The 144,179-nt window shown below is 39.8% G+C and overlaps 1 protein-coding gene and 1 long non-coding RNA gene across 4 annotated transcripts; one reads left to right on the top strand and one right to left on the bottom strand.

The window, feature by feature from the left end:
• Window positions 1-59,864: 59,864 nt before the first annotated feature.
• On the bottom strand, window positions 59,865-115,691 carry LOC117200707 (uncharacterized). Of its 3 annotated transcripts, XR_007479662.1 has the most exons (6): window positions 114,843-115,691; window positions 103,648-103,775; window positions 99,413-99,585; window positions 98,522-98,667; window positions 93,752-93,937; window positions 59,865-62,612 (listed from the first exon to the last, which is right to left on the bottom strand). It is a non-coding gene; the product is annotated as an uncharacterized LOC117200707 (long non-coding RNA). The 3 variants fall into 3 exon arrangements; XR_007479661.1 differs by having other exon boundaries at window positions 99,413-103,775; XR_004482366.2 differs by lacking the exons at window positions 59,865-62,612; window positions 93,752-93,937 and adding an exon at window positions 95,866-97,100 and having other exon boundaries at window positions 99,413-103,775.
• Window positions 114,944-126,869, top strand: KBTBD8 (kelch repeat and BTB domain containing 8). The gene is made up of 4 exons (XM_004268000.3): window positions 114,944-115,030; window positions 115,690-115,900; window positions 119,774-120,888; window positions 123,583-126,869. The coding sequence occupies exons 1-4, from the start codon at window positions 115,015-115,017 to the stop codon at window positions 124,044-124,046; spliced, it is 1,806 nt and encodes a 601-aa protein (XP_004268048.1). The 5' UTR covers window positions 114,944-115,014; the 3' UTR covers window positions 124,047-126,869.
• The last annotated feature ends 17,310 nt before the right edge of the window (window positions 126,870-144,179 follow it).

The raw sequence follows: 144,179 nt of genomic DNA, 5'->3' as shown, positions 1-144,179 counted from the left end.
TGGGTTGACAGTGATTTTTTTCATTTCTAGAGTAATTCTACTGCCGATTCTTTTCCATGATTTGAGAATTCAAGCTGCCAATTATTAGCTGATTTTAAATACTGATAGCTACTCCAACTATCTACCAAAAAGCGAATTTATGTTGGCATTCAGACAAAAATGACACTTTCCTTTTAGGGAGGGTTTATGATGTGTTGTCCCATTCTTATTTAGAAGTGTCATTTTCACAAAGCAGCACTTAACTTAATAACATCATGTGCTTAGAATGGGGAAAACAAAGAAAACACTAACTTTCACCTACTATGTGGCAGAAAAATTACTGATAACTTGGAAAGAGGGAGGATGTTTAACTAATTGCGTTATGGGTAAGAATTTTGATATTATTTTCATATCTGTGGGAAAAATAATCACCATGGTCCCGGTGCACAAACATGTTTTTGTTGCTTCTCCGTGTATGTGTCACAAATTCTTCTTGATGATTCTCTTTGTTCCTGTTTTATTTACAACTTTTTACTATTTGACAGTTCTTTTGTTCACTAGCATTGTTTTCCATTTGCATGCTTTTAAATTATGATTTTCCTTTAAAGAATGCAATGCATATAAAATTACATCGAGTTACCATTAGCTGAAGAAGAGTGAACACATTTTTAATCAAGTAGAATGGTTTTTAAATGTAAAGGAAGAAATTCATTTGGCTTCTGTCAAGCTTTTTCTATGTTCTATATTTGAAAATTATTTTGTAGTTTTCTAAACTATAAACATTTATCAGAAATATTTTTATGACAGGGTGTGCTTTGTCAGGGCCCATAATTATCATCAGCTTTGTTTGCCAATAAAAAAGAATGCTTTCATCTGGATGAATTTATGCATGGGATGGGGGCGGGAAATTCTTTTTGAGGGAGATTTTTATCTGTAGCCTAGAGGCTGGGGGAAAAGCTGAGTGAAGTAAGTCAGAAAGAGAAAAATACCATATGCTAACACATATATATGGAATCTAAAAAAAAAAAAGGTTCTCAAGAACTCAGGGGCAAGACAGAAATAAAGACACAGACGTCTTGAGGACACGGGGAGGGGGAAGGGTAAGTTGGGACGAAGTGAGAGAGTGGCACGGACATATATACTACCATATGTAAAATAGCTAGTGGGAAGCAGCCACACAGAACAGGGAGATCAGCTTGGTGCTCTGTGACCACCTAGAGGGGTGGGATAGGGAGGTTGGGAGGGAGATGCAAGAGGGAAGAGGTATGGGGATATATGTATATGCATAGCTGATTCACTTTGTTATAAAGCAGAAACTAACACACCGTTGTAAAGCAATTATACTTCAATAAAGATGTTAAAAAAAAAAATGTGTGGGTATTGGGACTTCCCTGGTGGTCCAGTGGCTAAGACTCCATGCTCCCAATGTGGGGGGCATGGGTTTGATCCCTGGTCAGGTAACTAGATCCCACATGCCGCAACTAAGCGTTCGCATGCCGCAACTAAAGATCCTGTGTGCCGCAACTAAGACCCAGCGCAGCCAAATAAATAAATATTAAAAAAAAAAACGAAAAAGCAGACCAAAGATGTGATTCATAAAATTTCTTATTTCAATTACAACCACTCATGATGCTGGTTCTCCTATAAATGCAGTGGCTGACACTGGTCATACTTTCCATTTTATGATGGCCCTTTAAAATCTCTCTCCTTTACTGTTCAGACTCACATTGGCCAACCAAATCTCCTACTAATTTAGGAGGAGGTTCTTTAGGAGGAAAATATATAAAACCAAATGTTGTTATTAAAATCTGAGAGGAAAATGATTTCTCAACGCAAATATACCACACTTAGCAGTAAAGGTCTAGGTGAAGAATTTATTTATTTACACTTTCAATTCGTATTTGCCATGTGCCCATGCTGTGGCCCTCAGTGTGCTCTGTACCAGCGCTTATCAAATTTAACGTACAAATGAAATCCCTGGGGTATTGTTATAGTGCACATTCTGGTTCAGTACATCTCGGAGAGTCTGCAGTTCTAACAAGCTCCCACGTGAGGCTAATGTTGCCGGTCCAGGGATCACACACTGAGTACAACCGTCTTGGCATCAGAAATAGAGATGAATAAATTACAGCCCTGCAATTGGCTCTCGAATAATGGAAGAGAGATGAGTAAATGAAGACTTGCAAAAAGTGAGAGGGTTTCCTTTTCGGTAATATTTGAGCAATTCCTGTTTGACTAACACTCTTGGAGATAACAACTACAAAACTACTATCTAAAGGCATGGGAGAACCACCAGAGAAAAGCGGACACTGTAAGGGGAGTGGACACTTGACAAAAAAAGGGAATGGCACTTGGTGAGTTTCCCACTTTCATGGCTTTCGTCTTAGGGAAGTCCCTACTCTGCCAGGTGGGTCAGTGCAAACTCAAAGAGAACAACTTGCAGTGAAGTGGCTTGAAATTAAGAAGTCAGGGGCTTCCCTGGTGGCGCAGTGGTTGAGAGTCCACCTGCCCATGCAGGGGACACGGGTTCGTGCCCCGGTCTGGGAAGATCCCACATGCCGCGGAGCGGCTGGGCCCGTGAGCCATGGCCGCTGAGCCTGCGTGTCCGGAGTCTGTGCTCCGCAACGGGAGAGGCCACAACAGTGAGAGGCCCGCATACCACAAAAAAAAAAAAAAAAGAAGTCAATGTTCACGGTAAGTCCAGCAGCTGGAAAGTGAGGGGAGATATCACAGAAAGGAGAGGTACAGACAGAGAGTTCCCGATTTTGTATATAAATCTTGTCCCAGTCTGTGGCTGACCCCCACATCACACATGCATGGGAGGACAGCAAACAACCCAGCTAAGTCTAAAATGGCAGGGGAGAAAACGTTTGCAGTTTGATTTCAGCAAAGTTAACTTACTTACAAAAATCATCAATAGTTTTCAAAGGAACATAACAGAATCCAGAGCCTCTTTGATATAATCACACTCAATATCCAGGATACCATCCAAATTTTCTTATAACATGAAGAAACTGGGAAATGCAACCCATATTCAAGAGAAATGAGTATCCACCAAGACTGAACTTGAGATGAACCAGGTACTAAATAGCAGACAAGGATTTTAAAGCATGTCTTACAACTATACTCAAAGACACAAAGGAAAATATGCTTTTTCTGAGAAAAAAAGAAAATATCAGCAGCAAAATAAAAACTTTTTAAAAGAACCCAGTAGAAATTCCAGAATTGAAAAATACAGGATCTAAAATAGAAAATTCTCTGAATGGCCTTAACAACAGATTGGAGATGCAAGAAAAGTTAGCCCATGGGAGGCTAGATCAATAGAAAGTATTCAATCTGAGAATTAAAAGTTATCAGCAGACTCTCAGGGATCTGTGGGACAATAGCCAAAGAAGTAACATATGTATAATTGGGGTCCCAGAAAGACAGGAGTGAGAGAATGAAGCAGGAAAAACATCTGAAGAAATAATGGCCCAACATGTCCTAAATTTGGGGAAACACAGAAGACATAGACTCATGAAGTCAGTTAACTCAGGAAAGATAAATACAAGACAGCCAGCCACATGGAAGGACATCATAGTCAAACTGCTGACAACAGTGGGATACAGTTTTCCTAGTGCCTGAAAGTGCAGGCTCTGAGCCAGAGAGGCTTGCCTGAAGCTTGTCTCTGTAGCTTAGTGTCCATGTGACCTGGAGTAAACGACTTCAGGTACTCAGCAGATTTGGGGCTCATAGAGTCATTAAGAAGGCAAGAATCAACCATTAGAAGGATAGGGAAGAGAGAATGGGACTTTGGGATTAAAAAAAGGTAGAAATCAGGGAGATATTTGTTAACCTATACTCACTGCTGACTCTGGATCCCAAGACTGATCCAACATACCCTTATTCACCAGGGTACTGGAAGGTTCTCTCCTGCCTAAATAGGCTTCCGTTATCCTGTGGTCTCCTGAGGCCAGCTGAAGATCACCAAAGATAAGAAGCTCCATCAAAGTAAGATTATCTTGTAATGTATGTTCCCTCACAACAAGCTTGACTTGGAACAAGCCTCTCTACTTGTGATGTAGCAAAGTGAGAGTGGGATGGTAATGATGATAGTAAGGGGTGGTTCTCCCCTAGTCTTTCCTACTTTGCCTTTGTCCTAGCCTTCTTTCATCAATCAAGTTGCAGTGAGGCTATTCTAGGCTCGTGGATGCAGGGAAGGGACTTGTTCCCTGGAAGGCAGAGAAAAAGGGAATTCTTCCCAGGTTTTGAGATTTAAAAGCCTGGGTCTTGAAGGGAAGGGCAATAATTCAGGACCTAGTCCACAGATTTGGAGACTACATGATCATTTAAGAGCAAACTTAAACCTTTAATCTATAAAATAATTTTTGAGCTGAGGAGGACAATTTTGAAGGGGAAATAATGGAATCTTAGAAATGGTGAGTCTTAGCACTCTTAGCACTTTTTATCATCTCCTTGCTGTCGCCTTAAATTTGAGCTATTATAATGACGTGCTTAGACAATTGCCATAATTCCCCCACAAGTATACCTGCTTTTACTCTTGCCCCACACCCTTAATCTGATTTCAGCAGAGCAGACAAAGTGATTTCTGTTGTAACCTAGGCCAGATCAGGCCAACTCCTCTACTCAAAACCCTGCCAAGGCTTCTGATGGTACTCAAAGTCGAAACCAAAAAGATCTTAACAAGGATTACAAGACTCCACACACATGCCCTACTCTCTTTCTGATCACACTTCTTTCTGTTTACACCAGCCTCCCTCACGTTGCTTGAACAGGTCAGGCATACTGCTGTCTTCAGTACCTTGGAATACTCTTCTCCCGGATGGTTAACTACATGGCTCATTTACTGACCTCCTTCAGATTTTTATTCAAATATTTATCCTCAGTAAAGCCTGCCTGAAGACTCTCCACCTCTGACTTATTCCTCTTACTCTTCTATTGGTTCTTTCTTGGTTGCACTTTCTGTATCTACTTTAGTACTATATGCTTTTAGCAAATAGATAATGTACTTATTCATTTTTTCTATTGTTCATTGTCTGCTACCTCTTTTAGAATGGTGCAAGGATCTTTGTTTTGTTCACTGGTCTATCAAAGTGCCCAGCACAGTGCCTGCCATTTAGTGGAAGCTCAGTAAATAATGAATACATCATGAACCTCTTCCCTTTCTTGTCCAGGAGTGAGTCCTGGGGAAGAAAAACAGGACTGGCAGATAGAAGTGAGGGATGTATGAGTGGAGGGGACCCGTGCCCCCTTTCCCAGCCAGAACATTGTGTTGGCAGTATGTCCTAGAGGAGAAATGCACAGTCTAGGTAGGGAGTGTCTGATGAAGCTGCATGGGGTTTTTGTGAATAATATCTGTGGGCCTGAGAAGGACTGAGTGACAGAGGGCTTTGGACGCTATCCAAAGTGTTTCCCGTATGTGGAGCAGGAGTAGCAAAATGATTACCCTTTGTGGACAGCAATAGCAGGGAGAACTCCAAGACCCAAAGGAAACTTCTAGATGAGATAAGAGGTAAATTGTATGTTGGCTGATGTCTGTTATCTAAGCAGGAGAGTAAGTATCTCAGAGTTCGTAAGCATAAAAAGATGAATGTAGATTGTTAGCTACCCCAACTCTTTGTCTTTACCGAGAGTTGTCAGACTTTTTCTGTTAAGGGTCAGATACCAAATAGTTTAGACTTTGCATGCCATACTTTGTCTCTGTTGCATATTCTTTGTTTTTTTAAACAACTCTTTAAATGCATAAAAAAAAATTCTAAGGCTTCAGGACATACAAAAACACGCAGCCTAGAAACTGTAGTTTGCTGATCCCAGGGAAAGGGAAGGATTCTCTGATAACACATGTAAGTGGAATAAAAGCTTAAAGCCAAAGCTGTTTTGAAAAAAATAAAGAAATTTAAATTTCTTACGCATTGAATTTATTGATTGGAGTTCAAATTACAATGAGTAGCTTCAGGCTAAGCAGGATATTATCCTTTTGCTCAAGTGGCCAGGAAGAAGTGAGGGCAGCTGCTTCTCTGGTTCCAAGTTGGCCCAAGGGAGAAACTTACGTTTTGTCTGAGGGTCCTTCCAGGCCCATCAGCTCATAGTAAAATCTGGCGGCGTAAAGGGCATTCCAGTTATTAACTGCCGTGTAACAAATCATTCCAAAACATAGTGTCTCAAAACAGCAATCATTTCACGATTTTCCAGAATTTTATGGGTCCAGAATTTGGGTATAGTTTGACAGGATGGTTCTTCTGCCCTCGATGTTGACTGAGGTCACCTGGTGGTGATGACTGACAGATGGACTGGTCTGGAGGTCCATGATGGCTTCACTTTGTGAGTCTGGAGCCTTGACTGGAAGGTTGAGATTAGCTGGGACTACTGCAAGGAACACCTACACATGGCTTCTCCAGTATGGTCAAGAGGAGTCAGACTTTTTCATGGTAATTGAAGGCTCTGAGAGTGAGTGTTCCCAGAGAGAAGATGAGGAGCTATACAATCCTTCCAAGCCTGTGCTCAAACTGCCTAGTCAAACTTTCACCAAATTCTGTTTCTCAGAGCAGTCACACAGCTCACCCACATTCAAGGGAGAGGAGATTCCTCCCTCTAGATACGAGAATTATCAAACATTGTTGTTTATCTTTAATCTACTATGAAATGAAATTAGCAATATTTTACCAAGAATAAGATCATGGTGAGTATGATTTTTTTTTTTTTTTTGGCGGTACGCGGGCCTCTCACTGCTGTGGCCTCTCCTGTTGCGGAGCACAGGCTCTGGACGCACAGGCTCAGCAGCCATGGCTCACGGGCCCAGCCGCTCCGCGGCATGTGGGATCTTCCCGGACCGGGGCACGAACCCGTGTCCCCTGCATCGGCAGGTGGACTCCCAACCACTGCGCCACCAGGGAAGCCCCATAGTGAGTATGATTTTATGAAAAGACACTTTCCTTCCATGGTGCTACCAAGGCATGGGAAGAATTTCACCCTTACAGGAAACATACATTTTAATTTCTTAATAAACAAGTAAGCCAATTTTTTATTTATTTGTTATTCTACACTCTACTGTAATTCTTGACAACTGCCAGTAGGGTAAAAGCAAGTAGAACTGATTCAGACTCTGATAGAAATGGGAAGGAAAAGGTAAAGAAACAATAATTGGGAAATAGGGTTATACAGGAAAAGAGGGCAAAAGAAAACAATTTATTTTAAAGAAGAGAAAAACTGAGATATCTCCAGAAAGAGAGGTAAGGCAGCAAACTCATATTAGTGGACAAAGAGTGGGTAGAAAACAGGAGAGAAAGAAAGATAATTTCAAAGTCAGTTGAATATCAGAAAACAAGAAACCAGAGCAAATGTATGCTTGAAGCCAAAGACTAAAAATAAGATTAAACTTTTGTTCTAAACATTTCAATAGAATTTAGACTTCTTTCTAAAGAATTCAGGAAGTATAGGAGAATAAATTACTGTAAAACAAAGAACTACAATTTGAGCAATGTTCCTTTTAGTATGAATTAGTAGGAAAAAAGTTTGACTTTACAGTAGTGGTTATTACTGTTATATATCTACACTTGAGAAGGAACAACCGAGAAGCACCTCGGTTTCCAGTCAAATTTTGAGTATAAAAAACAAAAGGACTGGGACTTCCCTGGTGGCGAAGTGGTTAAGAATCCGCCTGCCAATGCAGGGGACATGGGTTTGAGCCCTGGTCCAGGAAGATCCCACATGCCGCGGAGCAATTAGGCCCATGCGCCACAACTACTGAGCCTGCGCTCTAAAACCCGTGTGCCACAACTACTGAAGCCCATGAGCCACAAGTACTGAAGCCCGTGCTTCAGAGCCCGTGCTCTGCAACAAGAGAAGCCACTGTAATGAGAAGCCCGTGCACTGCAACGAAGAGTAGCCCCTGCTCGCCGCAACTAGAGAAAGCCCGTGCGCAGCAACGAAGACCCAATGCAGCCAAAAATAAATTATTTTTTTTTAAAAAAGGACCAAATGTAAACCAACAAAAAACCCCCAAACACTCCACTGATCCTTTGTGCCATCTCCTATTTTGAAGTCTGTCCTCACAGAATTTCACCCGCTGTGAAAAAATGAGAAAAATCTATTTTCTGTCGGCCCTGTAGTAAGACAGCAGTTGCCGTGCATTTCCTGATAGATGGAAGAGCTTTATTCTCCGGTGTTCCTGAACACGTATTTGAGCTGTGAAGCCCGAGAAGGCTGCAACAAAAGGACTTCCCTTCTGGAATGGTGGTGAACAGAAACAGTGGGACCAACACAATTCATCCAGCAACAGCAGGGGCGGAGGCAGCAGCAGCTGAAACAGCCCCAGAGGGGCCAAACCTGAAACAGACAGGCGGTGAGAAAGAAAATACATCCTTGTTTTCAGAAGAACTCTGAAAAGATGACCCAAGTTGGGAGGATATATTTATTTCACGAAAAACAAAGCACCATCTGAAATAATCAGTGCGCTTATTCCTTGTGTGCCCTTTCTCACCCCAATTACTCCCTTCCCCTACTCCAGTCCCTGGCTATTTTCCCTCAGATCACTGCTCAGAGCTTAGCATTTTAAAAACCTATAACAAGCATGCTTCTCACATCAAATGTGGACAGTCTGTGTTCTTTTTTCCAAAGGAGGGTGGAAAGTACCACTGTTTACTGCAGTCCAAGCTTGGTACCGTAAAATCTGACATGTCCAAGGCCAGAGAAGGAAAAAAAAAAGAGTGAATGCATTGGGGAAGGAGTGAATGCATTGGGGAGGGAGTGAATGCATTGGGGAGGGAGTGAATGCATTGGGGAGGGAGGGGGAGACAGGATGTCACAGCAACAGCATTGTGCCCTGGACACAAAAGGAGGGTATGGAGCAACTTGAAGGCCCCCAAAGAAACCTACGCACAAGCTATTGACAAAGTGCAGCCCCAAAGGGTCATATAACTCCTAAAATTCCAGAGAATCCGTTTCTCAGCCGTATTCTACCTTGGTCTCCAGGATTCCAGTTGGAGACTGGACTGGGGTAAAGTGCAGATGGAAACTCATCTAGTTAGAGGTAGCAGAAACAGTTCAGTTTCATATGACTGATTCTTTGGGCAGACCCCTCACTGTGACAATGATGGCTTCTTTGAAAGACTCTCTTGGTTGTGAATCAGGCAGATGAATACATCAGGCAAACACGAGGCATGGCACTATAAATATGGCTTATGTACTGATAGAACCTTCTTCATAAAAAAAATGTATTTTTATAGGCATGAACCGATTCCATGACTCTTTATAAATAATATATTCTTAGGATTTGCATAGCGTATGTACTTGCATTTACATGAGTTTATCATTTATAATAATTAAGCGTGTGGGGAGGGGAGAAGTGTCCAAGAAGCAGGAGAAAGCATGATATGGACCTTCAAATAATTCCAGGATACTGGAGTTGAGAAGGAGGGATCTTAGAGATGATATAGCTCAATCTAATTTTACTTAAGACTGGAGATGGTTAATGATTTTCCTAATGTCATACACTCATTAAGTGTTGGAGCAAAAACTTGAATCTGTGTCTTCAAATCCACTGCTTTTAGACTATATTAATATTTTAGCCAAAAAGTCCATGGTATTGATTGCTTATGTTGTATTAATCAAGGTAAGTAACTGCAAGAGTCTACAAAAGACCAACTCCAAAATCTCAGTGATTGAGCAAAAGTCATTCATGCGAAGTCAAGTAGGTAAGTGGGGACTACCTCTGTTCAGTGACTCAGAGGACCAGATTTTCAACTTGAACCACTACCATGTTAACAGGTGGCTGATCACACCAATTCTTAAATGCTTTAGCCTGGAAGTTTTATACATTACTTCCACTCATATTTCATTGGCTAGAATTAGTCATATTGTCCCATCTAATCCAAAGGGGTCTGGGAAGTATAATCCCCCCTACCCCATGCACTCCAGAAGGAGATGAGAAATGGACATGGATAAGCCCTTATAATCTCTTCCATACATGCATACCTGTTTTCAACAAGCACCTAGAGACATTTCTATAAGAAGCATATGGAGGCATTCTGGGTGATTAGAAGGTAAGAATAAGACACATGCTCTTTCCACTAAACTCTTACTAAAGTATAAAGGCCTGGTAAGAAATACTGATGGCTTATGAATACTTTTTTTTTTTTTTTTTTTTTTTTGCGGTATGTGGGCCTCTCACTGCTGTGGCCTCTCCCGCTGCGGAGCACAGGCTCCAGACGCGCAGGCCCAGCAGCCATGGCCCACGGGCCCAGCTGCTCCGCGGCACGTGGGGTCCTCCCGGACCGGGGCACGAACCCGCGTCCCCTGCACCGGCAGGGGGACTCTCAACCACTGCGCCACCAGGGAAGCCCTATGAATACTTTTTGTACAGTCATTCTAAATCCCCAAGTCCAACCTCACAAACGTTATGATCCAAAATACTGGCCACCTGCTTTGTCTATAAAATTCTACAGATCACAAGCCTAAATTGGATCTCTCTTTCCAGGGCATTTTGTAGCTTTCAGTTGGCCCCATTTCAAGGGGAACTCTGCCTCCAATAAAATGAATACCAATATTTGTGAAGCTCGTGGACGGTTGCTCCAAAGCCAGGCTAGAGCCAGGCCCTGGAGACCATGTGCTTTGCTGGCACATGACATGTCCTTCTCACATGGACCAGTGAGCCCCTGGAGACTTGCCAACTGTAGTGAACTCTGCGAACTTTAGCCATGGGCTGTTAAAGCTAGTCATCTGCTTCTTGTTTTCCTATTTGCTTTTAAGACATAATATTTGTTGTCTTCTTCACCCATTTTGTTGAAGGGAACACTGTAGTTGTGGTTTACCAAATACTAAAATACCAGAATAATAGGAATTTAACTTTCTGATAGAAATGCTTTTTGAGTTGGTTATGATACTGACGATTTTCATACACTCACACACAAACACACACAAGTTTTAGAAAGAGCTTCTCAATCCCTAATATGCAAACACCCAGCGATCTTGGTTAAATGCAGATTCTGACCCAGAAGATGTGGTATGGGTCCTACAATGGTCCTATCTTTCCAACAAGCTCATAGGTGATGGCAGTTCTGCTGATCCCGCCAGTGCTGCCATAAATGATGTTGAAAGATCTGAAAATGGGACGATATGACAACCCAGGGATTAGTGGAAGCATCTACCATCCTTAGGGCTGAGGGACTAGATGAGGAGGTGCTTGTTACTAGAATCCAGGAGCCGACCTAGCTGGAGGTGGGACCACAGAGGAGATAGTCGACTGAGTATTTCTTATGTATCAAGACCTGCGCTAATTGCTCTAGAGAGCAGAATTTCTCCTTTCGAGCCCTACTGACATTTTGAGTTAGATAATCCCTTGTAATAAGGGCTGTCCTGTGCACTGTAAAATGCTGGGCAGCATCCCTGGCTTGTACCCACTGGATGCACCCCTCTCCCAGTTGTGACCATAAAATGTCTCCAGATGCTGCAAAACGTCCCCCCTTGGGAGGAAAATTGCCCCTAGGTAAGAACCATCGCTCTCGAGGCATTCGCCTGTTATTATGCCCAGGGCAGAAACGAGGAAAACAAGGCTTACAGAGGTTTAATAACTTGCCCAGCTTCACGTAGGTAGTGAGTGGTGTGATCAGGATTCGAGCCCAGATTCAACTCCCAATCTGCTGCTTAATCTCAACATGCAGCTTTCTTCTTTCGTTTTCCTCCTTTCTCCTCATTTTCTGACAAGTATTTGTAGATGATTTTTTGTAATTTGGAGAAAAATATCGGGAAAATGAGTAGTCATTTTTGGATTTGAATCTACAACAAGAGATTCATTGGATTTCTGGTAAGATGGTGTTTTTATGCTTCTCAGATCTCAGAAATTTGGAAGTGTAAAAGCCTCAGGGCTCACCTGTTTCAGGAAATGCTGTGGTAGACATGCCAGCCCTTAAGAACAACATCTGACAGCAGCTGGTTCATTTCAGGTGATGTAAGACCGTGCTGAAAACCTCCCTGTTTTTTGTGTGCTACGATTCTTATTGAATCTCTTTTCTCTGTAATGTACCACTGCAGCAAATGATCAATTTTAACTTCATGCAGCCAAGGTCAAGTGTGAGGGAATAATAACAGGCTCTCTACTCACATCATGTAGGAATGATTTATTGCTTTTCCAGAAGAGGATTCTTGACATTTTGAAAATGTAATGTAGTGCAAGAGTAATTAAGCCAAAGGTGGACTGGTGAACGATTGATTAGCACTGTCAGAGAAGGCTGATTAGCTTAGATGCTTCAAGAACTGATTCTGCCAGCGATGAATTAAAGGTTAGTAATTAAATTTATGGGCCATGGCCACTGTCTCCAGGTGGCATTTCACATAGGAGTATTTGTGTTTGGAGAGGACAGGCAAATAAAGCGAATGTCAGCTCCCTCTTTACTAACAACCTTTGGTTAAAATGTCTCTTCAGAGATAAAGAAAAAATAACATTGAGTCGAACTTGTCGGTAAGTCAAGGTATTGCTTAGTATGTCCAATAATGTTTTCAACAAGCAAGTTCTAGCTACCTTCCTAACGGACTAAATCAAAGAGAGAGAGGTAAGTTTAATAAAAGGTATTTATATCCATCATATTAACGTACTAGTGTGCTCTGGTTAAGGGAATACTCAGTTATGAGTCATCTGTTGTTTTCTCCATTCTTTCTGAAAACTGCCCCTTCTCCTTCCCTATACTTCTATCCACATACTTACAGAAGCAGACATATTCACAAAACATGACTTCTTGCCTCTCTGGCCATAGCTGATGGGTCCAAGGGTAGATACACAGCCTAAACTAAGGCATTCAGAATCCTTCCCTAGGGAATTTTTTTTTCTCTTCAAAGTTTTTGAGTATATTCACAGAGTGTACAAACATCACCATAATCCACTTAGAACATTTTTATCACCCGAAAAAGAAACCCCATGCCGACTAGCTGTCACCCCCCTTTCTTCCCCCTCCTCTCCCACTCCCAAGGCCCTCTTCTACTTTCTGTTTCTACACATCTGCTTATTTTGGACATTTCATAAAAATGCATCTGTACGATGCTGGTCTTTTGTGACTGCTTTCTTTCCTTTCGCATAACATTTCTGAGGTTCATCCGTAATGTAGCATGCATTATTTCATTCTGTTTTACAGCTGAACAATATCCAATTGTGTGGATACATCATATCTTGTTTACCCATTCATCAGCTGATAGACACTTGGGTTGTTTCCACTTTTGGGCTATTATGAATAATGCTGCTTGCTATGAACATTTGTGTTTAAGTTTTTGTGTGGTCCTATGTTTTTATTTCTCTTAGGTCTATACCTAAGGAGTAGAATTGGTGGGTCATACATTTTGAGGAACTACCAAACTGTTTTCCAAAGTGGCTGTACTCTTTCACACTAGCATTACAATGGATGAGGGTTCTAATTTCTCCACATCCTCACCAACACTTGTTATTGTCTATCTTTTTTATTTTAGCCATCCTAGTGTGACGTGGTTTCTTATTGTGGTATTGATTTGCATTTCCCTAATAACTAATAATGTTGAGCATCTTTTCATTGCTTATGGCCATTTGTTTATTTTCTTCGGTTAAATGTCTATTTAAATCCTTTGCCCATTTTTTGATTGAGTCTTTTTATTATTTAGTTGTAAGAGTTATTTATATTTTCTTGATACAAGTATTTTTAATCTGATATACATTTGCAAATATTTTTTCTCAGTCATTAGGTTGTCCTTCCACTTTCTTTCAGCAGAAAAGTTTAACTTTTGATTTAGTCCAATTTATTTTTTTGGTCACTGTGCCTCTTGTGTTTCTTGAAGAAACCACTGCCTAACTCAAGGTCATGAACACTTACTTATATATGCATGTATTTTCTTCTAAAAAGTTTGTTTTAGCTCTTACATTTAAGCCTGTGATCCATTTTGAGTTAATTTTTGTGTATAGTGTGATGTTGGGGTTCAACTTCATTCTTTTGTATGTGGTTGTCTCAGTACCACTTGTCCAAAAGACTATTCTTTCCCCATCAAATTATTTTGACACCTCTGTAGAAAGTCAACTGACTATAAATGTAAGGGTTTATTTCTGGATTCTCAATTCTATTCCATTGATCTACATGTCTACCTTATGCCAGTACCACTTGTCATGATTATTGTAGCTTTGAAATCACGACGTAGAGTCCTCTAACTTTACTCTCCTATTTCAACACTGTTTTTTTTCATACAGGGTCAGCGGCATTTCCATATGAATTTTAGGATGAGCTTGACAATTTCTGCAAAGAAGGCACCTGGGATTTTGACAGGGATTATTTTGAACACATAGACACAATTGGGGACTAGTGCCATCTTAACAAATATTGTCTTCATATCTATGAAGATTTGGAGGAAGATGGGATGTCTTTCCATTTATTTAGATCTTCTTTAATTACTTTCAGAGGAGAAGTTTGTACATCTTTTGTTAAATTTATTCCTAAGTATTTTATTCTTCTTGATTCTATTGTAAGTTGCATCTTGGAAATCTAAAATAAGGACTGAACAATCTCAGTCTTTGTGTGTCTAGTCTCTTGGATGGCAGAAATATAAATCTAGCTAACATTGGTAGCCATTTTCTTCTTTGTGGCAGAAATATAAAAAGCTATAACAGTCTTAAAACCCAAAACAGACACAGAAATGAGAGATGGAAAAGACTCCCAGGATTTCTTCTGGTATTAGAAGCTCTGGTTTTAGCTCAGTTTTTGGGCCAGTTGCATCACAATCCTTTATGACAATCCTTTGCTGTTGACTGAATTACCTCCAGTGCATTTCTGCTGTGCTTAACTAAAAGTCCCAACATTATTAAGCGGAGATCACCTTTCTCCTCAGAAATACATCAGAAATACATCTACATGTGGAACAACTCCTACAGAACACCTATTGAACGCTGGCAAAAGACCTCAGACTTACCAAAAGGCAAGAAACTCCCCGCGTACCTGGGTAGGGCAAAAGAAAAAAGAAAAAAACTGAGACAAAAGAATAGGGACGGGATCTACCCCTCTGGGAGGGAGCGTGAAGGACGAAAAGTTTCCACACACTAGGAAGCCCCTTCACTGGCAGAGACGGGGCGGGGGAGGGGGGAAGCTTCGGGGCCCCGGAGGAGAGCGCAGCAACAGGGGTGCGGAGGGAAAAGCAGAGATTCCCGCACAGAGGATCGGTGCCGACCAGCACTCACCAGCCCCAGCGGCTTGTCTGCTCACCTGCCGGGAAGGGTGGGGGCTGGGAGCTGAGACTCGGGCTTCGGAGGTCAGGTCCCAGGGAGAGGACTGGGGTTGGCTGCGTGAACACGGCCTGAAGGGGCTGGTGCGCCACAGCTAGCCGGGAGGGAGTCCGGGGAAAAGTCTGCAGCTGCCTAAGAGGCAAGAGACCATTGTTTCCAGGTGCAAGCCGAGAGGGGATTCAGAGCACCACCTAAATGAGCTCCAGAGACGCGTGCGAGCCGCGGCTAAAAGCGCGGACCCCAGAGACGGGCATGGGACGCTAAGGCTGCTGCTGCCGCCACCAAGAAGCCTGTGTGCGAGCACAGGTCACTCTCCACACCTCCCTTCCGGGGAGCCTGTGCAGCCCGCCACGGCCAGGGTCCCGTGATCCAGGACAACTTCCCCAGGAGAACGCACGGTGCGCCTCAGGCTGGTGCAATGTCATGCCGGCCTCTGCCGCCACAGGCTCGCCCTGCATCCGTACCCCTCTCTCCCCGGCCTGAGTGACCCAGAGCCCCATAATCAGCAGCTCCTTTAACCCCGTCCTGTCTGCGCGGGGACAGACGCCCTCAGGCGATCTACACGCAGAGGAGGGTCCAAATCCAAAGCTGAACCCCGGGAGCTGTTCGAACAAAGAAGAGAAAGGGAAATCTCTTCCAGCAGCCTCAGGAGCAGCGGATTAAATCTCCACAATCAAGTGGATGTACCCTGCATCTGTGGAATACCTGAATAGACAACGAATCATCCCAAAAGTGAGGCGGTGGACTTTGGGAGCAACTGTAGACTTGGCGTTTGCATCTAATTTGTTTCTTTATGTTTCTCTTAGTTTAGTATTTAGAGCTTATTAACACTGGTAGATTTGTTTATTGATTTGGTTGCTCTCTTCCTTTTTTTAAAAAATATATATACATATTTTTCCTTTTTCTCTTTTTGTGAGTGTGTATGTGTATGTTTCTTTGTGTGATTTTGTCTGTATAGCTTTGCTTTTGCCATTTGTCTAAGGTTTCTGTCTGTCCATTTTTCTTTTCTTTTTTTTTAGTATAGTTTTTAGCACTTGTTATCATTGGTGGATTTGTTTTTGGTTTGATTGCTCTCTTCTTTCTTTCTTATTACTTTAAATTTTTTTTATTTTTAATAATTTTTGTTTATTTTTTAAATAACTTTATTTTGTTAACTAATTAATTTATTTTTCTCCCTTTTCTTCTGAGCCGTGTGGCTGACAGGGTCTTGGTGCTCCAGCTGAGTGTCAGGCCTGAGCCTCTGAGGTGGGAGAGCGGAGTTCAGGACATTGGTCCCAGCCCCACGTAATATCAAATGGTGAAAGCTCTCCCAGAGACCTCCATCTCAACACTAAGACCTAGCTGCATTCAACGAGCAGCAAGTTACAGTGCTGGACACCCTATGCCAAACAACTAGCAAGACAGGAACACAGCCTCACCCATTAGCAGAGAGGCTACCTAAAATCATACTCAGTTCACAGACACCCCAAAACACACCACCAGACGTGGTCCTGCCCACCAGAAAGACAAGATCCAGCCTCATTCACCACAACACAGGCAACAGTCCCTCCACCAGTAAGCCTACACAACCCACTGAACCAACCGTAACCAATGGGGTCAGACACCAAAAACAATGGGAACTACGAACCTGCAGCCTGGGAAAAGGAGACCCCAAACACAGTAAGTTAAGCAAAATGAGAAGACGGAGAAATGCACAGCAGGTGAAGGAGCAAGGTAAAAACCCACCAGACTAAACAAATGAAGACCAAATTCTTTTTCTACCTAAAAAAGAATTCAGAGTAATGATAGTAAAGATGATCCAAAATCTTGGAAACAGAATGGAGAAAATACAAGAAACGTTTAACAAGGACCTAGGAGAACTAAAGAGCAAACACAATGATGAACAACACAATAAATGAAATTTAAAATTCTCTGGAAGGAATCAATAGCAGAACAACTGAGGCAGAAAAATGGATAAGTGACCTGGAAGATAAAATAGTGGAAATAACTACTGCAGAGCAGAATAAAGAAAAAAGAATGAAAAGAATTGAGAACAGTCTCAGAGGCCTCTGGGACAACATTAAATGCACCAACATTCGAATTATAGGGGTCCCAGAAGAAGAAGAGAAAAAGGGACTAAGAAAATATTTGAAGAGATTATAGCTGAAAAAATCCATAATATGGGAAAGGAAACAATCAAGTCCAGGAAGCACAGAGAGTCCCATACAGGATAAATCCAAGGAGAAACACGCCAAGACACATATTAATCAAGCTATCAAAAACTAAATACAAAGAAAACATATTAAAAGCAACAAGGGAAAAACAACAAATAACATACAAGGGAATCCCCATAAGGTTAACAGCTGATCTTTCAGCAGAAACCCTGCAAGCCAGAAGGGAGTGGCAGGACATATTTAAAGTGATGATGGGGAAAAAGCTACAACCAAGGTTACTCTACCCAGCAAGGATTTCATTCAGATTTGACAGAGAAATCAAAACCTTTACAGACAAGCAAAAGCTAAGAGAATTCAGCACCACCAAACCAGCTCTACAACAAATGCTAAAGGAACTTCTCTAAGTGGGAAACACAAGAGAAGAAAAGGACCTACAAAAACAAACCCATTACAATAAAGAAAATGGTAATAGGAACATACATATCAATAATTACCTTAAACATGAGTGGATTAAATGCTCCCGCCAAAAGACATAGACTGGCTGAATGGATACAAAACCAAGACCCATATATATGCTGTCTACAAGAGACCCACTTCAGACCTAGGGACACATACAGACTGAAAGTGAGCAGATGGAAAAAGATATTCCATGCAAATGGAAACCAAAAGAAAGCTGGAGTATTCTCATGTCAGACAAAATAGACTTTAAAATAAAGACTATTATAAGAGACAAAGAAGGATACTACATAATGATCAAGGGATCAATCCAAGAAGAGGATATAACAATTGTAAATATTTATGCATCCAACACAGGAGAACCTCAATACATAAGGCAACTGCTAACAGCCGTAAAAGGGGAAATCAACAGTAACACAATCGTAAGAGATTTTAACATCCCACTTCCACCAGTGGACAGATCATCCAAAATGAAAATAAATAAGGAAACACAAGCTTTAAATGATACATTAAACAAGATGGACTTAATTGATATTTATAGGACATTCCATTCAAAAACAACAGAATACACTTTCTTCTCAAGTGCTCACGGAACTTTCTCCAGGATAGATCATATCTTGGGCCACAAATCAAGCCTTGGTACATTTAAGAAAACTGAAATTGTATCAAGTATCTTTTCCAACCACAATGCTATGAGACTAGATATCAATTAAAGGAAAAAAATCTGTAAAAAATATAAACTCATGGAAGCTAAACAATACACTACTAAATAACCAATAGATCACTGAAGAAATCAAAGGGCAAATCAAAAACTACCTAGAAACAAATGACAATGAAAACACGATGACCCCAAACCTATGGGATGTAACAAAAGCAGTTCTAAGAGGGAAGTTTATACTAATACAATCCTACCTCAAGAAACAAGAAATATCTTAAATAAACAACCTAACCTTACACCTAAAGCAATTAGAGAAAGAAGAACAAAAACACCCCAAAGTTAGCAGAAGGAAAGAAATCATAAAGATCAGATCAGAAATAAATGAAAAAGAAATGAAGGAAACTATAGCAAAGATCAATAAAACTAAAAGCTGGTTCTTTGAGAAGATAAACAAAATTGATAAACCATCACCCAGACCCATCAAGGAAAAAAAGGGAGAAGACTCAAATCAATAGAATTAGAAATGAAAGAGAAGTAACAACTGACACTGCAGAAATACAAAAGATCATGAGAGATTACAACAAGCAACTATATGCCAATAAAATGGACAACCTGGAAGAAATGGACAAATTCTTAGAAAAGCAAAACCTTCTGAGGCTGAACCAGGAAGAAACAGAAATTATAACAGACCAATCACAAGCACTGAAATTGAGACGGTGATTAAAATCCTTCCAACAGGGCTTCCCTGGTGGCGCAGTGGTTGAGAGTCCGCCTGCTGATGCAGGGGACACGGGTTTGTGCCCCGGTCCAAGAAGATGCCACATGCCACGGAGCAGCTAGGCCCGTGAGCCACGGCCGCTGAGCCTGCGTGTCCAGACCCTGTGCTCCGCAACGGGAGAGGCCACAACGGTGAGAGGCCCGTGTACCGCAAAAAAAAAAAAACACCTTCCAACAAACAAAAGCCCAGAACCAGATGGCTTCACAGACGAATTCTATCAAACATTTAGAGAAGAGCTAACACCTATCCTTCTCAAACTCTTCCAAAATACAGCACAGGGAGGAACACTCCCAAACTCATTCTACGAGGCCACCATCAACCAGATAGCAAAACCAAACAAAGATGTCACAAAGAAAGAAAACTACAGGCCAATAGTACTGATGAACATAGATGCAAAAATCCTCAACAAAATACTAGCAAACAGAATCCAACAGCACATTAAAAGGATCATACACCATGATCAAGTGGGGTTTATACCAGGAATGCAAGGATTCTTCAATATATGCAAATCAATCAATGTGATATACCATATTAACAAACTGAAGGAAAAAACCACATGAGCATCTCAATAGATGCAGAGAAAGCGTTCGACAAAATTCAACACCTGTTTATGATGAAAACCCTCCAGAAAGTAGGCACAGAGGGAACTTACCTCAACATAATAAAGACCATATATGAAAAACCCACAGCCAACATCATCCTCAATGGTGAACAACTGAAACCACTTCCACTAAGATCAGGAACAGGACAAAGTTGCCCACTCTCACCACTATTATTCAACATAGTTTTGGAAGGTTTAGCCATAGCAATCAGAGAAGAAAAATAAATAAAACGAATACAAATCGGAAAAGAAGTAAAACTGGCACTGTTTGCAGATAACATGATACTATACATAAAGAATCCTAAAGATGCTACCAGAAAACTACTAGAGCTAAGCAATGAATTTGGTAAAGTAGCAGGATACAAAATTAATGCACAGAAATCTCTTGCATTCCTATACACTAATGATGAAAAATCTGAAAGAGAAATTAAGGAAACACTCCCATTTACCACTGCAACAAAAAGAATAAAATACCTAGGAATAAACCTACCTAAGGACACAAAAGACCTGTATGCATGCAGAAAATTATGACACTGATGAAAGAAATTAAAGCTGATACAAACAGATGGAGAGATATACCATGTTATTGGACTGGAAGAATCAACATTCTGAAAATGACTATAATACCCAAAGCAATCTACAGATTCAGTGCAACCCCTATCAAACTACCAATGGCATTTTTCACAGAACTAGAACAAAAAATTGCACAATTTGTATGGAAACACAAAAGACCCCAAAAGCCAAAGCAATCTTGTTTCTTTTTTAATTTATTTATTTTATTTATTTATTTCTAGCTGTGTTTGGTCTTTGTTGCTGCACGCAGCCTTTCTCTAGTTGCGGTGAGTGGGGGCTACTCTTCGTTGCAGTGCGCAGGCTTCTTATTGCGGTGGCTTCTCTTGTTGTGGAGCACGGGCTCTAGGCACATGGACTTCAGTAGTTTTGGCACGTGGGCTTCAGTAGTTCTGGCTCGTGGGCTCTAGAGCACAGGCTCAGTATTTGTGGCGCACAGGCTTAGTTGCTCTGTGGCATGTGGGATCTTCCCAGACCAGGGCTTGAACCTGTGTCCCTTGCATTGGCAGGCAGATTCTTAACCACTGTGCGACCAGGGAAGCCCCCCAAAGCAATCCTGAGAAAGAAAAACGAAGTTGGAGGAATCAGGCTCCCTGACTTCAGACTATACTACGAAGCTACAGTAATCAAGACAGTATGGTACTGGCACAAAAACAGAAGTATAGATCAATGGAATAGGATAGAAAGCCCAGACATAAACCCACGTACATATGGTCACCTTATCTTTGATAAAGGAGGCAAGAATACATAATGGAGAAAAGACAGCCTCTTTAATAAGTGGTGCTGGGAAAAGTGGACAGCTACATGTAAAAGAATGAAATTAAAAAAAAATAAAGAATGAAATTAGAACACTCCCTAACACCATACACAAAAAGAAACTCAAAATGGATTAAAGACCTAAATGTAAGGCCAGACCCTATCAAACTCTTAGAGGAAAACATAGGCAGAACACTCTATGACATAATACATAATACATCACAGCAAGAACCTTTTGGACCCACCTCCTAGAGAAATGGAAATAAAAACAAAAATAAACAAATGGGACCTAATGAAACTTAAAAGCTTTTGCAGAGCAAAGGAAACTATAAACAAGACGAAAAGACAACCCTCAGAATGGGAGAAAACATTTGCAAATGAAGCAAATGACAAAAGATTAATCTGCAAAATATACCTTGCAGCTCATGCAGCTCAATATCAAATAAACAAACAACCCAATCCAAAAATGGGTAGAAGACCTAAATAGACATTTCTCCAAAGAAGATATACAGATGGCCAAGAAGCACATGAAAGGATGCTCAACATCACTAATCATGAGAGAAATACAAATCAAAACTACAGTGAGGTATCACCTCACAGCAGTCAGAATGGCCATCATCAAAAAATCTACACACAATAAACGCTGGAGAGGGTGTGGAGAAAAGGGAACCCTCTTGCACTGTTGGTCGGAATGTAAATTGATACAGCCACTATGGAGAAAAGTATGGAGGTTTTTAAAAAACTAAAAATAGAACTACCATACGACCCAGCAATCCCACTAGTGGGCACATACCCTGAGAAAACCATAATTCAGAAAGAGTCATGTACCACAATGTTCATTGCAGCTCTATTGACAATAGCCAGGATATGGAAGCAACCTAAGTGTCCATCAACAGATGAATGGATAAAGATGTGGCACATATATACAATGGAATATTACTCAGCCATAAAAAGAAACGAAATTGAATTATTTGTAATGAGGTGGAGGGAGCTAAATAGACACTGTCATACAGAGTGAAGTAAGTCAGAAAGAGAAAAACAAATAATGTATGCTAACACATATATATGGAATCTAAAAAAGAAAGAAAAAAAGGTTTTGAAGAACCTAAGGGCAGGACAGGAATAAAGACGCAGACGTTAGAGAATGGACATGAGGACTTGGGGAGGGGGAAGGGTAAGCTGGGACGAAATGAGAGAGTGGCATGGACATATATACAGAATAAATGTAAAATAGATAGCTAGTGGGAAGCAGTCGCATAGCACAGGGAGATCAGCTCGGTGCTTTGTGACCACCTAGAGGGTTGGGATAGGGAGGGTCAGATGGAGACGCAAGAGGGAAGAGATATGGGGATATATGTATATAGAGAGCTGATTCACTTTGTTATACAGCAGAAACTAACACACCATTGTAAAGCAATTATACTCAAATGAAGATGTTAAAAACAGAAAAAAACAAAAAATAAATAAAGCTGGGATGGGTGGGAAGAAGGTACAAAATCCAGAAATGGAGATGGAGTGTTTTTAAAAAAATCCTAGAACATGCATCAGACAGGTATGGGTGATGTGAAAAAAAAAAAAAAAAAGAGTCTTATTTTAGAACTTTAAATGACATGAAAGTGTTCTCAATACAGTAAATGGGAAAAGGTAATATTCTAATTCAGTAAAATAAATTTTATATATCTATATATTTATGCACAGAAGAAAAACCTAGAAAGCTAACAAGCTATCCTGGATAATAGGAAACCTATTTTGTTCTTGAGTTTTTTTTGTATTTTCTACATGGCATTTATTACCATTCTCGTAAGAAAAAGTGAATACTATCTCATAAAATTTTAAGAGTTACAAATGATGTAGAGGACAATGATCTCTTCAGGAGACAGAACACTGTGTTTGAGTCCACCTGAATTTAAGGAGACAGCGTCCTAGACCTGGGTCAGCTAATGAGTCCTCTCTATGGATGAGAGGAAACAAACAAAAAAAAGGTCTCCTTAGGTGCCAGTTTTGTGTCCTAATACCTGTCTTACCTGCTTATCTTTTCTTTTTTTTAATTGAAGTATATAGTTGATTTACAATGTTGTGTTAGTTTCAGGTGTACAGCAAAGTGATTCAGAAATATATATAGAAATATACATTTTTCAGTTTCTTTTCAATTATAGGTTATTATAGAATACTGAATCTAGTTCCCTGTGCTATACAGTAGGTCCTGTTGTTTATATATTTTATACATAGTAGTATATATCTGTTAATCCCAAACTCCTAATTTGTCTCTTCCCCACTTTCCCCTTTGGTAACCATAAGTTTGTTTTCCATGTCTATGAGTCTATTTCTGTTTTGTAAATTAGATCATTTGCATATTTTTAAGATTCCACGTATAAGCAATATCATATGATATTTATCTTTCTCAGTCTGACTCCACTTAGTATGATAATCTCTATGTCCATCCATGTTGCTGCAAATGGCATTATTTCATTCTTTTTTATGGCTGAGCAATATTCTATTGTTTGTGTGTGTGTATTATATACACCATATCTTCTTTATACATTCATCTGTCAATGGGCTATTTATTTCTCAAGGTTGTAAGGAGGAGCTAACTTAAGAAGGTACTTTGAAAAATACAATAAAAATGTAAGATATGATTATTAATGGTTATTTATAAAAAACAGGTAATAATAAAATGTAACATTAGTGATTGTATAGTAGACATGCAGCTTATTATAACTGCATAAATTAATATCAGAAATTACTTTATAATAGAAATTAGATTTTGGTGAGTGTGTTGGCAGAATGGCCTCTATTCCCCCAAGATTTTTTTTTAAATTTATTTTATTTATTTATTTTTGGCTGTCCCCCAGGATTTTTAAGCTTACAAGAACTAAAAGGTCTTGGTCTTCCTTTGTTCTCTTTGTTTCATTTTAAAAGAGGCAATGTGAAACAGATTCATAGACTTAGAGAATGAACTTATGGTTACTGGGGGGAAGGGTGGGGAGGAGGGACAGACTGTGAGTTTGGGATGGACACGTACACACTGCTGTATTTAAAATAACCAACAAGGACCTACTGTACAGCATCGGGAGCACTGCTCAGTACTCTTTAATAATGTAAATGGAAAAGAATTCGAAAAAGAATAGATACATGTATAACTGAATCACTTTGCTGTACACCTGAAAGTAACACAACGTTGTTAATCAACCATACTCCAATAGAAAATTTAAAAAATAAAAATGAAAAAGGCAAAGTGAAATGTGTACTAACTAATACTACACTATGGCCACAGTTTAGTTATTTAATTTAGTAGTTAAATATTTTGTTAAAATATTAACCAGGATGTGAGAAGCCACACAGGGTAACCCTAGATCCTGTTTTCTGGAATAACTCCAACAGCACTCTCTAGCATCTAGAAAGGCCCAATTTATCACACTTAAACTTCCAAGGGCAGTGTCTTCTCCAGCTGCCCAGGATTACTCTGGGCTCCACAACCCAGACACAACACAGAGAACTTCTTCATCCACTACTGTGGTTCTGAACCAGTGAGAGAAGAGATATCAAAAAGCCTACAAATCCCTTCCTTTTGGTCTCCAGTGACATATTAAATTAAATCATTCCCCATGGGAGGAAACAATTTTCTTTTTGTAGTAATAATATATCATCATACCACACCATATATCAAATCATATCATATAGATCTTATCATGATATAATATCAAATCTCTTCCAATGAACCAAGTATCAAGATTCCAGTTTGCGGCAGAATCTGAACTCAGATCATTACATAATTCAGTTCTCCCTACTATACCAAATTCCTCAGTATAATCAAGTTACATAAAGACAAAATATATATACGATGAACATTTAACAGTAGTATTCTAAGTGCTAAAAACCATTCATTTTTCTTGATTTTGCACATGAGGAAACTGAGGCCCAGGACCACTTACCCAAGATCACACAACTTACAAGTTGCAGAGACAGAACTCAAAGATTAACTTCATCTTCATGTGTGTTTCATACTACTCTTTACAATGATTTTGGGAACCTGAATTCTTGACACAGAAAGATACTTATTTCTATCAGAATTAGAAGAGGCAATTATACTTTTCAGCTTGCCAACGGAGTGAGATCATGTACACTTAACACTTCATCTGCACCAAAAAGCTATCTGAATATCCACTTCTAAGTTTCATTTGGTGAGATTATCACTGGGTTGTTGGAAATGAGGCAGTTATTCCATGGGATATTCTGAAGGTTAGACAAATAATGTTAAAGGATGTGTTACAACAAGGGGAAGATGTGAGTATACCACAGAGATTCTCAAAAGAATGATAAGTGAATACATAAGAGAAGATAAATTTTAAACGGTGTGAAGAGTAAATATACCTATTCTGATTCTAGTAGCTCCTAACAGAACAGTCGTCCTGCATAAATATAAATACTAAAAGCAAGTACCTGGAGGCACTAGAGAATGACCAAAATGTCACATATTGGAGTAGAATCACCACTTGGAAGAAGGGAATGGCAGTTGTTGAATTTCCTAATCTTTTACAGCTTTCAGCCTCATGGCAAGCTTTAGACTGTGCTTTGCTGGGTTTAAATTTCACATAGAACACCTGCAGTCTTACTGGCTTGAAGAACCAGAGGACAAAGTTCAGAGCAACTAGAGGTACTAGAAAATGTTGGAGGAAATTCCCAAAGAAAAGATTCAGAGAGGGAGAGCACCAATTTCTATGTATAAATTCTTCTCAAATCTCTGACTGATCCCTGAAATATATATTTGTAGGGCAGACCCCAAAAAGCCCAAGTGAGGCTACAAAAAGAGTTCATGAGGATTTCGGCTACAACCCAAAGCAGAGGAGACAGACTTCACAGACTGAGTTCAGTCAAGTTAAACATTGTTTTGGAAAAGACAAAAATCAATATTCTTCAGAGGACTACAGCAGAATGCAGACTCTCTAGATCTAACTGACAATGCTTACAATACTACCTAAAACTACTCAACAAATGAAAAAAATGAGAAAACATGATCCACTCACGAGAAAAAACAATCTACAGGGACCAACTTTAAGATGACTCGGATATTGGGTTTAACAGATAAGGTTTATAAAGAAATGCTAATAATGAGTAAAAAAGAAAGGGGATCTAGCAGAAAAAAGGGAAATACAAAAATGAACCAGGTAAACTTTCAACAATGGATAGATCATCTAGACAGAAAATTAATAAGGAAACATTGGACTTAAACTACCTGTTAGATCTAATGCACCTAACAGGTATGTAACATTCCATCCGAGAGCAACAGCATAAACATTCTTCTCAGATGCACACAGAACATGCCCCAGGATCATATGTTAGGTCACAAAACAAAAAATGATTGAAATCCTTTTATTTTTTTAATATATATATATTTTTTAATTAATTAATTTTTGGCTGCATTGGGTCTTCATTGCTGTGCACAGGCTTTCTCTAGTTGAGGCGAGCGGGGGCTACTCTTCGTTGCGGTGCGCGGGCTTCTCATTGCGGTGGCTTCTCTTGTTGTGGAGCACGGGCTCTAGGCACGCAGGCTTCTGTAGTTGTGGTTCATGGGCTCTAGAGCGCAGGCTCAGTCGTGGCGCATGGGCCTAGTTGCTCTGCAGCATGTGGGATCTTCCCGGACCAGGGATCGAACCCATGTCCCCGCATTGGCAGGCCGATTCTTAACCACTGTGCCACCAGGGAAGTCCCTGAAATCCTTTTATATTTAAGACTTGTGTTATGGCCCAGCATATGGCTGTGGTACGTGTATGAACATGTACACTCGAAAAGCATGTATATTCTGCTGTTGTTGGGTGAAGTGTTCTATAAATGTCAACTAGGTCAAGGGGTTAATATTATGCTCATATCTTCTATATCTTTATTAGATTTTTTTTTGAATTTTATTTACTTATTTTATACAGCAGGTTCTTATTAGTTTTTCATTTTATATACATTAGTGTATACATGTCAATCCCAGTTTCCCAATTCATCCCACCCCCCACCCACACCTTCCCCCCTTGGTGTCTATATGTTTATTCCCTACATCTGTGTCTCTATTTCTGCCTTGCAAACTGGTTCATCTCTACCATTTTTCTAGATTCCATATATATGCAGTAATATACGGTATTTGTTTTTCTCTTTCTGACTTACTTCACTCCGTATGACAGTCTCTAGGTCCATTCACGTTTCTACAAATGACCCAATTTCATTCCTTTTTATGGCTGAGTAATATTCCATTGTATATATGTACATCTTCTTTATCCATTCATCTGTCGATGGGCATTTAGGTTGCTTCCATGACCTGGCTATTGTAAATAGTGCTGCAATGAACATTGGGGTGCACGTGTCTTTTTGAATTATGGTTTTCTCAGGGTATATGCCCAGTAGTGGGATTGCTGGGTCATGTGGTAGTTCTATATTTAGTGTTTTAAGGAACCTCCATACTGTTCTCCATAGTGGATGTATCAATTTACATTCCCACCAACAGTGCAAGAGGGTTCCCTTTTCTCCACACCCTCACCAGCATTTATTGTTTGTAGGTTTTCTGATGATGCCCATTCTAACTGGTGTGAGGTGATACCTCATTGTAGTTTTGATTTCCATTTCTCTAATAATTAGTGATGTTGAGCATCTTTTCATGTGCCTCTTGGTCATCTGTACATCTTCTTTGGAGAAATGTCTGTTTAGGTCTTCTGCCCATTTTTGGATGGGGTAGTTTGTTTTTTTAATATTGAGCTACATGAGCTGTTTATATATTTTGGAGATTAATCCTTTCTCCGTTGATTCGTTTGCAAATATTTTCTCCCATTCTGAGGGTTGTCTTTTCGTCTTGTTTATGGTTTCCTTTGCTGTGCAAAAGCTTTTAAGTTTCATTAGGTCCCATTTGTTTATTTTTGTTTTTATTTCCATTTCTCTAGGAGGTGGGTCAAAAACGATCTTGCTGTGATTTATGTTAGAGTGTTCTGCCTATGTTTTCCTCTAAGAGTTTTACAGTGTCGTCTTACATTTAGGTCTTTACCCCATTTTGAGTTCATTTTTGTGTACGGTGTTAGGGAATGTTCTCATTTCATTCTTTTACATGTAGCTGTCCAGTTTTCCCAGGACCACTTATTGAAGAGACTGTCTTTTCTCCATTGTATATCCTTGCCTCCTTTGTCATAGATTAGTTTTATTGGATTTTTGATGCAGTTGTTTTGTCAACTGCTGAAAGAGGAGTGTTGAAATATCCAACTACAAACTGTGGATGTGTCTCTTTAATTTTCTCTTTAATTCTATTTTTGCTTCACGTATTTTGATGCTCTCTTATTAGGCATATTTACATTCATGTTTGTTATGTCTTCTTGATGACTGGACCCTTTTATCTGTATCTGCGGTTCCACAGATTCAACCAACCGTGGATGGTACAGACCTGTACAAATTTATTGAAAAAATCCATGTATAAGGAGACCCATGCAGTTGAAACCCATGTTGTTCAAGGGTCAACTGTAATTTAAACACGTCTATCCAAATATTTACTTGAAAACAAAAGTAACACGATCTATTAATATAAAGGGTGTGGTTCAAAGTATAATAAATGTGAGGTGAAATGCTTGAAGGAGGCAAAAATGAAAGAAAACAGCTTCCTTGGGAAGAAACTCAAAGAAACTCCATGCAGGGCACGGGCACATTATAGCAGATCCTCAACGCCCACGAGGGATAGAGGCTGCAATCTCCCAAACGCCTCCATTCTGTAACGCCATCATCACCTATCATGCAGTTAAGGTGACCAACACTTAAGGTCTCCTTAGGACACTGAAGGAGAGTTGTCAGATTCACAGTGGCTGGGTCAGTGTTGAGGTAGGGCTGGGGCTAAAGAGGACAACATTCAGGGCTTCTGTCCATAAGCAGTGTCAAAGGTGTTCCATTACTTCCCAAGGCATCTGTGAAATGTTTACTCAGTCTTTTGGGCATCAGGAATGTAATATCCAGAATAAAAGCACTAGATGAATTCCAGTTTTCAGAACCATGAGGTATGAGTCAAGATTAAATATTCATATTACATTGGGTTTGTGTCCAAATGAAATATTGAGATTACATCGTCAGAGAGGAGTTATTTTTTACCTGTGATTTCTGCTCATCCTTCAGGCTTCAGAATAAATGCAACTCCCTATAATTTTCCTTCATAATCTTTATTAAAGTCTGCAATTGTAGCACAGTTCGCCCATCTTATTAATTATTTGTTTATAGTTTCACTCCTCCACACTAGAAGCCAGGAAACTTGCCAGTCTAAATTGGCATTGAATCCTCATAACAGTGTCTAAATTCTAGATGAGTGTCTGGTAAAAGGAGGAGCTTAATAAATGACTAATGAACTGAGTGAATAAATGAAGGAAGGAGGGAAGGAAGCTGAGTTTAAGTGTGGATATGGGGTAATGAGTAAGGCTCAGTCACTGGGTAGCTGACCCATGCCCAGATATTAGCGCTGTGGTCCACAGTATAATTCCACTGCGTGGCTCAGCAAAACTATAAGCCATTATATTCATGTGACTGCAGCAATCTCTTCAATTTTTCAAACTGGAAAGATCAAGAGTATAAATTCTGAGAATCTCATGTACAGCAAGTCAAACTCTAGTGCATTTAAGAACTACCTGTGAGTTTTTTGTTTTTTTTTAATTGAAGCACAGTTGATTTACAACGTTGTGTTAGTTTCGGGGAGATTTTTTAAATGTTCATTCCCAGCCTCCACTCTGCCAATGATGTACACTACTCAAGTGAACACCAGACAGAACACCAGGCAACTGGGAATCAAATCCAGACTTTGGAAAGACTACATGAACCCGGGCAAGGTATTTCTCCTTTGTGTGACTCTCCACGTGAGCAATATGAGAGGAATGGACTAAATAAAGCATGGCTTCCTTTCTGATGACCTTAGGTAATTCTGTGTTTCTGTACATATTTGAACTCTATGTTAGGCATGGCATGTAGCACAAAGAAATATAATTTGTAATTCTTCTTCAACAGGCAGAAAATAATTTAAACAATACAAAAGCTAAAGAACAATGCCAATCAACAGTTTATGGTCACCACGTTTCTTGGGTTCTAAGATGAATCTCTTTCCTTCCACATTTAACGTTTTAGAAATTGAGATGTATCTTACAATTAATGTTAAAAGAAACCTTCAAGGAAGAGGAATAAATTGTGACAGTTATCTTCCCTTGTGTATGAGTGAACCGATCCAGTTCTAGAAGTTACACCTCACTTAGGGTGATCGTTTGAATCTTAGCTGAAACTTGAACACCTCCACTTGCCTAAAATGTCTTCTAAAATGATCTGTGCTGCAATACTGAAACAAAAACGTATTGGTTAAGGAGAAGACTGTTGCCAACAGAGCAGGCAACACAAACAATGGCAGTAGAATCTGCCACATTTGACAGGATAACTCAGAGGAGAAGTTCAGAGTGAGGAGAGGTTGGCATATTTGATTTCTTCATCTAGAAAAGCTACTATGTAGTTGCTGAACAGTTATGCATCAAAAACCCCTCCCACTTTTAAGAGAAGCTAAATATGTAAATGATAAAATTTAAGAGGAGAACAAAATGATATACTTAGTCTAATAGAAAATGCAGAACCCCCAGTATGCCTCAATATGCCTCAAGATTATTCTGTGAGAAAGCAGGTCAGTGGCTGCCTGGAGAGAACCACTGATGGGGAGAGAGAGGGAGGGATGCCAAAGGGGTACAAGGACACTTTTGGCGGTGATGGATAAATTCATTATCTTGCTTGTGTTGATAGCTGCATGGGTATAAACATATTTCAAAACTCATCAAATCGGGACTTCCCTGGTGGCGCAGTGGTTAAGAATTCGCCCGCCAATGCAGCGGACACGTGTTCGAACCCTAGTCTGGGAAGATCCCACATGCGGCAGAGCAACTAAGCCCATGTGCCACAACTACTGAGCCTGCACTCTAGAGCCCGTGCTCTGCAACAAGAGAAGCCACCGCAATGAGAAGCCCACGCACCTCAACAAAGAGTAGCCTCCACTCGCCCGCCGCAACTAGAGAAAGCCCGCGCACAGCAACGAAGACCCAACGCAGCCAAAAATAAATAAGTTAATTAATTAAAAAAAAAAACTCATCAAATCATTCACTGAACATATGTGCATTTTGGTATACTTCAATTATATCTCCAAACACTGAAAAGGGGCTTATTCTGTCAATAATAAAGATACTACAAAAATTAATTAAAAAACCAAAGATACTACGGAAGCCATGGTCATGGGGATGGATTATCAAAGACAGCATGAGACACCACATTTAAATGATTAAGGAGAATCTTCAGACTCTGAATAACATCTGATCATCATCATCACCTTCATCATCAACCTGAGCATTTATTTATTCAGTGCTTGCTCTGCACGGACCAGGCTTCCTACAAAAACGTTTACTCGTATTACCTTGTTTAATCCTCATAACCACCCCAGAAAGTGTACCTTACTATTATTCCCACTTTCCAGATCGGGGGAAAAAACCATAAAAAGGTTAAAACCTGCCCTGGATCACAGAACTAAAAAGCAGCAGATGCAAGATTTGAACTAGTCACAATCTGTGTTCTTAAACCACTGCTCCCAGTGGCCTTTAGCATTGGCCTTTAAGATGACGCTTAAAGGTTGTTATTCGACAGGATTTTTCATACTGGTACTTAAAGACAGAATAAGAAACAATATTTCTTAAAAAGTTCTATACTCTGCAGGGCCTGCATGAATATCTCAAATCTGTGGCCTCTTAGAGGGTGACCACAAATTCAAAGTCTATGTTGCAAACAGTACGCGGGGACTTTGGATGGGTCTGTGGTTTGAGCAGGACGCAGTTAGGGTTTCCAAATGTGGTCAACAAGGGGCAAAGTTGCCTAAATTTTGGTTTGGGTATTTCATTACTTTTTAGAAAAAAAGGATGGTGAATCAGAGAGTCTAGAGGGACTTGGAGACATTGCACATTTCTAAACAGCTTATTCTGCGTGAGGTATATATTCTCAGTTTTTGCCCTCTTTTATTTTTAGTGTAGTAAAATACACATAACATAAAACTGACCACTTCAACCATTTTAAGTGTACAATTTAGTGGCATTGAGTACATTTGTCACCTTATTTTTAAAAGCAGCATTTTACTCTGGGAAGGCCGTATGCGTGGTGCTGAGGGCATGAATGCTCCAGTCAGGCTGGCATTTGGTTTCCACTTCTGACTCTTATTAGTGTGTGGCCACGGGCAATTTAAAAACCCATCTTTCAATTTCCTCATCTGTAAAATGGTGACGGTAAAGACCTACCAGATAGTACTGTTGCAAAGATTAAGGAATATAACGCATGTCAGTTGCATAGCAAAATTCTCCGCATGGAGTAAAACCTTTCAGTGTGTTGCAGGAAAAGCAGTTATAATTTTGTCTACCATTTCTGTGAGTCAGAGGCTCTTAACCTGGGGAATGTGAACCTTAAGGGGGTTTGGGCTGGAGAAGATCTGTGAGCCTCCTAAATGATGTGCAACTTCGCGTGTCTTCCCTATGTGAGTGTCGGGGAAACAGGTACATAGCTTTCATCAGATTCTCGAAGTGAGAAGTGCAAGGGCAAAAGCAGAAAACTCCTCAGAGAAATTCATAAGTCATATCAGCCTTGCTTCATCTGCTACTCAGAAGCCTTTGATCATTCACCCAAGTTTTCCCCTTCCCTCTGCAGAGATTAGGGGTGAGAAGGAAAGCAAAATACTTATTCTTTGCCTCAAGGGTCACAGTGAGGAGCCTGAGGGGCTACGTACAAGTCACACTCCCTGGAGTTGTGGCTGCATTCTGCCTAACTCTACCTACTTTGCACCACATCCTCAGCACAGTGTAACTGCTAGCTGAGTGCCCTGGGGACACAATGCTAATTGACAGCAGGATGGCTGTGGGGCGTGAAAGACAAGGAGCTCTGAGAGTCCAGAAGGCTCCCTCCCTGTGCCCTAGTCTTACATAGCGCACTACGCATGCCTCTGATGGTACCTTAACGTACATGTGAATCATCTTGGATTCCTATAAAAATGCTGACTCAACTCAGTAGGTCCGGGGTGGGGCTGAGATTCCAAACCTCTAACAGGTTCTCAGGGGACCACCCTCGGAATAGCGAGGCTCTAACCTCTTTAGGTAATTATTAGCTTACTTGCCTGTCTCACCAACTGTCTCTGGGCAAACTGAAGACAGGGGCAGGACCAAATTTGATTTTATTTCCCAGAGGTTTAGTACAGAGAGGACACATAAAAGTTCAAAGTAAATGTTGAATGAATGAATGGATGGATGAATGAATGAATCACACGCTAGAAGAGAGTGGGGGCTTTTCTGTGGAGGCATGACGTATCTCTCCAGTTGTCACAACTGGACCCATTTTCCAGACATCCGTCTTAGATACTTTCCAGGTACTTTTCTGCCTCTAAGATGAAAATTTCCTCCCTCTCTGGGTCTCAAGGAAGGTTCCTTTTCCTGAGCCAGAAAAAGGAGAGGAAAGAGAAGTCACCATGCTGATCACTAATAAAAAGACCTAAGTCTATCCAACAGCAGGTCTGAGAGAATAAGAACATTTACTGGGTAATGAAACTCATTGTGCAAAACCTGCCCTGGGCACAAACATCGACAGGACATAGATACTCACCGGGCCATTTCTGCACCTTGTTTCAGAGGAGGCTGTGCTTTGTTTGACATGGATTCTAAGTGTTAACTTACACAGTTATGTTCACCTGTACTCTTAATGCAGGAGAAGTAAAGACCCAAGGAAAGAAGGAGGAAGCTTCATTGAGGCAGACACAGAAAAGCCCAGTCAACTTCTAATACCAAGTGGGAACAGCTGTAACCCCAGGTGTGACCGCGTACTACCTTTCGTGCTCAGAATCACGGCTGCATTTCCTTGGGAGGGGATCATTTCACAAAGAGGCAGAGAACGTGAGTGCCATCAGTCAGAAGGCTGTGCCCGGAGAGCACACGATTTCATCAGGCAATGATGAATCACACTGGAGCTCTCACATCTACTTTCCCATGACCTCTGAGCAGCTACGGAAAACCGAAGAACAATTCTGGGCATTCGATTTCCCTAACAAAGCAACAGAAGGCCCAGATTAAACTGGCCTCTTTGAAACTTGAAAGAAACCACCATTTGTCACCTTTTAGGGGGGCACACTGATTAATGGGCAGTGGATAATCACAAGACAATTCCCTGATTAAATGTGAAGCCATTGTAAATGCAGATTCGTATGCTGAGGAAGAAATAAAGGTAGACTCTTCCTGAGTTCAGCTGAGTCTGCTGTAAGTTTCGTATTTGTAAAAATAAAATGAAAACTGCAAAGGCGGCTTTTGAGGAAGTGTTTAAGAGACACGAGGGAAAAGGCAAATTTTTAGCACAAATTCTGAATGTGGTTACCTTACTACACATGGTCTTGATTGTTTAAATCCGTCTTTTGTCACCATTCCAACAAGGGCCACAGAAGCTGGAAAAAGCAACCCGTCTTCACCAAAATGTCAATGCTGTCTGAAAGTTTCTGATAGTGGTGATGATAACAATGAAGTTGCCATCAACTGGGTGTTCTAAGCATTCTTCGTATATTAAATTGTTTATTCCTGATGACAATATAAAATTGATTATTTAACCTCAGTTTTACAAATAAGCAATCTGAGGCATACAGAGATGAAATAACCTGCCTAACGGTACATGGCTGATTAGTGGCAGAATTTACTCTAACTTGGTAATTTGGCTCTAGGACATGTGCTTCCCACCCACCTCGGGTTTATCGAGATATAATTGACATACAACATTGTGTAAATGTAAGGTGTACAATGTAGTGATTTGATACACATGCAATGTGATTACACCATAGCATTAACTGATGCTTCCCTGCATCGCATTACATAATTACCAATTCTTTTCTGTGGTGAGAACATTTAAGATCCACTCTCTTAGTGACTTTCAAACATATAATAAAGCATCACTGACTATAATCACAACACTGTGCATTAGATCTCCAGAACTTATTCATCTTCTAACTAGCAGTTTGTGCTTTTTAATCAACATCTTCCCACTTCCCCCACCCCCAGCCCCTGGTAACCTACTTTCTACTCTCTGTTTCTGTAACTTCGGCTTTTTTGGGTTCCATATATAACTGAAATCAGACAGTGTTTGTCTTTCTTTGTCTGACTTATTTCACTGAGCATAACGCCCTCAAGTTCCATCCATTTGGTTGCACACGGCAAGATTTCCTTCTTTCCCATGGCTGCACAGCTGAATAATATACACACTCCCCCCCACAACTTTTAAAAAATTAATTTATTTATTTCTATTTTTGGCTGTGTTGGGTCTCCATTGCTGCGTGCAGGCTTTCTCTAGTTGCATCAAGCAAGGGCTACTCTTCATTGCGGTGCGCGGGCTTCTCACTGCAGTGGCTTCTCTTGTTGTGGAGCATGGACTCCAGGCACGCGGGCTTCAGCAGTTGTGGCTCACGGGCTCTAGAGCGCAGGCTCAGTAGTTGTGGCGCACGGGCTTAGTTGCTCTGCAGCATGTGGGATCTTCCTGGACCAGGGCTTGAACCCATGTCCGTTGCATTGCCAGGCGGATTCTTAACCACTGCACCACCAGGGAAACGCACCATGTCTTCCTCTTTGTCCATTCATCCACTGAGAGACACTAAGGTTGTTTCCATACTTGGCTGTTGTGAATAATGCTGCAATTGAACAGGGGAGTAGCACAAGTGCTTTAAATTCCTCGTAGCATTAGTCATGATTGTTAGCATACTATTGGGTTGGCCAAAAAGGTCGTTCGGGTTTTGAAAACCCGACCTTTTTGACCTTTTTGGCCAACCCAATAACTGCTGTGCTTGCACGGCATTCCAGATTCTACAGTATTTACTTCTCTATCCATGAAGTCGCTCTCCCGGATCTCATATTCCATAAGATTATCAGCCAACTCATCGCAACAGGCAGATGAGTTTAGTTGAAGTGCTTCAGTCCAAGTCAATCAAATAATGAGTGCCTAGTAAGTCCCGCTCGTGGCTCAGGAGAGGAGAGGGGGATGGTGGGAAAGGACATAAAAGACACACGGAAGGTGGGCCCTGTCCTCGTATGTTAACTTCTAAAAGATATGTTTGAACTAAAGATGCTCGAATCTGGAGGCCTCACCAAGAGGACGGGATGACCACCGTAAAGCAAAGCCAGGGACGGTGGTGCTGATTTTGCTGCCCAGCGTCCTTTAGCCGTTCCATTGTTAACAGCACCCTGAACTTTTGAAGCGTCTGATCTTTCTTTCTCCCAAGGTTCACAGTCTTGTTTTGATGTCAAGGGAAAGACAAGTGGCCTGAGTTATGCCACTTGGAGTCATCCTCTTGGGAGTTCAAATCTTGAGGAGAGTAATGCGAGGATTAAAAAAAAAAACCCGAAATAAAAACCAAACAAAAAGCCCATTAATATCAACATAAAGTGCATACTCACTTGGAGAAGGTATTGAACTAGAACCCCCCCCTGGTTTGTGCCTTTCTGAATGTTGCTCTTCAGTATTGCTTCAACAAATTCACTGTGGGCCTAGTTTCTGCTGCTTGTAACCAAATAACCCTAACTGGAACACCAAGATTACATATTCAGTTATTCTACAGACTAGTTAACATCGAACTACACGTATCTCAAGATATTTTACCAAAGCAGCTGGTCCCAAAGGGAGTGATCAGGTAGGATTCAAATAAACCTGCTGATTAAAGTCAACGTGGCCATATTTTTTAAAGAAAGATAGCACATTAGAAATGTCCCCCAAACTCTCTGTGCAGCCATTTCATTAACTGAACTGAGCAGTGAATTAAGAATCAGAAGACCTGGGCTTCCCTGGTGGCGCAGTGATTGGGAATCCGCCTGCCGGTGCAGGGGATGCGGGTTCGTGCCCCGGTCCAGGAAGATCCCACATGCCGCGGAGCGGCTGGGCCCGTGAGCCATGGCCGCTGGGCCTGCGCGTCCAGAGCCTGTGCTCCACGGCAGGAGGGGCCACAACAGTGAGCGGACCGCGTATCGCAAAAAAAGAACAAAAAAAACAATCAGAAGACCTTACTGGTAGACCCAGCTCAGCCACGAAAACACTGTGTCCTTGGGCAAATTACTTCCCCTCTCTGAGCTTATTTCATATCTGTAATATTAAGGAGGGGAGGGTCTTTGAGTATTCTCTTTGTAAATCAGAGTTTCTAAGGTTCTAATGAAAACAATATGCTATAGAAATTACTAAGAAATTGAGTAGATGCACCTCAAGACCTGTTCTTCTTAAAAACACTTTTCTCACGTGGATTGGTAAGATGGAGTTGAGTTCCAACTTGACTCCTCGAAGTAGAAGTCTTACAGTATGCATGTTACAGAGGATCCAGTATCTTTCTTATGCCTGTAATGATCTTACCACTCAAGAGGAGAGCTCCAAAGGTCAGGATTATTAAACAGCTCTTCTGTCATTTAACTGAAATCTAGTTATGGACCAACCCCAAGGAGGTCAGCAACAAATGTCATTTAATTCTTAGCTATTAATAAATGAGTTTTAGATTAATTTGGATCTTCAAAGGAACTTTGCATTGAAGCAAAATTCATCATAAAGCTTACTGGATTATTTTGTTGGCAACTGTTCAAATTTCATGGTTTCAAGGTTCAACTACATCACTAAAGAGGAACAAAGGCCAAACACATCTCTCATTTGGAATAAACAGTTACAGTCCTAAAATGTATTTATCTTTTCATCATATTTCCTTGTCTTATACTCATCTGACCTCCAAAAGCCACCCAAACCACAAATTTCCCAAAGCTACTCCTGACCTATTTTTTTGTTGTTGTTCTAGAGCTCACCCCTTCTGCAATTTAATGACATCATTTCCCAGCCCTGTGGTCAGTGGCCTTGAGCTGAGCAAAATGGTCAGTTCATATGGTGAAAGGCTAAACAGCAAATGATTCAGATCAATTCTAACTGGAGCTAAATTCCCAGACAGCATGAGAGAACATAATTGTTGGAAAAAGTCTAAGTAAGTATCATGAAAACAGACATACAAACTTACAAACATTACTAAGACACATATTTCTATATTAATGTAGTTTTTCTTTCAAAAATAATTTCAAAAGACATTCTTTGCCCAATAATTATTTTTTAATGAGTTTATCCATTGGTATTAAGATTTAAATTAAGATTAAATGAGATAATAGGTGGAAATCCATTAGCACAACTTGGGAGCTTCACAAAAGCTGCCGATTCTGGACCTCTGACACTGAGCCAGGCACGGTTGTGAATTGTACTTAAATCACAACATTTGATTCTCATCGCCCTTTAAAAGAGCACCTATTACTATTCCATTTTCCTGATTAAAAAAACAGGCTTAGAGTAACAGAGTACATGTCCAGGGTCACACAGCTAAAGAGTGGCAGAGCTCGGGTTCTCATCTGAGTGTCTTAAAGTTCATCCTTTTAACTACTCTGCCATGTTAACAGATTCAAGTAGAATCTGAAAGAGAAATAAAGCAAACTGTGATCTCTTGAAAACTTTGAAATATTAACTGAATATTATGCCAAAGGGAAAAAATCTTTTTTCCCTCTTTTAATGGCCTTGTTAGGAATTGTTGATGCTACTGTGTATGTACGTATGACACCTCATGCCACTGGCATACCTGGTGATTGCGCATTTGACCTGACAGTCAGGGGTCTTCCTGGTGCTATGGTTTAGGGGGAGGGGTGGTGGCCATCAGTAACATTGGCTTCTTGTCATTGAGAAGTAAAAGCTAGTGGTGCGTGACCTAAACAGAGATCTTTCTGGACAGCAACGACCATTGGCTTGGACAAGAGATTGCCTCTGTAAGAGGATCCATCTGTGCTGTCTCCTCAGGACGGCTTACATATTTATCTCCAGAGAATCTGACACAAGCCATTTGTCAGCCATGGTCACACGTGCTCGCTGTGGCCACGCTTTATCCTTTTAGTCAAAGCAATAATTTCTCGTTGTGAGAGAGCAACTGTGTGGTGCCAGGTGTTGCTATTTTAGAAACAAACAGCAGTAGGGACAGCTGTGGTGGCAGATTTCAATTTTTCTAGCCAAGCTGGTGATCGCATCGGACGCCAGATGAAATGAAAGAGTTTCAGCTATGAGGTCTTTGCATCTCTACAATGATGTGTGATTTGGGAGGACCTTTCTCAGGGATTCCCCCGGGATTTACCTTCATTCTGGAGCAGGCCGCTTTAAAGAGTGGCTGTTCTCAGGCTCTGAGACCTCCTGAATGCAGTCGAAGAGAGCCCTCAGATATTCCGGGCTGGGGCCCTCCACCACTGTGTCTCTTCTCATCATTCTCACTCATCAATATGCCCACTTTCTTGTCAGTTCAAATTCAACGTGACATTCGCCTTCACTTTCCTTTGTAGGTCAATGTCCATCTGAGCTGCACAAATGCTGGCTCTGGCATCATTTTTACTGCTTTGGGGCACAATCATTTCTACGCTCTGATTTAATTAAGAAAAAATATGGCTTTAAGGAGATTTTAATGGAATCTTTGGTTTCTCAGGTAAAGGCAGTGCAGAGTTAACGAAGTTATGCCTCTGGATTCTTCAACAGGTAGTAAAATCAGGCCCTCCCGTAAAATGAAATTTCACTTCAGTACAAGACTAGTAGGACCTTACTTTGTTATTTTACTATTGATAGTTCAGTTTAGTGATGTAAGAAAATGCTATGTTCGCATTGGTACTTAACCTCTTTGAAAGCCATATCCTCAAAGTTTTATATCCTCCACCCTTAGGTTTCCATGGATTCAGGGGTGAAAGCTTTATGCTGTGTACTCCAAACCGGCGCTTCAGAAAAAATTCCTGTGATGAAAATGTTCTCTATCTGCACTGTCTAATATGGTAACCACTAGCCTAGACTGGACAGGTAGCTCTAGACTACAGGCTCACAGACATCAAATTAAGAACCTATTTCAAACAGATTCTTTTTTCAAAAGCAGCCTTATGGAGCTATAATTCACATATCATACTATTTGCTCATTCGATGTATATAGTAATTCAATGGTGTTTAGCACATGCACAGTTATGCAACCATCACCACAATCAATATTAGAATATTTTTGTCACCCCCCCAAAAAATCCTAAACCCATTAGTTGTCATTCTCCATCTCTTTCAGTCTTCCCTAGCCCTAGGTAACTATTAATCTACCTTTTTCCCCCCATAGATTTATCTATTCTGGACATCCCATATGAATGGAATCATACAGTATGTGGTCTTTTGTGATCGATTGGCTTCTTTATATCATTCTTTAAAAGGTTCTTTATAATATTTTTAAGGTTCATCCATGATGTAGTATCAGTGGTACTGATCAAGATGTATCGGTGATCATGACGTAGCAGTACTCCATTCCTTTGTATTGCTGAGTAATATTCCACTGTAGGACAGACTACATTTTGTTTACCCATTTATCAATTGATCAGTTTTTGCATTGTTTCCACTTCTTGGCTATTATGAATAATGCTGCTATGATTATTCATGTACAAGTATTTGTGTGCACGTGTATTTTAATTCTCTTGGGTACATACCCAGGAGTGGAATTGCTGGATTATATGGTTACTCCATCCATAACATTTTGAGGAACTGCCAAACTGTTTTTCTAAGTGGCTATACCACTTTATATTCCTACCAGCAAAGTAGGAAGGCTCCAATTTCCCCACATCCTCACCAACACTTACTATTATCTACCTTATTTATTTTAGCCATTGTAGTGGGGGATGAAGTAGTACATTATTGTGGTTTTTGTTTGTATTTCTCTAATAGTGATGTTGAGTATCTTTTCATGTGTTTATTGGACATTGGTATGTCTTCTTTGGAAAAATATCTGTTTAAATCCTTTGTTCATTTTTTGATTGGGGTTGTCTTTATTGCTGAGTTGTAAGTCCCTGATCATTTTTATATACATAAAATTTGTAAATATGTTCTGTCATTCTCTGGATTGCCTTTTCATTTTTTAAAATAGTGCCCTTTGATGTGTAGAAGTTTTTTATTTTAATGAAGTCCAGTTTATCTTTTTTTTTTTTTTTTGGTCAGCTGTAATATCGAGAAACTATCATCTGATCCAAGGTTATGAAGGTTTACTCCTAAGTCTTCTTATAACAGTTTTAGCTCTTATATTTTGGTCTAGGATCTACTTTGAGTTCATTTTTACATATGTGAGAAAGGGGTCCAACTTATCATTTTGTATGTGATTATGCAGTTGTCCTAGAATGCTTTCTAATAAAGACTATTTTTTTTTCTTGTTGAATTATCTTGGCACTCTCATCAAAGATCAATTGACCATAAATATAAGGTTTCTTTCTGGATTCGTAATTCTATTCTATTGTTCTATTTCTATTCTTTTTTTTTTTTTTTGCGGTACGCAGGCCTCTCACTGTTGTGGCCTCTCCTGTTGCGGAGCACAGGCTCCAGACGCGGAGGCTCAGCGGCCATGGCTCACGGGCCCAGCCACTCCGCGGCACGTGGGATCTTCCCGGACCAGGGCATGAACCCGTGTCCCCTGCATCGGCAGGCGGACTCTCAACCACTGCGCCACCAGGGAAGCCCCTCTATGTCTATTCTTAAGCCAGTACCACACTACTGTAGCTTTGTAATGTGGTTTGAAATTGGCAAGTATGACTTCTACAGTTTTACTTTTTCAAGATTGGGTATTCTGAGGCTTTTTATTTCCCTATGAATTAGAGGATGAGTTTGTGAATTTCTGTAAAAAAAAAATCCAGTTGGGATTTTTATATTACAAAAATTCCATTGAATCTGAAGATCAATTTGGGGTGTATTGCCATCTTCACAATTAAATCTTCTGCCCATGAACAAGGTTCTACATCCCTGAATATATTTGAGTTTCTTCTCCAAAAATCCTGCTCCACAGATTTTTTCTTTCATGTACTTCAAACTTTCATATCCATGTGCTAACATAGAATCATTTTCAAACTCAAATATTATAATGGTATTTATCTTAATATTTCTATAGCACCTCAACTTATTTTCCATTCATTTATTCAACATTTTAAAATTGTGTACCTACTATGTTCCCCACACTTTTCTGACCATTCCTGACTTTAGTAATTTGAGTCTTCTCTCTTTTTCTTCTGATCATTCTAGCAAAAGGCTTGTCAATTTTACTGATCTTTTCAAAGAAACAACTTTTTATTTCAATGATTTTTTAGTATTATTTTTCTATTCTTTTTTTTTTTTTTTTTTGCAGTACACGGGCCTCTCACTGCTGTGGCCTCTCCCGTTGCGGAGCACAGGCTCTGGACGTGCAGGCTCAGCAGCCACAGTTATTTTATTAATTTTCACGCTAATCTTCATTATTTCCTTCTTTTTGCTTGCTCTAGGTTTAGTTGACTCTTTTTTTTCCCCCGAAGTGTCTTAATATGGAAGGTTAGGTTATTGACTTGTGACCTTTCTTCCCTTATAATACAAGCATTTACAGCTATAAATTCCGCTCTAAGAACTCCTTTAGCTGCATCCCATAAGTTTAATACGTTATTTTAAATTTTCATTCATCTAAAGATTTTCTAATTTCCCTTGCAACTTCTTCTCTGATCCATTGCTTAGTTAGGCATATAAGTTCATTTCGAAGTGTAATTTGGTTCAAAAATTAATTATGGAGGGGGAAAATTCCAATTTTTCACCATATATTTTGATTTTTTAAAATGAACCATTTGGATTCAGCGAATACATTCTGCACTCATCATGTTAATTTTCATGACTACATCTTTGTACTGCTTCTCAAGTTTTAACATAGACACAAGTCAGCTGGGGACTTTGCTAAAACAGAGATTCTAGGTGTGGTACAGGTGTAGGCTCCAAGATTCTGCATATATAACAAATTCCAAATACCACCGATTCTGATGCTGCTGGTTCAAAGAACATGCTTTGAGTAGAAAGGCTCTATGCAACTGCTTGGGATGCCCTTTTCATTTATTTTTTGTGATTAGCTGCAAATGGCCCTTTCCCCTAAAACTCCTGCACCTTGCCCTTCTAGTCAGGGATGAATATTCTTTACTCTAACCTCTAACACCATCCTCATACCCTTTGTTTCAACTTGTTCCACTCTTGTAATTGTTTCTTTATATATTGATTTCTCCAAGTGAACTATGAGACTAAGGAGAGCAGGTCTCTGTTCTCTTCATGACTTTATTTATTGTCTGGCTTAGTATTTGATGGCTCAGCCTAGATGCTTATTAACTCTCCATTGAACCAGTAATAATAACACTTACTATGTATCTACTGTGAGCCAGCACAGGGTCAGATGCTTTGGCAGACATTATCTCATTTACTCATCAGACCAGCCCTATGAGGAAGGGCCTATTATTATCCCCATTTTACAGATGGGAACTGAAACTCTTGGTAGTCATGATCAGTTGAGTTTGATCCTGGTTCCTTAAGAAAATTAACTCAGCCCAATTGAACTACACTGACCAAACCTCTGAGCAATCTAATACATGCTACATTCTATTTGTGTGTATTACGGTAGCCAGTTTAGAAAAATGACAGCAAAACCCCTTTTCCTCTTCTGCCTGCATGGGACATTGAAACAGGTGGGCAGCAACAGTAGTACTCTACTCTAGCCTCGCCCTCACCTCTTCTTGCTTGGTCAGAGTGTGTGCCTCCCATCTGGGTCTCCTGCCTCCAGATCCCTCTCTTCTATGCTTCCTCTAAAATGTGTATTTGATCATGACACTGGCTAAAATTTTCAATGACTCATAGTTGCCCTGTAAGATAATGTCCAAATTTCTTAGGTCAGCTTACAATCTTCCTACATACAACGTGTCTAGCATTTCCTTCTATTGGAAGAGGATACTTCTGGAATGCAGAATGACTATTCATTCCTCATACAAGACACATTCTACTCCTTTGTGTCTTTACACACTCTCTTCCCACTGCTCTCGATGTCCTTGTTGATCTGTTCTCTTACCCATTCATCCTTCAGGGTCCAGTTTCTACTAATTCTATTGAGAAATGACCTTAGCTCTACCCTCGGCTCCAGGCCTCTTCCTTTGTGTTCCTTTAGAATTACACACATACCTCTAATGCTATTGTTGCCACGTTTTATGACAGTGACCTATTTATGTCTTCATCACTAGCCTGTGAACTCAAGGGCAAGAAATGTCCCACCTTCCTATTTCCAGTACCCAGCACAGGACTGGGCACTCAACAGTTGTAGCTGCATAAACCAATTAGGTCAAAATATAAGACACCAACTATTAACCTTCTCTACAGAGTTCTTGCACATTCATTCCCAAAGCTTTTCATGTGTTCGATTACTACGGTAAATTTCAGATCTGCTTTGAATGAGAACTATGTTTGTGCATGGGATTTGTGAGGGTTGGAATTGCAGCATATTCATCTCGTATCTGTCGGTTCACAAAGGACACTGTCTTGCACACTTCACAAAGGACACTGTCTTGCACACTGAAACCGTTCTTTAAAGGTTTGCAGAACTGAAATGAACCTAACTAGCTTCTTGGGTTTTAGCCAAGTTATTATAAAGCCTTCTGCTACTCTGGGGCAACAATTAACTCCAACACAGGAGTGAATGATCTATCGCAATGCTGTTTGATGTTTCGCATTCTCACGTTCCTATGACAGGAGCTTTCTTCAAAACAGGCTGGCGTACCGTCAATTCTGATTACATCGGTCAACACCCAACCCAGATAATGGCAACATAGCAGGTTTGAAAAGAGGGGCGTCATTTTAGAAGGCCAAAGTCAATTGAGGAAGTAGTAATAATTCACAGAGGGAAACAAAAAAGTTTGAAAGCGTTCATAGCTCCACTCTCTTTCTCTTTTGTTGAATTAGAAATAAATTTGTGGGTGGACATCAGAACATGGCTCTCTCAATGACTCCTTCACAGACTGGCCTCTAACAACCTCAAACACACTTTTTTTCTCACTCACTACTCCACAAGCATTCACTGAGCATTGGCTAAGCATGAAGCACTGTGCCAGGCACTGCTAGGACAGATGATGAGGGAGAGAAAACACAGAATCAGAAAGCATTATTGGGTACTTTAAAATAATACTTTCAAAATCAAGTGCAAGAAAGATCATATGCCAACAGCAAGAATAACACCAGTAACTCCATTAGGTCATATGGGTATTTGAATTCAGACTTGTTGGATATTGTACGATCGATGGCTGAGATAATAATTCTAATGGTTATAGATGATCAACATTTGCTGCTCTGAGACAGTGATAATTGAAATTAACGTAAGTGCTCCTAGGATGAAGACTAATATTAATATGGCCACTGCCTTTGTAACAGAGAAGAGCCAAACTGGACTACATGTTGGATCTGTTTGTTTTACCTTAACCTCTGCATTCTGCTGCTTTTGTTCACTAAAAGGATACTGTCTATACATAATGGCCTGCCTGGGGGAACCCTGCCCCTCTGCCTGAATGTTAAACCAAAGTAGCGAAATCCGGACCCTGTTCCACCTGTGGATGGCTACAAGAAAGAAGAAATTAACACATTCCCTCCCTGAGGCTGGCCATTCCAGGTGATATTTGCAAAACTTATGGCCTTTTTACTTTACTTCCTCATCTCCTCCCTCTCTCTGTGCTATAAAAGAAACTGGAATCCAAAGCCCGATAAGATGGTTATTTTGAGATTTCAGTCTGCCATCTTCTTGGCCTGCCGGCTTTCCGAATAAAGTCATATTCCTTGCTTCAACACCTCGTCTCCGATTTACTGGCCTTCGTGCAGTGAGCAGAGCAAGCTTGGAAACACTTTTTTCACCAACTTTATCTCCTACCACACTCCCCTCCCCCCCGCCCCGCCCATGTATTTCAGCCACAATGGCCTTTGGTCAGAGTCATAGACACTTTCTGCTCCCATGATAAGATTTGCATATACTGTTCCCTCTGCCTGGAACATCCTTATCTCCCCTCCCCCACTCACCTGAGTAACCCCTATTTACCCTTTGTGTCCCAGCTCAGTGTCACTTCCTCAGAAACTCACTTCCCTGACTTTTCTAACCAGATTATATCCTCCTGTCATATACCCTCCTAGCACCATACACCTCTCCTTCAGAAGTATTTATGGCAGTTACAATTTTTTAAAAATCTTATTCTTATTTACTTATCTGGCACCTTTACTAGACTGTAACTTCCATGAAAGTAGGGATACAATTCCATTCTGTTCACCACTGGCTTCCCACAGTAGGTACTTGGTAAAAGTGTTGAATAAATGAATAAAAAATAAGTTGAGGTGTCATGAAAAATAATATTATAGTGATTACTATTATAATAGAGTTTAAAAAGGATTCTATGTTAGCAGATGGATATGAAAGAGTTCAAAGTAAAAGAAAGAAAAAACCTATAGAACAGGATTGTTGGAGAAGAAACTCAAATGAATATATTCAAAGATGCAGATTTAACGTGGATTCTGAAAACATGAAGAATGATGGACAAGGTACATTATAAACAAGGGGACTTAATGGACGAATTATAAGAATCGTCCCCAAAAAGCTATGCTACTAAGAAAAATATGGGGCACAGACCTTTCAAAATCTGAGGAAAAGGAAATAGCGACACAGACAAAACATCTTCACATTTATGGTAGAAATGTAGACTCTTTCTGGACTGAGTGTCAAAGACACATGAGAATGTAATGACTTTAAAGATCAATTGGAATTCTAACTAAATCCACCCTGTAGATTTCACCAATCTGAACTATGAACTAAGCACATAAATTATGTATGCAAGAGTGAGGTGAGGGTGTGGACCTATGGAAATGAAAAGTTGTGATTAATACATCTGTCAGAAATTAGAATGCTATGCCAGTTGGTGATCTGCTTTAAACTTCTCCCCCTGAGAGCTCATGTTGCAAAAGATGTCAGCTGTTCAATTCAACACCACCATTTGTGTCTGGTGGACCACCTAGAACTGGGTCTGAGACTCAGCTCTGCACTGAAAGAAGTAAGAAAATGGCAGACTCAGTTCTACACTGAAAGAAGTAAGACAATGGCTTCTTTCTCAGGCCAATAACCAAACTCTACTTCATGAAAGCACCTTGTAGAAAACTCTTTGCTGAGGTGGCATGGATGTTCCCCAAAGGTAACTTACCAAGTCTAAAGGGACCTGGCACAGTAAACTGGTTCCCCCAGCGATTACAGAGTCCCTTAAAAGAACAGGCTCGTACTCTGATGATTTAAATGCTCAGACAGCAAGCAGTTCAGGGCACTGCCATGATGTGAAGTTCCCAGGCCCACAGGAACAGACTCGCTCTGAAGTGTTTTCAGACTCGCTCATTCTGTTTTCTCTGCCTCCGCTCATCTTTATCCTCCATCCTATCCCAATTCGTGATACCATGTGCCTTCCTGGTTCTGTAAGTGGCAGGTTTCTCTGCCACAAGACTCTTGTAAAGAGCCTATGATTAATATGGAAGAGACAGAGGCGTGGATAATCAATCGTGCAATGCACCTGTTCATAGCCAATTTCATGCTTGCTCCCACCCTCTTAATGGCACACGGCCAATTTCTCAAAGTCCTGGGGTGAATTTGCACATGTGGGGTCTGCAGAAAATCCTGTGGGCGTAATATTGGTGGCAGTGGAGGGTTACTCTGCTATACAATTCTTAACAGAATGACAGAGAAACTCTTTTGGAAGGAAATTTGGCAAAATTCATTAAACATGAGAAAATGGTCATAGCGTTTGACATAGCATTAACACTTTCTTTTTAAAAACTAGTCTAAGAAATAAGGCCTATACTAACAAAGACTATATACACTAAGTTATTTATTGATGCATTTATATCATAGCAAAGAAATGGATACAAATCAAATGGCAAATAAAGGAAGTATTAAGTAAAATGTGGTATATCCACTTGTGGAAGTTAAGTGGTTATCATCAATGGTAGTTATCAAGACCAGGAAGCAAAATGAAAACAAAAAACAAAACAAAAAAACCACTTACGACTAATGTAAAGTGGAAAAAACCAGGATTTAAATGTATATATGAATTATAATAAAATACACACATAAAATGCAAGCAGGAAACACATTAAATTGTTCCCATGAGAGGTTTTTTTGGTTTTTTTGGGTTTTTTTCTTGCGGTACGCGGGCCTCTCACTGTTGTGGCCTCTCCTGTTGCAGAGCACAGGCTCCGGACGCGCAGGCCCAGCGGCCATGGCCCACGGTCCCAGCCGCTCCGCAGCATGTGGCATCTTCCCAGACCAGGACACGAACCCGTGTCCTCTGCATCGGCAGGCGGACTCTCAACCACTGTGCCACCAGGGAAGCCCCCCACGAGAGTTTTTAAACTGTGTGTTGGTTGGCTGTTTTTATCTTCATCTTTATTTCCTAAATGTACAGTGTTGTGAGTGTGATTTTTTAAAGAGAGCTTTATGGAGACAAAATTCACATACCGTAAAATTCAGCCTTTTAAGCGTACAATTCAGTGGGTTTTAGCATACGCATAGAGCTGTACGATCATTACCACTATCTAATTCCAGAACATCTTCATCATCTCCAAAAGAAACGTGGAACCCTTTAGTAGTCATTCCCCACTTTGCCCTCCCCTTAGCTCATGGCAACCAGCAACCTACTTTCAGTTCATATGAATCTGCCTATCCCACAGATTCTATGTAAATAAATTCGTACCATGCAGCCTTTTCATTTGGCTTCCTTCACTTAGCATAATGTTTTCAAGGTGTGTCCATGCTGTAGCACATATCAATACTTAATTCCTTTAATAGCCAAATAATATTTCATTGTATGGATATACCACATTTTATTTATCCATTTATCAGGTGATGAACATTTGGGTTGGCTATTATGAATAATGCTGCTATGAAAACTCAGCTACAGGTGACTGTTTTCATTTATCATAGGTATTTATCTAGAAATGGAATTGCTGGGTCATATGCAAACTCCACGCTTAGCTTTTTTGACAAACTGCCAAACTCTTATCCAAAGTGATGGCACCATTGTACAGTCCTGCCAATAATGTGTGAGGGATTCCAACCTGCCACATCCTTGCCAACTCTTGTTACTGTCTTTTTTTTTTTTTTTTTACCACAGACATTCTTGTGAATGTAAGGTAGTAAATCATTCTGGTTTTGATGCATTTCCCTAAGGATTAATGATGTTGAACATTTTTTTCACATGCTTGTTGTCCATTTATACATCTTCTTTGGAGAAATGTCTATTCAAAACCTTTACCCATTGGGTTATTCATAGTTTTATTATTGAGTTGTAAGGGCTTTTTTAATATTCTTTGTTCCTTTTTTTAAAAATTGAAGTAGTTGATTTACAGTGATTCAGGTGTACAGCAAAGTGATTCAGTTATATTATATGAATATGTATATATATATTCTTTTTCAGATTACTTTCCATTATAGGTTACTACAAGATATTGAATATAGTTCCCTGTGCTACACAGTTCTTTTTATATTCTTAATACAAGCCCCTTATCAGATATATGATTTGCAAATATTTTTTCCATACCATGGGTTATATTTTCACTTCCTTGATGGTGTCCTTTGACGTCCAGGTATTTTTAATTTTGATGAAGTTCAATATATCTATTTTTCCTTTTGTTACTTGTATTTTTAGTATCATATCTAAGAAACCATTGCCTGATCCAAGGGTCATGAAGAATTACTCCTATTTTTTTCTAATGTTTTTATATTTTAGCTCTTAAATTTAGGTATATCATGCATTTTAATTTTTAAAAACATAAATTTATTTATTACTGCCTGTGTTGGGTCTTCATTGCTGTGCACGGGTTTTCTCTAGCTGTGGTGAGCGGGGGCTATTCTCCATTGTGGTGCATGGGCTTCTCGTTGCGGTGGCTGCTCTTGTGGAGCAGGGGCTCTAGGTGCGCGGGCTTCAGAAGTTGTGGCACGCAGGCTCTAGAGCACTTATAGTGGCAACACATGGGCTTAGGGGCTCCGCGGCATGTGGGATCTTCCCAGGTTTCCTGAATCCTAGTGTGTTGGGTTTTCACCCTCCTCTCCCGCCACCTCACCTTACTGTCTTCCTAATATTTGAAATTCCATTCCAAGAGCCTTAAGACTAACCTGTGTTATCTATGGCTTTGTAACTAATCTCCCCCAATACTAAGAGACTTAAAACAATCAATATGTATTACCTTACATACATAAGGTTCTTGTGTGTCAGCAGTTCAGAAGCAGCTTAGCTGAGTTCTGGCACGGGGTCTCTCATGAGGTTGCAGTCACGATATCAGCCAGAGCTGCACTGGACTGACTGAATGTCTGTCTGGGGCTGGAGGAGCTGCTTCCAAAGAGGTTCGTTCACATGGCTGACAAGCTGGAGCCGGTTGTGGGCGGGAAGTGTCAGCTCCTCACTAGGTGGGCCTCTCAACGGTTTACTTACATTGTTCGCACAACAAAGCTTCCCCCAGAATGGACCCTCCAAGAGAACGAGGTAGAAGCGGCTGTGTCTTTTATGAGCTAGCCTCTAAAGTCATATACTGTCACTTCCATTTGTCCAACGAACCAACCTAATACAAGCGGATAAATACTAGGACGCATGGATCTTTGGGGGCCATCTTGGAGGCTGGCTAATGGCCACAGCCTCTTTTATGCTTTCTTATCATAGCACTTGTCCCAATGTATTATACTTCCCTTTTTCTTGCACACCCTCCGTGGCAGAAACAGTTGTCTGCCTACCAAGAGTCACTGTCTCCATTCTCCTTGATGACAGAATCCTGATTTTTAAAAAAATTTATTTATTTTTGGCTGCACTAGGTCTTCGTTGCTGTGCGCAGGCTTTCTCTAGTTGCAGCGAGTAGGGGCTACTCTTCGTTGCGGTGCTCGGGCTTCTCACTGGGGTGGCTTCTCCTGTTGCAGAGCACGGGCTCTAGGCGCATGTGCTTCAGTAGTTGTGGCACACAGGCTCAGTAGTTGTGGCACACAGGCTCCGCGCCATGCGTGATCTTCCCGGACCAGGGCTCGAACCCGGGCTCAAACCCGTGTCCCCTGCATTGGCAGGTGAATTCTTAACTACTGTGCCAGCACGGAAGTCCCATGCATTTTCATTTAAATTTTATGTATGGTAGGAGGAAGAAGTTCCACTTGATTCTTTTGTGTGTGGCTATCCAATTGTCCCAGCACACTTTCTTGAAAAGATTATCCTTTGTCCATTGACTTTTCTTGCAGCCTTTTCAAAAATCAATTGACCGCAAAGGAAAGAGTTTATCTCTGGACTTTCAATTCTATTCCATTGATGCTTATCTCTATCCTTACAAAACAGCACACTGTCTTGAATAGTGCAGCTTTATAGTAAGTGTTGAGATTGGAAAATATGAGTTCTCTAACTTTGATCTCCTTTTTAGAGATTGTTTTGTCTACTCCTTGCATTTTAGATGAATTTTAGAATGAGCTTGTCAATTTCTGCAAAAATGGCAGCTACAATTATTATTATTATTTTTTTTCCTGTGGTACGCGGGCCTCTCACTGTTGTGGCCTCTCCCGTTGCAGAGCACAGGCTCCGGACGCGCAGGCTCAGCGGCCATGGCTCACGGGCCCAGCCGCTCCGCGGCATGTGGGATCTTCCCGGACCGGGGCACGAACCCGTGTCCCCTGCATCGGCAGGCGGACTCTCAACCACTGCACCACCAGGGAAGCCCTGGCAGCTACGATTTTGACAGGGATTCTGCTGAATCGATAGATCAGTTTGGGGGAGTATTACCATCTTAACAATATTAAGTCTTTCGATGCATGAACCTGGAATTTCTTTCCACTTCTTTAGATATTTTAATTTCTTTGAATGAGATCTTATACCTTTCCGTGTATAAGTTTTGCATTCCTTTTCGTAAATGTATTCCTAATCATTTTATTTCTTTTTATGCTGTTGAAAAAGAAACTGTTTTCTTAACTTCAGGTTTGGATTGTCCGTTGCTGGTGGACAGAAATATAATTAATCTTTGTATTTTGTTCTTGTATGTTGTAGCCTCACTCAACTTACTGAAGGTGTGATTTTAAAATAAAAATGAACCATCTAAGAGGGAGGAAGATTAGTGTCCCCCTCAATCTTACACAAAGGATGTGGATACTCGGGGAATCCTCAGTTAGAACTAAAGACACCCATCTAAATACAAATATGCTGCCCATTGGCATGAGAAGAAAAAAGTGGGAACTCAGGAACTTATAGTTCTGGCAAGATAGTATACTCAGCTAGTGTGTCTAAATAAAGTAAATAAAATATGATATAATTTGTGCTATGAACTGAATGCATCTCCTTCAAATCCATTTGTTGGAGTCATAATTCATAATGTGATGGCAGGTGCAGGTGGGACCTCTGATGGATAATTAGGTTTAGATGAAGTCATGAGGGTAGAGCCCTGGTGATGAGGTTAATGTCCTTATAAGAAAGGGAAGAGACTAAGGTTCTTTCTTTCCACCATGTAAGGACACAATGAGAAAATGGCTGTCTGCAAACCAGGAAGAGGACCCTCACTAGACACTGAATCTGGTGGCACCTTGATCCTGGACTTCCCAGCCTCTAGAACTGTGAGAAATACATGTCTGTTGTTTAGGCCACCCAATCTATCATATTTTGTTAGAGCAGCCTGAACCAAGACTGTTAGTTAGTATATGGTCGATATTGTAAGAAACAAAGGCAAATCCCCAAGGGACAGAATAAACAACAAAACAGACTTTAGAGAATCAAAGCACCAGACAAGTGAGCTGACCCTGCTCCAACTCTGAGAGCTTTCTGGATTGGTAGCAGCTCTTAGTTTGGCTCTTTATGCCATAAAAACAGAAAATAAATTTTAGGGCCCAATATGTTGGGGAGAGAAAACCAAGACCCTGCATGAAGCTGGGCTCTCAAAGAGTATAACTCCAGTGCAAATAGGACAAATAATCTCTACCTACTAGCTCAGGGAAGTGATAAGGGAGATTATTTCTCTATCTTGGCTTTGATTGGGAAAAAGTTATATTAAACTTTCCTGGGATAAATCAAAACTCTGAACTTGCCCGGGGATCGAATGTACAGCATGATAATTATAGTGATCAATACTGTACTGTGTACTTGAAAGTTGCTACAGGAGAAGAGCTATAAAAGTAGAGCTTTTATCATAACAACAACAACAACAAAATGGTAATTATGTGAGGTGAAGGATGTGTTAACACTGATTGTGGTAAACCTTTCACAATATATACCTGTATCAAACCTATACCATGTTATAATCAATTATATCTCAATAAAGCTGCAAAAGAAACCATCTCTGAACTTACACTTCTCGTAAATTTAGAGACAAACTGTACACTACTTAAGTGGAACACACACCCCTCCCCAACTGAGAAAGTAACAGAAACTGGTATGGCCCAGTGGTACCCTTGCCTGAGAAGGGACCATAAAACCCACTCTGAAAGGGCACTTCAATTACTCAGGTCACATGGAATTTACATACACAAAACAAGCCCTATTTAGAATGAATACACAACCATACATTAAAAAAAAAAAGAGAAACGATCTACCGTAAGCAAGACTCAGCAAATAAACAAAAACAGTAACAAAAAACCCCAGAAGGATTAGAATCATAAAAGCTATAATATGACAGAGGCTGTAAATCAAATACATTTAAAATGAGTAAAGGGATAAAACATGGAACAGAAATTTAAAAAGAAATACACAAATAAACAATAATAACATGTGTAAAATAACCCTGTTAAAGACAAGAGAGCAGACTCCTAGCAATCCGGAGAGAATGGCGGGTGGAATGAGAGGAAAAAGTCATTTGGGCTTATAAAAATATATCTCTGTTTCTCAGCAGTCCTGTTTTAGTTTCAAGGTATTAGGGAACACTATATGCTTTTTGGTAAATGGCATTGTCCTGAAGTATTCCAAGTAACTCAAATAGTTGTATTCTTCAACCATTAGCAGTGAGTTCTATAATTAGAGCATCATAAAAGATCCTGGATTAGAAGTCAGCAAAGGATAACCAGGTGTTATAGACACTTAGTTCCTCATGTCTGGAGCATCGCATACCACTGATGGGCCCCCCCTCATCCTCTGTGATGGCCCACTTTAGCTCTGAATACCACTGGCTGAATCAAATCTATTCCTTCTTTGCTATTTTTTATTTAAAAAAATAAATACGGCATAGATAGCGTTCTGTTTTTTTTTTTTTTTAACGCTTTCCTCTTTCAGAAGCTGCTACAAAGCCTCCCAACTTGGAAACACATTCAGGTTTCTATTTCAGGTATTTTCATGGTTCTACAATCAACAGAATTCTTCAGGGACACTGATCTGTGTACAGTCATTTATAACCCTTTTTGGCTCTCCGGGTTTCTGTCACACTTTTCAATAGCACCTACTATTCTACTTTTTTGTACTGTGAATGTTACTACTTTGTTTCTTACTCCGTTTCCCCTCAGAGTCATTCAGGTCATTTACTTTCTGTTCCACTTAAAAAACAAAACCCAAAATGCTGGCTACTCTTCAAGAAACTTGTGGCTGCTTGTGAATACAAAAAATACAATTTTCTTTTAGAGAAAACCTCAATCTCCCAAATATTGAACAATCTTTAAAACTGATCCATAAATAGGAGCCTCAGTAGTCACATTTTCACCTTATTTTCTTTAGAAATATCTCCACAACAACTCAAATTAATAGCTTTTCACAGTCACCTTCTTTTCACTTTAGATGAAGACCAAATGTATTCTTTCTCTTCCAAAGATGCCAAACGCCCTAGGAGTCAGTATTCATACCTTTTTTCCAGGTACGATGATTTTCTTATTAGAAACGCGGGCACAGAAAGTAAACATGTGCCGAAGATTGAGTACTTTGAAAATCTTTCTATCCGGAGTTACATTTGCTGAAGAACATTTTTTTTTCCTACGGGGACATGCAGGTTGAATATTAGGAAGCGTTCAGACAACTTCCCTATGCTGTAGTCTCATTAGTGGTCACACTAAGCTTTCTATTCACAACTAAGTCCTTTCTTCATCCAACAAGAATTGGTCTTATTCTGTCAGAGAAGGGCCTGGGTCCTCATGAATCACTTTCTTCTTTGGGCCTGTGAATGGATCTTTTGGGCCAACTGGATTGAGACTGTAAAAGACACCTGAATAATTATGTTAAAACAAGATGTAGGTGCTTTGATTCTCCATTTAAAATTAACCTGTATGAAGAACTTCCAAAATGACAGAATGTCAGGGCCTCTGAAAACCTGCTCATCCATAAAAATCTATAAATTGTTCAACCATAAAAGAACAATGGCAAAAACTGTCATCATCAACTTTATCAGAACTCTGGAAATGAACCAAAGGCTTGCAACAATTCAAGGAGTATTACACAAGAAGAATGGTAGATGCTCAGTAAGAACAGTGAGCTTTGTAGCACTTTATCTTTCCTTCATTTCACCCCCCTCACCCCTGTTCCATGCTAGCCTTGAAAACCAACCGTCTCACAACTAGGGTAGCTTTGAAAATCAGTAGCCAGGCCGAAGATAGGGTAAGTTTAGAGCTCCCCAGAAGCCTCATTCCTAGAAAACTTTCCTCTTTTGACCTGCCTGGATGCTCCCTAAGAACCCCCATTTTCAGGGCTTGTATTTATTTGACCATACTCAGAGCTTGCTCAGTGCAAACAGCCTTTTCCCTGTGGCATTTGTTGGAAGTAATCAGTGGTAGTTGTTTAACATCACAGCTGTCTGAGGTGAGACTATCGGTTGGGACAAAAACGACTGACCAAAAACCTTGAAAAGAAAAGCAGGGAAATGAGACGTCCATGAAGAATTGTGAAATGCTCCAATATAATTCCAGGGGGTCTAAAAGACCACATGCATGTGTAAGCCTGTATGTATGCCAAGAAAAGGCCTGAGAAGACTATTTCACCTCCAGCTGCTCTTGAGACACTACACAAGCAAGAAGCTAACCCTAAAGCAGGGTTGTGAACCGTCTGCTAGAGCACTTAAGGCATGCCCCCACAAGCACAGAAAACCCTTACTGCGAAGTCTGAGAGACATATTTGTCCAAACAATTTAAGAAAATTTCTATCTAATCATTAGCTGACTGTTAAGGTGAGCTAAGATTTTAGTGACCACACATGACAAAAAAAATATAAACTTTACAGAATTAGTTTAGGAAAGTCACTAAACAAACAGCAAGGACAACAACAAAAAGGAACAACGATAAACCCAGAAAAAGGGGACTCTGATTACAAGAGTTGTGACACTACATTATTCAAAATATTCACTCTTCAACAAGAAAAGATACGAGACATATGAAGAAACAAAAAGTATTGCCTATACAAGGGAGAAAGAAGCAACCACTAGAAACTATCCTTGTGGAAGTATATTAGATGTACTAGACAAAACTTTAAACCAGTCAATCCAAAGGATTTAAGAACACGGTATCTAAAGACCTAAAACAAAGTATGTGTATAATGTCTACAAAACAGATGATCAATAAGGAGATAGAAATTATTTAAAAGAAACAAATAGAAATTCTAGAGTTGTAAAGTACAAGTACAAATGAAAAATTCCCTACAGGGGTTTAACAGTAGATATAAGTTGGCAGAAAAAAGAATGAGCAAACTTGAAGACAGGTCAGTTGAGATTATCCAGTCAAATGAAATTATCCAGTCAAGGAAGAGAAGTAAAAAAGAATAAAGAAAAAGCAACAGTGTCTCAGAGACCTGTTAGCACAATATCCCATGCACCAATATATGCAGAGTGGGAACCCCTGGAAGAAAGGAGAGAAAGAAAGGGGCATAAATAATATTTGAAGAAATAATCACTGAAAACTTCCAAAATTTGATGAAGAACACCAATCTATACACTTCAGAAGCTTAACAAAATTTCAGTAAGATAAACTCAAAGAGATCCACACTTGGAACATCATAATCAAACAGTCAAAAGCCAGTAACAAAGAGAGAATCTTGAAAGTAATAAGAAAAAAGTGATCCATCATGTAAACACAACAGGTCCTCTATAAGATTAACAGCGAAAGCATGGAGACCAGATGGCAGTGGGATGACTTACTCCAAGTTCTGAGAGAAAAAGACTCTCCACCCAGAATTCTCTATCTAACAAAATTATCCTTCAAAATCAAAGAATAAATTAAGACATCAGATTTTTTAAATGCCAGAATTCCTTGCTAGCAGACTTGACCTACAAAATACTAAATACTAAAGGGAGTATTTAATGCTGAAATGAAAGGATACCAGACAGTAATGTGTAACCATGTGAAGAAACAGAACGAGAAAACGTAACTACATAGGTAAATATAAAAGAACACATGATGAATTTTTTATTTGTAGCACTTTCCTTCTCCCGATTTAAAAGACAACTGAATAAAAGTAATAATTATAACACTATCATGATGGGCTTACAACGTATAAAGATGTAATTCGTATTACAGAAACAGCACAAAGGAGCAGGGAGGAAATGGAGCTATGTAGGAGCAAAATTTTCTATGCTATTCAAATTAAATTGGTATTAATCCATACTAGATTATTATTATTATTATTTTTTTTTTTTGCAGTACGCGGGCCTCTCACTGTTGCCGCCTCTCCCGTTGCAGAGCACAGGCCCCGGACGCGCAGGCTCAGCGGCCATGGCTCACGGGCCCAGCCGCTCCACGGCATGTGGGATCTTCCCGGACCGGCGCACGAACCCGTGTCCCCTGCATTGGCAGGCGGACTCTCAACCACTGCGCCACCAGGGAAGCCCCAAACTAGATTTTTTAAGTTAAGACGTTAATTTTAATCCTCAGGGCAACCACTAAGAAAATAACTCAAAATATATAATAAAAGAAACAAAAAAGGGAATGAAAATAATACACTAGAAAATATCTATTTAACATGAAAGAAGTCAGTAATGGAGGCACAGAGGAGTATAAAAGGATATAAGACATGTGGAGAGTAAACAGCAAAATGGCAGGTATAAATCCTATCATATCAGTAATTTTATTACATATAAATGACTTAAACACTCCAATCAAAAGGAAGAAACTGGAAGACTGGATTTAAAAATGGTGATCCAACTACATGCTGTCTAGATTCAAAGACTTGAATAGGTTGAAAGCAAAAGGACAGAAAAAGATATGCCATGCAAGTAAGCAAACACTGTTGTGGCTAGTATTAGAGAACATAGCAGTGGTTGATATGAGAAAAAGTACTTTATGACCAATAAATGTTAGTAGAGACAAAGGATATTTTATAATAATGAAATAATCCATCAGAAATACATAACAATTATAAAAATATATGCATCTAACTACAGAGCCTCAAAATACAGGGAAGCAAAAACTGACAGACATTAGATCTAATGAGTGAGTTCAGAAAAGGTACAGGATACAAGATCAACTTAAAAATCAATTATATTTCGATACACTAGTAATCAACAATTCTAAAATAAAATTAAGAAGACAATTATATTTACAGTAGTACCAAAAATAATAAAATACTAAAAAATAAGTACAAAAGAAGTATAAAATTTATTACCAAAAACTGTAAAACTTTTTTGAGAGAAATTAAAGAAGACCTAAGTAAATGGAAAGACATCCCATGCTTATGGATCAGAAGACTTAACATGGTTAAGATGGCAATACAAACTCAACCTAATCCCCTATCAAAATCCTAGCTGCTACTTTTGCAGAGATGAAGATGATCCTAAAATTCATATGAAAATTGAAGGAACCCAGAAAAGCCAAAACAATCTTGAAAATAACAAGAATGTTTTTGAGCTGCTGAAAATTTCCTGAAATAAAATAATGTATAACTCCGTGAACATACTAAAAAAACACTGAATTGTACACTTTAAAAGGGTGAATTTTTTGGCATGTGAATTCTCTCTCAGCAACACTATTTTCAAGAAAACCTGTAGCAGACGTGTCAGGCCAAATATATTGATGGTGTAGAGTTTAGTTTGCTTTCCTCCTACTTCTTTTACACTGAGAGATACAGGTCTATTTATGCCTTTATTTAGAATCATTGATCCAGAATTAGTTTCCAGAAAATAATATTCAATATCTGAGCTCAGAGTAATTACGCATTGCAGAAATGAGTGTTTCTAAGAATTTTTCAATGTGGTCATCGTGAGTAACATTCACCAGGTGCGATCAGTACCGGCCCTGCAAAAGTTCTTCAGTGGAACTATGATTTTAAGGATCTTTATGAAAACTATAAGAGGCCTTATTTTGCAAAATGTTCAGTGTGTAGTATAAGCTCATCAACAGAGGGTCAGAATTGTTGGACGAAGACCAGACGCCCAGGTTTTTCACTCTCTTAAAGTCAAGGAAATACATTCAAGCATTTTCCCTATTCTTCTCTGCCAGATGTTGGCCTCTGTAAGATCAGCTCACCTGGACTCTTAAATTATGGATTACTGATTTTCAAAACATTGGGATAACAAGCTACCAAGGATACTTATGAAATAAATCTTTCATGAATGGAGAGCTGTAGGCCTAGATCGCTAACTCTAATTTCAGATTCCATTTCCCTGCTTTCTTCTTTTTTCACTTCTTAGGTTAAGTAGAGAAGAAGAAGAAGAAGAAAGAAGAAGCAGCAGCAGCAGAAGCAGAAGCAGAAGAAGAAGAAGAAGAAGGAGAGGAGGAAGAGGAGGAGGAAGAAGAAGAGGAAGAGGAGGAAGAAGAAGAAGAAGAAGAAGAAAAAAAGCCAAAGGCTATGTGAAGAAACTGGTTATCACATGCTTAAAGATACTTTTAAGGTGTCCTATGTATTTTGGAGAGAATATTAAAGAAAGGAAAAGTGTTTTGCATAGCGAAGTTTATAGTACAAATAAACCAACAATTAGGAGCTAGATATTTATGTTAGCTCTTGATAAAAGATGGTATTGACCTTGAGATGATCCACTCAAACCCCCTCCCATGGACAACTGTCAAAAGTATCAGTCTATTTACAGAGAGAAGTCAGCTCTTAAGACATAGAACTGTCAGGCATACCATCTATAGCAGCTAAGGTTAGTGCTGTGGTGCGTACCACCAGGAATGAGGACCGATAAGCAATGCCAACTGAAAAAAGACTCCCTTGTGTTAACGTGGATGGGAGACATATAAACAAATGCACATATTCTAAAGGCAAGACTCAGACGATGCTTGTGATAAGGATGGGAGTTTCGCGGAGAACTTACGTGGAATCATTCATAAAACTGAAAAGCTATGCAGCTGTCACTTACTGAACATTTCCAAGTTGGTGACAAGTTGTTAAGATTTATCTGGGATTTGCAGTAAGATGTCAGATTCTAAAGCCCATACAATTCATCATAATTCTATTTGCCTCCTCAAAGTAAAAATGAATTTCATCCAGTGAAGAGCTCTATTAGAAGGACAAAAGCACAATTTTCTTCCGTTGATTGCCTTTTCCAAATAACTATCAATATTGGACACAATATTCTGTCATTCTACAAATATGTATTAAGTGCCTACTACGTGCCTGAAATACAGTCTTTAAAACGCTATAATGTGCTTGAATGAAAAAATGCATAGGGTGAGAAGTCAGGGCAGGGGTCCTGCACTGCGTCATTTCCATTATTTTGAGTTAGCAGTTTAGCTGGACTTCATGCTGAGGATCTCTTCACAAATAGGTTCATTACCAACTATTAGCCAAATTCTCTGAACGAAAAGATAAACCATCTATCTGTACCACAATGATTCTATATATAAATAATCTTATATTCACTCAGATCATTATATAATACACAATCATTTTTAATTAACTCTTAAAAGACAGCTATTGGTCTTCTGATAGTGTTTTACAGGGGACGCTAAAAAGAAACTGATAGGCTTACAACTAATTATCTTGAAGAATAATTACTGAATGCAAATTAGATGGGTGACGATGTTTATGTTACTGTTTTTGCTTTTCTCCATCCCAATCTGTAATATGTGTGAGATGAAAAATTAGTAGCTCAAACTCAGGCCTAAAAAGATGGAAGGTACTTTGTGTTGAAGCACAGAACAAAAATACCACCATCTGTCCTCCTTAAAAACCCTTTGCAACTTGTAAAACATCCCACCTGCACAGTGGAAGGAATCCAGCTTTTATCTGACAGGCTGTTAAGAAGTTTGGCCTTTGGCTTCCTTTACATTGCTGCAACTTAACTTTTCATGTAGTAAGTGTCCAGAGTCCTTTTTTTCTCATGCAAATTTCCTTGTCAAGACTACAAATGGACACTTGATCAAAGGTCAGCCCTCTTTCACATTCTCGTTTGATAAAGAAATTTCTATTTCATCTTTGGCATTCACTCCAGTTTGAGAAAGTGTTACCTGACAGAGAAATTACTGATGCATTTCTTTCTGGTCCTCTCTAAAGTTTTTCCACCTCCTTCCTTTTTTCTTCTTTTAAATCTTCTGGGTATTTTAATTTAAATATGTTTTCACTTATTAATGGGATACTTAAATTAGCTGTGAAGGAACCTGAACTTTGCTTGTTAACTGAGGTTGAACTGCTGGTAGATAACATCCAGCAACTGACAGAATAATTATCAACCATTTTTATCAGCAGTTTTTCATGCTTAACTTGTAGAACTCATGTATCGATATGCCTAGAGAAGGCAACTTGTTACCTAGGGCCAAATAAGGGCTTTTTTCCCTAACCAAATGTCCCTTTTTTGGTTTAAAATGAATTTAACTAATTTATTTTATTTTTATTGAAGTATAGTTGATTTACAATGTTGTCTTAGTTTCAGGTATACAGCAAAGTGATTCAGTTATACACATATATACATATTCTTCCAGATTCTTTTCCCTTATAGGTTATTACAAAATATTGAGTATAGTTCTCTGTGCTATACTGTAGGTCCTTGTTGGTTATTTGTTTTATATACAGTACTGCGTATGTTAATCCCAAACTCCTAATTTATCTCTCCCACCCCCTTACCCTTTGATAACCATAAGTTTGTTTTCCACATCTGTGGGTCTGTTTCTATTTTGTACATAAGTTCATTTGTATCTTTTTTTTTAGATTCCACACATAAGTGGTATCGTATGATATTTGCCTTTCTCTGTCTGGCTTACTTCACTTAGTATGATAATCTTTAGGTCCAACCATGTTGCTGCAAATGGCATTATTTCATTCTTTTTTTACGGCTGAGTAGTATTTCGTTGTATATATGTATCACATCTTCTTCACCCATTCATCTGGTGATGGACAATTAGGTTGCTTCCATTGTCTACATGCACCCCAATGTTCATTGCAGCACTATTTACAATAACAGAATATTCTTTTGTCTTTCTTTTTTTTTTTTTTTTTTTTTTTTTGTGGTACGCGGGCCTCTCACCGTTGTGGCCTCTCCCATTGCGGAGCACAGGCTCCGGACGCGCAGGCCCAGCAGCTATGGCTCACGGGCCCAGTCGCTCCGCGGCATGTGGGATCTTCCCGGACTGGGGCACGAACCCGTGTCCCCTGCCTCGGCAGGTGGACTCTCAACCACTGCGCCACCGGGGAAGCCCTCTTTTGTCTTTCTTACTGAGAAGAATAAGGAAAAGAGGAACAAAGAAATTCTTAAATTAGTTCATATAAATATACTATTACTCTGCAGTCAGTTGCTTCACACTGAAAACCCAGGTTGAGTTTGAACAAAGATAGTCATTCATTTAGTGTACTTTCAGTTACAGAAGAGAAGGTTAACTTTGAGATGCTACGAGATAGGCAAAGATCCACTTGAATTTTCATCGGGACTACTTCAGCTAGTTGTAAATGGTGCAGAGCCTTGAGAACTTCAGTAAGACGTCTGAAGAAACAAAACTCCTGGTTATAACACAAAACTTCCATCTAAAAAGGAAGAAATTGTCAAGTGAAAATTTGGTGATCTAAATAACACTGTTCCATGTAGAATACTTCACTGCTTAATAAAAGGAACAGTGACCACTGGAAGAAAAGAGACTTTAAAAGGAAACAGGCTGGGTTTGAACCCTAGTCCTGGAACTTCCTAGGTATGTGACCAGGCATCACTTAGTGAGTTTTCTGAGCGCCAACTTGCCAATCTATATAATGAGGATACTTAAAGTTCCTTACTTAGGAGCACTCAATAGATGCTACTATTTCTTCCTTCCTCTTTACATATAATAAGTATATTTATGTATAGTAGATACATGTAATAATTAAACACAGTAATAGTGTTGTGGGAAAGCCAGGTGAAATATTTTTCTTTATTATCCATTAAAAAAAAAAAGGGAAGATTAGTGATGTAAACTGGCCTGCCTTGAGTCCCACAGCTAAGAAGTGGGTCAAGGATTTGTGTTCAGACCTTCTCTTTCCCCAAGAGCTCTTTTCTCTATTTTCTCAAAAGAAAATAGGAACAGAAGGACTTTTAGAATTCCTGTGTAATGAGGAATCCCAAACTCTTCGCCAAAAAATACTTTCATCTACTTAACCCACCTCTATTCTCAGAGTTTTTTCAATTTAGTTAGCACTTCATAAAGCAATCTGTTACTAGTTCTGTCCAATCTTACTGATTTAAAAAATCGGATTCTTGTTAACCAAGGAGAAAGTACGCTTCCCTTTAGGTAAAGTACAATGTCCTTATTTTTTGCCCCCAGTATTCTAAAACCCTCTGCTTACTGTCTAAATGCACCACCAATTGCTTTTTAAAAACAGATCTAAGGGGTCCTCTCAGTGGGAACACCCAGAGAGAATTCTTCACCCATGTGGTGAGTCTCAGGGCAGCGTGTTAAACAGACACAATAGACCCACCACCCAAAGAATCTTTGAGGTCAAACCCCTTACTTGTATCTTTCACAGTTCAGGAATATAGGGGCGGCCTCCATAATACTACACAGCCTCCCCCCTCCTTTCCTATCCTTTTCCCTCACCCTGCCCCTCCCGCATCTTGCCCGCCTCAGGACACTCCCATTTCTCCCGAGACGATCCAGCTTTTCCCTCCCCCAATTTTCCCTTTATCCTTTCTCTGGTCTTTTATCATGTAGATTTACAAGGCATTCTTTTCTGTGCAGAAAGCGTTTCTCTTTGGGATTGGGGAAGGGGGAGAAAACCACCTACAGTTCCGGGATTCTTCTCCGCAAGCTAGGGAAGTGGGAACAGGCTGAGAAAAAGTTCCTTCACAGGAGATCCATAAGCCCCTCTGTGTTAGTACATGCATCAGCTCTAGTTTTGAGGATCAGGAAAAAACTGTGGAGGATGGGAGTTGTTTAGGACAGAAGGCACCCCTAAGCCATCATTAGTTAATAAGGTCACAGGTGGAGAGGTAGGAAATTTGCTTCCGCTCCAATGTTCAGGGAGAAATTAATCAAGATACTGAAGTAATAGGGCTGGTAGAACCTGATAGTTAATGGTCTTGCCAAGCTAGTTGTCTTTCTTTTGCTGGATGTCCCTCCCTCGGGTGAGCTGAGGCTCATTTTGAGTCTAAATTTTTCAAAGCTGAAAGGCGTTCTCCCTACCGTGCAGCTAACCTACAGTCAACATCTCCTGAAAGGAATGAACAGCATGTTGGTCATGGAACTCAGCTAGCTTCATTTGTTTTTCTTGTCCCTTTTGCTGTTGGGAGTTAAGACGATGAGCATATATTGAAGGCAAAGTGGTCATCGAAACTGCCTGGGACATCTGGATGTGGTCCCCTAAGTAAGGCCACTAACATCAATGGCAGGCGTTCTCATGATCCAGTGCTGCTTTCTTTCAGACGCTGACGATCTTTCTTACTTTTTCCTTTAAAGGCAGAAGAGTCTGGCTGCATCCAGAGCTGCTTGCAGACTTCCTCACTCATGGGTCTCGGTGACCCTGTGCCTAATCAGCAATGATCTGCAAAGGAACCCCAAATCCTCCACCCCACAAGTCCATGCAAGTGAGAACCAAGCACCATTTTATGAAAAATCACTGGTTGTGAATTTGAGTAGTAGCAGTGGCGTTACTGACTGCTTCCTACACATGTGCTGTATTTGGCTGTCCAATAAATAAGCTAAATACTCTAGTGGGATTCTTTTTTTCTTTTAATCACAGCTTTATTGAGATAGCATCCAGATACTGACAATTCACACATTTTAAGCGTAGAATTCAGGGTTTTTTTAAGCATATTCACAGAGCTTTGCAACAATCACCATCATCAATTTGAGAACATTTTCAACACCCCAAACGAAACCCCGTACCCATTGGCAGCCACTCCCCATTTTTCCTGAACTCAGGACCCTAAGTAACCTCTAATTTACTTTCTGTCACTATATAATGGGATTCCTTTCACTCTTGCTTTGTAAACCAGTGAAAGGAAATCTACATCTCACAGTGCTGAGGAGTACAGACAGCATTAGGACAAGGGTCAGGCGCACAGGTCAGAGCTAAAGAGGGTCTTAGCGCAGTGAGTAAGAGCTGGGCATCTAGGAAGAGAGACCTGGAGTTACGTCCTGGCTCTGCATGGGCTAGCTGTGTGTTTTCTGAAAAGTTAACTTCTCTGAATCTATTTTCTCAACTACAATACAGGAACAATAATCATTCCTACTTCATTGGCTTGTTTTGAGTATTAAATGAGAATGAATATACATCATTTAGCAGTGTTCCTGGAACACTCTGAGAGGTGTGAGGGGGAAGGCCTCCGCAGGATGGAGGGGGTTTGCAGAAGGAACCAATAAAAGGAGTGAGATTGGAGATGCCAGAGAAAAGAGGGTCAAGGTCCTAAAGACAAAAGTCAAGGCCATCCTGGAAATGGACATATCATATGAATAACTGGATAAGCATTTTTAAAATCACAGCTAAGAAAATTAAAAGTAACAGTGTCTTATCCTGCGTTCCCCTGAAAGCAAAGCCTAAGACAAAGGTTCAAGTGCATGTGGTTTATTTGGGAATGTGATCCCAGTAAGCAGGAGTATAGCAGAGCAGGAGGGAAACAGGAAGGAAGGAAGTTTATATAAGGCCTTGGCCTCCTCTGCAGGCAACTGGTGCTTAATTCCATAAAACCTTCTGAAAAATCTCATAAAACATGTTTTAGAACTGCCTACCTAGAGGCAAAAAAGGAAATATTTCTCTTTTGTCTCCCTTTCTCCTAGGTCAAAGATGGTCCACTAGATTAACTCCTTTGCATTTCCGGGATGAGAAAATTGTGAGTGTCAAGCAAGTTGCCAAGGGTTTCCCATGCTGTGGCTTCCAAGAAGCCCAAGGGCTGAAAGCAAAAGGTACAGGGCTATGGCCCCAGTGGAGAGCTGTGCCACTGTACCTGGCTAAAGCCTGTCATAGCCTGCACAGGACTTCCCTGGTGGTCCAGTGATTAAGACTCTGCACTCCCAATGCAGGGGGCACGGGTTCAATCCTTGCTCGGGGAATGAGGACCCTGTATGCTGTATAGCAAAAAAAAAAAAAAAAAAAAGCCTGCACAGAGCTGTCACAAGTAGTGGCTGGGTTGAGATAAGAGGGCTAAGAGGATTTTACAGTGACAGGCAAGAGATGTCCCACACAGATAGCTATCATTATTCAACATTTATTATACACCAAGCACTGTTCTAAGCTTTTGACGTTAACGCATTTATTCCTCACAACCACCTTGCATTACAAATAAGAAAACTGAGGCACAAAAGCTAAGTAACCCACCCGAAGTCACAAAGCTATTAAGTAGCAAAGTCAGGAGTCAGAATCCTGCATATAAGCTCCTAACCATTACACTGCATATCCTCTGATAGAACTGGGCTGGCTGAAGCTGAGGCAATGGACTGTGTGTGTGTGTTTGGTGGGGGAGAGGGGTTATCCCACTCTTTTACATTTTTCTGGCCCTCTCCACTCAATGGTCCATAAATGACCTCTACTGAAGTCTAGGCATACTTTACTCCTTAAAAGTCAGCCCAAGGCAGTGGAGTAGGAAGACCCTGTACTCATCTCCTCCCAAGGACACACCAAAAGTATTGCTACTTAAAGAGCAACTACCTGTGAGAACAACCTAAAGACTAGGAGAAAATATTTTCCACAACTAAAGATACAAAGAAGGAGTCACAATATGACAGGTAAGAGTGGCAGAGATGTGGTCTAGTCAGGACCCACATCCTGGGGCTGGTGATTCACAAATGGGAGCAATATCAGAGCTCTTCCCCAGGAAGGAGGGGTCCAAGGCCTACATCAGGTTCCCCAGCCACAGGGGTACAGCACCGCAAAGATGAGGCCCCAGAATGTCTGGCTTTGAAAATAAGCAGGGCTTATGTTCAAGAGAGCCAGAGAGCTGTACGAAACAGAGACCCCACTATTAAAGGATGCATACAAAATCTCACAAGCCCCAAGTCCCAGCACAGAGGCAGTAGTTTGAGAGGAGCCTACGTCACACCCACTTGCTGACCTTAGGGAGCCTCTCCAAAAGGCAAGAGTCAACTGGCACTCCCCATGAGGTCAGAAATGCTGGCAGCAGCCATTCTGATGAGCTTGTTCTACTGTGATGACACTGGAGCTGGGAAGTGTGGGTCTGCAATCCTCCCTCTAGCCTATTAAAATGAGCCTGCTGCAGCTGTGCACAACCAGACCATGTGGCCAGCCATGTCAGGGACCTGGCCCTGCAGCTGTGTGCTGACCGTGTAGGGAGCCTACTCTGTGTACCAATGGGCCTGTAGCAGCCACATGCCCCCAGGCTGCATGTGAGGCCTGCCCCGTCTCTAGCGGGCCTACAGGCATTTCACAAAGCAGGGCACTGCAGCCTGCCTGGCCAGGGGCCAGCCCTGCCTACCAGTGCACACACAGAGTCAGCCCATCACAGCACAAGGGTGCACAGGGGACACATAGGGGGCACCCCTAGAGCACATAGCTCTGGTGACCAAAGGATAGCATGCTGTTGGATACCACAGGACATCTCCTACATAAGGCCACTTTCCCAAGATTGAGACATAACAGACCCACCTACTACACAGAAACAAAACCAGAGAATTTGGCAAAATGAAGCAAGAGAGGAACATGTGCTGCAAACAAGAGACTCACTTCAGATCTAAAGACGCACAGGCTAAAAGTGAGGGGATGGAAAAAGGTAATCCATGAAAATGGCAAGCTGGAGTACCAATACTTATATTAGACAAAACAGACTTTAACACAAAGACTGTTACAAAAGGCAATGAAAGACATTACATTGTAATCAAGGGATCAATTCAACAAGAAGATATAACAGTGTGTAAACATATATGAACCCAACATAGGAACATCTAAATATCAATACATAAAGCAAATCTTTAACATAAAGGGAGAATTTGACAGTAACACAATAATAGTAGGGGACTTTAACACCTCACTTATGTCAATGAACAGATCATCCAGACAGAAAATCAACAAGGAAACACTGGCCTTAAATGACACACTAGATCAGATGGACTTAATAGATACATACATACACATATATATATATATATATATATATATATATATATATATATATATAGCATTCCATCCCAAAGTGGCAGAATATACATTCTTTTACAGTGCACTCTGAACATTCTCCAGGATACAGCACAGGTTATGCCACAAAACAAATCTCAGTAAATCTAACCACACAAATAATATCAAGCTTCTTTTCTGACCACAATGCTATGAGACCAGAAATCAACTAGAAGGAAAAAAAGTAGAAAAAACACAAACATGTGGAGGCTAAGCAATATGCTACTAAACAGCCAATGGATCATTGAAGAAATCAAAGAGAAAAGTAAAAAAATACCTGGAGACAAATGAAAACAAAAACACAATGATCCAAAAATCTATGGGATGCAGCAAAAGCAGTTCTAAGAGGAAAGTTTATAGCAATTCAAGCCTAACTCAGGAAAGAAAAAAATCTCAAATAAACAACCTAACCTTAAACCTAAAGGAACTAGAAAAAGAAAACCAAACAAAATCCAAAGTTAGTAGAAAGAAAGAAATAAAGATCAGAGAGGAAATATATGAAATAGAGACTAAGAAACAATAGAAAAGATCAATAAACTAGCAGCTGTTTTTTTAAAAAAATAAACAAAATTGATAAACCTTTGGCCAGACTCATAAAAAAAAAAAAAAAGAAAAGAAAAGCAGGGCCCAAATCAATAAAATAAAAAACAAAAAAGGAGGAGTTAGAACCAACACCACAGAAATACAAAGGAGCATAAGAGATTACTACGAACAATTATATGCCAATAAAATGGACAACCTAGAAGCAATGGACAAATTCCAAGAAATGTACCATTTCCCAACACTGAACCAGGAAGAAATAGAAAATATGAACAGAGCAGTTACCAGTAATGAAATTGAATCAGTAATAAAACAAGTTTCAACAAACAGAAGTCCAAGACCAGATGGATTCACAGGTGAATTCTACCAAACATTTAGAGAAAAGTTAACACCTATCTTTTTCAAACTATTCCAAAAAGTGCAGAGGAAGGAATACTTCTGATCTCATTGTACAAGGCCAGTATCACCCTGATACCAAAACCAGACAAAGATATCAGAAAAAAAGAAAATTACAGGCCAATATCACTGATGAACACAGATGCAAAAATCCTCAACAAAATATTAAATACACCTGGTTCAGCAATATATTAAAAGGATCATACACCATGATGAAGTGGGATTTATCCCAAGGATGCAAGGATTTTTCAATATCCACAAATCAATCAATGTGATACACCACATTAACAAATTGGAGAATAAAAATCATATAATCCTCTCAATAATGGCAGAAAAAGTTTGACAAAATTCATCATCCATTTATGATAAAACTCTCAGCAAAATGGGTATTGAGGGAACATACTTCAACCTAACAAAGGTCATATATGACAAGCCCACGGCTAACATCATATTCAGTGGTAAAAAGCTGAAAGCATTTCCTCTAAGATCAGGAACAAAACAAAGATTCCCACTCTCACCACTTTTATTCAATGTACTGTTGGAAGTCCTAGTCATCAGACAAGAAAAATAAATAAAAGAAATCCGAATTGGAAAGGAAGAAGTAAACCACCTGTTACTGTTTGTTGATGACATGATACTACATGTACAAACTCCTAAAGATACCACCAAAAACCTAGTAGAACTAATAAATAAATTCAGTAAAGTTGCAGAATACAAAATTAATATACAGAAATCTGTTGCATTTCTATACACTAATAATGATCAGAGAAATTAAGGAAAAAATCCCATTTACAGTTGCATCTAAAAGAATAAAATACCTAGGAATAAATCTAACCCAGGAAGTAAAAGAACTGTACTCTGAAAACTACAAGACATTGATGAAAGAAACTGAACACAACACAAACAAATTGAAAGATGCACCGTGCTCATGGACTGGAAGAATTGTTAAATTGAACATGCTACCCAAGGCAATCTACAGATTCAATTTAATCTCTGTCAAAATACCAAAGTCATTTTTCACAGAACTAGAAAAATAAATCTAAAATTTGTATGAAACCACAAAAGACCTTGGAAAGACAAAGCAATCTTGAGAAACAAAAATAGAGCAGGAGGGCTTCCCTGGTGGTGCAGTGGTTAAGAATCTGCCTGCCAACGAAGGGGACATAGGTTCAAGCCCTGGTCCGGGAAGATCCCACATGCCGCAGAGCAACTGAGCCCATGCACCACAACTACTGAGCCTGCTCTAGAGCCCATGAGCCACAACTACTGAGGCCCATGTGCCTAGAGCCTATGCTCTGCAACAAGAGAAGCCACCACAATGAGAAGCCCACGCACTGCAAAGAAGAGTAGCCCCCACTCGCCGCAACTAGAGAAAGCCTGCACGCAGCAACAAGGACCCAATGCGGCCAAAAATAGTACTAAATTTAAAAAAATCTGAAGGTACCACACTCCTTGATTTCAAACTATACTACAAAGCTGTGATAACCAAAACAGTATGGTACAGGCACAAAAACCAACACATAGATGAGTGGAACAGGACAGAGAGCCTAGAAATAAATCCATGCATATATGGTCAATTAATCTATGACAAAGGAGGCAAGAATATTCAATGAGGGAAAAGACAACCTTTCTGATAAATGGTGCTGAGAAAACTAAAGAGCTACATGCAAAACAATGAAACTGGACTACTTTCTTTCACTTATATACAAAAATAGACAAAAAATGGAATCAAGTCTTAAATGTAGGCCCTGAAACTGTAAAACTCCCAGAAGAACACATAGGCAGTATGGTCTTTATCACTGGTCTTACCAATATTTTTTTGGATCTGCCTCTTTAGGAAAGGGAAACAAAAACAAAAATAAAGAAATGGCACTGGGCTTCCCTGGTGGTGCAGTGGTTGAGAGTCCGCCTGCCGATGCAGGGGACACGGGTTCGTGCCCCGGTCCGGGAAGATCCCACATGCCGCAGAGTGGCTGGGCCCGTGATCCATGGCCACTGAGCCTGCGCGTCCGGAGCCTGTGCTCCGCAACAGGAGAGGCCACAACAGTGAGAGGCCTGTGTACCGCAAAAAAAAAAAAAAAAAAAAAGAAATGGCACTACATCAAACTAAAAACCTTTTGCACAGTGAAGGAAACCATCGACAAATGAAAAGGCAGCATACGGAGTGAGAGAAGATATCTGCAAACAATATATCTGATAAGAAGTTAACATCCAAGATATACAAAGAACTCATATAACTCAACATCAGAAAAATAAACAACTCAATTAAAAAATGGGCAGACGATCTGAAGAGATGTTCTTCCAAAGAAGATGGACAGTAGCCAAAAGGCACGTGAGAAGATGCTCAACATCACTAATCATCAGGGAAAGGCAAATCAAAACCACAATGAGATACCACCTCACACCTGTCAGAATGGGTATCACTAAAAATACAGCAATTAACAAGAGTTGATAAGAATATGAAGAAAAGAGAAACCTTGTGCACTGTTGGTGAGATTGTTAATTAGTGCAGCCACTACAGAAAACAGTATGGAGGTGCCTCGAAAAGTTAAAAATAGCACTACCATATGATCCAGAAATCTGACTTCTGGGTATTTATCCAAAGAAAACAAAAACACTAATTTAAAAGCTATATGCACCCCAATGTTCACTGCAACATTATTTACAATAGCCAAGATATGGAAGCAACCTAAGTGTCCATCAAGAGGTGAATTGATAAAAAAGTTGTCGTCTATACGTACAATGGAATATTACTCAGCTATTAAAAAAATGAAATCTTGTCATTTCTGACAACATGGATGGATCTAGAGGATATCATCTGAGTGAAATAAGTCAGAAAGAGAAAGACAAATACCATTTGATCTCACTTATATGTGGAATCTAATAAAACAAAATGAGAACAGACTTGAAGATACAAAGAACAAACAGGTGGTTGCCAGAGGTGGTGGGTGGGGAGTAGGGGGACTGGGAGAAAGAGATGAAGGGGATTAAGAGGTACAAACCTCCAGTTATAAAATAAATAAGCCACAGGGATATAATATACAGAATAAGGAATATGGTCAATAATAATATGATAACTTGGTATGGGGACAGATGGTTACTAGATTTACTGTAATGATTTTGTAATGTGTGAAAAGTCAAACCACTATGCAGTACACTTGAAACTAACATAATATTACATGTCAAGTCTATTTCAATAAAAAATGTATTCCTATCTAAACATTCCAATATCATGCTTGACTGAATTCCACCCACCTTCTTCCCAAAGTAAAAACAACTGAAATAAACCCAGCTGGCTGATTCAAGGTTAGCTGAGAGTCCCTTTCAGCTGCAAGGCTTCCTGCTCATTTATTCTCCACTGAATTCTATTGAAATCATTCGGTGATCACCACTGGGTCACTTCCAAAAGGTAAGAAAATGATCTTAAATACAAAAAGAATGTAAACCTACCTAGAATAAAACAAAAATTTTTAAATGGAACGATAGCTACACTTGACTATTGAGCACTTGACCTGTAGCTAGTTCAAATGAGGTGTTGATGTACGTTTAAGATACACATTGAATTTGAAAGATATAGTACAGAAAAAAATAAAATATCTCAGTGTTTGTTATATTGATTACATAATATTTTAGATATACTGGGTTAAATAAAATAATTAAAATTGATTTCATCTTTTTATTCTTTTTTAACATGGCTACTGGAAACTTCAAAATTGCTTATGTGGCTCACACTGCATGATTATTAGTGCTGACCTTGACCATCTGAACTCTGCCACCTTCTCTAGCCTCATTCTCACTTTCCCAGTTACCACACTTCAGTTATCAGCCTGGTTCTTCCTAAAACACCCCAACACGTTCCTACCACAGGGCCTTTGCAGTGGCTGTCTCCTCAGCCTAGAACGTTCTTGCCCCATATTTTCCTATGGCTTTCTTCTTCATTTCATTCTTGACTTCTTCAGAGGAATATCCCCTAACTACTCTGTGTATTTCTACCAGTCTGTATGCCCTTACTCTGTTTTATTTTCCTTCATAGAATGTTAAACTGGTATTGTGTCCTCTGCTGTTCTATTTTATTACTGTGGAAATAAATACATGGATGGATGGGGGGAATTAGTTTTTATGTTTTCTTATAACCTACTTTTGGGATAATGCCCAATCAAAAAAAAAAAAAAAGCTTGCTCACCTAGATGGATGATTTCATCCATCTCCAGGGCTTGGCATTTCAAAGCTGCCTTAGCTCTCTCTGTTTGTATCACATCCATCAGTTAGGGTGAGGGACTGGACTGGCTTGCAGCTCAAGGATCTTTACAGGGGTCTTTTCCCTCAGAAGGGGCGTTGACTTGCCTGGCCTGCGGGTGCTAAGAGGTTCCCATCAGAGGTTCTCATTCACAGGGGCTAATGTTTTCTGTTCCTTTGCGTCCCCTACTTTTAGTGACAGTAGAGGGCAGCAGAGTCCTTTCCACAGGATGCATTTTGAGCAAAGACCAACAGTCTGTGGACTGTGCAAGCCCCTTTCAGAGAAAAATAGTTAATGAGTCCTATTATGTCTAGGATCGGACTTACAGAAGTGGCTTATTTTCTTCCATCTCTAATTATAAAGATGATTCAAACTTCTGAGGAAATGGAATCTGCACATTTGGAAGTCAGAGTATTATAGCGACCCTTTCTGAAAAAAAGATCAGTCTTACTGTTTATTTTATGTTCCTCAAAGTCCTTATTAAGTATTTATTTTATCTGGATTTTTATTTCCTTCTTTCCATTGTATTTATAGTTTAAGGGCTGACTAAGGGGCTGTAGGACTGGAATAAGTTGATCTTGTAGATTCACATTTATTTGGTCTACATCTCATCCTGGACTTCCAGGAATGAAAGCCGGCTCCTTATGGCAGGTAATTCCTGCATTTATCTGTACTGATCACAGTGAAGGGCAGGTGACTTTAATTCTAACTTGCCACATGGTCCAGAAACAAGGGTATGCACTAATCCATTACCATTATAGCACTGGAAATTCTAAATAAAAAACAGAGGTATAGGTTAATTAATAACCCCCAGAAATGAGGCAGATAAAGTGCTTGCAGATCTTTCAGTTATGCTAGTTAGTCAAGCAGATATGCTTCCTATGAGCATAAGAAGAAAGACCCGATTTCCCCAAAAGTATTTTTAAAATCTAATAGGTACTGAGGGTGCTGTCCATCAGTGATTTTAGAATTAATGCTTAGTGGAAGTTTCAGTAAACCAGCAGCTGAAGGGTGTCTTACCTGCTTGATTTATTTTTATTTTTAAATTTTCATTATATTTACTAACAAATCGCAATTATTTTTTCATCTCTGTATCTCATGGACCAAAAAAAAAAAAAAAAAAAAAAAAAGGCTTAGAAAAGACCACTTGACTTTGGCATGTTGGCCATGAAAGTTAGGAGCTGGTGACTAGAAGCTTCCTCCACTAGCTGTACTCAGTAGGTTTCCACCTAGATGCTGGTTTACTGTCTCAGTAACAGGATTTTGATTCATAACTGAATTTATTCTCAAATTGCATCCTACTGTTTTGCTACCTAGTAGTTACATGGATATCTGCTGTCATGTTCTGGTGGCTGTTATTGTGAATGTTACGTTCTTGAAAAATTCTGTGTATGAAAAACAGCTCCAAGTGCTTGGGGCCAGAGGAGAGAAACTTGACTTTGCTAAGCTGTAATCACAGTTATTATATCAATAGCCGCTGGAAGATTGTTGCTGTTTATGGCCGCACAAATCAGTCTCAGCCTGGATTGTCTGGGCTTTGCTTGAATTTGATACTTAACTTTGAACTCTAGGTTTTGAAAATTTCCATTCAGTCTCAGGAATATAACGTTAGGAAACTGGATTCTCAAGAGATGGCAGAAGATAGTGTTGAGCATGCCTTTTAGATATAAAACAGGATTAAAGAGCTTCATCCCGTTGAAATTATTTACCATTGGAGCCTCTGAATACAAATTTACTCCTAAAGGCAGTGTAGCTTAAGGCAGCCATATGAAGGAGAATAAGAAAGGATTATACATATGAAATACTGAGAAAGAGAGGAGAAAAAAGAGATGAGAAAAGAACTACAAGGAAAATATAAAATAGACGTGGGCTAGACATTCTATTTTGGATGTATGAAGATAAGTCGGGAAAATTCTGTTTTCACTTAGAGGAACTCTACGCAACACACATAAAGCAACCAACTCTTATTCAAAAACCTAATCCTGATTTAATAAGTAGGAAAAAGATCTTTGCATTCTAACTCTGTCCTTGTAGTGAGAAAGAAGTGAGTTATGATCAGAACTCTTATTGATAGGTACGGACTCAGGACATTTGAAGTACATACTCGATAAAAATGCACTGAATGTTCCTTTGTGCCAGCTAAGGAGCTAGGTACTGCGGATGCAAAAAGTGAGCAGGAAGGAGAAAGATGGCCTCTGGCCTGGAGGAGTTTAGTGTCTGGAAGAAGAGACTGAACAGCTAATTTAACATTTATTTAATAAACAATCACGGTACAATATGATAAGTGCAAAAGCCAAAGTATGGGCAAACTGCCACAGGAACGGGAACTAAGAGCAGACAACTTCTGAAAAGAAATAATCTTGCATAGGTACCTATTCAAAACAGTTGAATCTGAAAATAAATCAGCATACAAAGGTTAGGCAACCTGTTTTGTAACCTCGGATTAGTTGTGAGTATGATCATTTCTCTGTAATGACAGCCCCTATAATATACAGTTGACCCTTGAACAATGAGGGAGTTGGGGGACGACCCTCCAAGCAGTGGAAAATCCACCTATAACTTACAGTTGGCCCTCCCTATCTCTGAATCTGTGGTTCCGCACATGCAGATCCAACCAATGCAGATAGCGTAGTACTGCCTGCTTACTACTGGAAAAACTCCGCTCCTAAGTGGACCCGCATTGTTTAAACCCATGCTGTTCAAGGGTTAACTGTAGTTTGTACGGCTACTTGGGATTCCAGTTGTATTAAGTCACTCTAGGAGTTTCTCTCAAAAAATAGAGTTCTCATCTTATTTCGGTGTTCCTCCACAGCACCTGACACTGGGCCAGCGTTCAAAAAAAATTTTAGAGCTAAATTAAAGTTGAATATGTTCTTATGGGGCAGATGACGTGGAAAAAGAGAGTTTACTCACTGGCAATATCCGAAGCAAAACCGGATAAGGTACTGATGAAAAAGGAAGATTATAGCTAAATAAACCCTGCATATTGTCATTTGCCCAAACTTGACATTAAATATACTTTTCAGGACTAAAAATGTAACCTTACAATTTCCATCCCTTGATACATATTTGATTTTAAACAGAAAATACATATCAATAACTAAAAAGTAGACATCTCTGATATGAGACGAACTTGGCATTTTAGATATTTCTTCTTTATACAAATGGGAGCAGATTACAAAACATAGATTTATCTAGGGTGGTCTGGTCTTAGGTACGAATGAAGTCTTTAAAGTCTACAGGAGATTCATAAGGACTTGTTTTTCCTCTTAGAGCTGATTATGACTTTTCATAGGGATAGGCGCATTTTAAAGCTTTCTTTAATTAGGGTAAAAAACAATACCCTAACTAAAGTATCAACAGATACATGGAGACTTTGTTCTGGATGGTGGTGGTGGCTCTCCCTTGCAACCCTTCTTCTAACTGACACCTCAGAGATAGATGCTAACGAGGTCCCACTGAGATTTGGGCTTCCCAAATGGTTCTCTGTTTTTCTAAAACAGAAGCTCTTAGACCAAGAGTTCTCCATACAAGAAGCTGCCTGAACCACTGTGTAACCACTGGTTTCCCTCTGCTCAAAGCCACGAGTAACTGCCCATGATAATCACAGCAACTTGTCCTTGCACCACACGTGATCTCATGGGACATGAGTAACATCACAGCCCACGTGGCAAATCTCCACTTTTCAGATACAGAACTAGCTTACAGAGTTTACAAGAGATGAAAAACACGAATGATAAGCACAAACTTAGTCCGCCATTCACTAGTGATGCTGATCTCATCTTGTCATTTTTTCCCCTCTAGCCATGGTGTTCTCTAAAGCTAGGGAAGATGCTACTTATTTCATGAACCCACACGTTGTGGCTAATTTAACTTGCTAACTAGTGGAAATCATCACCCATCCAGAGTGGGTACCACCAACTATGGATTTCCTGTAAGTCTATTACTGGCAGGATTTGAGAATGCCTCTGGTCCTGAATTCTGAAACAAACATTTAATGAGCTACTACAGCTCTGAAGATCTAGTATTCAAAGCACAATGAATATAAGTCTATGCTTTAAAAAAATTTACAGTCTACTTGTAGAGGCAAATAAATATACAAAAATGTAACCAGTGTTTGGGGACATATTTAATAATATGATAGACTGGAAAGTCAGCTCTAGGAGGGTAGGGATTTTTGCCTGTCACTGCTGGATCCTCAGCTCCTAACATAGGAACAAGCACATATTTAGTGCTCCAAAAAACATTCTGTTTTTGCGGTACACGGGCCTCTCACTGCTGTGGCCTCTCCCGCTGCGGAGCACAAGCTCCGGACACGCAGGCCCAGCAGCCATGGCTCACGGGCCCAGCCGCTCCGCGGCATGCGGGATCCTCCCGGACCGGGGCACGAACCCCTGTCCCCTGCATCGGCAGGCGGACCCCCAACCACTGCGCCACCAGGGAAGGCCCTCCAAAAAGCATTTTTTTCTGAATGAATGTGCAGCACAGGCAGTAGGTATCATGGGATTCAGGGGAAGAGACCTGTGTGAATGGAGAGGTCCTCAAAGGCACCATGGAGGAGGGGAGATGCCATATGAGCCTTAAAGTACACAGAGTTAGGCGGGCTTATTAAATGTATTGTCTTATTTATTCAGTGCCTCCTACATGCCGGGTAGTGGCAGGGAGGGGAGTGCAAAAAGCAAATCCATCGCTGATCCAGGATGACCCTGAGCGTTTCACTCAGAGGCTAAAAGCCAGCCCTGTCCGCCAAACATCGCTTAGCATTCAAGACATGTATGGAAAGGCAAAAGAGCGAAATAATCAGGAAAAAGTCAGTAGTCCGAAAGCAGATGGCGCAGTGGCAGAGAAGGAGAGGGCACAACGTTTCTTTCTCGCCTGCCATTTCCTTTCATTTCTTGCTAAACATGGTTCAGAAGTCCTGGGAAAGGAGTGGAAATGCAGACAAACAGAAACCCCGCCCGCTTTGTCACTGCGTGCGGAAGGGATTGCCTTGGCCTTTGTTTTCCAGCCTGGAGGCTGGTTACACATTAGGCACGGTCATCTGACCTTCACTGTCAGTCTAATGCTAAACCTCGCTGCCCTCTCCTCTCTTCCAACCCATTTCCAGCTGCCACCACTGCGAAGTCAACAAACACCGCCACCAACACCCACCCCTGCACACACACACAGACGTCTGAGTTCCTGAGAAATCAACTTGTTTGTTCATCATTTCTCTTGGAAATCTAAAAATCACCCTGGCGGCTATAGGCTTTGGCGAGTCAGGAGGTTAACTGCGAGGCCAGAAAAACAGACACTGGGAGGAGGTCTGAAATCTTTCCACCACCTGCTCTTTAAGTAGGAGAGCCAGCTGCCAGGTGACGGGTCTCTGATGGTGGGAATCTCACCCTTCTCACTGTTTTCGGCAGCTCAAAGTGTTATCTGGCACCTTAGTTGCATCAATTTAGTGCACATTATTATTTCATGTTGCTGGACTCATGTTTTGAAAAAAACACAAACACGTGTGTGTGTACATATATGCACATATACCTTTTGATTGCACTGCCTCTGTTGGTTGGCTTTACTCGGAAACACGGTAAATTTAGCAAGCCTCTGTGACATACAGTTAGGGCTCTGAGCTTCAGGGTCCACAGACCTTGACTGAATCCAAGTTTCTCTGTGCACTACAAGCGGTTACACCATCTACGTTCCTGTCTATGTACTGGGGGATGTCAAAACATCCCTCACAGCGTTATTCTGACAATTAGATGGGATCATCTGATGTGTTACTGTTTCTGAGGTATTGTGCATATTAATAAAAGTTAGGTGTAAGTATTCTCCTTGTTTCCCAGTCTGGAGTCTGACCTCAAATTAATCCCCTTAGTCTAGGTTTCTTTCTCATTTAGTCTAACTGTTTAGGTCGAACACCTTAGAGCAGGATTTCTCAATGTACTGACATTTCGGACCAGACAATCCTTTGTTATGGCGGCACGTCCTGTGCCTTGTATTAGCATCAGCAGCATCCCCGGCCTCCACCCACTAGACGACGGCAGTAGCAAAGTGCGTCCCCTCCCCCACCGTGACAACCAAAACTGTCTCCAGATATTGAGATATGTCCCCTTGGGGGCAAAAGCACCCCTGGTTGAGAACCACTGTGTTAGAGTCCTTCTCGACTCCTCTCTTTTTTGCACACTTTTCCACCTGATCCATCAACAAACGCTGTTACTCTAAAGATGACCCTTTCTTATTCTCTCTGCTCTTACCTCCTTCATCCAAGCCACTGACGTCTCTCTTTGGCCTTAGTCTCCTTGCCAGTCTGCTCGTCCCCTAGCCCTCACCTCCGCTCTCATTCAGTTCCAAACACAGTGACCTCCTGGTAGCCCCTGCTACACAGCAGACAGATTCCCACCTTTGCAGGGGCTGTTCCTTCTGTGGGAACTACTTTCCCTCCTGTCTTCTCCCTGTCTCACCCCTACTGCTCAGATGTTACCCTGGAGATTAGGTCTTCCCAATCCACCCCAATTTCTGATACTTCTTATCCCCTCTATTTTCTCCAGAGCATTTTTCTCCATCTAATACTGTATATTTCATTTATTTTGTTTGCCTTTCTTCCCTACAATGTCACATCCATAGGGGTAGGTCTTTTGTATGCTGAATTACTGACTGTGTTCTCCAACTCCTGACCCTCAGGAGACACTCAAATAGCAGTTAAAGGAATGCATATACGTATTATCACCATTCAAAAGTTTTAAAAAATGGGGATAAAATGGACAACATAAAATTTACCATCTTAACCATTTTTAAGTGTACAGTTCAGCAGTATTAAGTACATTCACACTGGTGTGCAATCCATCTCCAGAACACTTTTGATCTTGCAAAACTGAAACTCTCTATCCATTAAATAGTAACACCCCATTCCCCCTTCTCCCCAGTTCCTCACAACCACTATTCTTTATGAATTTGACTACCTTAGGTACCTCTTATAAGTGGAATCACATCTCTATTTGTCTTTCTGCAACTGGCTTATTTAATGTAATATCCTCAAGGTTCATCCATGTGTCAGAATTTCCCTCCTTTTAAAGGCTGAATAATATTTCATGATATGTATATATCACATTTCAAAACTTCTATTCATCTATCAATGGACAGAAATGGAATTCTGGGATCAAAGAGTAATTCTATTTTTAATCTTTTGAGGAACTGCTGTATTGTTTTCCATAGTGGTTGCACCATTACATTCTCACCAACCGTGCACAAGGATTCTGATTTTCCACCCTCTCACCAACACTTGTTATTGTCTATTTTGTTTTTCCTGTTTTTTTTTTTTTTTTTTTTTTTTGCTGTACGCGGGCCTCTCACTGTTGTGGCCTCTCCTGCTGCGGAGCACAGGTTCCGGACGCGCAGGCTCGGCGGCCATAGCTCACGGGCCCAGCCGCTCCGCGGCATGTGGGATCCTCTCAGACCGGGGCACGAACCCACACCCCCTGCATCGGCAGGCGGACTCTCAACCACTGCGCCACCAGGGAAGCCGTGTTTTGTTTTTGATGGTAACCATCTTAACTGGTATGAGGTGGTATCTCATTGTGGGTTGGATTTGCATTTCCTTAATGATTAGTGATGTGGGGCATCTTTTCATGTGTATCATTGCTGTTTTTAACCTCTAGGGCCCTCATCAAAAGAGCCTATGGCTTATCCAGGCAGTGTCACATCAATATCCATCTCTCATACCTACTGTCTGTTCTCCCTTGGGGCTTTGAATCTCTGTTGCAGACTTTACACCACTGGCTTTGGTGGTCAGTGAGGGAAGGGGCTACCCTTCTGCATTTGAGAACGAGATAGAAACCTGTGGATTAAAGTCCATTTTTGTCCTTCTCTCACTAACATCATTCTTTACGCTTCTGTAGGCAATTATCTCACAGCAAAGTTACAAGAGTAAACAATTAAATGTTCAAATTAGGACATTTATTGGTGAGACTTTCAGAAGCTCTCTGGGTGGATGACTCACTCAGCTGACTCACTTATGTAATTTTAATGTAACACTTGTCAATCAGATGTTTAACCTAGAACAAGGTTTCTTTCCCCTCTACTTCCATTTTTTTTTCTTTTCAACCTTGCAACATCTTAGCTTTAAAGAGTTATTTGCAGTCATTTACTTAATCTATCTTGTATATATGATCCACATTAATAATCCATATTTATTAGTAATTCAGTAAAATCCGGAACATGCTCATATGTATTCACTAGAAACCTAGCATAGATAAAGAATTAATGAAGAAATCTCATATCCTCATGATAAATTCTTTTCCATTTAGCATTGATGAGTTCCTCTAAGAGACTCCAAAATATTCCTCTAAGAAATATCAATTTTGGCATAGAAAATTCTGGACTGAGCTGCCCTTTGAGAGCTTCTTCCAGTCAACACTTGCTCTTTCTTTACTATGGCCTTAAGGCTGTGTTGCAACAATGACCCAGTGGTGATTATACTGTCATATGACAATATAAATGTGCACATGTCCTAAGCCTCAGGGACACAGATGACTGCCCAGAAAGTAGACGGTAACCTCATCTTTCCCTTGCTTTACTATATTCCATTTTACCTAACTTCTTCTTGAATTCCTCCTTTGGTTTCTCTATAAGCTGTTTTCTATTCTATGTGGCAGAGAGGTCCCTCCCAATTTCTTTCAGTGGTTTCTCTCCTTTTTTAACCTTTAAACATAGCTGTTCCTCAAGTCTCTTTGCTCAGTCTCCTGCTATGCCTTCTTGTCAATCCCATTCACCTCAAATTTCCATTTTCACCTCTCTTCATGAGACCCAGATCCATGCCACTGGCATGGCCTTTCCTGAGCTCCAGAAAGGAACCCCCAGCGCTGGTCAGGAATCTTGTCAAAGCCACCACCTCTCGGTAAACCCAGTCTGCCCCTATACCTCCTTTCTGCTTATTGACTTAAGTACCCTACTCATCTCAGTTTACAAAACTGAAATATCTTTTCTACTTTCATTTCTGCTGTCAACAACAAGTAGCCAGTACTTAAAGCATTTAAAGGAAAGAAAGATTATTTTGGGTTGGGGGACTCAGGGGAGGGTCCAAGGAAGAAGTGGCTTTGGGGCTGGCCTTTAAAAGATGTGGAGATTATGTCAGGTGGAGGTAAAGGATGGGGGAGAGTTTTCATAGGATGAAAGAGGCAAAGGATGGGGGAGAGTTTTCATAGGATGAAAGAGGCCATGTTTCAGGAGGAGGAGACTTAGCTGAACTGGCTAGAATGGAATGGAAGAAGAGATTAAGGTAGAAATCATGGAGAGTCATGAGTTTAGAGAAAGGAGTTTGATTTGAAGACAGAAACCCTGAGAACCCAGTAAACATTTCGCAGTTGGAGTAACATCATTTGAATTTATAATCTGTTCTGTTGTATCCCGCTTTCTACCTTCCCTGGAGAAGGGTATCCATCCTTGGGCAATCCATCTCTCCCTCTCCCGTTGCCTCTCCCCCTCCCTCCCTCTCTCCCTCCTTCTTCCCTCTCTCCCTGATTCTTCTTTGTATTCCCCAGCATGTTACCCAGCACATTGGTATTCAGTAAATGTTTGATAAATGGATAAAGAAGATAGTGGCGCATATATAAAGGAGCAGTGAGCACAGACATTAACTACAAAAAACACATGTTCCATTTAGTACTAGAATGTCTTTAGCTTTTAGGCTTTCCCTCTAACCATCCAATCCCTCATTTATCCATCCTCCTTTCTCTCACTCAGCTAACCAGTCCTGTTGACTTGTAGTGTATCAGATACAACGGACATAAAAGAATAAGGCATCAGGAAGCTACTTGTGGGAATCAACAAGACGTGTAAACAAACTCTGAAATATACTGCAAAGAAGGATTTGAGAGAAGAATGCCTAAAGTATATGGAAACACAGTGAAACGAACAACGAGTTACCTGGAATGACATGTGAGCCACACAGATCATTCACTCAAAACATGTCACCTCCTATGTGCCAGTCACATAGCTGAAGGTATCCTGTGTGAGATGTACACCCTGTTCCTAAGACCTCTTTGATTTCAGTTTGATTCATAGAAAAATACTCTCATTTATTGGGCAACTGCCAATATCCCATAAACCCTCACATAAAGCCTTTATACAGACAAAGAAACTGAGATGCAGAGAAGAGAGGTAACTTGCCCAGTTGGAGTTGGGGTTGATTTTAAAGCTCACGCTCTGGTTACTACACGATGCCTCTCAGAACAGTACAGAGAAGGATGTACAAAGTGTTATGAGAACTCAGAACAAGGGATACCTGGGGGGAAAATTAGGGAAATCTTCCTGTTAAAGATGGGGTTTTACAGCAGAAAAGCTACAGGAGGCCTGTTGTTATTTGCTCTAATGAAAAAATGTTTAATACCAAGCTCTAGTGACAGTATTTCTCACCTATCCTGATATGCACTTGAAGCAGCACATGGGTGCAATTTTACTGGTGTGTTCCATTTGAGTGCCCGAGGTTATATGTAGAAGTGATTTAGGGGTGACATTTCCAGAAGAATTTATTTGCCCCAACAAAAGTCTGTTGCATGAGGTCTCTTCTCTCCCATCCTAACCCAGTACCAAAAGTGCCAGGGGCTCAAAGTTCACTACATATTGTGAGTCAGGGCACTAAGGAAAAAAGGCTCATCTTTTTTCCTCGTCCAAGCATGGCTCAACTGGTATAAATCAATTTATTAGCACTGGGTTTGAGATCAGACATTTGAGCCTTTTGTGTACAAAAGGCAAGTCACAGTATCTCCAGCCTGAATAATTCATGTTGTTTGTAATGGCTCTTTTAAGCCTTTCTGTTAAACTTGAAGATTAGCTTTTTCTTTTTCTACTTCCTTAATCAAAGCTTATTTTGACTCAACTTTGAACAATTCCTCAAGCTGGATTGCTCCACGACTGGATTCAGTATTTTGGGCACTGGGAATCAGGTTGTCGCTGGTTCTTAGGCGTGCTGTATTATTCAGTGCCTTCGCAAATGATAAATAGGTTGAAAGCCTAGAAGGCTATTTTCTAATTTCTCAAGGGTCTCTTTACCACCTAGTTTTCTTTTCATCAAATGTTATTTACTGAGTAACTCCAATCAGCCACTTTGGTATTGCAGCTTGCTGTGATATTAGCAGATAATAAATGTCAGCATGGGGAGGGTAAGAGATCCCGGCCTCAAATGTAATAATATTGTGTGTTTGAAATTGACTCCACTTTCATCAGACTGAGTGTCACAGGGGGTGAGACCTTTACTCAGCCACCTTGATAAGATCCCAGGGGTCCCTGTTGGAATCGGTAGGATTTGCCATGTGTGCAAGAGAAGAAAAGATTTCAAAGATCTAAGAAACAAAGCAATCTCTTATTTGTCTTGGAAATCATATTATATTTTGTGTTTTACAGGCACGTACACATATTAATGTGCAGTCTATCATACTGCAGACATAGGAACAAAGATGTTAAATTAACATGTCACATAGAACCTAGCAGGAAAGAATCATTTCTACTTGGAAGGTAGGGAGATTAAAAGGGGAAGTCACAGAGGGCAAATACGTAGAAGGCAAGTCAGAGTAGCCCCTTCTACACCATAGTAACCACTGTACATCAAACCAAGCAGTCTTCCATGCTGAGCTCAAATGCAGCTCAGAATCCTTCTCAACACAGTCGGCCAGGAAGCTACTGATGATCTTGAGCTGTCATGCTAGAGAAAAATTTTAGCCATTCCTGACCTCTTAGAGTAGTTATGTCCAAATGCAGGGACCGTTATAAGCAATCCAGGAGGCGGCCTTGGAGATATTCCCTATTAAACACAATAATAAAATAATCTAAAAAAAGGGGGTCCCTGCGATTATTTCAGAATTGGCAAAATGCCATGGTTCCTGTTGCAGTGGGTCTTCCATGACAGCTCAGTGCTAGTATCTTATCTCATTAATAGCTAGTTTACTGCATTGCCAACTAGTTTACCTCATTAACAGTTATTTTGCCTCCTTAATAGCAGGCTCGCACCTGCTTTGAAGCTTTTGGCCAAGATCTCTGTGTGGGCTCTCCTGACTTCAGTAGAGGTGTCTTTGACCTTTACTCCTCAGAGCTTCTAAATTTTGTATTAGTCCCTAACTCCTATCTCACATCTTTTATACCTGAAATACAAAGAATGGTTTCTGTTTCCCTGTGTGAACTGCAGGCAAAAAAGAGACACATTTTACCATTTTATAGTCTAACAAACGCAGGTGTTTTTCTATTCTTTTGAGCTCCAAATATGATAGCTCCGCATCCAGATGTTTATTTCTCTGTGCCTTTCGGTATGACGTTTCCTAACAGTTATATAAAATCTATACTAAACACTACTGCTTCACATGTATTAAGACTTAACCTCATATAAAGATGTTTTAGCTCTCTGAGAGTTCAGGTAAGGAGTAGACAGTATCCCTGTTTTCCTTCTGACCTTGTGGTTTTCAGAATTTATGAAAAGCTGATTAAGAGAAGATTACAACTTATTTCAAACTAGTGCTAGAAGACATTTTATCATTCAAGTTAGTAATATCAAACGTCACCTTTATGGCCTCACTCAAAAAGGAATGAGGCAGAGAGAGGGACACACGTATTATCTTCAGTACTGTGGGTTTCCTCTAGCTGCTACCTGCAAATGAATGAGTGTCTGTTGTCAGCCTGGTATAAAATAACCACCTTCCCACAACTTTGTCACACTATTTTAATACGGTGTTTAATAGGGAATTAACCACCACCATCTTTCAAAGGTCTCTTCTGTTTCACAGAGAAGATCTCAGGGACTGTATCCACAATCTCTGTCCCCATATAGTTCTAGATTAGAGTTGGCCATCAAGAAGCACAAGTAATAAGATCTGGAAGATGAAAGAAAAGGAGAACTCTTTATTCCCTTAGGGTAGTGGTAGCCAGACATACAGTGTAGGAGGATGGGGCTAATCCTGATTTTCTGACGCTGGGCATTGCTCAAGCAGGCGATCCTTCCCCAGAGTATGATGGTCCTTTTGGAGGTAGATATCTTGTGTCTTAGTTCAGAACTATGATGAGGTTCCCAAGGCCTCAGGGACCACCCACAGCTATTCCTCCCAGGTCAGTCCCTCTTGGGATACAGTGTGACTCAGGCCATCACCATATGCTGTCCCAGCAACCTGCTTCCCCTTCTAAGTAGCTGGAACCCACTTCTCACCATCTCTGGCTGACACCCCAAATGGATTCTCAGTGGACTCCAGACAGATGGGAGGAACATGCAATATTTTCTCCCAGTCCGTCTTCCAGAAGGCCTCAAGAAATCCAATTTTAACAGGAGTTCTGATCACATCAGTCTTCTGCGACTTCATTAACGTCTACTGATGTTAAGATAAAACAGAAGCATGAAATAGATGACTCTTCACAATCCTGCCTCCAGCCTATCTTTCTAGCTTTACCTTTGGTCACTCACTTGTTCCTCACCAATCATCTGTCTCTGTTCCAGCTTCATGGAGCTACTGATCATCCCTGAACACCCAAATAGCAGAAGAAACTAAAATTAATGAGCATCTATGATGTGTCACTCTCTGTACCTGGACTTTGGTGTATATTTCATTTAATCTACACGATCGACAAGCGCACTGAGGCTCAAACGTGTTAAGTGGCTTTTCCAAGCCTTGAGAGCCAGGAAGTGGTGAAGCTGCTGAGCAGGGTCCAGCCTTTCTGACACACCGTGACCTCCAAGGTTCAGAGCTGCTACTGGCAAAGCCCTCCTCACAATGTTCTTTCCCACCTTTCTGCCTGGTAGAGCCCTCTGCTTTCTCAAAGCACAGGCTGGATTTTCATCTCCCCTCAACTCTTCCATGGCTACAGTCAACAGGGTTGGTCCCTTGTCTCCCTCAGAACCCAGAGCTCCTTCAATGCCTTGTTGTCACAGTTCTTATCACTTGCCATCCTTTTTACCTGCATTTGTGACCGTCTGTAATTACTAAGTGCAGGACATTTTGGGGACCAGGACTGAAGGTATATTATTCATACTGGATCCTTAGCTCTTGCACAGGGCCTGGTAAGTTTAAGATGCTCTATCCTATTTGATGGAAGGAGGGAGGGAGGGAGGGTCGGAGGGAGGGAGGGTCGGAGGGAGGGAGGGAGGAATTTCTTAGACTGTCCCACCACCATCTATGGAATGGAAAAAAAATATGCTTTGCCTGGTAGGAAAGTCTCTAACCAGTACTATCTAGTCATGCCAAATAACGGGATGCGCCATATATACATCCGGGAATAAAAGATACTAGGAATAAAAAGATGGGCTAAAATGGCCGCAAAAAATAACATTTAATGAAAATACTATTAAAAATAGTGACAAGAAGTACATCAGGCCATAATGGTTCCAAAATTGACCTGGAACATAAAATACCCTGAATTAAGTTAAAAAGCTTTAGCAGCAAAGATGAATTATTTTTATATAAGCAAAAAGATAAAATAAAGATGAGGAACCTGTGAAAATAGAAGACTAAGAGAAAGATTAACATGTAAGATCAACATGTAAGATCAAAGGTGACATCTCTAAATCTCTAGAGCTCAAATAAGTATTTTTAAAAGTGGATTATAGTGGTTATATATTATCTTTATGGTGATTGAGATTAACAAAAATCAGCAAAACTAACACAATTAGGGTCTAAAATTGTTATTTTCAGTGTTCTAATCTAGAATTAAAAGGGAAAATGAGAAAATATTTTAACAGTTGTGTATTAGAAATACAAAGTGAATAATATTAATAAGATCTCACATGAAAGGTGTGGAATAAAATCACTTCTTTCTGAGGGCTGGAGTAAAATTTGTTTATTCTCCTCAACATAACGTGAGCCATGGTTTTAACAAAATTGGTTCAGTTTTCTCTGTGTATGTTTGTATAAAATACTATACCACTGCAAAGCTAATTAATGTCAAATCGAAACACTAGAATGTAATTATTACATGGGTATCATCTAAATTTCAGTACTCTGTCTTTCCACTGCTTGCATTAAGCATAAAATAGAAACCAGCAATTCTCAGAGAAAGGCACAACTGTCAGTTTCAGAAGTTTATAAAACAGTGGTCCAGTAGTTAGAAAAAGGAAATGCTGTTGACCACAAAACAAGATCTATCTACGGAAGAACTTTAAGGTGATAATTTGTAAAGTTATTTTGCATTTAAAGAGTAAGAGAATCTAGGAAGATCATTTTAATCTTGCATATATTTAATCAGTTGATTTCAAGAATCTTCATCTTAAAAGTACCCCAGCACAGAACAGGAATATGTTTACTGAGACACAAAGTCCCTGAGCTAATTACTATAAAATGAATGAGCTTGAAATATACAAAAGAAGACATCACAGTATTTTATCCAAAGAGAGTTCAAGAGCCTTTGTATAATGAACACAGCTTCTGACCTGAAGGCACTGGAATATGTGCAAAGATTATAAAATAAGTGCATTCAGAATGGCGAGTAAACTTCTCCACTTAACTGATTTTGTTCACTAAGACTACACAAGACACTTGGTTTCAGGGGTGATGCCAACAAAACAATTACCAGGTAGTTAATGCTCCATTTTTGGAAGACATTCTGTTGCAAATTACTTCATTAGGAGTTAATTTGATGAGATCCAATCAGAACAGACTGGTTCAACAGGTCTTATTTGCAAACCTTTTTAATAAGGGATGTTGTAACACACTTTGCTATTGATATTTCACTTTAAAAATTCAGGATCTAGAGAGAAGATAATTATTTTAAATTCTAGTCACATATTCCTCTCAATATGTTCACTAAAATCCATCTTGAACACAAAATACCTACAGCTATTCTCCCTAGTAAACAAAGATTAGTGGCCGAAAAATAAGTGTTTTGAAATACAGGACGTGAAATCAGTTTGTATGATTTATGTTTCTAGAGCATTTCCAGTTTGTTCATTCAGTTCATATTTCTTGAGCACTTACTCAGGATTCAGGAACTGTGTAGGACAGAGAACAGTGCAGTGAATGACGCAAATTTCACCTCTGTTCTCAAGGAGTTTATACAGTGTAATGGGGAAGACAGATAGGAAATAATATTTGCACAAAAATATATTTCTTCCACAGAAGATGGTGAAAGAGAAAGCTCTCAAGGTTTGGAGCCAGACAAACCTGAAATCAGATCCTGCCTAGCAGTGAGCTTGTGACCACATTTTAGCATGCTTATTTTTTAGCAAAACAGGAATTGTGAAACCCGCCATAGAGAATTCTTCTCAAAACTAACTGGAATAATGTCTGGGAAAGACTGACAATTTATAGGTATACAAATCATTCTGTTTTCTCCCTTATTTGCATTCCTTATTCCTTGATATTCCATTCACCTAATACTGGCCATAAAAATCTGACAGCGAAAAACCCTTTTCCTCTATTAAATTTAACAAGTTATTTAATAAAAAATTCACTTCAAAACAAAAGCTAAAATAATTTTGTTAGTTAATGAAGAAGTTATCTCTATTGAGGATAAGTGTATATGGAATTTTGTTATCAAGTTCCTAGCCTATTCTCAGTGTTCATCCAATTTCCTTACAATTTAAAACATAAAAAAAAAAAGGAGTAACATTTTTACTGCCTTAGGGAAAACTAGATTTTATTTTCAAAACAACAAAGCTCACAGAAAGCAAAGAATAAAGTACACACGCTCTAAGCTATTTCCTCTTAGGTATAAGAAAACCAAGTTCATGGAATTAAAATCAAACGCAGTTAAGGCAATTATCAGTAGTTTATAGAATAACACAATTTTTTTGCTTACCGGGGTTGTTGGGTAAAATATTAATCTTCAATGGAAGCGTTCATGCATATTAAAATTTATTTAGGGTTTTTCTTTTAACTATATTTTTAAGACACTAGGTAGAAGACTTGATCTTGTATGTGACGTTATGAAGAATGACAACCATACTGTTCATGTACCGATGGTGCTTTTTTAAACCCTGTAGATTTAACTCTGAGTATCTGAATTTATTATAGTTCATTTTAATATGACCTTCCTTGGAAGGTTTAGCATTTTGCTTATCATCTAAAATTCCGATGAGGAAAAGAATCTTGCTGCCTCTTCTACTTGACACGTAAAAAAAAAAGAAAACAGATATCATAACTTCAGATTAATAGCACCTTGCTGTACGAAGGGAACTTCAACCAAATTCCCTTATTATACTGATGAGAAAACTCAGGTGGTTTAAGGTCCTATTTCAAATAAGTATCAGAATCCAGATTGGAATGCGGCCTATGTGTGCGTGCGTGCGTGTACCCGTGCAGGGATGGGGGGGTAGGGTCCACACGTGCCTGCAACCTTGTGTTTCCCTCTATATTGAGGGCAAATTAAACTCTTCAAAATGTCTGCTTTACTTAAGGTTGGAAAGGAGAATTTTACTATTTATCTCAAAGTAGTTTTGAATCCAAGTTTTAGAGTTCACACATGTGCCTCCAGCATTCCATGACCATTTTAAAATGTTATATAATTTTCATTATTTTCAAACAATAAGGAACAAATCACATGAACTAAATGTATTAGACACCAGAGTTTAACACATTCAAAACATCTCACAGACAAATATTTGCTGCTTAGTTAACTTGCTTTTCGGGAGAACTTGGAATAAAGCATGGGCACAAAGCAAATGACACCAGGGACCACGGAGGTAATGTGAGGCACTAAAGGCAGTCAGGAGGCAGCTGCACCTCATCCAGGCAGCTGATTGTTGCTTGAGGAAACACTGAGCCCATGTTGGCCACATCCTAATTCTCTCCAGTCAAGCACAGACTCCATGTCTTCAGGAAATTATGAAAACAGACCAAAAAAGTAACTAGTTAAGGATCCAACCAGTGACTGGCTTCATCATCACCTGCTCTAATTCACTGAGTTACTAACGATAAGGTGAAAGGGCAAGTCAAACGAAAGAGAACATAACGATCCAGAACCTCCTGGGAATGAATGCACTGCCCTCATTTAAATGTTTCATCACCACCTGCAAGTACTGAAGTCAAAAAAGTTCAATCTGCATCTGTCAAGTAGAGATTAACAATACCGCCTCATAGGATTGAGTGCAAATTAAAGGAGATAATACACACCGATACTATGGCAGGGTGCCACGCATCCAGTAAACCTCTCTTATTATCAATACTACCATCATCATTTATTTGGGGACTGTTTCTTTAGGGCCATGCTGAATTGAGGCAGTGCATGCAATAACCCCATATAGCAAACAGGTGAATGCATTCTATAAGAAAAAACTAATCCCAAATAAATTCATATATATTTTTGTCTTTTAATACAAATATATCAAAGGGTTCTATAAAACGATTTATCTTCAATGTACTTATAAGTTAAAAATTACCGTTCTTATAAATACAATGCGCACCTAATAAAAATCACAATATATCCACAGGAAGAGAAATAATTACACGATGACATTTCCCCAACACAGATTGAATATCCTTTCCAGCTGTAGTCATTTATGTAGTACTCAGCATAATCTGCCGGAATCCTTGAAACTACAACTGCTGTTGGTCCTCCTAGAATCTAGGAAGGCTATCATTTTTAGATTAACTTTCTGGAGACATATGCATGTGGTTTTAAAATTTTCTTCAACATCAAATTTTAATAATTTGGGAAGCTTTTCTTCCCCACCCCCAGACTACAGATAACCATCTGTTTCAATAAAGTTGTTCAATAAAATTGTTTCCACTTGTAAGAAGTGACATTTGTTAACATTCGAAGATCAACAGCCCATTAGGATTTTCTGTTTCAACCAGACTCTCAAACCCATTGTGCTCTGTGGGGTAACCAGAAAAGGCACTAGCATATTTCAAGGAGTTTATAGCCAAGACAGGAAAGTGAGGTGAAAATTCCAAAGATATCTTTAAAGCTACTATAAATGTAAGCTTGTGCATAAAATAGTTCATTGTAATAGTAAGTTAACTGAACCAATTTAAAACGACTTTGAAAAAATGGATTCAAATATAAGGACTTATATAGTGCTTTTGCTATTTACATTCCAACACATTTGTAACTTTATAGGCATAGTTCCTGAATAAATACGAATAAGTAACAGTAATCATATAGAGATAAACCTTTTCTTTTGCAAAGCTCAAATGTCAAGGAAACAAGCCTCCGGAAACCTGCATAACACACACAACACTCAGAAGCTAGGGGAGACTCCAGGAAAATAAAACCGGGAAGTTAAGGGCTCTTCTGTATCTGTACACAGGAACAACAGCTATATTCTCATTATTTCTCCCAAGGAAGCTCTAAAGTGCAGAGCATCATCTTTTTCCTCAGAATGTTCACTAAACCCGGTTTCTAAGACTGAAGGCCAAAGTTCAAAAATTGCTCTGGAGCTTTCCAACTTCATTTTTGTCAAACCAAATACTTATCGTATAAAAAGGACCGATTTCTGAGAAGCCAGACGACAGGGACCACAGGCGAGATTCTACTAAAGGAGCCTGCATCGTATCGTCAAAGGGCTGACTCAAAAACTGAAATTGATTCCAAGAAGTTCATATTCATACAAATATATCTGAAACCCACCTCGGTTTACTTTTATTTCTCCACGCACTGGAGTATCAAAACTCATCTTCCGAAAGATCAAGACGTTGCCAAATTTCAAAAGAAGTGAAAAGCACCGGGAGATGACTAGCCTTTCATGTACCACAAAGAATACACCTTGCAACACATAACTGGATTCTTAGCCCACAGAAGAGAGAATAACATCAAAAAAAGCGCGACCTTTCATCGCGAGCAGCGCTACATGGCAGAAGACAGTCGGGTAGGCGGCCAGGCTCTCCCGCCAGCTCTCATCCGAGCTGAGGCCTCACCCTCACCTTCTCTTTGGTCTCAAAGACAAGCCTTTCAGCTGACCAGAGTTCCAGCAGCGGCCTCTTCACCAACGGGACACTGCTGTGAGCTAAAGAGTACTCTTGGCAACTTTCATTGCATCTTATTCGGCTGGTGGGGATTAAGCCAGCAGTGAGGGGACCTAGCCAGACCGCCCTTTTCCTCCGTCTAGCACATCACGTGTCACCACACAGGGCCGCCTCAGTAAGAGGAACACACCCAGAGAGCAGTTGGGGTCCCCTTCCCCCCTAAAAAACGCTGAATTACTTACAAATGCAGAATCTCCGGAGGAAGAGTGGAGACGGTTCCTGCTCTCTGGAACGCCGCCTGCTGGAATGGGCTTCAGCTGAAACCTCTTTGAGACGCTTGATTGGAAGGCGCACGTGGGGGAGGCGCGCGGGTGCGGTGTGTGCTGGGATGGTATTGTTGGGATCAGCTTTTGGCGGTGGTCACAAACCTGGAAGATGTTTTTCTAGGCATCAAGCTTCAGTAGCCACCCAAGTCCTCTAAGCCTCATTTTCTTTGTTTCAAAAATGAGGATAATAACATTACCTATTTAAAGGGTTGTTGTGAGGAGTAAACGAGAGAGGTGACCGTGAAAAGCGCTTTGTCAATAACGTGCTCAATAAATGTGAACTCTGGGTGTGCCCACCATCCAATGCCACAGGGAATGCGAGGGGTTGACAAAACAAGGACCCACCAACATTATCATCCTTATTGTTATTAACATTCTCTTCGTGTCCTCTGTGCTTCATCTAAACCAGCTGACTTGGCGCTTTTGCCGGCACGCCCTGTAATTTCTCCCCTCTCTTCAGAATCCACAGCTCTTGCTAGGGAGTCACATAGGGTGAGGCTGAAATCTGCCTCTGCCGTTTACCAGCTATGTAACTTCGGGCAACTGGTTTCATTTCTCTGAGCCTCGATTTCCCCACAGGAAAAACAAGGATAGTAAGAGCATTTCTCTCCATAGGTTATTTATGAGCATGGGATGCCATACGGTCTGATGCAGAGTAAGAATTCACCAGACATTCTTAGTAATAAAAATTAGTATCAGTATTCACTTTGCTTGGCATATCCTCTCCATCTAAAACCTACTCTTTCTTTAAGGCTCAGTTTAAAAATCTCTTCCACTTGTCCACACATCTAGTCTCTCATGTAACATATATTTTTATGTCTCTTTCATGCTCTTGGGGATTAAGAAATGACTTGGACTTAGCTCCTGGTATCAAGGAGCTCCTAGCATGGGAGCCGAAACAAGTCAAGTGGACATTGCTCTTCGTGTATTGTAGTGTTAAGTGGCCAAAGAAGCATTCATTTTACAGGTGGTGTTAATTTCACACAGGAAGAATCTAGGAAGGGAGACGATGTGTACCATTGTGATGAGAAGCATGGAGTGCTGTGTTAGATCTGAGTTAAATCTCCACCTTGCCGCTTGTCAGCTAGCTCACTTTGGATGAATTACAATATTCTCTCTGAACGTCACTTTATGCTTCTGTAATATAGGGATAACTGTAGAACTTACATGATCGAGCGTGAAGATTAATACGAAGATCCACTTAAAATGCTACAGGAATTTTAATAAAGGTTAGCTATTATTAGTAGTAGTGGTATTAACACAGGTAATATCATCATCAAGACTTAGTGATGGAGATACTGAATATGGTTCTTGAATTATGAGGTGGATTGGAATACAAGGCTGGGGAAAGGAAATGAGGCAAGAAGAAAAACTTGGAAGTGAGAAAGCAGGGTAAGTTTGCAGGCATCTGAGAGAGGCTCACTTTGGCCTCCTCAAACACTGAAATGTGTTGTTAGGGTGACCACCTGTCCTCGTTTGCCTGGGACTGAGGTGCTCTCCAGGGAAGCAGGACTCTCAATACTAACATGGGTAAGTCCTGGGAAAACCAGGATGAATTGATGACCCCACACTTAGAGGATGGTGGCCTAGCAAACCAGGGTCTTCAAGGCCATGTCAAGGGGTTTTCGCTGTATTTGTAGGCAACAGGGAGCTCTTGAAAGTTCTTGAGTAGGGGAGTAACTGTTCAGAAGTGTGTTTCGGTCAGTCTACAAAATGAAGTCTTTATCTCCTCTCCCTTACCAAATCAGTCTCCTCATGGCTCCTCCCACAGTCCTTTATTTGTCTGCCTTCTAGCATTTATCACGTTATCTGTATTAAAGATCTGTGTGTGTGTGCATCCTCATAATTTTACAATGTGATCTCCTTGATATCAAGTTTGGATCTTCACGTTATCTTATATGTAAGCTCAGCATGTATTCAGTTGAATTGATTAAAACCTATGACTCTGTACAGTATTAATCGACATTTACTATTCGTCTCAGTTCAAAATTGAACATCAGTTTTCTGTGTGCTTAGTAATTATTCTTCTGGTGACACATAAGGTCAGTCTACTAAAACATTGATTGGCAAATCTGCACACACAATAATCCTCTGTAAAATGTAAAGGAGCATTCTTCCCCTCTCTGTTAAAATTTTGAAATGAAGAAGTTTTTCTTATTCATTAATTTATTCATTCATTCAACCAGCAAATGCATCTTAGTGTACTATGTGTTGGTTCCTAGCCTGTGGCCTCAGATACAAATAAGGAATTGGGGTTCCCCACCTTATTAAGTAGCCAGTTAAATCCCTATAAGGCAGAGCAACACAGTAGAGTTTATGTGCACAGTTCAAGTCAGCTTAAGGTCATTTTTAAATGCTTGACCACCCTCATGGAAAGGCCTGTTTTAAGTACTGCCAAATCAACAAATCAAGGAAAAAGCATTAATTTATTTCTATGCATAAGGAACTGTGGAGGAAACCAAGATATACTAGCCAGTGAGATACTATAGCAAGGCAGCTTTAGAACACAGGTTCTAGGGTCAGAAAGACATGGATTCATATTACAGCTCTGCATCCCACTTACTTACCTTTGACATGATATTAACCACTCTAATCCTCAGTTTCTTCACATTCAAAATGGGAACAAAATAGTATCTGCCTCATAGGGTTGTGAGAAGAATAAAACGAGATTGCTCATGTGAGGCACTTAGCGCTGTGAATACGTTTTATGCAAGGAATATGTTCCTCAAGCCCTCAGATCATCTAAGACTGACCCAGGTAAAGGATGGAGGGCATTTCTATCTACTGGCCACAGAGGGGCTTCCTTGTAGCTAGTTCATTCATTCATTCACACAGTTTATAATCACTTGGCTGACCATGCTTTGAAATTATGGGATTCTTGACACATTTTGGGTTGGGTTGGGTTTAGTTCCTGGGACGCAGACTCTGGGTGGAGATGAGCATTTGAGAGGTTTGTTAAGGAATGGTGTCGGAACCAATACTTACAAGAAGGGAAGGATGCTGTTTTAAGAAGTCCCCAATCAACCCTCCAGGATGCTCTGAAGCTGAGATGGCTCTTCTAGGTCGTCCAATGTTGGGGCTTTCATTCCCCTGTTGTAACCAGTCCTTGGAGGGAAGGGCGTATGGTCTTCGGTAGGGCAGCTCTCTTCAGATGAGGTGATCTCCAGAGAGACACTGATCTGAGGTCTGTCAGCCCATTTCACTCCCAGCAAGCGGGTGAATTAAGGCCTGAAGTGGGGATCTCGGCAGTGTAGCAGCCCATCCACTACAGGAGTGATTGCCATGATTTCAGATGTTGTACAGTAAGTGAAAGGTTATGTTTTTAAGTGACATAATTTCAAAACTATATACATTGCTACCTTACTGTGTGTGTTCCCTGTTACTACTATTATGTTACTTTTAGCTACTTCTTAATTTCTTATCTACTTTCGGTGTCTATCTTGTAGCAGTTTGGTGAAGACTAAAAATCACATAATGTATGTACGGTACTTTGCAAAGTTCCTGGCATGAAGCAAATGTCTGGTATGTGTTAGCTGTTTTTTTTTTTTTAATTTTATTAAGAGAAGGTCTAGGAATATACAAGGACTCAGTAATAAGCGGAGAAAAGGAAACTATGTTAGAATTCTAAAACTTACAGACTGACTTAAAGCACTGAGCATGTCACTGGCAAAGTTTACATTATGGTATGTGACTAGTGGGTGTCTTGGTCTAGACTTATGTCAACCTTAAATAAAGGTTTGGGTTTTGGCACCTAGTAGGAAGTCTCGGCCAGACTGAACATTCTTCACTCCCTCTTATGAGAAGGTAATTTGAGAATGTTAGAATGACACTCTTGTCCATTTGGGGAATGAACATGGAAATAATGATAACAGGGAAGGGATAGAACCAAGATCTAATAAAGGATCTAAATTCAAGATACAGGGTATTTCTCTCTCAACTAGGTCATCATACCATTTTTTGCTTCATCTTAATTATCTCACTTGAATCCTTAGAACATGTGTTTCTCTTAGGCAGCGACCAAAATTCTGTAACTGCTTTTTAATTTACTGAACATAGTAACAGCACTAATGGACAGAATGATGATCTCCCTTTTGACTCTCTTAGTAAGGGGCATGGTTATTTTCTTTAAGTATATTTCACGTACCTATTTGTAAAGGTGACTTCAAAACAAAGCCTTTCGACTGTTGTCTTACTCCTACCCCCACTCCTAAAATAGGGTTCAAATGCTTATTTGGGGATCCGGAACCATGTCCTATTCTGATTTTGTTTCATTTTATTCTGTTTTGTTTTTACCTCCACAAGTACCTAGAGCAGTGCCTAGAATGCAGTGCGTGCTCAATAAAAATTTGTTGAATGAATGAATGAATTGCAGAGCTGGGAAAGACACAGAGATGACACAGTCCTCATTTTAGAATCCTGTTCAGACAGATGGAGCCATATGTGGGAGGCTGCTGAGCTCTTTCAGTCAGAGCAAGGACCCAGGTCTCGGAACTTTCCACTGCAACACATTTCTGCATTTTGTACTCTGAGAAGCCAAGGAAATCTGCTCACAGCATTGCTGGAAAGTTATGCCCACCCAGGGCATTCCTTTTCTTAGAGCTATTTGCTTCTCCAAATCTAGATGTAAAACAGAGCACGCTTTCCTCATTCCAAGCCCATAAAATAATGTTATCACGTCGCAATTACCTTCACGCCTTTTTTTCTTTCATATCTTTGGGAATCCTCCTTTTCTTTGTAGGATGTGTCAGATGACTTCTTTGATCATTCCTCGTAGTTCTGAGGTTCCTCTTAATTATCTAATTAATTCCACAAATTTGGAATAGATCTAGATCCTACATTAGAAAGAGAAATGAGGACAAGAACAAGTTTAAGAGACGTAAATCTTTAGGAAAATTATTCTAAAAATCTATATACTCATCTTCAATATAGAAAAATAGTTTTTGAAAATCTATGATCTCACCACCCTAACACAGGAATAATAATAGCATTCTGGTGAGTTTATTCACAGTATTTTTATCTTAGACATATTTTCCCATGGTTATTATCAGAGTGCACTGCACTAACATCTGCAAATTCGACTTATCTACTCAACATTATATGATTAGCATTTCCATTTTTTAAGTTAACCTTTATATAATGTTCACTGGTTGTACAATGTTCCCTTACAGGCCCGCATCACAACTGACTTAATAGTTTTTCTAAAGGTGGACATGAATGCTTTTTTCCAGTCATTTGATATTATCAATCGAGTAGGAATGAGTATGTGGTGTCACATAGCTTTTCCATGTTTTGGGGATCAACTAATGCTCTCTAACCCAGAGTTTCTCAATCTCCAGCACTTTTGACATTTGGGACCAGATAATTCTTTGCTGTGGGAGGCTGTCCTGAGCATGGTGGTGTTACCTGAAAACTGGGTTCACCTCTTGGTGGGTGTCGAGCCCCCAAAAGACACAACCAAGCCAAAGAGTGGGAGAAGGAGGATTTATTGCTTGCAGCAAGAAAGGAGAACACTGGGGACCCTTCCCAAGCAGGGTCTCTCCAAACAGCAAAATTCAGGAAGATTTAAGTTAAGGATACCTGCATGTTCATGAAGGAGCCTGAGCTGAGAAGAATTGAGCATAGAATTAGGGCAAAGGTCAACAGAGTCCACGCTTTAGTTGATTGGAGTCAGGAGGGTCAGAAAAGGTCAACATCGTCATCCCTTTGGTTCCAATTGATCTAGTGGTTGAGCACCTGAGGGGGTTTAAATTCTGCAAAACAGCTCAAAAATGTAATCTTTACCATTGGGGGGAAAAAAACCTGGGAGTCTTTATTATCTGATTTATTATCTTTGCTATTGTTCCTTCTCTTGCCCTTGACCCTTCAGGTCATTATTACTGAGACCTATTCAAGGACAACCATTGTGGGCAGGCTTAGATCACAAATGGCTTAGGCCTAAAATGGCCTCTCTTACGTCAGAAAGCTATATCTGGTTCTTTTCCTCTGGAGACTCCCTACCCTGTCTGCTTAGAGTCAGATATTTAGCAGCATCCCTGGCCTTCGTCTACTAGATGCCAGCAGCACTCCCTAGTAATTACTTTAAATCTAGAAGAACTAAACTGTTCTAAATTAAAGTTTTTCAGATTATTAAAATAATATAAAATATTAAAAATTTACATAAAATTATATAAAAATATTATATTAAAACATTAAATATAATATTTAATATATAATATTTAACTATATAAATATTATATTAACTTAATTTTTAAAATATTTTAGAATGCCCTATTTATATTAAAAATATGTACCAACTTAAATATAAGGAAAGAAAGAAAAAGACCATGTAAACACTAGTTAAAAAGAAACCCATGTGGGTTTCCTTGGTGGTGCAGTGGTTGGGAATCTTCTGCCCATGCGGGGCACACGGTCTGGGAAGATCCCACATGCCGCGGAGCAACAAAGCCCATGCTCCACAACTTCTGAGCTTGAGCTCTAGAGCCTTTGTGCCACAACTACTGAGCCCACGTGCCAGAGCCCGTGCCGTGCAACAAGAGAAGCCACCGCAATGAGAAGCCCGCCCACTGCAACTTAGTCCCCGCTCACCGCAACTAGAGAAAGCCCACGCACAGCAACAAAGATGCAAGCAGCCAAAAATAAATAAATAAAATAAACTTATTTTAAAAAAAAAGAAACCCATGTGGCTTTCTTAATATCCAACAAAATAGACTTTAACACGAAATACTAAAAAGTTCATACTAAAACATGGAATGTCACTTTGTAATGAAAAAAGTTGAATTTTCTGGAAAGATAAAATAATTAACTAGTATGTACCCACAAATATGGCAAAAGACATATCAATCAAATTTATTAAAAATATTTGTTATAAATCTATTCAAGCTTTCATATACATATAATATATATACGTATATGTTGACAAAAAATTAATCGATTGATCTAAGAAAGGAATGGAAAATTTTATACAAGCCAAATTTGAGGATTATAATCCAGGAAGAACATCTCAGAAAGCTCTGAGAACTGTTCCACCTGTTAGGAGTCAAGGCACAGTTATATGTTTTTCGAGACAGAGGACTATACGTTGCATATAATTGACAGTTTACACAATCCAGATCTAAGCACCATGTGACCCCTTATGAGATCAAGAAGGAATATTATCTTTCAGGAGTCATTTTACTGATACTAGGAGAATACTGGTCTTTATGGTTGAGCAGCTCCCAGTGGGGCAGGTTTGGTTGATGCATGGTACAGGTGCACAATGCAGTTGGGGGAGAGAGGAGGCCAAAGGGCACAGAAGAGTTTTTTGTTTAAATTTTTCTTGTCTTGACATAAAATATGAGTTATAGCTCACATATATCATTGATACATATAATTAACGTGTATATTTCAGTAGGACAAAACATTGGGGTAATTCGGTGACAAAGTATGACCAAATAGAAGAGACTATTTCAATTAGGTGTTTAAACTTCTTGCTTAATCTATGCCTAAACCCACTGAATTCATCTGATTACTCTGTGTGGCAAGTGAAAATGCAACGGAAGTTTTACATGGATGGAAAATAATCACTCGCCATCTCCCTCTACGAGGATTAGGTCGCTGGCCACTGTAGTCACTGACATTCAACACACCCTAACGGGGTTCAGGGTGGAGATCAGGAACGAGACACTCTGTGCTCTGGGAAAAACTGGCAGAACAGGCCTTCAGACAGTTAGATATTTTTCAGGAGATTTTATGAGCCCAAATTATTGCATCTTCTCATATCTAGAAAAGCACTAAAATCATTAATGGAGACCTCTGCTCCTTTGGAGTAGCAGCAAACTTCTTGTGACCAGCAGTAACCTATCAAAGTGTGTGCTTGACTGCACGTACCCCCCTTCACTAAAATAACATGTATACTGACCTTCCCTCTTACCTCTTTGGAGCCGTTCCTCAGAGATATCTGAGAGGCTGTCTCCCAGGCTATAGTCCTCATTTTGCCCCAAATAAAACATAACTCACAGCTCTTATGTTGTGTTTTGTTTTTTGTTTCTTTCCCCCAGTTGACAATATATGACCTCATTCCTTAATCTATCCATCCATTTCAGACCATTATCCATTAGGTAGAGTCAGGACCAATTCAATGGCAGCTTCAGAGATGTAGGGAAGGTTGAAATTGGGTTGGAAGATATACTGATAAGTTGCATAGTTCAGTGTAATATAAAACATAACATGAAAACCACTTCAATCATAAACTGAGAATCTTATAGTAATTAAAATCATTTTCTTAAGAAATCATTTAGAAATTTTTGAAAGATGTTTATTGCTGTTATCTTTAATACTCCTTTTTTCCCCTCTAGTACAAGAAATATGCATAGAATTGACAATTCTTAGAATAACATGGAGATATTCAGCGTTCTTATGAGATTTAGCATACAGTGTTATTCTTCCTATGTAGCCAAACTGTGTTATGTTTTTCTAAAGTGAAAGTGTTAAAATATACTGTGGCGTGATTTTAGTTTATATTGTAATTTTATTTATCACCATCTTCTTGGTAATACAGTATAGCAAAAGATTCAAAAGATAAAACTGTTCCTACCTTTCTGTACTGGCTGATATACGTGTGTACATGTGTAATATCCTATGCAAGTCACCCCTTTTGCACGTAATATAATAGTTTTAGTTTTAACTTTTTTTAAAAAATGAGAGTAGTATTTACATATAACCTACACACATCCTCCCGTATACTTTTTTTTAAAAAAATATTTATTTATTTATTTACTTATTTGGCTGCACCGGGTCTTAGTTGCGGCACAAGGGATCTTCGTTGCTGGCATACGGGGTCTTTTAAAGAGCCCACATGGAAGAAGCCGCATAGCACAGAGAGATCAGCTTGGAGATTTGTGACCACCTAGAGGGGTGGGATAGGGAGGGTGGGAGGGAGGGAGACGCAAGAGGGAAGAGCAATGGGGACATATGTATATGTGTAACTGATTCACTTTGTTATAAAGCAGAAACTAACATTCCATTGTAAAGCAATTATACTGAGATAAAGATGTTAAATAAATAAAGAGCCCACATGTGCAATTAATTTTCTTTTATTACTGAAGTCTACAGAACATTAGTTCACATTAGCAAGGTATATTATGTTCTGAATAATTATATCCCTGGTGGTCCAGTGGGTAAGACTGTGTGCTCCCAATGCAGGGGACCCGGGTTTGATCCCTCGTCGGGGAACTAGATCCTGCATGCATGCCGCAACTAAGAGTCTGCATGCTGCAACTAAGAAGTGTGCATGCCACAGCTAAAGATCCTGCATGTCACAACGAAGATACTGTGTGTTGCAACTAAGACCCAGCACAGCCTAAATAAATAAATAAATAAATATTACATAATTATAGCCATATGTTATCACTTGCACATTATTTTGAATTTATCTGCTTTGTCACTGTGTCCTCACATGGAGGGGAGAAAGAGAGTAAGCTCTCTGGTGTCTCTTATTATAAGGGCACTAGTCCCATCATGAGGGCCCCACTCTCATGAACGTACCTAAACCTGATTACCTTCCAAAGGCCCCATTCTCCACATACCATCATACTGGGGGGGAAGGGCTTTGACATAGGAATTTTGGGAAGACGCAGCTCAGTCCGAAGCAGCAATCAACAAGGAGGTCTCCAAGGTACGATCCACTACAATGAACTATTAGGTCTCATAAGCACTGAGTGCCACGGAAGCATTTTTTTTCTCTCAGCACAATCTGGGACTAGTTAGCCAAGCAGCTTAGAGCTCAGTGCTGATGAATCAGCCAACTCAGACTAAGTCATTATGAAAAAGCATACCTTTATTGTCACCGTCCTGATTATGCCCCTCTCTCCTTCTTTCTTTTTCTTTTTTGGTAACCAGAGGCATCAGCTGACATTGTGTGGCTAAATCTGGAATCATGCATCATCACTGATGGAAAAACACCCTGAGGAGAGAAGTATCATCCACCTCATTTAACAAAGATGTAAATAGTGCGTTCCATCATATCCAAATACCCTTTCCTAATGACTCACGCTACAACCTTATGTCCACCACATTTTCTTTAAGGAAAAATTCAAAACAATTTTTATTGCCATCTCATTTTAAGATTTCATACTTTGATAGTAGAACCTCCTTCTTTCTACTACCTCACATATCAGGGGTTTTCTTTGTTTGTTTGCTTGTTTGTTTTTACTTTTCTATTTGAAAAAGTGTGAATCTGCAAGAGTAGAACAGTAAATTCCCATAAATGCTTCACTTTGATTCACCAAAACGATAACATTTTGCCACTTCTGCTTTATTCCTGTGGGTGCATACATTTATTTATTTATTTATTTTTAATTTAAGTATAGTTGATTTATAATGGCATGTTAGTTTCAGGTATACAGTACACTGATTCAGATATATATATATATATATATATATATACATATATATATATGTATATATATACTTTTTCAGATTCTTTTCCCTTATAGGTTATTACAAAATACTGAGTATAGTTCCCTGTGCTATACTGTAGGTCCTTGCTGTATGTGTATACTTTTATACTGATTATTTATGCCAAACCATTTGAAAATATGTTGCAGGAATCATGAACCTTCAACCTATATTCTCTTAGAACAAAGGCTTGAACCTATATTCTGAAGACTTGAACTTATATTCTCTTAGAACAAAAGCATTTACTCAATAAACAGAACCCAGAGGATGAAAGGAAGAAAATGCTGATCTTCACCAAGGACAGGTGTGAAAGGTACCAAATTTTTAATGAAGAATTTACAGAGCAATTAAATTTCCCCTGTGACTGCAGGAACCCGGTAACTAAAGGGATTCCAAACTGAGTTTAGGCCTGCTCCTTTGACCTGAATCATTAAGAAAGTGTTTGGGGGACTTCCCCGGTGGCGCAGTAGTTAGGAATCCGCCTACCAAATGCAGAGGACACGGGTTCCAGCCCTGGTCCGGGAAGATCCCACATGCCGCAGAGCAACTAATCCCGTGCGCCACAACTACTGAGCCTGCGCGCTACAGCCTGCGAGCCACAACTGCTGGGCCCGTGTGCCACAACTACTGAATCTTGTGAGCCTAGAGCCCGTGCTCTGCAACAAGAGAAGCCACCGCAATGAGAAGCCCACGCACCGCAATGAAGAGTAGCCCCTACTCGCCACAACTAGAGAGAGCCCGCGCGCAGCAGTGAAGACCCAACACAGTCAAAAATAAATAAATAAATAAAAAGTGTTTGGATTCTATTTGCACTACAGGCTTTAACCCCCTGAGGAGTCAGTGGGCTAACACAGGTGGAAAAATCAGCAATTCATTGATTTGGTCCATTCTAAACATAGTTGAAGCTTCCTTAAACTATTTCTGAGACCCCACGCTGGCTGCATTCCTTTAAATGATTGTATTGGTTCCCTCTCAGCCGTTAGGATTAACACACTGCTGGGCCAGGGTTTGCTTTTTGATCCACAGATTAACAACCCACAGATCTCCTTTTGCCAGGCATCACATCATCCGTTCTGGGGCCAGTCATTCTGCAAGCCTCAGGCTTGAGGCTCAGACTAGGAAACAAAACTTGCCACCTGGGATCCAACTTTAAACCCAAACTCAAACACAGGTTGATGCTGGGAGGTCAAAATTCCCTCGGTGTAGTTTACTTACAGCTCCTGACCTTTAAGTATTATAACAATTCCTTCCACTGCCTTCCTTGTCTCTGCATTCATTTGTGTCTGACAAAGCTTGTCTCACAAACTCTGTTAGTACCATGGAGCTTTCCCACACCCCCTTTCCTTGGTCTCTAACCATTGATCACTTCCTGACTGCTCTTATCATGCTAGACTCTTCTTAGAGAAAGGTGTTTTTGGCAAGAAGGTCTCACCATAGCCCTCATCTTATTATCCACAGTCAGCGTCTAATTTTTTCCCATTGGGACTAAACCTTGCTTAATCAAGTTGGCCAATATATTTGTGGTACTGTCTGTTTTGAAGAGAATTGTTTCAAATTTGAATTTCAAAGTCCTTACGAAAAGAATCGAAAACACAGTCAACTCTCCTATGTGTATTTCAAAAGGGTTTTACCAGATTCGCACTTCCGGATAAAAATACCACATACCTGGATGTGAAATGTACGGTGGCGGAGTACACTCAGGTGTCCTGTCATGAGCATTGGTGTGCACAGTCTCAACTGAAGACATTTCAATGGTATAATTTTCATTTTGGTGGATTTAGGAGTATGTGTGACAAAGTGTGACTATCACAACAACCCAGAGTTTCTCAACGTCAGCACTATTGATATTTGGGGTCAGATAATTACTTTTTGTGGGGAGCTGTCCTGTGAATTGTAGGGTACTTAGCAGCCCCCCCGGCCTCTAAGCTGCTAAGTGCCAGTAGCAACACCCACACTCTGAAAGATAACAACCAAAAATATCCCCTGGGGGGTCAAATTCACCCTGGCACAGCAGTCCTGCCATCAGTGGCTTTGGTTTACTTTTGCCACATGATTGGGGTAAAATAATCTTAGCAACTGCTAAGTAATTTTAAAGTCATACATGCTTATGCACAGATTGCCTCTTATCTGCCAGGTCGCTGAGAGTAGGTTCTAGGTTTTGTTTACTCCCATACCACTAAACGTGGCTAGCGTAATCTTCGTAGAGTATGTTTGTCATTGACGCCGATTCCCAAATATTTCTGGTTTTCTTCATATTGAGAATGGTAGAATTGAACTTCCCATCCTATTTGCAGTGAGGGGTGGCCACCTGACTTTTCTGGCCAGTGAAATGGGAAGAAAAGTGGTGCATGTCTCTCCAGGTGGAAACTTGAAGAGCCAGTGCATAATTCACCACATGCTTGCTTTCTGTCTGGCATGGTGACCGTCACCATGTATGAAGGTGGTCCCTCCGTCAGTCTGGGTCTCTGAGTGAGCAGAGTATTTTGCTGGCCTGGGTTGGACATAAGCAAGAGTAAAAAGTAAAATTTTGGTGACTTACACTACTGGGAGTATGGGATTGTTTGTTACCACAGCTTATTTTAGCCTATTCTAATATATGCATGCTGGTTTTAATGTCATGGACATTTAGCTTCAGAGCACCTATGAGGATGGCTTGGTTCCTCTTCTCTCATCCTTAGCAAGGCTAGAGGTCACTGATGGTGAGCCTTGAGTTGGGAAAACAGCTGCATCTCAGGTTCCCGATCAAGTTTAACTTTGATTAAGCTGTAAAACTGGTCAATATTCCATGAAGAATAAAAAATTAATTGCCATAATTATCTGGAAAAGTAAACTGAATTTTCACTAGCAGAGTCCTACTACTACGACTACTACTACTAACTAATATTCACTGAGTGCTTTCTTTGTGCCAATGGACTAAATAATTTGCATTAATCTACATAAATTATCTCCTTTGTCCCTTATAACAGTTCTCTGAGGTAAATGCTCTTATTAGCCCAATTTTAGAGCTGAGGAAACAAAGCCTTCAAGAAGTTATTCATTTGTTTGAGGTCACAGCTAGAAAGTGGTTCAACAAGGATTTGCACTGGGGCAGTCTCATCTCACAGCCTGTGCTTCTTGACAGCTATGAAAATCTACCTGCTAAAGAGTGATTCTCACTCTGATTCCCCAGAAAACCAGGTCCTGGTGCATGTGCAGACATGTGCCCCACAAGTTAGGGCTACACGTGCTCTAACAAGGAGGACTTAAGAAATGGCTGGAAAAAACAGCCATATATTTGAAATGAGGCAAGATCCATTAAAACTTGATGCTTCTCTGTGGATTATGGTAACTGAATTGATCAAACTTATGTATTTAAGTGAGTACATTTCTTTCTTAGGGATGGATCTGGCCATGCAAGAAAGCTGCATGTAAGACATCTTTGGCTTTGTGTCACATTTAATGTACTGAGTGTTATAATTTTGGTTCCAGATCATAGAAAGCATCCTGCCTCAATTATGAGGCTTGATGTCTCTATCATAGTAATCTGTTTAAGACTGAAACCCAGTAAAGCAGCTACGCTCCAAAGATGGCCCCGAAGGAACCATACTTCCCAGGTATTCAAGCCCTCATCCAATTTGAATCTCGCTCTCCTTACAAGATGACCCAGTGAGCCCCCAGTGCGGTCAAGCTGACTATCCAGTTAACAGACTTGGGGTGATGGTTTACCTCATAAGTTTCCCTTTATAAGTCTTCCCTTTAAAGTATTACTTATTGGAGGTCCTTTGTATTTTGAGATTCTACTTTTATGAATATTAAACACTTAATGGAGAAAAAAGGAGGAAGAGAAAAGTTCAACTGTTGGAAAGCTTTGCACACTCATCCATGTATTAATTCGTCCACTGTGTTACTTTCCTGTGTTATCGCTGCTGTAACAAATTACCACAAGCTCAGTGGCTTAACACAACAGAAATTATCTTACAGTCCTGGATGTCAGAAATCCTAAGACCAAAGTGTTGGCAGGACAGCCTGCCTCGTGTAGGCTCTAGGGGAAAATCCATTACCTTGCCTTTGCTAACTTCTCGAGGCCGCCTGCATTCCCTGCCTCACGCTCCCTTACTCATCTTCAAAGCACATCACTCACCCTCTGTTTCTGTAATCACATCTCCTTTTTCTGGCTTTGACTCTTTTTTTCCCCTTATAGGGACCCTTGTGATGACACTGGGTCCACCTAGCTAATCCAGGATCATCTCCCCATCTCGAAATTCTTAATTTAAGCACATCTGCAGGCTCTTTTGCTTTATAAGGTAATACATTCCCAGATTCTGGGGATCAGAATGCGGACATCTTTGGGCAGCCACTATTCTGTCTACTACACCCATTCACCATCTGATATATGTACTTATGCAATTAATTATGTGAACATTTATTCAGCACCTAACATATATCAGACACTGAGGTAGTTGATGGGAAAGTAAAGAGGAAGAACTGACCAGATGTACACAAAGCAATATACACAAACCTTAAAAACATAGTACTGAGTGAAATAACTCAGAAACAGACGAGATCCATAGCATAATACCATTATATAAACCACAAGGATATATAGAACCTCAATACATATTTTACAAGAACAGATATATACACAAGGACCCACATCAAACCATTATAATGGTCGTATATGAAGTAGGAGAGGATGGGAGTAGAGAATGGGGGGTAAAGGAAGTATACATCTATAACACAAGAGATGGGACATCTGTACCAAAGACAATATTGTGTTATGAACACACAAAATGATTAACTCAGATCCTTGCAATGAATATTTCAAAGGAAGATAAACAAAACAGTTTTAAACAATAAACATAGTAGATTGATGTGAAGTGTAATAGAGCTGTTAACAAAGCAGGAGGGCACAGAACAGACAGGAGCATATTGTAGAATACTGGTTCTCAACTGGGGATGATTTTCCCCTAAGGAACATTTGACCATCTCTGGGGACATTTTTGGTTGTCAAGTCTTGGTGGGAGGTGCTACTGGCATCTGGTGGGGAGAGACCACGGATGCTGTTGAGTAGTATTTGATAACGCACAGGACAAACTCCTCTCCACTCCGCCCCGACCCTGGCATGACAACGAATTATCTGGCTGCAAATATGAATACTGCTGAGATGAAGAAATCCTGTGATAGACTAACCAGAAATAAAAATTAAATATCTCTGAAATTATTGCGGTATGCCAGCAGATTTCCTTTATAACTATTTGATTATTTTAGGGATTAAAGTACCATCAACTCCTCATCGTCTGTGTTCTCTCTGCTGTGTTTAATACACTTCTTTCCTAATACCTTATACCTCTTCTCCATGAATCTCGGTTCCTATGTCTAAATGCTGAAGACACTGATGTTTCTTCTCTTCAGGTTTTTTAGTGATACCACGAGCTTAAAAATATTTGGATCATGATTGAGGTTAGAAAGAAACAACAATCATTGTTTAATTCTATTAGTTCCATTTGGGTTATAAACTAAATCTTCATACAAGGAAGGGTGTTGATGTCCCATATTTTCACAGCTGCTTTGGCATTCTAAGTTTAAATACTGTAAAGGGTCCAGTGGAGTAATGCTATTCAGGGTCTCCATTCTCATACAATAACTCAGTCTTGTAGGAGAATAGTGAAGCATGGTCAGCTTGACAAATATCAATTGTTAATCATGTATATACATGACATATATGATATATATGATATATAATTATATATATGATTAGCCATTTATATATGTAATTATATATATGATTAACCATCTGTATATGTATGATTAACCATGTATATATAACCATGGTGTGTGTGTGTGGCATATATATATGCCATTTCATTTAATTATTTAGTGGAAAGATTAAAAAATGCTAAATTACTATACATCTAAAACTATCAATTTAGTCTGACAAAGTCAAATTACTTAACAGTATGACTCTTACCTTTCTAGCTTTTCCTTTTTCCCCTTTTCTTGGTGCATAAAAATATCTCAAACCTATACCAATAGTATTGTCCATTCATGACAGATATTAGCAGATACCAATTGACCATGTGTTTGGCATAGAACAAGACATGTTTAATGGAGAAAAAAGTCCTACAACCTCTCATTTTCAATAGTCTGTCTTATTCCCAGGGACCTTTATATACTGTAATCAAAAGAAAGTTGGCTTGGGAGCCATAGATCCCTATATGACTATGGGCAAGGTATTTAAATTCTCCAAGTTTTAGCCTCTTCATTTGTAACACTGTTCTTATAAAATTTAATTAGAACATGAAATTAAGTGAAATAATGTAAGTAACACATAGCCATTAACTTCCCTTCCTTGTTCAAGTCCTGAATTAATCCCCATCAATACTGCAGTATGAATGTGTTAATGCTTTGCTTTCCAGGTCAAGCCAAGATAAAGCAAATAGGTAAGAACATACTCTATCGCTTTTATGACTGTTTCTATGGTGTATCTTTTCATGCCTAGCTTAAATCCCACACCAGCTGAACAGAAACTCTTCTCTCTTCTGAAGTCCTCAACATTAGCTTTTTTAAATACTCATTTTCTGCTAACTAGGGGCCGCCCTCAACCCTCGATTTTTAATTGATTATTATGTGAATGTGTTTTATCTCCATGGATGAATCATACGAGCCATAAGATCCTTGAGGTTAGGAAATATATATATATATATATATATATATATATAGAGAGAGAGAGAGAGAGAGAGAGAGAGAGAGAGAATATACCACCTTATATCATTTGTATCTACCTATCTATCTATCCATCCATCCGTCCACATATACACCTTAGTCTATTCAAGCTGCTATAACAGAATACCATAGACTGAGTGGCTTATAAACAACAGAAATTCATTTCTTACAATTCTGGAGGCTGGAAAATCAAAGCTCAAGGCACTGGCAGATTTGGTTTCCAGTGAGGACTTGCTTCCTGGTTCACAGATGTCTGTTTTCTCACTGTGTCCTCACATGGTAAAATTCTCTGGGGTCTCTTTTATAAGGGCATTAATCCCATTCATGAGGGCTTCACCCTCATAATCTAATCACCTTCCAAAGGTCCCACCTCCAAATACCATCACAATGAGGAACAGGTTTCCACATCAATTTTGCAGGAACACATTCAGTCTCTATCTGAATTGCTAACTCTATCTATCTCTATCATCTATACGTATTTTTTTGGTATCAGGAACATTGCTTTATACAGTGCCTGTCCAGAATGTAGATTCAGGGTGGAGTATGGAGGTAATAAATTGAATATCCCTGCTGCAAATTTTACAGTTTCTTTTTTTTTCACATATATGCTAAATTTCAAATACTTAAAAGACAAATTAATGTGTTTTAACATCCTCCAGTATGATTATATTCGGTGATTCACAAAATGCAATCTTCTAGTTATTACCATGTTGAATCCTCACATCACCTTAGAGGGAATAAAAATTAAAATACAACCAAGGCCAGTAATGTTTAATCAGTAAACCTGAATGTTAGTATCTATTTAGAGTTTTGTATTCCAAAGAAACTAAATCATATACAATATATAAGGTTCTAGAAATTACCCCCTAAAATCCTTTTTCAATATATAGTATTATATCAAATTTATATTCAAATAATCATTTCTGTTGCTGTACAGCAGGCATTAATTCAGCCAACACAAAAGTCTTTAGCAAGGAAAAATGTCATATTTTGCTGTAGCTGTAGCCTGAAAAGAATAAATATACCATAAGGATGTCATTTGCTAAAGTGTTAAGAGTCACCGGTATTTTCTCTTTACTTTCATTTTATGTAGCTCTGGTCAATTTCACAGCCTGAAGCCATACTGAACAGGGAAATTGGAAAACTGCAGAATAGATTTGCAGAAGTGAATTCCTATTTTCTTTTACACTTCCTTCATCAGAGTTGCTATCATTCTTGTGTTGTGTGGTATTATTATCAACAGGAGCCTGGGCTCAGCTGATAATTGCTAAAGTGGTTCTCTTAAAGTGAAGGCAGAAAAAAACCAAAGCAACTGTGCATTTTTCTCATTTTCCAAATTTGCTGCTTTCATTTCATACCCTTCATCTTTTTAGAATTTAAATGTGAAGACTTTTCTACTCTCAAACAACCATGGTTATAGCAATCTTCTTTGCCTCTGCTTCCTAGGTAAGAAACATTAAAATAATAAAGCTCTAAATGTCTACTTTGAACTAAATATGGGTCCTTCAACTATTCTGGTTTGCTTTTTCAATTTTCATCCTTACTAAAATTTACTTTAAACTGTAACTATTTGAGAAGAGTGCTTCAGAGGACAATATAGTACTTAATACATAAAGAAGAAAACTGGTTTACTCTTGCTGCTGCCTTTCTAGATTAGCAGTGAGTTCTTACTAAATTTCAAATTAGAACTATCTGAAAACAAGCTGTAGTCTTTGGCTGTTTAGTATCAACCCTGAAATAAAATCTCCTTTGTAGTCTTATAAATCATTGAGAATGAATATTGTGGGACCATTGGCTCAATTTTTACATCTTCTCACTTACTCTGTATTTTCAAAAAGCGTATTTGTAATGATGACGGAATCTTTACCATGTAATGTCATTTGCCTAGAAGAATGGAGTCTGTTTACAGTGTCATATAAATGGCACCCTTGTAATTATAAATCTTCATTTCTCCCCTGTTTATATTTAAATTGGCTTTTGTTCTTTGTATTCCGCCCACCTCCAAATTCAGAAATTCTGGGGGATCAAAGAATCAGAAAACTTAAAAAGAAAAAAAACTAAACAAGATTGCCAAGTCTATTTGTTAATTAGGTGAGAATTAAATGAAAAAGAAAATTGGCCAAATTTCTTAAGTCTTAGACAGGTGGCTACCAAAAACAAAACACAAACAATAAAACCCGTATTTTAACAGGCTTGAAAAGGTTGCCAGGTAAAATATAGAACACCCAATTAAATTTGGTTCAAATAACAAGTGATATTTTACTCTAAGTATGTCCCTAGTATTGTGTGTCCTGTGTTTTTATTTGCTAAGATCTGGCAACCATAAGGATTGATGCCATTTTTTTTCTTAATACCATGAATATTGTGAGTGAAACTCCCAATATTTCCATAAGGTAGAAAGCAACAGTGTTTGGCTCATAAAAAATGGAAATTTAAAGTTCTGAGTAACAAAAGTTAAAATCAATTTCATCCATGCAGAACTGTGCAGATAGGGTTTTCATAACATGAATTTATAAGTCCATACCAATGTCCACATATCCCAGCCCCGAGGAAACACCAATTCTTGTTAACTTGCACAGAGTTATAATACTTTTGAGATCTAAATTATTCAGCAGACCTAGCAGACAGAATTGAATTGTTTTTCACCATTCTCTCTGTTTCACAATCACAAATCCCAAGATCCTTCATCAGGAAATTCAGTTGTTTGATCTTTTCAGGGTTAGAAAAGCTATGCTCATTGGCTAACTATATCTCTAATAAAAATTCCTTCCTATTCACTGATAAGACTTCCTTACATTTCAAACATTTAGAAATAGCATTTCCAATGTTAGCTCATTTGTGTCTTACATTTATTTTTAAAATATTAAGTATCTATAATGCGCCAGCCACCCTGTTACATGCTGCAAACACGAGACAAGAAAATCAAAACACGTCAACAGTAAAATTTCTTCTTTCTTTCAAAAGGCTTGCAGCCTATGAGGCAGATAGAATAGGAATTATTATTCACACACTACAGGTGAAGGAGCTAAGTGTCCAAGAATTAAAGGGTCTTATCTAAGGGTCTTATCCACATTAAGAAGTAAAGAGCTAGGGATTCAATAATTGTCCCTGGCTCCAGACTTAGGGCACTTTCCAGTATTTCGTCAAAGGAAATCCCAGTCTACATAGTATCTTAACCACTCCATTTACCAGGAGCAAAAAGGAAAGCGTCTGAATCCCTTTATAATGTTCTTGTACTCTTAAAAGTGGAACAGGTGTTCCCTGGGTGCTCGAGAAAAGCAAGGCATTGAGTGGGAGTTAACGATCCTGAGTAGCCGTGTAACCAGACCAAGTTTATCTGTGGCAACCGGAGCACTCGGCCAAGGCGATGCTATTTCAATTGGGTGTCACAGGTGATTCATCAGAGATGGCTTGCTTTTCGGCCTCCTGATATTTTTCTTCGGGGTGGGGTGTCAGATTTCCTTCGCATTTTTGGACAACAGCCTTCTTGTCCATTTCCAAATTTTTTTGGTTTCACAGCCCTCACTCGGACCCCCGCTTTCATACCGGAAGCTAGTCATTGGCAGGAGATTTAGGAAACGAAGAACAAGGTGGAAAAAAAAAAAAAAGATCCGGGGGCCTGGAGAGAGGCCTAAAATGGGGAAATTTGCACTTCAAGAGCTTCCCCTACCCCAGCCTCTCAGAATGACAGCTCTCCTCAGCCAGAAGACTACCTCTCCCGGCAGGCACTGCGCGCCCCACAGACACAGGCTGGCGGGCTCCCTGCGCTCCGCCTCCGCCCGGACCAGCCAATAGGAATCCCCAGCTTGGGCCTCCGCCCTACCCGGACCACGCGGGAGCGGGGGCAATAAAACTACATTTCCCGACTCACCTGTGCGCTCCTCATGGCCAATCGGCGCCCGGAGTTCGGAGCTTGGGGGCGGAGCCGGATGCATGGGCCACCCCATTGGTTAGGGGCGGCTTAGAAGAGCCGGAACCCGGGAGAGAGAGAAGCGAAATGACATTTCCTCTTTAAATAGCTGGAGCCCGGGCCCCGTCGAGAAATGGCCGCGTCGGCAGGTGGGTCGTGTGGTGGCTTGGGAGGTGTGGAGGGGAGGTGGGCCGGGGACGAGGCTCAGGCTGCGAGCTGAGGCGGTGGCGATGAGGAGCCGGAGCGAAGGATGGAGAGGTGGACAGGGATGAGGGGAGGGAGGATGAATGGCGCGGAGGGAGGTGGGCGGTCCGGCCGGACAGGGATGGGGAGGCCGGGTACCGGCCGCCGCTCCGACCTGTTCGCAAGGCGGTTGAGGGGGCACTGGCGGCCGCCATCCATCGAGCTTCCCTCGTGAGGCTCCTGCTCTTCGCTCTCAGCTGGGACGTTCTGGCTGTCGGCGGAGTCGCCGCAGACACCTCGCCTGTTTTGCCCGCGCGGTCCCTCTGCGAGCACGGGGCTTCGGGCTCGCCGGGCTCCCAGAGGAGCAGGCTGGTGTGTGAACTTGCATCGCAGCTCGCTCTTTCCCAGATCCTACCTCGCGGTCCCACTGGGGGTGTCTGTGTACATATATGCATTTCTGTAGCGGGGAAAAAACAAGCCAAGCGAAGAAACAAACAACTCCTCGCCCCATCCCACACACACCAAGAAAAAAAAAAAAAACCCAAACCAAAAAACAAAAAATAAAACCCGCGACGCCGAAACTGGCTCCGAACTTCTTGTGGTTGTACGATTTTTCTCCTCCTAGATTTAAGTAAGTCTTCCCCAACACCGAATGGGATTCCATCTTCAGACACAGCCAACGATGCCATGGACCCCTTCCATGCTTGCAGTATTCTAAAGCAACTCAAAACAATGTACGATGAAGGACAGCTGACAGACATTGTAGTGGAAGTGGATCACGGGAAAACATTTTCCTGTCATAGAAACGTTCTTGCTGCAATCAGCCCTTACTTCAGGTATGACGATGGTGGAAACCTCTATTGATATCCTCACCAAGTTCCCTTTCTCCCTCAGTATTGCCCACTTGATTTTTAGACTGAGATGCAAGAATGAGATGAAACCAATGCATTTGTTTCCTGAGAATAAATAACATGCCCTATTTTATTAAGCGCACCCCGCCCCTTTTTTTATTTGACAAATTCTTCTAGAATTCAGGTGGTTGGTTTTTAAGTTAGTGAACATGCTTTTGTTTGTATGTTTCAGAAAATCTAAAATTGCACTGCCCAATATGGCAGCCACTAGCCGCACGTGGCTGTTTAAACTTCAGTTACCTAAAATTAAATTAAATTAAAAATTCACTTCCTCACGTACACTAACCACATTTAAGGTGCTCAGGAGCCACCTGTAGGTAGTGGCGGCCACACTGTACAGCCCAGATACAGAACCTTTCCATTACTGAAAGTTTGATTGGACAGTGCTAATCTGACATTTGTTCCAAAAATTTATCCAGGATTTCTTTCGTGCACATTAACTCTTTTAGAGTTTAAAACAAATTACCCACTTAATGGATTGTTTTAATGCCCAGGTGATAAGAGCAGTGAAGTGAAAATGAATGAAATACAGTTTCTTTGTGTCTTAGGCCCCAGACTAGTGATTATTTTTTAAGATTTCCGGAAGTTTTTTTTTTTTTCTTTTCCGGAAGTTTTTTTTTTCTTTTTCGGTACGCGGGCCTCTCACTGCTGTGGCCTCTCCCGCCGCGGAGCACAGGCTCCGGACACGCAGGCCCAGCGGCCATGGTTCACGGGCCCAGCCGCTCCGCGGCACACGGGATCCTCCCGGACCGGGGCACAAACCTGTGTCCCCTGCATCGGCAGGTGGACTCTCAACCACTGTGCCACCAGGGAAGCCCCGGAAGTATTTTTAAGCTAAATTTTCATTTTCATTTAGATTCATCTTTATACATCATAAAACTTTGTAAGGTAAAATTTCAAAACTTGGGTCTAAAAAATAATTTCATACTCTAAGATCAGTGATAAAGGCAGTTTCCTGTTTGAGTTTAACTTCTCCTTTTGTTTAAGTGCTCACGTTAAGCCTTTCTGTATTCAAAAATGGTGCATGAAATGATTGTGAAATAATTTTCTCAACCTTTATAGGGCATATAGCAGTGTAGTGTTCCAGACACTGGTTTCTGGTTCCTCTTTCTCAGAATACTGTGTTAAATATAGTCACTTCAGTTTGCTGCTTGTGATGTAACCATTTAGACTTACGTAGGGTAGGTCATTGGACTATTAAGTATTAACCATAATGAGGCAGTGAGCTGGAAAGAAAAAAGAAGAAACTGGTATACACAGAAGGTATGAAGTTGGGCCTCTAATGGAAACTGCTGGGGAGATTCATTTATCTAGGCCATCCATTAGATATGGTTAGGTCATTTATGTGTTTAAATATTTGTCACAATTACTGCTTATCAAGCTCTGGGCAAGGCTCACTCTACATACATTACTTTATGTAATCTTTACAATCCTGTCTCTACCTAGTTGTTATTCCCATTTTACATGTGAAAAAACTGAGGCTCAAGGAGGTTAAGTGACCTGCCTAAATCATCTACCTAACTAGTAAGTGGCAGAGGCTGGGTTTGATTCCAGAGCCAGGCTTCTTAGTCACTGTATGACTTTTAAGGAACAAGGGTGGGTTCTCTTTAAAGTTTAATATACAGAAGTGTTCATTGTATATTAGATTTGAATAGTAAAAAGAAATAAAGTGAAGATGTCTATATCTCACTGTAGTTCTATATTCTGGCTTATATCATTTAACGATCATACTTACTTAAAATTAAGTTTTGAAGACCTGACAAATCACTTGGAAGGATGTATGCTACAGTAGATTTCCTTAATTTCCAAGCAGTTAAGGAAATGCTTGAAAAACTTTCTAAGCATAAGATATGTGAATTCAAATGAAGATATTTGGCTAGAAGACTTAAGGATTAGGTTCTTCTCTCTTGCTAGAGCTGTTTGTACAGAACTTTCTTGGTACCATTGTTGCTCCTTATGTGAGTTGTAGAAAGTCATACTTAATAGTTTCTAAGTCTTGCATCACTGGTGGAAGAATAGAATAGCTTGAAATCTGGCCTGGCTGTTTCCTGCTCCCAGTGACTTGTCAGAAGTAAAATTCGTATGATTAATAGAAACTTTTTGCTGCTCAGGGTTTTGTGTGGGGAAGTACTCCCACTTCATATCGAGTTTACATAAAGAACCTATTAGAACAGAGGAGAACTTGAGTGTCACGCTGCTCCTGTGTGTGAGACCAGCTTATTCAAGTCAGTAGTAGCTCCCATGATAAAGGGCTATGTGGTAATGTTCTCCTTTGGGAGTTAATCTTTGCCTGATGAAGGGCTTTATTTTTCTTTTTAATTGGGAGCTGTATAACTGAGTTTTTCAGCACCTGAATTGAAAACAAGCTCATACAATGGTACATCTAGTTTCTAGTCATTTAAGAAAAAAAAGTCTGCATGATATTACACTTAAAATTTACATAGTAGAAGTAAAAATAGGACTCAAAGGACGGTTAGCCCAGGCAACAAGCTGGGTCCAGGTACCCTTGTATACCTCCAATATTCCATATTGCATTTTTGAATTAATTTCATGTTTCTGATGAAAACTTTAAAAGTGACTGGAAATCTTCCCATTCAAGGATATTGTTTTCATAACATCACACTTAAAAATAAAATAGGAGGGGTCTGGATCTGAATAATGGAGTTTATCAGCAGTGTTAGGTCGATGTCTTCAACAGACATCTATTAAGCATCCTAGGGCACACAGTCCTTTTCTCAAGAGGATTTTAAAAGACCTTTTGATTTTATTTTTTTATTTAATTTTAAGAACCGCCTAGAAAGAAACCTTAAAGGAGGGAAAAGAAAGGCAAATGATGTTTATAAACGACTAGGACTTTAAATAAAGAGCCAGGTTTTTGGCTACTTAATGTTTTGGCCAAGAAAGTACCATAAATACACAGATAATTTAAAAGAAAAAAAAGAAAAGAAAAAAGCTTGGTCTCAAAGACAAAAGTTTGGAATTTTGAAAACCATTATCTTCTCCAAAGAATCAGTTAATTCTTAAACTCTCTTTAGAAGTAGGTATTATATTAACCCTACTGTAATCTTTATTTATATACAAATATATATAGGTAAAAATATGGTAACTTTGAGTCAAGCAAAAGTTTTCAAAATATCCAAGGATAAGTGAATTGATGTTCTTTATATTCTCTATAATCATTAAGGAAGCATTCAAAGGATAATTATTTTAAAAGTACATAGAAGTAGATAGAGTAGATAGAAAATATGAACTTCTGAAGGACATCTTGTTTTTCTAAGTTGAAATTTTTAAAGATATGTTTTGAGCACAGGTTGCCTTGTAAATTTCCACTGGGTCATGAGACGTTTTATTAGACAGTATCTATATGCTAATGTGTCCCATTGATACTCTATGGGTATTCTTAAACTTTCTGACTGACCTGGTGATTGACGATCTCAAGTCCCTAAGGCATCTTGACCAGAAGCCTCGACTGGGCTCCAAGGGAAATAAGATGTCCTGGAATATTCCATGCCACCTTCTGGTGTGCTTTAATTAGGTATACTCTCCTTTTCTCAGAGTTGGCACAAAGTGGACTGACTGGTCCTGAGAATAGGGTTTTTTAAGATTAGCCAGACCAAATTCTTCTGCTAGATGATCAACTTTTATCCGCTTTCCTGATATTTAGGATATCGGGAAACACATTAGGAAATATTTTACAGTTTCAAAATGTTGTCTTTGTGGTAACTTTATGTTTTTAAAAATTTGCCACAATAATTTTTATTTATAGCACACATAAATTCACCACTCTTTCCTTCCTAGATCCATGTTCACTAGCGGCCTTACAGAAAGCACTCAAAAAGAAGTTCGAATCGTCGGTGTTGAAGCTGAGTCGATGGATTTAGTGTTGAACTATGCCTATACCTCCAGAGTTGTTCTGACAGAGGCCAATGTTCAAGCCTTGTTCACTGCAGCTAGCATCTTCCAGATTCCCTCCATCCAGGACCAATGTGCTAAGTACATGATCAGTCATTTGGACCCACAGAATTCTATTGGAGTCTTCATCTTTGCTGATCATTATGGTCATCAGGAACTCGGAGATCGATCTAAAGAATACATTCGTAAAAAGTTCCTGTGTGTCACCAAAGAACAAGAGTTTCTTCAGTTGACGAAAGACCAACTGATAAGTATCCTAGACAGTGACGACTTAAACGTAGACCGGGAGGAGCATGTTTATGAGAGCATTGTAAGGTGGTTTGAACATGAACAGAATGAAAGAGAAGTGCACCTTCCAGAAATTTTTGCCAAATGCATACGTTTTCCTCTGATGGAAGACACCTTTATAGAGAAAATTCCACCTCAATTTGCACAGGCTATAGCCAAAAGCTATGTGGAAAAGGGACCATCCAGTACCAATGGCTGTACACAGAGACTTGGAATGACTGCATCGGAAATGATCATATGTTTTGATGCTGCCCACAAACACTCAGGAAAGAAGCAAACAGTGCCTTGTCTAGATATATTCACAGGAAGAGTGTTCAAACTATGCAAACCACCAAATGATCTAAGAGAAGTTGGGATTCTCGTATCACCAGATAATGATATTTACATAGCAGGAGGGTACAGGCCAAGCAGCAGTGAGGTCTCCATCGACCACAAGGCAGAAAATGATTTCTGGATGTATGACCATTCCACTAATAGGTGGCTATCCAAACCGTCCTTGCTTCGAGCCAGAATAGGCTGCAAACTGGTGTATTGCTGTGGTAAGATGTATGCAATCGGAGGGCGAGTTTATGAAGGCGATGGGAGAAACTCACTAAAATCTGTGGAGTGCTACGACAGCAGAGAGAATTGCTGGACGACCGTTTGTGCCATGCCTGTTGCTATGGAGTTTCATAATGCTGTGGAGTACAAAGAGAAGATCTATGTTTTACAGGGTAGGTGCCTAAGTGATTTAGTTCTTCATGAAAGGGTAACAGGTCAAATTGTGGTTCACCCACTCATAGTAAAACATAAGTTGTTTCTGTTCATTGAGGAATGCCTCTGGCTTTCTTATCATAAACTATTTGTTGGACCAGTCTGTTCTTTAAAGGACCAGTAAAGAAAATAAACTTTTCAATCAGAAAAGGCAGGTTCCTAAAATGATCCTGTGTTTTATGTTCTTACTGTGTTTGGACATCATGCGGAATAAGTATTTTTGAAAATATTTTTTCATAAATAATAGTTCAGGATCTGGGAAAAACTCTTTCAGAGCCATTTTTAAGACTTCAAACAAGAAAGCAAGTTTGATACATGACATTTTTGCTCTTCAGTAATATATAATCAAGAAATGTAGCAACTACTTTTCTTATGGAACTTACTGGATTAGTTTAAAAGAGAAAAAAGAACAAAGCATCAACTGCAGTTGTACTATTCAGTTGCCAAAGAATTTTGTATAAGCCTTACGATCGCAAAGGTTATGAAACTTAATTACAAAGAGTTTTCAATTATAGTCTTCAAGATTTTAATTTCACTGCAGTTGATGCTGTCATCCATAACATTGTTTTCAGTTTTTTTCACTGAAAAACTTTGAGATGTCTCCTTTTTCTTACTGTTAACATTATGAGAGGGACGATAATATACTTAGCTTAAAAATTTTTGTTTAAACGATTGAAGACTATTACCCTGGCAAAGATGATCTAGTAGAAGTAGAAAGAGGAACTTAGTAAGAGCAAGTAAGATATTTGATTCAAGGTTCTGATTTGTGCTAATGTTTTCCTTGTGTTTGAATTCTTATTTTAGTTGCTTGAATGCTGAATGCAGTGTTGACAGTACCAACATCCTTATTCTTCTTTTGTGTTTCTTAACTGCTTATATATAAATGTTTTCCTTACACTGACTACTCAAATAAAACAAGGAGAAGGGGGCAACTTCTGTGTAGACACACGTGATTTTTTAGGTCGTTTCCCATTCTGTTTTTTTTTTTTTTTTAATATTCTTTGCTTTAATCCTTTATCCAGCTTAAAATTTCCTAGAAATGCCTAAACCCATATGTTTAAACTTCAATGTAAAGTTAATTCTCCAGAGGGAGTAGTACTCTCTAGTGCCTTATTTTAGTTGACTAGAAGCATGGACATGATTTAGGTTTGTTGGTCTTGCCAAAAAATGGAGTACCTGAATGGATGTAAAATCTATCAAGTGTGGTTGAATAGGTTATATCATCCAATATGATGAAGCTCTCTCTTTATATATTTTGGTTTTACTGGCTAACCAGTTAGTTGATAGAGATAGAATTAATTAGATGACTCCCAAAGGGAATGTAAAGGTTGTGTATTAATGTAAATACTAAGGCAAAGTAACAATGAATTAATAGAATTTTAGGGCTGGAATGAACATTGTTTAATCTGAGATAGTATTTTATAAAAGAGAAATCTGAGGCACTGAGGGTTTTCTTAATTGCCCACCACTGGTTTTAATTTATTAAGAAGACTTTAGATTTTAAAAATCAACTTTTAAAATGTATTATCTTCCCTTTTTATAAGAAATTTTTAGAGAGGTAGTACATGGTAGAAAGTGTTAATTCCTGTCTTTATTAAGAATCCTGTTATATGTTAGTCAATAAGCATACGTAATATGCAGGCAAAAGCTAGGACTTTAACAAGCTCTTTTGTGAAAAATTGAAATTACAGCATCACTTTTATTAAGTAGGCAGTTATATTTGTTGATAGGAGTTAACCTAGTTCAGAACAGTTTTCAAGGGGAAGCTCAATCTAGAAGTAGGTACTTATAATCTAAACAAAGCCTCTTTATATAAATAAACTTGACATGAATAGTCAGAAGCTTATGCTCTACTGTCAGTGGCTACTGGAGTATCATTTAATCTGTTCATAAAGGATTCAGATTTTCATATCAAGGATTTTATACAGATGTCATAATTACCAAGCTTTTGTAAATCTTCACTAGTTTAATTCTTTTAGACATTTTTTGTATTGCACTCTGACTCAGCACACCCTTTCATTGTCAAAATAGAATTGAAACTGACTCATAGTCAATTCTTATAAATAATGTGCGTGTTTTCTATCATCTTAAGGTCATGTTTTCTCCTCTTGAGTATTTGTCTTTGCATTACACCAACACTAAAGTAAACACATTAGTGGCCCATAGACACAAATCTGAACAATTCTATGTACCATCTTCTAATTAAATAATTAGCACTTAAATTTATAGTGGCTTACTCATGATTGAAGCTATATACATATTTTCATCTTACTGGTTAACCATTAGTAATAATGTTTTTATTTTAGAGCTGGCTTCAAATAAATTTTCTGAAATACCCAATTGGAGTGAGTAAATGAAACCAAGCTCTTAACTGTTATACTGCCATCAAGCCAAACTAATGCCTCATACTTCCCCATTTTGAACACCCCAATTCACGTTCACTCTAATACTATGTTCTGTTGTGCATGGAATGAAGATGTTTTAAGCTACCATAATATTTAATGTATCTATGGAGATTATAAAAGAAATGTTTTAGAAAGTAAAATATTTGGAAAATTATACTTTTGGGTCTTCAGCATACAACCAAAAAGAGACATGTAAATGTACATATTATTGTTTTTTCTTTTTTTTTCCCCCCCTTTTTCTTTCTTTAGGAGAATTTTTCCTCTTCTATGAGCCTCAGAAAGACTACTGGGGTTTCTTAACCCCCATGACTGTGCCTAGAATCCAGGGCTTAGCAGCTGTATACAAGAACTCTATCTACTACATAGCTGGAACCTGTGGAAATCATCAGCGGATGTTTACTGTAGAAGCCTATGATATTGAGCTCAATAAATGGACTCGTAAGAAGGACTTTCCTTGTGATGAGTCCATAAACCCATACCTTAAACTGGTACTTTTCCAGAATAAACTCCATTTATTTGTTCGAGCTACTCAAGTGACTGTTGAAGAACATGTCTTCAGAACCAGCAGAAAAAATTCTCTTTACCAATATGATGACATCACTGACCAATGGATGAAAGTGTATGAGACCCCAGATCGGCTCTGGGACCTTGGCCGGCATTTTGAATGTGCTGTTGCTAAACTCTATCCTCAGTGTCTTCAGAAAGTACTTTAATGAATGGCAGGCCTTAGTGAGCTCACTGGCACCTTGTGCTCGAGGAAACTTGGTCTTTCAATGATAAAAGAAGTGCTGTCAGTATTTAAGAAAGCTGAGAGAGTTTATACATGGAGATGGGTACTCTTAAAGATGAGTGTAGGGAGGGATTTCTTTTCATCCTTGTGATGTTTTCATTTCAGTAAGCAAAAGGTAACAAAGTGCAATTATCAGCATTTTTTTTTTTCTGGTATAAACGTAATCACATCATTCTAGAATTTTGTGATGAATAGTCACTGAGATACCAGATGAATCGACAACTATGCACTCTTAGAAGAGTGGTTAGGGTATTATGGGTTAGAGACATCCAAAATAGTTTGATGTGACTTTTTATTTTAAATACGGGTAAAAATCTGAGGCAATATCACTAGGACTTTAGCTGTGACCTCTCTACCACAGAGACGCACTAACTGAGATCCTCATTCTGAATATATGTATATCTGTGTACTGTTTTCAAGTGTACTGGATTTAAATGTGTTCTGTTATTAGAGTAGATTGAAGGAAAACCAGATCAGTCTCAGAAAGAGCTTTTAGTTTGATTGTTTTATATTTCCCATGTTGCTTTAAGTTAAGCTAAAGTTTTAAAGTAGCAGTTTTCTGTTGACAATTTTTTCAAGTGCTAACACTGTCTCATTTTTTTAAATCCTGAAAAGGGCTCAAAATCACAGGTGGCTGGTGCTAGTATAAGTTAATTCATGTGTATAGTTAGGTAGATTTAAATTGTCTGAGCCTATGCTTACCTTTCAAACTGGTATGTTAGTTTCATGGCCATAGTCCTTTACCTGTTGAACTCTTGTGATTTCACAGGGTTCTCTACTAGCATGATGGCAAGGTATGGCCAGTTATTGGTCTAACTGGATTCAATCTTAGAATAGTGAAAAGAATATTATACTCATTTTGCACTAACATGGGCCATTTTGTCGCCTAACCCCCTTTCCTATCCTCTACCTGTCCATTCAGTATCAGTACAATGAAAGGTAACTTATTTCTCTTCTGCACAGAGCGTAATGTGAAGTTTTACTCCTATTTTTAAAATTCTGTTTTCCAGAAACATAAAACTCCTGCAGTAGTCTCATTTAATGGCTTTTACGTTACCTATAACAAATAAAACCTCATTTTTTTTTAATTTTTGCACTTAACAGTTATGAATAATTTTGCATTGAAAACCTTGTTCTAGCTGAAGGTGATTGAGGAGGAAAAGAGTGAGTGAATAGAACCATAGCATTATAGGTACTAAACAGTTTTCATATTTAACTGATGAATTTCTAACAGTTAGCTAGAAATATTAACAGAGGACAAATCAACTCATGTGTTATACATAAGGCAGTTATTTGGATCAGTAACTTATTTTTTACTCTGCCTGGAATAATTAATAAAGGATATAAGTATAGCCCAGAGTCTGTCCTTAACTGGAACATTTTGATTCTGTTAAAACAAACTAGCATGGTTTGTATTAAAAACTCTTGCACAAATGGTAATGTGATACTGTGAAACAAATTTAAAACATTGCCTCTTTGCATCACATACCTCGTTTTTCAGAAACTTTCCAAACTGCTTGTCATAGCCCTCTACAAGTAGGGAACGTTTCCTGAAGCCGAATTTAAAGTGGACAGCATTTAGAGAATTCACATTTTAAAATCTAGTCTTGGGAAGCTGGATACGTGCTGTCTTCTTGCTGGCCTTGGTAGTGTGTCTATAATCTCCTTATCGACTTTGTCAACTAATCACCTATGTTTTTTCTCCCCATTTTTTCTTTGTCTTCCTGCTGGTTTGGGGCTATTTCTGTGAGCATTTTGAAGCATCTTTACTGTGCTGCATTGCAAAGGGAGGAAAAAAACAAAGCTAAGTTTTACAAGAGATGTTCATGTAATTTATTTTTGAAAGCTTTGTTGCATATCTAAGACTTCCTGCCGCTTTTTGACAATCTCCTGTATTTATTTAGAAGAACGTGTTACTTGAAACCATGACATTAGAATATTGAGTTAATTTACAATGTGCCCGTGTGATGCATAGGAGTACAGCATACTGTGGTTAATTCTGCAGTCGATTTATTCTATTGATCTGCGCAACAGTTGATCCTTTTGCTATATTGAGAGTGTGGTCTAAGTACAGCGTGTCAAAGCCAAGGTTTAGAATTTGCTACGGAAGTAGAATATATATTGAATTTTGTATGGAGAACTATTTGTTTAAATTATACAGCTGGGATATTTTGCCACTTTTCAAATGATTTCAGAAGAGGTCCTAGAAAACTAAGATTAGTAATATGCGTGGGTCTTTGTTTAGATATTTAAGGTACATTTGCATAGTATGATGAGAATATAAGTAAAAGGCCCAGTGGGTACTACAGAATTAAAATATGGGGTGACAGATGCCAGTCCCACTTGACCTTTGTTTTTGCATTTGAAGAAAGTATGTAGCACTTTCCTATATAGTTTTTACACACTGAAAACTGGACGTGGTATAACTATGTTATAGGAAAGTAGAAATTGTATTCTTTATTTTCCATCTTTGTTTTCTGTTATCCTACAAAGTTGATGCTTAAGCATCAAGCTGGTTTCATTGGTGCATGAGAAAACGTGGACGTGACCTGCAAGGAATCAGATTCCCTACATGAAGCAGTTTAAAATGGCATTAAATGTTCAGTGCTCAGGTATGTAGTAAGTACTGTAGTCCTTTGGGGGCAAACGTGTAGATATTTTTAAACATTTTGCCATAATTGCACAAGTTTTTGCATTTTTATCTGATGGCATTGTTTCTTATAATAAAACCTTTTCTGACTGAAAACTTCCATTGTCGTAAATTGACCTCTGACTAGTGAGTTTTGCAGAATTAAAACTGGGTGAAAATCATGAAATACCTTATATCAGGAATAGAAGGAGAAGATTTTATTCTATCAAATGCCTGGTCTGCAGTACAAAATGAACTAGTTAAGGTCACCTTATATAATGCTCTTGAAATTCTAAAGCAAGCTCACTCAATGGTAGCTCCTTAGTTAAGTTGGTTCTGCCCACAGGTCTTCGTGTCCCACTCCTCTCTCACAATTCATGTCTAATCCATCAGAAAATCCTGTTGCCTCTTCCTTCAAAATACACCTAGACTCTGACCACATACCACTTGCACCGCTATCACCCTAGTCTAAACTAGCCTACTCTGCCTTAATGCTGTGCCACTGAACTGGTCTCCTTTCAGTCACCTTTGACCCCTTGGAATCTGTTCTGTCCTCCACACAGTAGCCAGAGTGATCCTATTAGAACGTAAGTCAGGTTACATTCTTCTGCTCAGATCCCTCCAGGAAACGGCTTCCCGTTTCTTTTCATATGAGAGCCCTACCCCTTCCTTCCACCATCAATCTAAATCACACTGCTCGGACCGCACTGCCATTCCACCCGCTCACTCCATTCCAGCCACACTGACTGCTGTTCCTCAGACACACCAAGCCCCTCCGACATCAGGGCCTTTGCTCTTGCCATGTCTTTTGCCAAGGAAGCCCTGACCACTCATTTATTTTATTTAAGTTTCTATTTTTTAAAACTCCAGAGAGGCCTTCCCTGACCACCTCATGTAAGATAGAATGCCTTCCAACTCCACCCCCACCAGTACCACCCATCTTTTCCTGATTTATTTTTCATCTATCTCCCCCCACTGAAATGTAAGTTCCATGAAGGCAAGGGATTTATTTTATTTCTTGTTCCCCTCAGCTCAGTGCCTCGGACATCCTAGGCATTCAATGTTTGTAAAAACTGAATTTTCATTTAAGTCTTAGAGCACCCCGAGAAGTGGTAGAACCAGTGCTATTGCCTCTATTTTATTAGATGAGAAACACAAAGACCAAGTGAATCGCTGAAGGTCATCTAACTAATGCGGGGCTCACCCGGGATTAGAACCAAGCTTTCCACTTTGACCTCAACCTAGTTTCTATGTGCTACGTTAGTTCTAAACAAAACTGATACAAAGGCAGATGCTCTGTATGTTGTGTTTAATGGTTGCCTTTTCTGAGTCCCACCTTTTTCCCAACACTAATATTTACAATATCTACTATAATTTGTAACCGACTGATTCTCAACAAGGGAGTAGACGAGGTAGGAAAATACCTTCAGTTATTCATCCTGCATCCCCATCATTATATCATTATGCTAATATACCACTGTTCTGAGTTGTCCCTCAAACAAGTTGAAGAAAAAAAAGGCTTGAGAAATACTGATTTAGAGTACTGTTATTTTGGTTCTGTGAAGTTAAAATGACTTGTCATTCTAAAATCTTGGCTGTATGACTGTTTTTTTTTGAAAAATTATTTGCACAAACAGAAATTACAAATAAGTGGTCTGGGATCTCTAACTCATCAGAAGAATGCTGTAAATGACACCTGCTAGTTTTTTGAAGTGAAATTTGGAATTTTATATAATGGATTTGAGTAGGGAAAAAAGTATTTTCCCTAATTTAATGTGTCGAGGGTACACTAAAGGTTCTTAATTTGGACCTTTGGTAGACAGAACTTAAATGGCTCTCAATAGTTAACATGAAGAGGTAGCGTTAACTACTACCAGTTCTAGTAAATATCAAGTGCATGTGTCCATCATTCTTATTCTCCACAGTTCATTTTGACGACCTATATCTCTTTGGTAGAAGATCCCAGAACCTAGAAAGTTGGGCATCTGGTTCATGGGTCTGCTGGTTTTTCCTTCCTTTTTTGGTAACCTGCTTTAGCCTGGTTTACTTGTGTGGGTTCATAAGGAAGCTATTCTACACGTTTGAACAGAGGAATCAATATGGCTGCCATCCTAGAGAAAGGAAAAAGTGAAGACATTCCAGTCATCAAGTATATATTTGGAGATTTAAATTGCTAAGCCAAAAGGCAAAATTTTAATTTATGAAAGTATAAAGTATTTTATGCATGCTGACGGAGACACAGTTCAGTATGACTTAGGTAACCACAGACACAATATTCTACTTTTCAATCATGTATTTTAAATCACTAAAATGATAGAAAATATGTAATAAGCTTCCTACTAGCTACCACCTCTATTATTTAAACTCACTTGCTCAAGAATCCTGCAGTTAGGTTTTTTGGATTTCATTGAGATGCCAATCCACTGACCCCATGACTTTTTCCACTATCCATCAGCCCCTACTGGGGACTTTTCTGAAATTACCCATCTTAAATTCCATGATCCATTCAAAATAATGTCATTTTACATGTCTTCAGTTCCCTATCTTTACTACTGCCACACTTGCCTGAAAACACCCCAACCCTGAAAATCCCAGCTATGAGCCACCTCTGTGTCTGGCCCTGAGTGGAGGAATACTGCTGGAGAAATTCCATGGTCAAGCTGACTCTCTTTGACATGATGTACCTCCCATGGGTTCTCAACACAATGGAGCAGTTTTTACCTTTTCTCAAACTGCCACATATATCTTTTATCCCTCTTGGTTCTTAGTTCTCTACTTTTCTTCATGATGTATCAAGAAGATAGCAGCCATTGCACAGGTGCTCCCTTTTCCTCCCACCATCTACCTGAATCTTCTCTGCTCTTCCTCTTAAAATACGTGGAAGAAGTGTGCTGTTTCTATCTGTGGTTGCTTTGTACTCCAGGTCCTTTACCATTCCCTCTCCCGAGTCATCCAACATTCCCTCTCAGATCATTCTAATAAAACAAAAAATGTAATTTTCTCCCACTCAGCAAAACAGAGCAAAACCAAACCAAACAATAACAAATTGTCCTTTGGTCCAGCACCTCCCTCCACTTAGTGCCCCTTCTCTTGGCCTCCATGAAAACCAAACTTTTGTAATCGGTTGTTTCTACAAGCTGTTTCTATTTCCCAGCTTTCATTCACTCTTCAACCACTCCAGTCACTACATTCTCCTCATAACCAAAACTGCTGTTGTCAAGGTCTCCAACAACACTAAGCTCTAAATTCATTCTTCACATTTCTGTCCTTATCTTCATTGACATCACAGACATGTTTGGCACAGTTGACCACTATATCTTTTCTGAAGCCCTTTCCTCACTGGGCTCCTGGGATACCATGCTCCGAAAATTCTCTTGTTACTGGCCTCTCCTTACTAACCTGCCTTTACTGGCTCCTTCTCTCCCTGGGTCCTCTTCTGTCATCTCTTCTCATTTGACCTCACCTATTTCTTTGGCATTGAATGTCATTTGCATACTGATGACTTTCAAATTTATATTTTCAAACCATCTCTCTACTCTTGGCTCCAGGCTCCCATCCGACTGCCTACTAGATAGCTCCTGTTGAGTTGGTGGTGACATCTCAAACTTAAAATCTTTAAATCCTCCTTTTCCATCATCCCCCGAAAGCTCCACCTGCAAAATGCAATTTATATCTGTCCACTTCTCTCCTTTTCCACTACCCCACCTATGCTGAAGCCAAGCTTCTACTGCCTGGACTGCTACAGCAGCAGCATAACTGTTCTGCCTATTTCAACTTGTGTCCACATTCTCAGTAATCCATTCCCAGTACAATAGCCAGAGTGATCTTACAACAAATGGTATTGTGTTATTGCCAGGGGTAGAATGCAGCAATTGCTTATCCTCTGGTGCTACATAAACGGCCCCTTGCTTACCTCTCCAACCTTATCCAGTGCCACTTTCCCTGTCGCTACCTATTCTTTAGATACACTGGCTATATCTAAAGACCTTGTGGGTGTTCCTCCCATACACACTTGGCACTCCTTGCTTCCATGTGTATTGACCTTTATGGCTTCCAGTTGCCATACAGGTATTCCAGTTACAGGTAGTTACCCCTGAGGAGCAGCTTACAGCCAGTTCCTGATGGGAGCTGGTTGATAAAGACCCCAACTTCTTCCCACAGGTGGGATAAGCAAGGCATATTCTACACTGTCTCCTAGAGTTCCCCTAAGTGGATGAGCCCTAGTTGCCCATTATATCTGTTTGATAACCACACCTTCCCTAATTCACTTTCCTACTCTCCAACCAACGCTTCTTGGGACCACCTTCCCTCCCCCTAATGAACTACTTGCATGCAAATCCTTGTTCTTGCACTCAAATCCTTGCTCATAACGGGTTTCTGCAAAAACTCAACTTAAGACACTGGCCATTTTTTCAATTCCTCAAGGCTCCTATATGATGAGATTTGCTCATGCTGTTTCCTATACCTGGAAACATGGCCTCTCCTTCACCTCTGCTCTTTGCATGACCACTTCCTTCTTATCTTTCAGGTCTCAAAGAGATCTTCATAACTAAATCCTATTGCAGTATTTAAACTTTTGTTTAAACAATCCTAGCTAAAGTAAATGCCCCTGTCATGCTAGATCTTACTACCCAAAGTGGGTTTTTTTCCCCACAACGTTTGGTGTCTCCCCACTAAACAGAAAGCTCTATGAAGGCAGAGCCCAGGCCTATTTGCCATCCAATGTTTGCCCGTACCTGGAAAAGTGTCTCGCATATAATTTTTTTAAATAAACTTTTTATTTCAAAATAATTTGTTTCCAGAAAAATTGAGAAGATAGAACAGAGAGTTCTCATATATCCCACACCTAGTTTCCCTTATTATTAACAAGCCAATATAGATTCATTATTATTAACTAAATTCTATACTTTACTAAGAAATCCTTAGGTTTTACATAATGTCCTATTTATGCCCCAGGATCTTATGCAGGATACATAACAACTAGTTGTCACGTCTCCTTAGGCTCCTTTTGGCTGTGACAGTTTCTCAAGCTTTCTTGTTTTGGATGATTTTGACAGTTTTGAGGGGTAATTGTCAGACGTTTTTTAGAATATCCCTCAACTGGGATTTGTCTGATGTTTTTCTCATGATTAGACTGGGGTTATGTGTTTGAGGAAGGAAGACCACAGAGCTAAAGTACCATCCACATCATCATGTCAAGGGTATATACTCTCAATGTGACTTGTCTCCATTGATGTTAGCCTCGATCAACTGGCTGAGACAGTGTTTGTTAGGTTACTTCTCTGTAAAGTTATTTCCCCCTCTTTCCTTTGAAAGGAAGTCACTGTGTGCAGCTCCCACTGAAGGAGTGCAGACTTATGCACCACCTCCTTGAAGGCAGAGTTACCTACATAAGTTATTTGGGATGCTAATGCAAAGATTTTTCTCTTCTCCCTTATTTATTGATTCAATCATTTGTTTATATCCGTGTGGAATCACTTTATACTTTGGGCTATTTTTATATTTCTTTTTATACTTTGGGTTGTGATCTACTACTACTTTACTTTGTGGCTCAAATCGTTCCAGCTTTGGCCACCAGGAGCTCTTTCAGTTGGCTCCCGTGCCCCTTGGACATACTCCCATTAGTGTGAGTGTTCTCTTTTTTTTTTTTTTTTTAATATTTTATGAGCTGTTCCTATTTTCCCACCCTATAAGATGCTCCAGGCTTAATTCATATGTTTCCTTCCCCAGGCCTGGGATCAGCCATTTCTCCAAGGATCTCTAGTTCTTTTCACTGGAGATCTGGGCACTTGGTGTGCTCATTGTTACTGGGAGGTCTTTGTATCTAGACCCTCTCACCTGACTGAAAAAGGAAGTGTGTGTCCTCTGCTTTATATGCACGTATCTAAAAAATTCCTGTATGTAACTACATCAATATGAGGCTAAATTTTAGTTCATACTGATGTCAACTACTCTAATCTATTGCTACATGGGAACTCCTAGCCTTCTCTCCCACTCTGACAGTGAGAAGCCTAGCTCCAAGCATCTGCCATCCATTTACTAAATTGTTCAATTCTAGTGTATGCATACAGTGGTGTCAGAATCGTTAACCCACAATCCCATACAACTTTATTAATGAGAGCACAGTGCTTATTTACAGTTCTTTGGCCTTTACTCTTACAGATTCCACTCATTTCTAGAGTTATTTAGGTCAGCGCCTTTCCCTCCCACCCACTTCAGTGAGCTTGTTTCATACATTTTATCTTATTTTACATTTTATTATTTATTTATTTTTGGCCACGCCACACAGCTTGTGGGATCTTACTTCCCCGACCAGGGATTGAACCCAGGCCACTGCAGTGAAAGCACCAAGTCCTAACCACTGGACGGCCAGGGAATTCCCCTGCTTTTCTTTTTTTTTTTTCAATACATTTTAAATAATTTATGTGATGCTATACTTTTTCTTCTTCAGCCTGTGATATGGTGGATTACACTGACTGATTTCTAAATGTTAAACCAGGCTTACATAACTAGAATAAAACCCACTTGGTCATGACATATAATTCTTTTTATACATTGTTGGATTTGAGTTCCTAATATTTTGTTCAGGATTCTTATGTCTATGTTAGTAAGAAATATTGGTCAATTGTTTTCCTTTCTCATAATGTATTTATCTGGGTTTGGTGTTAGGGTAACGCTGGAATCGCAAAAAGAAGAAATTTTCTCTCTGATTCTATTTTCTGGAACAGATAGTGGAAAATTGGTATAATTCCTCCCTTAAATGTGTAGTAGAATTTACAGTTGAAACGATATGAACCTGATGCTTTACCATTTGAGAGTTTTTTTTTTTTTAATTAATTCAGCTTCTTAAATAGATATTAGGTTACTCAGGTTATATATATCTCCTTGAGTGAATTTTGTTTATGTCTTTCAAGAAATTGGTCCATTTCGTCTACATTATCAAATTTGTGGGCATACAGTTGTTCAGAGTATTCCTTTATTATTCTTCTAATGTCCATGGAATCAGTAGTGATTGACCCTCTTTCATTTCTGATGTAATTTGTGTCTTCTCCTTTTTTTCTTTTTCTTTTTTTTTTTTTTTGCGGTACGCGGGCCTCTCACTGTTGTGGCCTCTCCCGTTGCGGGGCACAGGCTCCGGACGCGCAGGCTCAGCGGCCATGGCTCACGGGCCCAGCCGCTCCGCGGCATGTGGGATCTCCCGGACCAGGGCACGAACCCGTGTCCCCTGCATCGGCAGGCGGACTCTCAACCACTACACCACCAGGGAAGCCCTCCTTTTTTTCTTGATTTACCCATCTAGAGGCTTATCAGTTTTATTGGTCTTGTCAAAGAACCAGATTCTGGTTGACCAGTTTTCTCTATTGTTCTCTGGTTTTAATTTCACTGATTTCTGTTCTAATATATATTATTTTCTTCTGTTTGCTTTAAGCTTTAATTGCTCTTTCTCTAATTACTTAAGGTGGAAGCTTATGTTACTAATTTTAAATCCTTCTTCTTTTTCTAATACATGCACTTAACCCTATTAATTTCCCTCTAAACACTACTTTTGTAACATTTCATGTATTTTGATATGTTGCTGCATTTTCACTTTGTTTAGTACAAAGTATCTTTATCATGTCTTCTTGGAGAAGTAACCCTTTCATAATTATGTAATCCCTGATAATCTTCCTTGTTCTAGAGACTTCCTGTCTGAAATTAATTCAGCCACTCCAGTTTTTTTTAACTAGTGTTACTGTGATATATCTTTCTCCATCCCTTTTCTTTTAACTATCTGAATCTTTAAACCCAAATGGATTTATTGTAGATGACTTATACTTGGGACTTGTTTTGATATCCACTGTGAGAACCTCTGTCTATTCATTGGTATATTTAGACCATTCACATTTAATGTGACTATCAATATAGTTGGATTAATATCTACCATATTTGTTACTGTTTTTTCCTCTTTGTTATCCTTATTCTTTGCTTCTTTTTTTCATCTATTTTCCTGCCTTCTTTGGTTTTGAGTAATTTACAGATTCTATTTTATCCACTCTTTTAGCACATCAATTATACATCTTTAACATTTTTTCCAGTTGTTGCCTAGATTTACAATATACATTTTAAAGCTAAGTTTACCTTTAAATAACACTGTACTGCTTCATGTAGAGTTCAGGTACCTTACAACAAAGTTCCCGATTCTTCCCTTCCAGTCCTTGTAACAATGCCATTCATTTCACTGAACCTTATGCTATAACCACTCAATACATTGGTACTATTTTGACTTCAAACAGTTATTCTTTTAGATCAATTAATATAAGAAAAGTAAAATATTTTATTTTACCTTCATTTATTCCTTCTCTGACATTGTTCATCTCTTTACATAGATCTGAATTTCTGACCTATATCGTTTTACCAGTTTCTGAAGAACTTCTAACATGGCTTGCAGGGCAGACCTGTAGGTGATGAATTCCTTCAGATTTTGTTTGTCTGAAAAAATTTCTCCTTCATTTTTAAGGATAATTTTACTGGACCTAGAATTCTAGGTTACTGTTTTTTTGTTTGTTTGTTTGTTTCAACCTTTTAAATATTTCATTCCACTCTCTTCCTGTTTGCATAGCTTCCAAAGAGAAGTATAATGTAATTCTTATTTTTGTTCCTTTATAAGTAGGGTGTTTTTTTTCATCTCATCTAAAAGAAAGATTTTCTCTTTCTCTTTGGTTTTCTTCAGTTTGTATATGATATCTTTACGTGATGGTTTTTGTTATTTATCTTGCTTGGTGTTCTCTGAGCTTCCTAGCTCTGTAAGTTGGTGTTTCTCATTAATTTAGAGAAATTCTCAGTCATTGTTAAATATTTCTTCTGCTCCTTTCTCTCTTTCTTCTCCTTCTGGTATTCCAATTATTATTATTGTTGAAAGCCAGACATGATACATCAGGTAATAGGAACTGAGGTCAACAGACCTTTAATGTGAGGATTTATGTTAATATGGCCAGGAGTTTGGGCTGTATTTAATGACTGCTCTAGCTATTGGTACCAGAGGCATCAAATTCCTATAGCTCCCATGTTTTGTCTCCCCTCTTTTTGGGGGGTGGCTTGTCTAAGTACTTCTCAGAAAGAGTTTGTGTCTTGTAGCTCTTTCAGCTATAAACCACTCTTATTATCTGCAGCCCTGCTGGTGTGGTGGTATGGGTGAGGGAGAACATTGTAAAGTTTTATGATTAAATCTCAGTATTTTAGTGGGTCTGTACCTTGGGCTGTGACCTTCTCCGGTGGTACAGCTTTTTATTTTCCCTTGCCCCATCCTCCCTTCCCTGGTGCAGTGTTCCTAATCTATTTCCTTGAAGCTCTGACCCCTGTTGACTGTGTTCATTCCTTTTCCTCTTAGATGAGACAGGAAGGCTAGCTCTTCTTCCAGCTTTTAATCAAGCTCTGTCAAAGTATTTTTCCCTGGAGAAGAGGCCTTTGTTATGGAAAAGGCTCTGGGCGTATTTTACAATTATTACCCCTCCCCTCATGCCAGAGCCTCTAGGGAATCTTTCTCAGCTCTTCACCATGAGAACCTGGTTCCTGTAGGTAAAGCCCACAAAAGTGCAGGGGCACAGGAGTTTCTCACTCTCCTGCTACTCCACACTCAGCTTCCAGCAGTTCATCAAAATTACCATATAAGTGTTGTGATTAGTTTCTGGCTCTTGGGACTTCTGGTGTAGGTAAGCAGATCTTGACTATAATTGTCTGAATTCACTTGTACTCTAGATTTTAGGGTGACTGCCCTGCAACCTAATTTGATGGGTCCAATAAAAGTCATTAATTCTCAGTTGAATAGTTTTTCTTATTGTAACATTGGGAGGAACAACTTCCGAACTCTTTACATTTCAGTGCTGAATCTGGAGGTCCCTGTAATAAGCTTCTATTTTTTTACTAAGCGAAGGAGTTATTCTTTACCTCATACATAAATATCATATGCCCTCTTTTATATGTATGATATATTTCATAATAAAAAATAAGCTAAAAAGTTAGTCTTACTTAGTAAACATGTTCATATACTTAATCTTATTTAGGTATCTTTATTTTTTTTGCGGTACATGGGCCTCTCACTGTTGTGGCCTCTCCCGTTGCACAGCACAGGCTCTGGACGTGCAGGCTCAGCGGCCATGGCTCAGGAGCCTAGCTGCTTCGCGGCATGTGGGATCCTCCCAGACCAGGGCACGAACCCGTGTCCCCTGCATTGGCAGGTGGACTCTCAACCACTGCACCACCAGGGAAGCCCTAGGTATCTTTTGTTTGTAATTTATATGGTCACAGAATTATTTAATACATAGTTCAGTGATTGTTGACTCTTGAGTACCTAATAGCCCAGCTTTCCAGAGCCAAATCAAAATTATATAATATCATTTAATTAAAATTTTCAATCATATTGAGATATATTTTAATTATACTATTAAAGCTAAATTGAACATTACAATGTAATCATTTAAAATTATCCTTATCGTGTACATACGGAACATTTTCCACTGATTAGTTTGTTAGAAATAAATGAGATTTAATAGATCCTTTTCTTCCTTTCTTTCCCCTTCTGCAAATATATGCACAACTATAAGTTTTGGTGGAAAAACAAGAACTAGATATAAATATTAACAAACAGAAAATGTGTAATATATTTTCTAAGTATTTTATATTGGTCTTATGAACAGGAATTACAGTGTTTTGAGTGACTTTGGGCAGATTACTTAAACTCTCAGAACTTTAATTTTCTCATATATACAGTAGGGCTAATAATGTAATACACCTTACAGGGTTTTTGTGAGGATCAAATAAGCATGAAAAATTCTTATCACAGTGCCTGGCGCATAATAAACACTGTGTAAATGGTCACTGTTGTTAGTATTATTCACAGCTATACTGCTGTCTTTTAGATATACTTAAAACACACCCTTAGTAGAACAGTATTTCCTTAATAGCTAATATAAGGTACATGCTAAAAAGAAGGGTAGCCATTTGGACTCTTATTAATGAGATTGTGCCCACAATCTACGCATGAAAACAATTTTCACAGTTTTATAGTCACACAGTTCTCACTTTCACTTCTGCACTGTGCATTTGTAAAGGATTGAAATTAAACAAACAGTACTTAAAGCAATTTATACAAGGCTTGTAACTTCTGTATACAAAATAAAAATTAGGGTTTTTTGTTTGTTTGTTTGTCTGTTTTTAAGAACAGAAAAGAGTCTGTCCTGAGAGTTTATCCTGTCCTTTGTTCTCATTTATAGATAGGGATCTGCAGAGTTCAGGTTACATAGTTCAGTTCTTGAAATACGTGATTCTAAAGCTCCTTTAAGGATAACAAAATAAGGTCAAAGCACTGTATACCAACACTTAATTAGGATGTCGAGGCCTCTCCATGAGTCGGTGGCCAAAGGCACCTTTTAAAGGTCACTTGCCAAGAGGAACCTACACAACACAGGGGGGCATTTCCTTGTAACCACTGAGCCTCTGAGATGACAAGAAATCCACAGATGCTGACAACTGGTTGAAAGCTTAGGTCAAGGTTAGCAATGGAACTTAGGAGCCTGACATATGTAGAGCTGGTTTTAGTTAAATTTGAGTGAATGGATGCACTGGCTCAAACAAACCGTAAAAGGAGAAGAAAAATTCGCTAAGAACAAAAATCTGAGAAATTCAGCTGAAAGGGCACAAGAAAGGCAACCGAGAAGTTATCAGAGGAGAAAGGGACTCAGGAAGGAGGAGTACTACAGGAGAGAATTTCAAGAATGTGATCCGAAGAAAATAAGGAAAAGGAAGACTAAATAGAGGCTCCTGGCCCTGGCAGTTTAAAGACTGGAAAGGATGCAGCAGTATCAGCAGAGTGTTAGGGACAGAGATCGGACTGCTGTGAATCGAGGTGCAGGTTCAAGGCGTGAGTGGGTGAGGGTGCAAGCGCTCAGCCCAGGAAGCCTGGAGGTGGCAAGACTCGGAAACAGAGGCGCTGGACACACGGAGTTAAAAAAACCAGAGCACTCCATGCCTTTTCAATAAAAACAGGAAATGAGCCATACCCATTTAAATCGTACTCTATCCCATTTCTAGACTGTTCCCAGGTGAGAGTTCTGCAGTACTCCTGTTCCCGCTCAAAGTAATGAAAACTGCAGGACATGGACACACACACACCTGCAGGCTGAGCTCTGGATCGGCACAAGACAAACTCCTAGAAATAGGAGTGGAGTGAAAAACCACGGAGAAAACTACTGACCCAGAAGAAACAGACACACTTTTTGTGGCCTCTCACATCTCTGCCAGGGGATACAAATGTTAACCGTTTTTGCAACTTCTTGCTACTTTGCCCCCCCAGGCCAGATGAAACTCAGTTGAGAGCCAAATCTGGTTCCCACCCCTGACCCAAAACATCTGGTTTGTGATAAGTACTTGAATATCCTGTGTTTTCTAACGAATTTGATGGTTGTGGTGTTGGCACGAGTCACAGGCAGAAGAGTTGATGAGCTAATCAGAGGCTGCATGTGTGAAGGTGTGGAGGACCTAGCTCCTCTCACACAGTGTTTGTACAGCATGTCTGGGCAGCAGCCGGGGACGCTAGGAGATGGTACCCAGCGCTAGGCCCAGCCCCCAGTGAATGGGCACTTTCTCTAATTTCAACCCCAGGTTGTACAGTACGTGCCTGAGGGTTTAATCCTGGAGCAATTGTAGTCCACAGTTGATAAAATAACAAGAGAACGATAACTGGAGCAGCAGAGACAGGAGGCAATTTTGGCACGTGGATATATACTTTTATAGTCATACGTAAATGTGATATATAGCAAAATATGTGCATCTGTATCTGTATGTCTTCCATGAAGGTTTCTAAGAGATGATTCTGTTTTTCTCTTAAACCTACATTTCACTCCTCCAAAAATAAAATACTATTCACGCTTTGCTGGGCGCTGAGCTGCACAAGTTTGATTTGCTGTTCAGCACGGCATACTCTATATTTTAAGGCTGTGGATCCTCCCGATCATACTTGTATATGACAATAGCCTCCTACGTGAAAAATATTTTAACATTTATGAGCCACCGGCTGATATCTTATTCTTGCATGACATTTTCGAGACGCGTTTGTATATGCTATCTTTTTAGATCCTGCTTCTGGTCCTGCTGTCATCTGTCACTGCCTCCGTTTTTACTGTTGAAGAAACTAAGAAACTGAAAGGTAATTGCTAAACTTATGGGGTAAGCATGTAGCTGTAAATGAAAGTGGATTTATGAATTTCTTCCCAGTCCCTCGTGAGTGGGGACCCAGGAGGATGGCCAGGATGGGTTCTATTGAAAAACAGAACATGTTGGTGCTAGGACAGCAGACAGTTGGAAAGGAAGCCAGTGTCAGATGTAAAACGAGTGAGCTCACTTTTGGAAGAGCCGAGTTGCAAGTGATGGTGGGATAACTATGTATAGAGTGCTGTGCAGGGAAACAGCCAGGATGGGCCTGGAGACAGGAAACTGAATGAAGGTGATAGGTCAGGCGAAGATGTGGATTTGGCAGCCATCCCAAGACTGAGCAGAGCTGGAGCCCGAGGCATGTGAGTGTTCACGGAGAGAGTGTGGAAAGAAGGGTGTGGGGAAAAGCCAAGCCTTGGAGGGCCCACGTGAGGCACGGGAAGGGGAAGGGAGCCTTTCTAAGGAGCCAAGAACAGAGAGGTCCTGGGAGAACCAGGAACGCAGTACTGAGAAAGGAGAGAGGCCACGGCGTCAAGTGCAAACCGGGTGTTCAGAATGACCATGACTCCTGAAATGATGCCTGGAAACTCAGTAAAGCCTTTTGCTCCTTAGCTCATTGTTAAGTGTACGTTTTAAATTCATGCTCTGAAAATTGTTTCTTCATGTAGAATAATCAGATGCTTTAATGAATCAGAGCGCCTATTGCCTAACCAATATGGCTCAGAGGAACCTGACTCTGCTGGATTGTCTTCTTACCCCCCTGCACCTTCACTTAGTATGCTGGTCCTCCTCTGTCCCTGCTTGGATTTGAAGCTCCTGAGTGCAGGGACCTCGTACGTTGTGCATTTAATCTTGAGTGTCCTCTGAGCACAGAGCAGGGTGTGTCGCAGACGGGGGTCCCCCAACTGTCTGATGAACGGAGATGTGAAAGTCCCTTTTCTACTTACCACGGGTTTCTTTTTTCTCTCTGGGATTTTCAGACTCCACATTCCCCCACTGTTTGGAAAGATACATTTTCAGCCTTAGCAGTGATTGGCAAACACTTTTATACGGGGCTTGGCATTTAACATCTGGAAAAGTTGTGAAATCAATTTTCTACAGATAAAGATGGACAGATGGAAATATCTGGTGCTTTTCTACACATGTGCAATATACATAATGAGATCATGGCTTACTGTGATACACTTGAACTCTGTTTTACTGGATTTTAGGAAGAACACTGTCCTTTGTTTTCAGCAGGAGCACGTGGGTAGAAACACCGCCTCCTGACTGAAAAGAGGACAGCATGTGAAATATTTGTCAGTGCTGAGATTTCATACACTTTTTGTAAATGCTTACCAAATCTCTTTGGAGAATTCAGATTTCCTTTCCATTTGAACAATGGTACAGTTGTACCGATTCCATCTATTTTATCATGCTGTATATGCAGGAGGAGGGTTAAAGAAAAAATAAAATTAACTGGGAAGGGAACTAATATTTTTTAACCACACGGGGCAGCAAGAGGGAGGTTGTAAAACTTCAATATTGTAACTCAGATATAGGGGAGGATAATAATTTCATTATTTTAAACATAACCAATCAGGCTATCCTTCTAGGTGAATGGAAAGAAACTAATAACATGTCCACTTTCGTTTAAAGCTAAGTTTGATTCAACTGGGACTTCCCTGGAGGTCCAGTGGTTAAGACTCTGCACTTCCACTGCAAGGGGCATGGGTTTGATCCCTGGTCAGGGAACTAAGACCCCACATGCCTCGTGGCATGGCCAAATAAATAAATTCTTAAAATAAATCAATAAATCCCCCCCAAACCTCCAATCCTCTATTGTTAAAAAATAATAATAATAAAGCTAAGTTTGATCCAATAAATTTAACTGTTCCCTTTCAGGAATCTTCAGTTTTTTTTGATAAACACACCCAGTTTCATCTCTGCCTGAGCAAACTGTCCTACCAAATCAGAGTGGCCATGTCTTGGGTTTGTGTGGGGACAGCCCAGGGGATAATCTTGTCCAGGATTCTGAACAGGGATGAAGGCTGGCTCTGCTCTTGACGTTGCTGCCACATCTCTCACACATCCTCTCTTTGAGAGAGAAATAATGACACAGTCATCCTGACTGCTCAGTTCTTTTCCTTCCTGCCTACCTGTCACCATTCCCTCTCTCCTCCTGGAGTCCTGTCTCATAGAAACCTTTATATTGCAGGTGACTACTGGCTGGCTCTTGGTCACGTGAAAGTGAATGGAAGCTGGCCTTGCACGATTACTTTTCTGCTGCATAATCCTATTTTGCAAGCCATGAACTAAGTATTGTTCTATTCTCTCTCTCTCTGCAGTCTTTCTCTAAAAGAATTCTAACCATTGGTAGGAGAGAGTTAACTCCTAGGGGCCAGGGAAAAATTCTTGAACAGCAAAAGAAAAAATATTGCCCCAATTAAATACACATTCTTAAGTTTTTTTCTACATGCCTGTCATCTCCCCTCCCCTCCTCTCCCCTCCCCTCCCCTCGCCATCTCTTCTCTCTCTTTTCTGGAGACCTCAGTCAAGCATCTCAGAGTCCTCCACACTTCTGTCCCCAAAGCTCACTGCACACTGTCATTTTAGAACTCTTGTCCTACTCTACTGTGTCAGATTTGCTATTTCTTCTTTCTTGACCTCTACGTATTTTGGCATGAGCCCATCCTCTGGCACTTTTCTAAGAGAAACGCTTGGAGGTAAATTTTCTTAAATCCTGTTCATAAAGGGTTCATGGGGAGTATAATGTTTGAATCCTTATTAGAAAATGCCTCTATGTTTTTATTTTACTCTTACCCTTGATCGGGAAAGTTCACAATCCTTTACTCTTAGAACTTTGTAGGCATTTCTCCTTTACCTTCAAGCATTTAGTATCATGGATAAGAACACTGATGCCAGTTTAATTCTTATTCCTTTACCAATAACCAGTTTTCACTTCATTCTAAAACATGTAGGCTTTTACCTTTATTCTGGAAATTAGAAACATCAGGAAAGGCTACACGGGGGCTGGTGGTTTGTGGGAAAGATGCTAGGCTTCCATTACCTCAGCATGAATCACAAGTACAATTAGGACTGGAGAATATGTGCTACCACCACACAGTAGTATTTTTTTCTGGGTCTCACATCCCAGAGAAAGTAAGGCCTGAAAGGGTCATCTGAGAGTCTTTCAAGTGTTTTAACTTTAGAACACAACTGTGCAGAGAAATAAACAGAATAAAGTTGCTCTTAATCCATCAATTGAAGACATGTTAGCTGCCATTCTAACCCAATTTCTTACCAAAATGGCCTGCTGACCCTCAGATTTCAGGAGTTCCCCTAGTAGGGGTTCTAAAAGGTATCCAATCTAGCAGAGCTGACCCTTAAAGCAAAGGATTCAACACCTTCAAAGAGAAAGTACAAGGTATCTCAGATCGCTCACTGTGGTTACGTATAGCCCAGGTTACTCCCCTCTCCCCTGAGATGTTGGATGGCTGAACAGATACCATATACCATTAATATCTAACTTTCGGGCTTCCCTGGTGGCGCAGTGGTTGAGAGTCCGCCTGCCGATGCAGGGTACACGGGTTCGTGCCCCGGTCCGGGAGGATCCCACACGCCGCGGAGCGGCTGGGCCCGTGAGTCATGGCCGCTGAGCCTGCGCGTCCGGAGCCTGTTGCTCCGCAACGGGAGAGGCCACAACAGTGAGAGGCCCGCATACCGCAAAAAAAAAAAAAAAAAAAAAATCTAACTTTCATCTTAGATTTAAAGGGCAAGCTTCATATGATACCCAAGTAGATGTGGAAATGTGGAATCAAGGAAATATCTCATACTAAGACTAGCTGGGATAGATCTGCATTTTCCTTAAAAGTAAGTGAAAGTAGCCTGAAAGATCCTACAAATGAGTGATGACTTTCATGGATGGGTAGGCCATGAGAAAAGAAGACCTAGTTATGGGGATGCCATTGCAGAGTAGAATGGGAGGGTAGGGATGGAGGGGGAAATGTATGGATTTGCCATCCAGATTTACTCTGAACTAAATGCCTTTCCCAAGAAAAAATGCCTAAAAGTGCAAGGAGATGAGTGACAGAGAAGAGCAGCAGTAATGACCTTTGCATAAGCTAATCAACTGATCAGAGATAAAGCAACACTGAATCACTGAAGGATTTGTGACACATGAGGCCACTCTCACTTCCTGCTCACCCCAAACTGAAGAATGATAGAAACTGAGGAATGGTGTTGCCCCCAGGAGAGAAGACG

Source organism: Orcinus orca, chromosome 10 (assembly GCF_937001465.1).
Source record: "Orcinus orca chromosome 10, mOrcOrc1.1, whole genome shotgun sequence".
Classification (NCBI taxonomy): Eukaryota; Metazoa; Chordata; class Mammalia; order Artiodactyla; family Delphinidae; genus Orcinus; species Orcinus orca.
Note: the sequence above shows the minus strand (reverse complement) of the source record. Positions and strands in the feature narration are given on the sequence as shown.

Coding starts and splice junctions, on each gene's coding strand:
- KBTBD8 (XM_004268000.3), top strand. Junction 115,901..119,773: donor GCAATCAGCCCTTACTTCAG/GTATGACGATGG, acceptor TTTCCTTCCTAG/ATCCATGTTCACTAGCGGCC. Junction 120,889..123,582: donor GAAGATCTATGTTTTACAGG/GTAGGTGCCTAA, acceptor TTCTTTCTTTAG/GAGAATTTTTCCTCTTCTAT.